At 46.4% G+C, this 144179-nt stretch overlaps 2 protein-coding genes across 4 annotated transcripts; both read left to right on the top strand.

The window, feature by feature from the left end:
- Positions 1-54694: 54694 nt before the first annotated feature.
- LOC144893216 (uncharacterized) lies at positions 54695-72097 on the top strand. 3 transcript variants are annotated; one of them, XM_078782931.1, is made up of 6 exons: positions 54695-54932; positions 56297-56363; positions 56664-56756; positions 56996-57088; positions 71231-71322; positions 71548-72097. In XM_078782931.1, exons 1-6 carry the CDS (start codon positions 54882-54884, stop codon positions 71677-71679), a joined length of 528 nt encoding a protein of 175 aa, XP_078639057.1. In that variant the 5' UTR covers positions 54695-54881; the 3' UTR covers positions 71680-72097. The 3 variants fall into 3 exon arrangements, with proteins under 3 accessions (XP_078639057.1, XP_078639044.1, XP_078639052.1); XM_078782918.1 differs by lacking the exons at positions 71231-71322; positions 71548-72097 and adding an exon at positions 60049-60499 and having other exon boundaries at positions 54745-54932; XM_078782926.1 differs by lacking the exons at positions 54695-54932; positions 71231-71322; positions 71548-72097 and adding exons at positions 55002-55051; positions 60049-60498.
- Positions 72098-90063: 17966 nt separating this feature from the next.
- On the top strand, positions 90064-107431 carry LOC137415415 (uncharacterized). The gene is made up of 10 exons (XM_078772945.1): positions 90064-90075; positions 90420-90512; positions 96068-96160; positions 97157-97249; positions 99172-99264; positions 101189-101272; positions 102226-102318; positions 102631-102669; positions 105816-105948; positions 106287-107431. The coding sequence occupies exons 1-10, from the start codon at positions 90064-90066 to the stop codon at positions 106562-106564; spliced, it is 1011 nt and encodes a 336-aa protein (XP_078629071.1). The 3' UTR covers positions 106565-107431.
- The last annotated feature ends 36748 nt before the right edge of the window (positions 107432-144179 follow it).

Here is a 144179-nt window from a genome sequence, read left to right as displayed (position 1 = left end):
GTGATGGTGCTGCTGACCAAGTATCGAAACCGCCTTGACATTACCAAGAGGGGCGATCTGCGTCTCTTCCTCACCGAGATGGAGCCAGACGTTCGTAATCTCGCAGCGAGTCAACAGGCCCACCCTTCACACTAACGGTATTTGGGCCTGTGATAACAGAGTCCCAGTTTGCCTCACCTGGACCTGTTCTGCTGAAACATTGTCGGTCGTGCAAAATAAAATAAAAAGTAAAGTAAAATAAAGTAAAATATTATTCAGAAAATATTTGGCTTCTGTTATTTTTGCTTCCTATCTGCATAAATTCTGGGTGTCCGACCATGAACGATAGGACAAGGGGGGCATTGGGCTGGTCCAAGAGGGCAGAAGGGGGCGGTCGTCCAAAAAAGTTTGAGAATGTCGGGACAGGCCCCGGGAAGGTTATTGGCTCGGTGGCTGGGCCTCGACCGGGCTGGGCCCATTTCGCAATGAAAAGCTGAGCTGAATTGTAGTAGTCAATCTTCTATGGTCACGAGTAAAAGCTGAATTATGGCAGTAAATTCATTCAAAAAGAACCAAAATGTCGGGACAGGCTCCGGGAAGGTTATTGGCTAGGTGGCGAGGCCGGTCAAGGCCGCATTGGCTGGGCTGGGCCCATTTTGCAATTAAAAGCTGAGCTGAATTATAGCGGTCAATCTTCTATGGCCGCGAGTAAAAGCTGAATTATAGTAGTAAATTCATTCAAAAATAACCCGGGCAACGCCGGGTGCTTTCAGCTAGTCTACTATATAAGAGAGTTGTCTGTCTGTCTGTCTGTCTGTCTGTGTCGCCATTTTTCTCAGAGATGGCTGAACGGATCTTGGTCAAACTTTCAGAGGTTCATCAGTGAGTGACTGGGAGTGTTTAGGCCAAAAAAAAAAACCAAAAAAAAAACATTGAGCAATAACAAGGTCGTTTTTTTTGGAGTCAGAAAAAAAATTTGCTCGATAGTGCCTAAGCTTTTTAAAATTAATGTCAGTTATATACAAGTACACATTCGAAAAAACAAAAAAAAACAATCACCAGGCATTTGAACACAAATAAATCAAACAATTCCGGAAGTGTACGAATTTGGTAGTATGGCTTCGTCTTCCTGATCGGCATCACACTTAACTCAGAAACGTGATGAACGCCACATTCACCCACCAGCATATATATGACCCCCCTTCCTCTCCTGCCTCCCCCCCTCCCCTCCCCTTCCACCCTCCCGTCCCCATCCCCCCTCTCCCTTCTCCCCTCCTTCCCCCCCAGCCATCCTCATCCCCCCTCTCCCCCTTCCCCCCTCCCCCTCCTCCTCCTCCCCTCCCTCCCCCTCCCTTTCCCCCTCCCCCCTACCCCCTCTCCCCGCCTCGTCCCCCCCTCCTCGTCCCCCCCTCCTACTCCCCCTCCCCTCCCTTTAATGACAGTTATATACAAGTACACATTCGCATAAATAAATACAAAACAATCACCAGACATTTGAATACAAATAAATCAAAGAATTCCGGAAGTGTACGAAGTTGGGAGTACGGCTTCTTCTTCTTCCTGTCTGGCATTGTGGCGGGCACAAGGGACAAGAATTCCGCACACCAGCAGGTGGCGCGAGCGTCCAGGCGGGGAACTGTAATGCATGCCCCGCCTATCGGCCGACCGGCCACGCCCGGGGGCAAGGCGTGGCCTCGGGACATATATGCGGGCTCTAAGCTCGAGCCCGCCCAGTGCTGAAGTGCGAGCTCTTAATAAAGACTCTGTTTGTACCAACGCGTTGTGGCCTACCTCTCTGGCAATCGAGTCGTGTGTGCACAGCACCACACTGGTGACCCCGATTGGTTCAGCCGTTGCTGACCCCCGAACGCGCCATGGCTACCAACGCCGTCGCATTCAAACTCCCGGAGCTTTGGGAAGCGCAAGCCGACGTTTGGTTTTTGCAAGCCGAAGCTCAATTTGAACTCCGGGGCATCACGGCGGACGAGACCAGGTACTACCACGTGGTCGCTGCCCTCGGGCCCGGCACTGCCGCCCGAGTCGTGTCCATCCTTCGGCGACCACAAGTACGAGGCGCTCAAACGTCTCCTCCTCGCCACATTCAGGCTCACAGAGATCGAACGTGCCGACCGCCTCCTGGACCTTCCCGCCCTCGGCGACACACGACCATCTGTCCGGATGGATTTCATGCTGTCCCTGCTTGGAGACCAGCCCCCGGATTTCTTATTCCGGGCGCTTTTCCTACGCCAGCTACCTGTACAGGTACGCCTCGCGCTGGCCGGTTCCAAAATAAAGGAACCCCGCGCCCTGGCTGGAGAGGCCGACAAGTATTTCGCGGCCTGCGGCACGCGGTCGGCGTACGGTGCTGCCGTAGTGGATCCCGGCACGGCGGCTCCAGCGCCCCCGCTTCTTCCCTCGTGGCCACTGCTACGCCCCATCCACTACCGCCGCGGCCACCACCACCGCCGCCGGCACGGCCGCCGCGGGGGCCCCTGGTGCTACTACCATGCCAGGTTCGGCCGCCAGGCTAAAACATGCCGCCCGCCGTGTTCTTTTGATGGGTCGGGAAACGACCGGCGCTCACTTGCGGCCATGAGCATTGGCCATTCCGGCAGCCTCCTGTTCATCACGGACACCTTGTCCAGGCGCCGTTTCCTTTGCGACACAGGAGCGCAGGTAAGCGTCCTCCCCGCTTACGCGTCCGACAAGCAAGCCGCGGGCCGGGGCCCCGCTTTGCTTGCCGCCAACGGTACACCCATCCGTACATTCAGGAAGCGTTGCCTCTCACTGCGGTTCGGAGGGCAGCGCTTTCAATGGTCGTTCGTCACCGCCAGCGTGCCAATGGCCCTGCTCGGTGCGGACTTCCTATGTGCGCATTCAGCGCTTGTTGGTCGACGTTAAGCGCAGACGTCTCGCCAAGGCCGAAACCTTCAGCTCGCTCGCTTGTTCGCTGAGCGGCTCACTGAGCGGCTCACCGAGCGGCTCACCGAGCGGCTTGCCAAGCGGCTTGCTGAAAGGTTCCGTCCCGGCGAGTTTAGTTTGCACGCTTCCGGCAGCGGACGACTTTACCCACCTCCTAGCCAGTTTCCCGGCCCTCACGCGGCCCACCTTCTCAGCGGTGGCCGTTTGAACATGGGGTGGAGCACTACATACCCACGGTCGGGCCGCCGGTCTACGCCCGGGCACGCCGACTCGAACCCACGAAGCTCGCCGTGGCGAAGGCGGAGTTCGCCACGCTGGAATGGCTGGGTATCGTGCGGCGCTCAAACAGCGCTTGGGCCTCTCCGCTGCACATTGTGCCGAAGCCCGGCGGAGGATGGCGGCCGTGCGGTGACTACCGCCGGCTCAATGATGCCACCACCCCCGACCGCTACCCGGTCCCGCATATCCAGGACTTTTCCGCCCGGTTGGCGAACACGACCGTGTTTTCCAAGGTGGACCTCATCCGGGGCTACCACCACGTCCCCGTACAACCGGGCGATGTCCCGAAGACGGCCGTCATCACCCATTTCGGCCTCTTCGAGTTCCTGCGAATGCCTTTCGGGTTGAAGAATGCGGCCCAGGTGTTCCAACGGCTTATGGACAGCGTCTTGCGCGACTTACCTTTCATCTATGTCTACCTGGACGACATCCTAGTCGCGAGCGCGTCCCAGGAGGAGCACCTGCTCCACCTCCGCACGCTTTTCGAACGCCTGGGCCAGCATGGCCTAATCATCAACCCCGCAAAGTGCCGTTTTGGCGTCGCCACCATCGACTACTTGGGGCACCGCATCACCAGGCACGGGGCCGTCCCTTTACCGGCCAAGGTGGAGGGGGTCAGGGATTTCCCGCGACCCCGCACGATCAAGGGGCTCCAGGAGTTCCTGGGCATGGTAAATTTTTACCACCGATTCGTGCCCCATGTCGCCCAGCTCCTCCGCCCCCTGCACGAGGCCCTCCGGGGCAAGCCGGGCAAAGGTGACATCGCCTGATCGGAGCCGATGGCCGCGGCGTTTGCGGGCGCGAAGCTGGCCCTGGCCAACGCCACCATGCTGGCGCACCCAGCGCCCGATGCACCGATCGCCCTCACCACCGACGCGTCGGACTACGTGGTGGGCGGGTGCACGAGCAGTGGGTGCGTGGTGCTTGGCAGCCGCTGGCGTTTTTTAGCCGGCAGCTTTGCACGCACGAACGCCGCTACAGCACCTTCGACCGTGAGCTGCTCGGGCTCCACCTGGTGGTCCGACACTTCCGCCATCTGCTGGAGGGCAACCCGTTCACGGCTTTCGTCGACCACAAGCCCCTTGTGTTCGCGATGGCCAAGGTCGCCGAGCCATGGTCGGCACGGCAGCAGCGTCACCTCTCTGCCGTGTCGGAGTATACGACGGACATCCGTCACGTGGCGGGTAAAGACAACCCGGTGGCGGATTGCCTTTCCCGGTCCGTCGCGCACGCGGTCCACCTCGCGATCGACTATGCTCGGATGGCGGAGGCTGTGCACACACGACTCGACTCGAGTCGTGTGTGCACAGCACCACAGCATCACACTTAACGCAGAAACGGGATGAACGCGACATTCACCAGCACATATTAAACGAAAAGGTGATGAACCCCCTTCCTCCCCTTCCTCTCCTGCCTCCACCCCTCCCCCCTACCCCCCCTTCCATCACCGCTTTCCCCCCTGTCCCCCCAACACTACTTCTGCTAGTCATCTACCAAAAAAATCTCGTAGTTCTCTCTCTGCACCTAACATTTGTATCCCGTTATCACTCAGCAGGTATGCTGGTTGTCCTCCAATACAAAAAATTGGTGTAATACTTGCACGAACTCCATGGTTGAACAGTCCACTGCTAGCTCGACATTAACTGCTCCCGTATTTACAGGTGAAGATGACCCCGTCGTGTTTGGTCATCTTATTATGTCCAACCTTCACAAGGTATGGACCAAAGTCATCACAGGATGTGTAGTGGGAAGGTGGAGTAAATGGTGCCGTGTGATGCCTTGGTAAGTTGGCCATCACCTGATATTCTTCTCGATGCTCCATTTCTCGGCAAAATACACATCTTAACCTGATAGACTTGGTGAGCTGTTCGTCTGGTCTTTGCTGCCATGGTTGCCACTCCATTGTACCCATACTGGTGCATCTGATGTGTAAACAAGAAAGATATCCGATTGCGATGTGGAAGTAGTGCTGGATGCTTTGACTCACAGGACATCATAGATTCATCTGCCCTACTGCCAACTCTGATGGCTCCCTCGTCATCCAAAAAGGGGCTCAGGGTCTTGAATTCACCTCTATCAAGGCTATGTCGAAGGGTCTTCTGGGCTTCTTTGATCCAGAAACTCCCAAGCGTTTGTAACTCATGCGGTGTAAGAGGTCCCTTTGTTTCAGTTGTGGCAATTTCTTCATTCAACTTCGTCCGACATTTAGCCTGTAGTTGGTCCCCACATCTCATTACCCTGCGCTCGCAAAGCGAAAAACGGGGTGAAGCATTCAGGTACGTACGTGTGCTGTGTGCCATATGTGTCTGCATTTTAAAAATTCATTTTCTCGGCAACCGTTGGTCCGATTGACATGAAATTTTCACCATGGGAGTGCTCTTCCTTTAGAATATTTTAATGATAATCATGACGTCATGTCATTTGGTACAGGCGCCATCTTGGAAAAAACCGAAAACCTTTGCACCTCTATATCTCCAAAACCGATGAATGGAAAAAATTGAGACACAGCTCATTGTAAAGAACTCTCCATGGAGAATAACATATGTTAATGATGACGTCATTGGTGCCATAATTGTGACGTCATAATTCGACAGGGACAACACTTAGTCTGATCAGTTTAAAATGTATTGAGCGTGATGTCTGCAACAATTATATTAGAGAATTAGTGGGGCAGATATGTAACAAAAATTGCACGAGATGTTCACATCCGGCAGAAAGTTTGAAATTTTGCATACAGGGGTATTTTGACATGCTGAGTTCAAAAATTGGCGGATCCAAGAGGTCTGACCAATGGACAGGCCGCCATCTTGAATTCCAATATGGCTGCCAAGACGAAATGTTGATAATCCCTATCTTGGGTTCTAAATGACCTGTGGTGCTCAAATTTTGTACACAAGGGTATGTTGACATGCTGAGTTCAATAAGGCAATAATTTGAAATGTCTGACAAATGGTATGGCCGCCATTTTGAATTCCAATATGGCCGCCAAGACGAAATGTTGAAAATCCGGGGTTCTTTGCAAAAGCAATACCAATTCAATGGATCCTAGTTGACAAATCATATAACAAGTCAAAGAGCTCATTTCAAAGTATATTTCGTACCAGTTGGCAGCCGTAACATGCTGCAAGATTTTTTCCATCCATTTTACTTCTCCTACTACTGCTCATCTCGGAAGCATTGTCCAGAGCAGAAACATAGTTCTGTGCATGGTAGATTAGCAGCAGGACATTTGCAATTTCCAGCACACCGTTTTTTACACTTGCACTTGATCAGCTCTCGGCACCCTTTTGACGCCTCTGGCATTACTGTCCAAAATGGATGCCAGACATCATCTGCATTTTTAGCCCATCCCCAATCTGCAGGTGAAGGCAGCTCTGGGTTAGCAATTTGGGACTGTTCCCAGATGTGACCGGCCTGAAAGACTGCCCTCTTCACATGTTGACGCAGTGCCTCTTTTGTCGGTGGAATATTTTCCGATTTCCCTGAGCAAACAGCTGCTTGTGTGCTTCGTTCACTTTCTTCAGAGGGGAAGTTCTACTGTACAGAACAACGAAGAACCTCTCTATGTTGTCCATGTCATCATCTGTTACTTCCGCTGGTGCATGTGAGAGATGATTGAAGACCTCCCCCAAGTTTGGCATGGAATTCCATATGCTCCACACAGTCTTTTTGCCAATCCCACATATGGCAGAAACAGTATCGCATCCGGAAACAGTATGCAGGAATAGAAGCCCCCATGAGCGTTCAGGGCCAATGTGAGTCGCAATAGTGTGAGCAGCAATGTGCCTGAAATAGTTTCCATGTCCAAATGCCAACCACATTGCACAACCGTCCATAATGCTTGCCATTGCGATAGCCAACACAACCACATCCGTGTCTGTTGCATGAATGACGATACTTCTGTACCCCTGCTGATATGCATGCCAAGCATGTAGCATCATTCGTGAATCAGCCTCTTCATGCGTACATGGTTGAATTTGAGAAACATCAGAAGGGGGCTTTGATTTAACCTCTTCTTCTAAGGTTGTAAGAAGTGTTTTTCCCTCTGGAATAGGCATCGTTTGCAGGGAATCAGCAAGGAAACTGAATAATGTCTTTTTGTTGGAATCTACACGAAGGAAGCTGCTCCAGTTTCGTGGCACGGATGTCTGTTCAGTCACATGGAGTGGTATGCCAGTGCCACGACCAAGCCTGGTGCCTTCTTTGAGACTGTCCGTTCTGTAGGTGTCCCACACCACATCAACACGCATCACAGTCCCCTCATTTAACTTTCGGGCAATGTACGGAAGGACCTGTTTCTGTGCATAGTCACCAAATGTCCTGATCACACTGTTGCACTTCTTAGGCTCCAAATGATGGACTAAGGCAGCCCCATCGAAAATACGAACTTCTCCTTTGGGCGCATCACGAGGACGTTGTGCTAAAGCTTCCAAACAGGGCAAAAGATCAGCCTTGCCGGTTGGTGGCCACATTGTATTGATACCTTCAGCCAATGCAGGTGGCCACCCATGACACTCATATTCATAAAATGTGTTAAGATCACCATCTCTAGTTTGGCAAGAAATGTACATTCGTGAGAAGAGCTCCACATTACTTTTCATACGTGTAATCTTCGCCTCAGACTTTCCAGGTGTTTTCTTGGGCTTCGATTTCAACAGTGGCAGATTGTTCTTTGAAATGCTATCATAGAAATTGTCAGAAGGATCCTTGATTCGCTGCCCCACAAATCCGTCAAATTGTGTTTTGCCAGTGTCCTCCATGGATCGCACTGCGGCTATCACTTCATCAGGCATGATGACCTTTGTGTCAAGCACATACAAGTCATTACTGTCTTCCGCAAACGGGTTTCCAAGTTTTTCAAAGGAACTGATTGCATTATTGAGATCTGATGCAAAGGATTTCTGGACACTAGGCAATTGTTCGTGGTGGCGGACATCAGTTTGCCTCTGTCTTTGAAACTGGTCCTCAAACTCATTCAGGATTCTGGCTATTTCTGCACCAGCTACCATCCACCGGCGAAGAGCCCCTTCATTCTCAGTAATTCCAATGACTCCACCATCACCTTTCACATAAGCGTTCTGCTGTTCGTGTATCTGATCGTGTGCCATAGCAGAGAACTTGTGTGATGACTTCTGAGTGACAAAGTTCCCCTTGACAAATTCACGATGGATATCCATGGAATCGTTTGAAAGTTCCTGAAGGTCTGTTACATGCACTGTCAACCATCTGGCGTAATGGTAATGGTCCATGGCAAACATCCACGGAATGATCGCCGTGAGAGTCTCCACATAGAGCGTGTAGTTGGCTTCCCGTTGTGATCTTATGAATGCCAAGAGAAGACACTCCAACTGCAGGACTTTATTCCAGTAGCAAAACTGGGGGTACTTTGTAGCCATCTTCTTGCTCCAAAGATCAAATGATTGTAAATCTTCAGTTTCACATGTTTTCCGGTAGTCATCGTATGCCTTTCGCTGCAGAGCGTACAACGCCACTACTGTGACTTGGTGTGCCCATTGTGACCTCGATATTTGCAAACCTTTGTGAAGACTATCTGCTCTTCCCTCTGTTGTTACACCAGCACTGGTCATTACACTTGCCCAGCCACTCCCCTCCAGGAAGCTGCCGATCGCTTTCAACAAGGCCATCTCTACATGAAGTCCTCCCATCATCACAACAAACTTGTCTTCACCATATATACCTGGCCAAGTCCATTAAATCTTCTTTGCAATTGCATAGAGTGGTTGATCAACGGTCAGAACTGGAACTTGTCCGGGGTTTACTAGTTCTGTCGCCTGCTTGATTAAATTCATTCCATGCTTCACCATTGCCAATGTGTGAGCACTCTCGCGGAACAGAGGTAGCAGTCCTGTAATTGCAGGAGGCCGAGGAACTTCAACCTGCAGATTTGCCATGTATGCTGACCAGGAGATATTATCTTCACTCTCAAGACCTTCCTTCTCCTGCAGGCTTTGTACAAACGAAAGCCACTGACTTTCTTTGTCCTGTATTCCGGAGGACACACTTGGAGTGGATGGACCTTTTGGTTTTCTTGGAATGGGATTATTAGTTGGAAATGTTTCAGGAGGCACATCACTGTAAGATGCAGGAAGGGCGGCTATGGTTTTGGAGCGCTGTTTGTTCTCATTCTCAGTGACATTCTCATGATTTCGAATGCTGCCACTTTTGTCATGTGAAACATGTTGTGTCAGTGATAACGCGGTTCCATGAAATGAACTTTGTGCTGATGCTGATGATGGGTTGTGATCTATGTTGTCTAGGTTGCCTGTTGTGAATATTCCACTTCACAATTTTGTTGGACACACAACGCCGTCATGTTTGTATATTTCTATGACTCTGTTGGCCTCATCTGTGGATACCTCCAGTATGCGATCATAGGAAACACACAAACCATGTTGAAAAAGAACGTCAACGAGATCCCGTTTCCTTGTTTTGCTATGAATGAGAAGACCCAGGTAAAGTGGCAGTGATGTTTCACGTTTCAAATTGTGACGTACTGCTGTAGTTTCCAACCTTCCTCGTTTCATAGTGTTGAATGTTACAAGTTGAGTTAAGGATTGCACAGAGACGCCTCCCTTGTTGTTTGCGTTTTGTTTTTGTATGTTTGTACCAGCAAGAATCATTTCCATCAACGCTGCCAATGATGGTGGTGAGTTGTTATATGATTCGTTAACTAGGGATCCATTGAATTGGTATTGCTTTTGCAAAATATCTTTGCGCACAATCTGGGCAGCTCTCATGAGAATGACCGCGTCGTTGTCAGAGCTTTGTCTACAAGCATGCAATAAAGCTTCACCAATGTCCTCTTTGAATGACAGTGCCACTTCATGGTTGCTCTTATGTGCCTCAAGTTGCGGAAGGTGTCTGAGCAGCTTGTCCTTAAGGTGAGTTGAATTAATCCTCTTTGAGATATCACCTCCCAGTTGTGCCAGACGTTCTGTATAAAGCTTTGTGAGATCGGCTAACTTGAAAGTGTAACTGTCATCTGTACACTTCATTTCTTCCAAATAGGCTATCAATTCGGCCAAAGCTACTGATTCTGGTGGCATATTTTCACTTGAACTGGCTTCCTCATTCTTTCTTACAAATGATCTGTATCGAGTGTGGAGAACAGTCATGCACTTCTTGTGATAAACAGCATCTGATGCTGTCATATCACCTACAGACAATCTAGCCAGGAGTTTTGTATCCCTCAATTCTGTTGCCATCAATCGAACATTGGAATCTACATTTTTTGTTGCCGCTCTGTGGACTATTTCTTCATCTATCTATAATTCCAGTAATCTCTGTGTGTATGTATGTCTGTATGTCTGTGTTTCTCGACAACCACGGGTCCGATATACTTTAAACTTGCCAGGTATATTGCTGGGGACCCGAGGATGTGCCTTTTCAAGGTTTCATATTAATCGGAGAAGTAGTTACCGAGCTATGTCCAAAAAACGATTCAACCAATCAGAGAGCAGCGAGCTATCACGTGTGCCGAACGTGGCGAACAGACTCTGCCTCGGACGGCACATTTGAGAGCGTATTCATTTATTTCACGTTGGCAAACTATGTTGCCGCTATGTTGGCGTTAAACTATGTTTTAAAACTAATTAAAACTAATTTGCGATTCTTTCGCTTTCCTGCGCATTTGTGCACGCTATGGCGATTTCTTTACCAAACTCCGCAAGCCGTTCGCTTTGGACCAAACCATTTCATGTAAATAGAGGGGGGGGGGGGGGATTGTCACCGTACTCGCAAGCCGTTCGCTTTGGACCAAACCATTTCATGTAAATAGAGGGGGGGGGGGGTTGTCACCGTACTTGCAAGCCGTTCGCTTTGGACCAAACCATTTCATGTAAATAGAGGGGGGGGATTGTCACCGTACTCGCAAGCCGTTCGCTTTGGCTTTGCGAATGGACCAAACCATTTCATGTAAATAGAGGGGGGGGGATATAATTTTAGATATATATATAGTACGGGCATGCCCTAGTTACTGATAATGCTATCACAAAAGAAACATGTGCTAGCAGTACTCTAGATTGAAGAACCACTTCCGGGTTCGGTTGCGAGAGGACGCTGGCGTTGCATATTCGCCGCTTCTCCGACTGGATGGATGTACAGGGTCTGCTTCTACCTTTCTGACCTGACATCTCACACCTGTCCTGCCTTTTCACACCCGCACGTGCCGCGTGTTCTCCGGCTGGATAACGGAATCTGCTTTTGATGGTACGGAATACGGAATTCGAAAGGCCCGCTCCCGTTGATTGTGGCCGTGGCCTTGTTTGCCGGTGGCCTTGTGGCCTTGTTTGCCGCTGTGGTCTTGATTAGCGGCTGCAGTCGTTTGCCGCTGCGTTTGCCGCTGCGTTTGCCGCTTTGCCTCCTCGACCTTGGCCTCGTACTCGTCCCTTCGCTCCTGCCTGGCATGGCTCTGAAGTACTCCGCCGCAAGGCTTCTTCTGCTCAATACCCGCTCCACCCCATCATGCATCTCTGCCATCAAATCAAATGGACTCCTCCGACGACCCAGGTACATTCACCGTGGCTCCGGTCGCAAGTTTGTTTATTTGCAATCAGGTCACTCCATCCCCGTCCTCTGGTCGGCTCAGCGCACTCTCACTCTTCGTCCCAGCGCACCTGGTCACAGCAACCCACACGATCGCACCTCTTGCCTACGAACCCTGGCTAAATCACCTGAATTCATCCCTGCTGTTCAAAACAACATCAAGCTCACCCTGTTCAACACCCGGTCCCTCAACAATAAATGCCTCATCCTGAACGAATACATCCTGGATAACAAACTGGACTTTCTCTGTCTCACCGAAACCTGGCAACAACCTCTGGACTACTACACACTCAACCTCACCACACCCAATGGATATTCCTACGTCAATAAACCACGCTCGGAGGGCCGAGGTGGTGGAATTGCCGTTATCCACCGTCAAGACATCAAGACCAACCTCATCTCCATCTCATCTGCTCCATCATTTGAACACCTGGCTTTAAAACTCTCTGGTCACACGCAGTCAGTCATGGCTGTCGTCTACCGCCCTCCCAAACCACACCCATCATTCCTGTCTGACTTCTCCTACTTTCTGACCCAGCTATGTTCCCTCTCCCCCTCAATCCTCCTCCTTGGTGATTTCAATATCCACATGGACTCCACTGACTCCACAATAACCACTGACTTCACTGATTTACTCACCTGCTTTAACCTCACTCAACATGTCGACTTTCCTACCCATATCCGTGGTCACATTTTGGACCTTGTCTGCTCCACTGGATTAAATTTGCACCATCTCTATGGCTCCGACCTCACCCTCTCTGACCACTTAGCCATCACTCTGACCATCAACATCCCCGCCCCAACACCAAGGCATTATCGCACAATCAACTTCCGTAAGCTAAACGCTCTTTCACCTACCTCATTCTCATCCACCCTCTCTGAAAAAATGTCCACTTCTCCCTTCATTGACCTCCACACCCCTTCCGACCTCACTGACTACTACAACCACACTCTCTCCTCCTGCCTTGACCAGCTTGCGCCTGTAAAAACCAAAACAGTTTCTTTCACCCATTCTGCTCCCTGGTTTACCCCTGAACTCCACCTGATGAAAACTCGTGCTCGCCAACTTGAAAGACTCCGCAATAAAACGGGTCTCACAGTTCACTCCCAAGCCTACAAGGACCACATACAACACTACAAAGATGCCCTCTCCCGCGCCCGCTCTGCCTACTACTCTCAAATTATCCACTCTGGCTCCGGAAACCCAAAAGCACTCTTCTCGACAATAAACAAACTCCTCCGCCCCCTGAACACCACCACCCAGTCATTCACAGTAGACAACTGCATCTCCTTCCTCTCTTTCTTCCAACGCAAAATTGACAACATCTACAACAGCTTGACCACCGCCGCACCCGCTCCCCCTCCAACCACCTGCCCCCCCTTGTCCTGCCATCCCCTGTCTCGGTTCTCCCCAATCTCTCCTACTGACCTCTCTGAACTCCTCATAGGAATGAAAACTGCCACCTGCACTCTTGACCCCATCCCCTCCAGCTTTGTCAAAGCCTCCCTCCCTGCTCTCTCTCCACTTATCATTGCAACAATAAACTCCTCCCTGTCTACAGGCATCGTCCCACCTTCCCTCAAAATTGCTGCTGTTACCCCCATTCTAAAAAAACCTGGTCTAAACCCTGACACCCTAAACAACTTCAGACCCATCTCCAACCTACCCTTTCTGTCAAAAGTTTTGGAACGCGCTGTAGCCACTCAACTCAAACATCATCTCTCTGCCAATAACTTGTATGAAACATTCCAATCCGGATTCCGCTCCAACCACAGTACTGAAACTGCTCTCCTCAAAATCACCAACGACCTTCTCCTCTCCTCTGACGCTGGCAACCTCAACATTCTCGTCCTCCTCGACCTCAGCGCTGCCTTTGACACCATCGATCACACTATCCTCCTCACCCGACTTGAATCCACCTTTAACGTCACCGGCACTGCCCTCTCTTGGATTAAATCATACCTCTCTGACAGATGCCAGTTCATCTCCATCAATAACTGCAAATCCCCCACTGCTCCCCTCCCCCAAGGTGTCCCCCAAGGTTCAGTTCTTGGCCCCCTCCTCTTCATCCTTTACCTGTCCCCGCTCGGTCACTTAATCCGCCGTCATGGTCTCCAATTCCACTGCTTCGCCGATGACATCCAGCTTTTCATCTCCACCAAGTCCGTCTCCACCGACACCCACTCTATCCTGACAAACTGCATCACTGAAATAAAATCCTGGCTTCAAATCAACTTCCTCAAGCTTAACTGTGATAAATCTGAAATAATCATCATTGGCCCAAAAACGCTCACAAAATCCACCCATAACTTTGCCCTCAACATCGACGGTATCCCAGTATCCACCTCCCCTCACATCCGGAATCTTGGCGTCATCTTTGACCAAACCCTTTCCTTCGACAAATACACTAAACAGATCACAAAGTCAGCCTTCTTTCACCTGAAAAACATTGCCCGTCTCCGCTCATCCCTCTCCTCCACGGCTGCAGAAACCCTCATCCACGCCTTCATCACCTCCCGTCTGGACTACTGCAATAGCCTCCTCTATGGTTCACCCTCAAAAATCACCAATAAACTCCAATACATTCAGAACTCCGCTGCCCGTCTACTCACTCATTCCCGGACCCGTGACCACATCACCCCCGTCCTTTACAAGCTTCACTGGCTCCCCATCCCCCAGAGAATCCAGTACAAAATCCTCCTCTTGACATACAAAGCCCTCCATAACCTGGCCCCATCCTACCTGGCTGACCTCCTCTCCAGACACACTCCCACCCGCAACCTCCGCTCTGCTGGTACCAACCTCCTGACCCCCTCCATCCGGACCAAATTCAGATCCTGGGGGGACAGGGCCTTCTCCATCGCTGCTCCCACCCTCTGGAACTCACTACCTCACACCATCAGAGACTCCTCCTCACTCACCACATTCAAAACATCACTAAAGACCCACCTGTTCAACGCTGCATTCAACATTCAACCCACAGCATTTAACCCCTGACTATCTCTTCTCCTTCTCCCTCCTTTTGCTTTAAATATTTCCCTATTGATTCTTGTCTTGTCTTTTTGATTCTTGTCTTATATATATGCCGTATATCGCTGCTGTTTGTTTTCTTGATTCTTGTCTTTTTGCAATTGTTGTTTTCATGTATTGTTATGCATTATGTTTTCCACTCTGTCAAAGCGCCTTTGGGCTTCTGGAAAAGCGCTATACAAAATAAATGAATTATTATTATTATTATTATTACTCTGTTCAACGGATGGAGATTTGAAACTTGTTCTGAGTCTTTTCTTAACAGGCGAGTAAGTTTCTTCACCAAGTTTAAGGTCTGAACTTTGCTTTCTTTCCCTTGATTCAGCCCTGGCCACACGAGAGCTGCTGCACTGCACATAACAGTTTTTGTGCCATTTGGCAGCATGCGCAGCTAGGGTTTCTGCAATACCGCAACCATCATCTAGTCGGGAAATGTTTATCCCGCAAGGCAAGGCACCTAAATCATTCAATGCCTTGAGATTTTGAGCAAGATTCTCGTAGACGTCTAGACACGACTGATTGCTGCCCTTACGTGCATCTCTTAGTGGTTCATTTTCAGAACGTTTCTGGCAAAGAGCGCAAATGTTCCAGTCTGTTGGCATTGGAATTGTTGACGATGTTTTCTTTGATTTCGACATTGGATCTGAAAGAGAAAAAACATTAACAAAATAAATTATTGGAATGTCATGTGAATGTTCAGTTCCGGCAGAAAGTGTTAAATTTCACATACAGGGGTATTTTGGGGCGCTGAATTTCCCAAATTTCTACTGCCTTCGACAAAATTACAAACCCATCAGTAGATTTGAGATGCAACAATTTTCCAGTTATCATAATAATGCTCAAATGATTTAACATTATGACATTACCGTACACTGTGCTATTAAAGCAATGAAAACATCGATGTTTGTCTTGGCGGCCATATTGGAATTTAAAATGGCGGCCATACCGTTTGTCAGACATTTCAAATTATTGCATTATTGAACTCAGCATGTCAACATACCCTTGTGTACCAAATTTCAGCGCCACAGGTCATTTAGAACCCAAGATAGGGAATTTCAACATTTCGTCTTGGCGGCCATATTGGAATTCAAGATGGCGGCCGGTCCATTGGTTAGATCTCTTGGATCCGCCAATTTTTGAAATCAGCGCCCCAAAATACCCCTGTATGCGAAATTTCACACTTTCTGCCGGAAATGAACATCTTTTTCACATATCTGCCCCACTAAATGTAAATTTATGATGTCATCGCTCATGTGGTCTGGCAGCCATATTGGATCAAATAAAAAAATGTTCAAAAACAGAAGAGTTGCCTCGCAACAAGTTGACTGCGCAGGGTAAGTGTTCGATGAATACCATGTAGTTTTTCTCTGCAACTATTGATCTAATGGACACAAAATTTTCAACATGGGGGCACCTCCTCCCATTTGGAATGATTTTCGATTTTTTTGATTGCCAGAGAGACAGGCAGACTTAATTTTTTTTTTTTACCTTACTGCGCATGTGTGATTGGGACAAGATTCCATACACTTTGCCAAATTCAGAGCGAAATTACTGCTAAACTGCAGGTTCGTGTTCCGATTCATGTTCTATAGTGTTCAAAATTTAACATTCAATTGAAATTAAGGATCATAATAGATCATAGACTGACGTCTGTAGACAATATGAACCAATTGCTTAACCTCGCTATTCGCTTCGTGCGCAGAGTAAAAATAATGTCGAGAAAGATATTCTGGGGAAATGATGAGCGAGTGAACTGAACCAGCAACGTGGTAAAGTCTGGCCAAGACAGTCATGCACATCAAACTCTAGCCCAGTGAAGATAACATACACAGCACGATTAAATGCCACAGAACAAGTAAGGTACATTGTGAATAAAGGACAGTAATTAGCATTTACAGTAAACAAACCATTAAGCAGATTAGTAAGATCCTCAAATTGGAGAAACACTGTTTTGCTGTTCCAATGCAGGTTCGCATTCAAAGCTGTTTCGTTCATTTCACCTGCATTTGCAGCGCACTTGGGCAGTACGTGGGACGTTCTAAAATATAAAAGATCAACGAATGATATATCCACAGTCGACAAACGAAATCCCACAGTCGTCCAAGACACACCAACAAGCATAATAGAATGAGTTGTAGCGGCTACCGCTGGGTTTACACAATCGCCTTGCACCTACCAAGGACGCGGAGCGATCACCATGCCGGGCTCGTCCAGGACGCCCGGGCAGGCCCGCGCTCAACTTGCCAGGCCGCGTCCGGGACGCCCGGGCATGCCCGGGCATGCCCGCCCTCGACTTGCCAGGCCGCGGCCAGGACCCCCGGCCACACCCCCTCTCGCCTTTCCCAGGCAAACGCTCCGGGATAATGTGTGTATATATATTGCTGCCCGATAAACGGGCTTTTCAGAGTACCCGAGTTGTTTTGTGACAATAAAGAAACTCGGACGAATTCCAGCTTTTTGTCGTGTCCATTCTTCCGACTACGTGGGAGCACAGCTCCTTCACCATCATATCTTTTCCTATGAGATGTGTTTCATATTTACACAGAAACACAATTTTAAAAAATAACAAAAAATAAATGAGCAGAGACTTGGTGAAGCATTAAATAGTCTGAAACCCCTCAGGTGGTTTAAGTCTGAGTTGAAGGAATTATATTCATAAAATACGTTTTTTATTTCCCTCATTTAATTGATTACCCACACACATATATACAGGGAACTCACGCCCCTCCCCTCCTCGTCCCCCCCCCCCCCCACCCCCATGCTCCATGCCGCTCACTCACTCGGAACAACTCATGCCCCTCCCCTCCTCGCCCCTCCCCTCCTCGCCCCCCCCCCCCCCACCACTCCACCCCTCCCCCATGGTCCATGCCGCTCACTCACTCGGAACAACTCACGGCCCTCCTTACACCGTTCACTCACTCGGAACATCTCACAGCCTTCTTTATACTGTTAATGCACACGGAAAATCACATTGTTCACACACCACTCACTCGCACAATTCACTCCACAGTTTTCCCTGCTCACTCCCTCATACCACGATATTTTGGTAAGAACAAAATAGATCACCAAATTTGGACCACGTCCAGACAGCTATTTTCATTTGTAAATGAGAAACTGCATAAAAACATTTTATTCACTCAATTTTTGGGCCGGTCAAGATCTGGGGTCGGAACAAATGCCCTATTTGCCCCCGTTATAATCCGCCATTGAGTCAGACAAGCCTGGTGTTGGCTTAGCGTTTAGGGTGCCGGCTTGGGATCCCAGGATCCTGAGTTTGAATCCCGGTCGATCGTTCAATTAATGCCAGGGGGGTTGACTCAGCCTGTCATCCTTCCGAGGTCGGCAAATTGAGTACCAGCTCTGGTAATTGGGGCACTGCATCAGTGGCACTGACGCGCTTCCAGAAAAATGATGCAATCAGCAGCCACAAGCTGCATACGAAATAACAACAACATTGACTCAGACCATAGCCTTTTCAAATAGATCAAACATGTTTGGAAATCAGCAGTTATTTGCATCGCTGATGCATGCCATTCATGCATGTGCAGACTGGGAAACTGCCATTATTTACAGTCTGTTGTGGATTGCAAGGTAACTGCAGTATGTGTAATTTACGAAGGAAAAGGGCCCAGAATAAACAGAAATATAACCCCACCCCACCCAAAAAAATTGGACCGCAGTTCCTGAAGCTCAGCTGGATCAGGAGCAACAGTCACTCAAACCCCCCACAGAGCTCCTTACACCCTGATGTTTTAATGCCGTGAACACACTTTGGTACATCATGGGCGATGAAGGTTGTGATCAAGTTTCATTGGAATTGTTTGTATAGTTTCGGAGAAGAGAGCAAATACCTATCTTGGGGTGGGCAAAAACACCCCTGTAGTTCCCCTTGATGAGCGCAGATTTTTATGCGGTCAATACACTTTCATGAGGCATCAGAAATGAAGCTTGTGGCCAAGTGAGGGGTGGAAAGGGGACTTGAGGGGGGGCACATCCCGATCTCCCGATGGACCGAGGACCGGCTGAGGATGTTGGACGAGTTACTGACGAAGAAGAAGAATGGCGTCGTGTGCTCTGAGAAAGCGTTGAGTTTAAATGAACAGTTTCGTGTCTATTTGCAGTCCATGTTTAATGAAAGTTTATTGAAAATAAAGGATTCGTCACAGACTGACAGGTTCTGCTGCGACAAGTATTTTCACTGAATGGGATATTAAAAGCAGAGCAGAATCCGCAGGCGGGAATCCGCTCCTGTTTACCTCAATCCAAATCGATGTTCTGCGAACATTAATTATTATTATTATTATTACTAGCCGAAACCCGTGGAACATCCACGGAAGGGAGGATGTGGTGTATGGATAGAGTGTACCAATATGGATGGCATAGGGGATTTGCTTGTCCGAGTAAGAGTTAGGAAGAAAGATGAGAATGAAGAGTGCGTATATTAACAACGTATTTATTGCAATCTACTTAAATGACAACGCTACGATATACTTTTGAAAAATGAATGGATTCGTAATAGGAATCGGCATAGCACCACTCTGGCCATTTTTTATGAGACTATATGGTGTGGGTTGGATTTGTGTGAACAAAATCAAGAAAAAGGCGACACTTTGTAGAATCCTTTGTAGAAAACTTTGTAGAATCCAACTTACACTGTGTATAAAGTGTCACCTCCTGACTTTGTATTTTATATTGTTAGAGACAAAACAAACACTAAATAACATAGCCACATACCAAAAACGTGTATTTTCAATTTTCACTTGTGCAAAAATGCTACTCACAATTACATCGCCTGTGCGTCGGCCTGTGATTGAGCCAGAGAGTTGGCCTGTGAGTCAACTTCCTTTCCAATGTCTGCAAGAATTGAAATACTGATTGTGAATGTGTAAAATTATATGAAAGAAGAACATGCATATCAATAGACGATGCCATTGAAAAGGAGAGCAGCTGTCAATAGAAAAGGATGTCTGACTTATCAATTTGACATTATTGCACAGGAAATGACAAACAAAGAAACAGTTCATTTCCATCGGGTAATATTACGATGAGAGATCAGCCGATACCTTTATTATGTCCATCAGCATCCATGGCACTTAGGAAAAAAAAAACCGTGGCATCAGCCAGCCGCAGCCAACTATCACGTACCGTCTCGAAGTCAATGCCATCCTTTTATCTCTTCGTATACACCTCACTGATTTCTACCTTATCGTGAACAGGGTAAAGCCTACTTTGATAATCATGAACGGTGGCAGATGCAGGAGCGAAACGTAAGCGTAGGCCTCGGCCCTACCTATCCAGTTGTTGTTTCCGTTGTGTAAGGGGGGAAAAAAACAAACATTTTGGTCTCAGACCTTTGAGAGTACGTCGTTCCGTGAACTTTTTGAACGGGCCTCGTATGCCATGCTTCGTCAACGTTGGGTTGTTTTAAAATGATTTGAAGGATTAACTTAAGCACCGTGAATAGAGCAGATACTGATGGGCTGCTGATCGGTTTCACTTCGTTGTTATATATGGAAGAAATTATGGTAAACCCACCTGATGAGGTTAGCGTGCACCGCCATCGATGACACCGGCACAAATGGCGGAACAGATGGATTCTTCTTCATCGCATTGCATCGCATTCTCTTCCTGTGAAACTGTTTCATAGAACTGTGTCGTTTATGTACATTTTTATTTTATTACATTCACGTCGTTTCACATTCTCGACTTCGTGGAGCTTCAATGTGGTTCAAAAAAATAAAATAAAGATGGATTCTTCTTCATCGCATCGCATTCTCTTCCTGTGAAACTGTTTCATAGAACTGTGTCGTTTATATACATTTTTATTTTATTACATTCACGTAGTTTCACATTCTTGACTTCGTGGAGCTTCAATCTTTTGTGGTTCAAAAAAATAAAATAAATATGGATTCTTCTTCATCGCATCGCATTCTCTTCCTGTGAAACTGTTTCTCCATTTAACGTTTCCAAAATCAAAACTTCAAAAACTTCTTCACTTCGATTCGAAAAAACTTCAAACTTCAAAAAACGTTCCCAAAACGTCACTCCATTTAACTTTATTAAAATGACGATAAAGACCATTTGACCATCGCCTTCGCCCAGCAGACGCCAATACGATGGTGTCGTAAGATGGCGTCGTATCGGCCGATAATCGGATGCTTTTGGGTCCCAAAGTCGGCGAATTCAGATTTTTCGAGTATGGCTGTACGTGATAAACAAAGAGCGCGGTTCGTAGATGGAAAATGCATTAGTGCCGTGGGCATGGGGTCACTGGGTGCGGCGTAAAAGGGATAACAAAGTCGAGTCCTTACGGTATTATTATATAGATTACGCACGTTAAAATCACCTTATTTAAATTTCACGATGTGCAAGATAAACATTTCACAATTTACCTGGTAATTCTGATCACCCTGGGTCCTGGGACCAGTTTGTGCCCCAAGTCTTTCACGAACTAGGTGGTCATGACTGATGTTCGACTGAAGCTGGTAGAAACTTGGAAATTGATCTGGATCTCAGGGATAGGTCTCCTCACCTTCACAATGGACTCTTTAACATCCACCAACGAGGACGAGCAAACGGGATACCTAAGGGACGGCGGAACATTGGTGCAGGCCCTCCCCATTTATTTATGTTTTCGTGGAGCCCGCCATGTTATTTAAGCGGTGCCGAGCACTCCGTTCCGTTGCATGGGCGGTTTTAAATTTCAAATAAATGTTGTTTGAGCGGTTTTAAATTTCAAATAAATGTTGTTTGAGCGGTTTTAAATTTCAAATAAATGTTGTTTGAGCGGTTTTAAATTTCAAATAAATGTTGTTTGAGCGTTAGTTGCCGCTTGGTAACTGAACACACCTGCTCAGGTGTGCATGCTGTGGTGTTCTTGTGTGGATGTTTCCGAATTCCGACAACGTTCTTCAGCAAACATCATCTCAAGGAATGTCGAGTGAAGGAAATGAAACTGAAGATAATCTCCAGAGGTGAGCGCCTTGTATAAGTCCCGACTTCCCCGTTAAGTTTGACGTAAACGGCAAGAGTGACGTCATGCATTGCATTGGCAACAGGGTCGCAACAAAATTGTTACAGTTATCTGTTATTGTGACGTCACGTCGCTTAGGCAATCTGAGCAAACGGTGAGAAGACGTTTGATTTCGAGGAGAGTTAAGAAACATTCTTAATAGATCGAAATGTTTTTGACGGAGATCCTGAAAAGGCTCGAACGGGAGAGGATGGTGAGTTCCACATCGACATCAAATACTGTGCAGACCAAAGAGCTGCTGAATGTTCCATGTGCGGTTGTTTCTTCATTTAGTATGAATGGTCGATCACAGTATGTCAGCATCACGTGCCGTTATCCCGGTCAGAATCCGACACTTTTGTTGTGGGGAAGTGTGACGCATTCGCAGCCCTGTGTGCGCGCCCTGCGCATGCGTGTCCGGGTCTCTTCACACAGAACACGTTCGGCATTCATTGCAAAGCACTCAGTGCATCTCTTCCGAAGTATGTTCCACAAGAACACCCTCAGCTTTATTTATTCGACCGAGCGAGGCTGTTTATTCCAGCTCCGTGAAACACCTGCGACCCATGCCAACAGAAAACAGACTTTGTGGAACACCGGTCGCATTTTACATCCAATCATGTAACTTCCTTCTTTTTTCTTTTCTTTTTTTTGCATACAAGATCGAGGCTCGTGTAAGAGCTAACATCAATCACAAAAAAAAACGGACACACAAAACAAAAAGGGAGCGGGAGACAAGATGGGTAGAGAGAGGGAAGCACACAAGTACAACAGCGGAGAGCAGGGACATTGGGAGATCTGTGGGAGGGAGAGTGCTTGCTCCCTGAAGCCTTCAATAATTCTCCCTGAGTAGGCGCTCCTACGTTGAAGCTTTCGTGTCGATTGCTCAAGCGGTTACGGAGACAACGAACGTACAAGACAAGAACCAGAAAATCATTTCGTCCTTGTCGCACAGCAAATCTCTCCGACAAATTTTGTTTGATTCTGTCCATAACTTTTTGAAATAACGTGATATATATCATTTTTGGCCCGATCTCTCAATGGTGAAGAATCGCTTAAAAATCTTGTCGGATCCGAATCCGGATTCAAATCTTCACCAAAATCTAATAATTTCGTACTTGTCACACACACAACCTGTCCAACAAATTTCATGTGAATCAGTCCATAACTTTTTGAGGTACACTATTCACAGACAGACATGGATGAAAACATAATCTCCCTCCCATAACATCCAGAGGAAAAAAGGTCAAAAAGTGAGGGCCAAAGCCGGCAATCCACAACATAGTCAAGGATGGTCGTGGACGCCTAATACTGGTTTATTACACTGCAATTGCTGCCACTATGGAGTGCTCTGTCGGAATCGGAATGAATCTTGAGCCTTTAACCTTGAATTATCCTGATTCCAGCCCTCAACGTTCTTGTTTCGGGGAACCCTGAGTCATCCATCCCTCCTGGGCAAGAAACCTGCAAATAACGGTAAATGTGCTCCTGCTCTGAATACAATTTTCTTTTTCACCTTGAGTCATGTCAAAGGCAAAGGTCATTACTCTCTGGGGTACATCGATTACAGTAGATCAATGGTCAGGCCTCAAGAACATTGGGTGTGTGTTCATTTACCAAGTTTATTGTGGAGAGATCGCGAAGAGGTTTAAGCATTTGAGCATGCACTCCATTCAAACCCGTTAAGGAACGGCTGGCTAGGCAAGCGCTAGCGAGCTGCTTGGTAAAGGAGCACACCTCCAACTCTTGTGGGGTCTATAGATTACAGTAGATCTTCGCTCAGTTCTGGAAGTAAAACTTTACTTATGGATGTCTGGATTCCTCCAAATTTCTTCGTTTAATGTTGTAAACAGCATAAGCGACTGTTTAGAAAGCTAATCATGTGTGTTTGTGGTTTGTAATATTTTACAAGCCCGGCTTCGCCGCTGTTCGACTTGCAGACTGCGATGCAATTACAATCGTTGATGTTTAAAGTTTCTGTCACATCTGAGTTTAAAGCCTGTTGGTTTTCATTGTTTTATCCTCTCCGATAATACGTGCAGATCCTGTTTATAGCTTCAGTCAGCTAAGACCATGCAGTTTTGGTATACCGTCCACCAATCCATGAACGAGCAATTTTTGCAGAGCAGCTGAGGCCATCTATTTTCCACATCCGTGTGGAGTGGGGCGAGAATTATAAGGTTACAATAAATAGGAGATGTACTGTTCATAAGGGAACATAAGGTCGGGGAGAGTGTAGAGGAGATGGGTATCTTCTCTGATATGCAGCACGTTGCTGCGGGTTACATCATTCCTGTAGGTTGGGACAGGCATTTGTAATTTGTTCAGGGTGCCGATGATAACGCAAACCTACTCTTCATTGTAGGACACCGTGGGATATTTTCTCAGCATGGCTTTTATATTTACAGCGTGGCTCTTAGATGTTCTGATGTACATCAAAGATATTGCAAACAATGTGGTTCAAAAGTTAACTTCCTGATCTTTTCCTCCAACCTATCCCAAAGCGATGAAATGGTACCAGTGGCGGCGTCAGGAAAACGAGGTGAGATATCCATCCGAACGACTCTGCCATAATTATCCCGTCCTCCAGGTAGCGGGAGATGGGTTTTGCGTGTGTGTGCAGGTTTGCTTGTGCCTCCTGGTTATGACTTTTTTGAAACCATAAGTTGAGCTTTTGTCATCAAATTTTCATAAAGCCTTTATTGTGAGATTATGGACAACACTCATTAAAAATAGGACCACGGGTCCTGAAACTCACATACATCAGCAGCAACTGTCAATGACGTCAAGTTTTGCTGCGGCTGCAATGCCCTCTGCAGGTAAGGGCAGGTATTCTTTGCGTTTTAGGCCTGATTTCAACCAGTTAATGAGCGCAGAAGTTGATGCCGTCAATGCACCTTCGTTAAGCATCAGATATGAAGCATGTTGCCATGTATCTTCAAAATCATATGTTTGGTTCAACCGAAAATGACTGAAGTGTTTACAGACTCGCTGACTTTGGCTTTCACTCACTCTCTGGCTGACTGACTTACCAATGGACACTGGTCAATCACATAAGCTCACCGGACTGAAGTCCAGGTGAGCTAATTTTGTTGCAGTTTTATTCCGTGGCATGAAGTGAAAGGTGGGGTTAAGCAATTTGGTCAGTTTGTCTGTCTGTCCACAACGTCAGTTTATGATCGAGGAACAAGTTAATCCCAATCGAACGTTATGTTTTGAACACGAGTTGCAACATGAATCAGAGACTGAACATGTAATTTAACAGTACTTTGGCCCCGAATTTGTCTTGATCGCTCATGTGCCTAGTGGAGTGAGATCATATTGTCACTCTGCCTGTCTGGCAGTCAAATAAAATTGAAAACAATTTAATCATCAAACTTACTGTTTTTGAGGATGTCAGAAAGGACACAAACAAGCACAAATAACTAATTAACGAAGAACATAACTAATATAATATAATAACTAATATATAATATAATAACTAATGATCATAATATTACTAATAATAACATATAATATAATAACTAATATAACTAATAACTAATAACAAATAACTAACGTGTGAACTAAGGTAGTGTGAAAGATGCTGCATCAACGGTGGTAAACTTTCAAAAAAATTCTACAACTTTTAAAATCGTTTTTATCTTTTTAAAAACTTTTACTTTGTTTCAATTAAAAATATATACTTGAACACTGGAGAACACAAATCGCCCTTTTGGCCACTTTCAAAAACCTTTCCTTTAGCATGAATTGGACAAAATATTACAGCATTTTACATCATCTTCACCAATCCAATTTACCGTTTGCAGCCCATGTCCATGTCCATTTTTCTCAAGAAAGCATGGCGAAAGTATTGTTGCGGTTTTGAGTTTTGGTAACAGTCAGTATAATAAAGGTTAAATTTCCCTCTCATAGTTAGTCACACAAACAACATGTAGCCTCGCGATAGTATAGTTATCTCTTAGTATTTGTGAGCTTAGTCCTTTTCCTATGTTAGTTCTGCGTTGAGTAGAGTAAGGAGAATAGGTCCTACTCCTACTTCCATTGCCTGATCCCGCCTCCCTGGCCTCACGCCTCTTTGTGCGGCCTTCGATTCTTTTGGCGCGAATTAACATGAGGCAGGCCTAGGGGGGTCGGGGCGGGACCGAATGAGGGCGGCAGAAGAGCTGACGGTAAGCGCGAGCCGCCAATCAGGGCTCAGAGGGTGTGGCGGCAGCACTGCGTCACAGGGCGTGGTTGGAAGGTTCGAGAAGGTTCGGGAAGGTTCGGGACGTGTCAATATAAGCGGTTGCGCATAGCTCCCAAGAGGACTGATGAGGAGGACTCGCGAGCACCTGCATTGAAGAGAGCAGTAAGAGGACTGGGTTGGCATTGAGTGGAGAAAGACGCACATGAACCAGGATACACGCTCACATGAAAGCAACGCTCTGTTGAGCTTGAAGCTGAGCCACGTACAGTGCATTGAGTTACGCGAGTGATAATGTGCTGTGTAACCGCCAGTCGCGCTTAGAGACGCGTATTTTCCTTCCTACCTCATCGGCTGCCTTTTGTTCGGGAGACGCTCTACGAGGATCCTTCCATCGCCTGCGTGCCTTCTTCGCGGGATGTGCTGGGACCGTGGAGAGCCGGACATGGCTGTTCCTGGACGACTAAGTCGGCGTGTTTGGCTGGAACATCAAACTGCCTGCAATTCCCTGTGTGGGTGTGATGGGCCCGAGTCTGGGGGTTCAGGATAAGACTGATTAAGTGCTTCTCTGTGTCTCTGCATACCGATCATTGTACATACGTGTGGGAATAATAATTAAACCTGTGTTCTTCCTTCCATTCGATCGTTCTTGTGATTTCCTCATTGGCTAAGCGTGGTACGAGTAGAACCGCTTTAATCGGGGTCCAAAATGTAACGGTAAATGCACGGACCACGTGGTACTCAATCCGCTCATTGTACCAAAATCACACGTGGCACGTGCGAGGCTTGCTTCCCCGCTTCCGTGGCAGTGCAGGGATTTAGGTACGAGCGAGACTTGGTCCCAAAACCCTACCTTGCGTTCGCCCGGAAGAGGCATTTCAAGTCTCTCGGTTCCGCCAAGCCCAGAAAGAACAAGGGGCTTAATCCCCCCTCGGTAAGGGTAAGAAGGGCGGCGGAGAACCGTAACAGTATTCTATGAACTCTCCAGTTGTTTTTTAAGCTGTTGCCAAGAAGGGTGTGCAATGTCGTAATTTGTGTGCGTGTCTCTGCAGTTGGTGCACAGCCCACCACCATTGGAAACAAATGCATCCTGTCTGCTGAGTACCCCAGCTCAACCAGGTATCGTATCGGGTTATTTGCATTCAGAAAAAAGGAAAAAAACAGCCATCAGGTTGTACTTTGAGTCATTTATTCCTTTAAAATAATCTCAAACACTTTTGAAGTTTTCTTTTGCAGGCCTAAAATTCTCTTTGTTTTCTCATTTCAACGCTTTCTCAAGATCGTATTGAAAATATGTTGATGAGGAAACATTGGCTCCAAAGACGAATGCATTTTTTAAGAGAACGTGTCTCTGGTCACTGTGCAATTTCCCGTCGATGAGATAGTTTTCTGCATTTTTGTTCAACCCCGTCCCAAAGACTGCAGCATCAGTGATAAGAACCACTCCACTCTGGCAAAACCCAACTTTGAACTTAAACCGGCAGCCCTGATTCACGACTGTTCATTTGAAGGTACCGTTCATTTCTTGCACCCACTCATACACTCTCTATTGGTTTTTATTCTTTGTTACGGGAATAACTTCTTTTCTTTTTTTTTTTTGTATACAAGATCGAGGCTTGGGTAAGAAACCAACAAAAATCACAAAAAAAAACTGATACCGGTGTGTACCCTGGATAAGAATAGGTACACCGTATCCCTGCGTGTCGTAAGAGACGAATAAGAGGGTTGGCGTCAGGAAGGGCATCCGGCCATAAAAACATTGCCTCAAAAAGGGAACCATGACAATTACAACTACATATGGGCAGGGTACAGCCCGAAGTGGAGATCGGTTTCTGAGGTTTGGGACATGGAATGTAGGGACAATGACAGGGAGATCAGGAGAAGTGGTGGAAGTATTGGTCAGAAGAAGAGTGGACATATGTTGTGTGCAAGAGACGAGATGGAAGGGAAGTGGTGTGAGAATGGTGAAGGGTAGGCAGGGACAGAAATACAAGTTTGTGTGGCAAGGCTGCCCGGAGGGCGTGAATGGTGTTGGTGTCCTGTTTTCTGAGGAGTTTGTAGACAGTGTGGTGAGTGTGACTAGAGTGACGTCATCTCGGGATATGCTCCGCAGGTTGGTCGAAGCGATGAAGAAAAGGACAAGTTCTGGTGTGCGATAGAGAAGCTGATGGAAAACGTGAAAGATGAGGAAGTTGTTGTGGTAGGAGGAGACCTAAATGGACATGTGGGAAGGAGTATGGATGGTTTTGACGGAGTTCATGGGGGTTACGGATATGGTGTGAGAAATGGAGAAGGTGAAAGGATTTTGGAGTTTGCTGATGGAGCTGAATTGTTGATTTGTAATACTCAGTTCCAGAAAGAGGATAATAAGCTTGTTACATACACGTCAGGTGGGTCGACGACAACCGTTGACTACCTGATGGTGCGTAGGCGAGATAGGGGGCACCTCCGGGACACAAAGGTGATCCCGGGGGAGGAGGCTGTTTCACAGCACCACTTGGTTGTCTGTGACGTAAGGGTGAAAGGTGCGAGGAGAGCTCGGCGGGTGAAGTACCAACCGAGAATGAAGGTGTGGAGATTGAAAGAGGTGACAGTAAGGGAGGCATTAAAAGAGAGGCTGAGTAGGGTCGAGGATGATGTGGTTGAGCTTGAAAGTGGTTGGATGTCAATGAAAGCTTGTCTGTTGGGAGCCGTTGGTGAGGTATGTGGATGGACAAAAGGACCACCGAGGCACTCGGAAACATGGTGGTGGGATGATGAAGTTGGAAAGAGGATTGACGAGAAGAGGAAGAAGTTCAAGGAGTGGCAGAAGGCGAAGGGTACGGGAGCAGAAACAGCAGAGCATGAAAGTTATAAGGCAGCCAGGAAGGCTGCAAAGAAAGAGGTAGCAAAGGCGCAGGAGGCATGTAGGAAAATGTTCGGAGAACGCTTGGATTCGGAAGAGGGTCAGAAAGCAGTATTCAGGATTGCAAAGCAGATAGCGAAAGAGAGGTGTGATGTGATGGGGGTGAGTTGCTTGAAGGATGAAGTGGGACAAATCGTTGTCGACCCAGATGTAATTAAAGGAAGATGGAAAAGATATATGGAAATGCTGTTGAATACAGAGAATGAATGGGATGGCAACATAGAGAGTAACCCTGTTTTAGGACCGGCAGAGAAGATAACTGAGAAGGAAGTTGAGGAAGCGATAAAAGCAATGAAGGGTAGAAAAGCGGGAGGGCCGACGGGAGTTGTGGGAGATATGTTGAAGGCAGCAGGAAGTTGGGGTGTGAAGAGAATGACAGAGATCTGTAATCTGGTGGTGAAAGAAGGCCGCATTCCAGTGGATTGGGAACTGAGTACCCTCATTCCTCTATACAAGGGGAAAGGTGACCCTCTGGAGTGTGGCTCGTACCGAGCGATAAAGTTATTGGAGCATGGAATGAAGGTATTGGAAAGGGTGTTGGAGAGGAGGATAAGGAAGAAAGTGAAGATCGACGAAATGCAGTTTGGATTCATGCCAGGAAGAGGAACGACAGACGCGCTTTTCATTGTGAGGCAGTTGCAGGAGAAGTACATGGAGAAGAGGAAGAAGTTGTTTCTTGGGTTTGTTGATCTGGAGAAAGCATTCGATAGGGTACCACGCAAAGTATTGACATGGGCATTGAGGAAGTTAGGAGTGGAGGAATGGTTAATCAGAGTAGTGATGGCAATGTACAAAAGAGCGCGCACAGCTGTAAGGACGAAGGACGGGAACAGTGGTGAGTTTGAGGTGAAGGTGGGAGTGCATCAGGGGTCGGTACTAAGTCCACTACTATTTGTAGCTGTGATGGAGGTGCTGGCTCAGAACGTAAAGGAAGGTTTACCTTGGGAGTTGTTGTATGCAGATGATCTGGTGTTGATTGCGGAAAGTATGGATGGACTGAAGTAAAAGATGAACACGTGTAAGGAATGTATGGAGACAAAAGGTCTGAAGGTGAATATCGGAAAGACGAAGGTGATGGCAAGTGGTAAAGCATGTGGTGAGGTGGAAAGAACTGGGAAGTGGCCCTGTGCTGTGTGTAGGAAGGGTGTCGGATTGAACTCCATTCAATGTACAATGTGCGCTGAGTTGGTTCATCAAAAATGTAGTGGTCTGAGAGGGTCATTAACCAGTGTGGCAGCTACATTCAAATGTAAGGTGTGCACAGCGGGAGCTGCAGATGGCGGAAATGTTGAGTTGGATCTTGGAGACGGCGTGAAGCTGGAAGGTGTGAAAACATTTTGCTACCTCGGAGACATGCTGAATGGAGAAGGTGGATCAGACTCGGCAACGGTTGCTCGAGTGAGATGTGCATGGAAGAAGTTTCGGGAACTGGGTGGCGTGCTGATGATGAGGGGAGTGTCGTTGAAGCTGAAGGGAAAGGTGTATGCTGCATGTGTGAGAAGTGTTATGATTTATGGGAGCGAGACATGGGTAATGAACGTAGAGCAGCAACGAAGGTTGGAAAGGGTGGAAATGCGAATGGTTCGGTGGATGTGTGGAGTATCGTTGAGAGAGAGGAAGACAAATGATGAATTGCGAAAGATGATGGGAATAGAGCCTGTGATTGATGCTGTGAAGAGGAACAGGTTGAGATGGTTTGGTCATGTGTTGAGGAAGGATGAAAGTGACTGGTTGAGAAGAGTGATGGAAATGAATGTAGAAGGAAGCAGAGGACGGGGAAGACCGAAAAAGACTTGGCTAAAGATGGTGGAAGAAGAAATGCGGGCAAGGGGGTTAACAAGGAGAGATGCAGAAAATAGGGCAAAATGGAGGAGATTGTCATGGGGACCGCAAGGCTAACCCCCGCTCTAGCAGGGAAAATGGCCTTTAAAATGCATGTTGTTGTTGTTGTTGTTACGGGAATTTACCTTTTTTTTTTTTTTTGTATACAAGATCGAGGCTCGGGTAAGAAACCAACAAAAATCACAAAAAAAACTGACACACAAAACATACAATAAAGGGAGCGGGAGACAAAATTGGCAGAAAGAGGGAAGCACAGAAGTACAACAGCAGAGAAAAGCGACAACGGAAGATCAACTCCGTCGGAGGGTGGGGGCTTGGGGGGGAGGAAGCATGGAAAGGTGGGGGTGGGGGGTGGGAAAGGTATAAAACACATGGACACTGCTAGAACTTCCAGGAAAGAAAGAAGTCGGTATTTCAAAAAAAAGTGGATCTGGGGTGACTTGACGGGGGTAGAAGAGATCAAGGTTTTGGATGGGGGAAGATAAGAGAGGGTGGTGAACAGCTGTTTTAAAGACATGGAGGGAGGAGTGGAATTGAAGAGAGTGAGGGAGTTTGTTCCAGATGTGGGAGTAAAGAGGAATAAAGGAGTGAAGGTGAGAAGAGAGTCTAGATTTTGGCAGTTTAACCATAAGAGGGTTGCTGGCAGATCTTGTGCGACCTGCAGGAATATTTGGGGGACAGAGCACAGAGAGAGCTGGGGGAGCAAGGCCAGATAGGAGTCGGCAGAAGACAGAAAGACCACCAACCTGCCTGCGGTGAGTGAATGAAAGGTCCTCGGAGTCAGCTTCATCGCGGGAGATTCCAATGATTCTGAAAGGTTTGGTTTCAACAGCGTGAAGCCGCGCTGAATGTGAGGCAGGAGCACCAGCCCAGAGGGGAGAACAGTATTCCATTGAGCTGCGGATGAAAGCGTTGTATGTGGTGAGGAGCTCAGGTGTGCCAAGGAAGGACTTCACACGATAAAAAGCTAATCATGTGTGTTTGTGGTTTTTAATATTTTACCAGCATGGCTCTGCCACTGTTAGACTTTGTCTCGTTTCACAGTAACTGCAGACTGCGATGCAATTACATACGTTGATGTTTAAAGTTTCTCTTACATCTTATGGTCAGATGTGTGAGCCACACATGGACAGATGGCAGATGTCAAATGTCAGATGTGTCAGATGATGTTAGATGTGTGATTAACGAGCTTTTTAAAAATACATCATTGATTCATATTTAGAGTGGAAAACATTTATTTCCCCATTTGCATCATCCTGAGTTTAAAGCCTGTTGGTTTTCATTGTTTTATCCTCTCCGATAATACGTGCATATCTTGTTTATAGCTTCAGTCAGCTAACACCATGCAGTTTTGGTATACCGTCCACCAATCCATTGACGAGCAATTTTTGCAGAGCAGCTGAGGCCATCTATTTTCCACATCCGTGTGGAGTGGGGCTAGAATTATGAGATTGCAATAAATAGGAGATGTACTGTTCATAAGGGAACATAAGGTAGGGGAGAGTGTAGAGGAGATGGGTATCTTCTCTGATATGCAGCACGTTGCTGCGGGTTACATCATTCCTGTAGGTTGGGACAGGGATTTGTATTTTGTTCAGGATGCCGATGATAACGCAAACCTACTCTTCATTGTAAGACACTGTGGGATATTTGTTCAGCATGGCTTTTATATTTACAGCGTGGCTCTTAGATGTTCTGATGTACATCAAAGATATTGCAAACAATGGGGTTCAAAAGTTAACTTCCTGATCTTCTCCTCCAACCTATCCCAAAGCGATGAAATGGTACCAGTGGCGTCGTCAGGAAAACGAGGTGAGATATCCATCCGAACGACTCTGCCATAATTATCCCGTCCTCCAGGTAGCGGGAGATGGGTTTTGCGTGTGTGTGCAGGTTTGCTTGTGCCTCCTGGTTATAACTTTTTTGAAACCATAAATTGAGCATTTGTCATCAAATTTTCAAAAAGCCTTTATTGTGAGATTATGGACAACACTCATTAAAAATAGGAGCACGGGTCCTGAAACTCACATACGTCAGCAGCAATCGCCAATGACGTCATCAAGTTTTGCTGCTGATGCAATGCCCTCTGTCGGTAAGGGCAGGTATTTTTTTGCGTTTTCGGCCTGATTTCAACCAGTTAATGAGCGCAGATGTTGATGCTGTCAATGCACCTTCGTTAAGCATCAGATATGAAGGATGAGGTCAAGTTTCATCAAAATCATATGTTTGGTTCAACCGAAAATGACTGAAGTGTTTACAGACTCTGACTTTGGCTCTTGACTTTGGCTTTCACTCACTCTCTGGCTGACTGACTTACCAATGGACTCTGCTCAATCACATAAGCTCACTGGATTGAAGTCCAGGTGAGCTAATTATGTTACATTTTTATTCCGTGGCATGAAGTGAAAAGTGGGCTTAAGCAATTTGTTCAGTTTGTCTGTCTGTCCACAACGTCAGTTTATGATCGAGGAACAAGTTAATCCCAATCGAACGTTATATTTTGAACACGAGTTGCAACATGAATCAGAAACTGAACATGTAATTTAACAGGACTTTGGCTCCGAATTTGTCTTGATCGCTCATGTGCTGAGTGGAGTGAGATCATATTGTCACTCTGCCTGTCTGGCAGTCAAATAGAATTGAAAAGAATTGAATCATCAAACTTACTGTTTTTGAGGATGTCAGAAAGGACACAAACAAGCACAAATAACTAATTAAGGAAGAACAGAACTAATATAATATAATAATTAATATATAATATAATAACTAATAACAATAATATTACTCATAATAATATATAATATAATAACTCATATAACTAATAACAAATAACTAACGTGTTAACTAATGTGGTGTGAAAGACGCTGCATCAACGGTGGTAAACTTCCCAAAAAATTCTTCAACTTTTAAAATATTTTTCATCATTTTTGAAAACTTTTACTTTGTTTCAATTGAAAATATATATTTGAACACTGGAGAATACAAATCGTCCTTTTTGCCACTTTCAAAAACCTTTCCTTTGGCAGTAATTGGACAAAATATTACAGCATTTTACATCATCTTGACCAATCCAATTTGCCGCTTACAGCCCATGTCCATGTCCTTTTTTCTCAAGAAAGCATGGCGAAAGTATTCTATGAATTCTCTAGTTGTTTTTAAAGCTGTTGCCAAGAAGGGTGTGCAATGTCGTAATTTGTGTGCGTGTCTCTGCAGTTGGTGCACAGCCCACCACCTTTGGAAACGGATGCATCCTGTCTGCTGAGTACCCCAGCTCAACCAGGTATGGTATCGAGTTATTTGCATTCAGAAAAAAAGGAAAAAACAGGCATCAGGTTGCACTTTGTGTCATTTATTCCTTAAAAATAATCTCAAACTCTTTTGAAGTTTTCTTTTGCAGGCCTAAAATTTCTCTGTTTTCTCATTTCAACGCTTTCTCAAGATCGTATTGAAAATATGTTGATGAGGAAACATTGGCTCCAAAGACGAATACATTTTTTAAGAGAATGTGTCTCTGGTCGCTGTGCAATTTCCCGTCGATGACATAGTTTTCTCCATTTTTGTTCAACCCCGTCCCAAAGACTGCAACATCGGTGTTATAAACCACTCCACTCCGGCAAAATCCAACTTTACACTCAAACCGGCAGCCCTGATCCACAACTGTTCCTCTGGAGGTACCGTTCATTTCTTACACCCACTTGTACACTCTCTATTGGTTTCTATTCTTTCTTTCGTGAATGACATTATCACAATTTTTATTGTTAATTTATCTAAGGCTTACATGGAGGAGTTCGTATTACACATATTTCACTGGTGTGCACACTCATTTTAAGCTGTCTAGCCTGGGTTTGAATTTTTTTCTTTCTTGGTATACAAGATTGAGGCTCGTGTAAGAGCTAACATTAATGACAAAAAAAACAAACGGACACATACAGTCACTTGAAAAATTAAGTACACCCCATGTACAGTTTTGGCTTTTTCAACATATTTCAACACACTGCTATTTGATCTTCATTTCAACAATATTGATAGATAAAGGTGATATAATATAACAAATATCATGAAACATTTCCATTTTGTCGTCCATTGTATAATTTAAATAAACATAAATGCAAATTTCGCATGTGGAAAAAGTAAGTACACCCTTGGCTCTAATAGGTGGTATTGCCCCCTTTGGCAGAAACAACCTCAAGTAGGCGTTTCTTATAACTGTCTACCAGTCTCTGACATCGACTCGGATAAATTTTTGCCCACTCCTCCATGCACAATTCTTTCAGCTGTGCGATGTTTGAGGGGTTTCTTGCATGCACAACCACCGTTTAGAGGCCATTTTTCCCCGCAAAGCGGGGGTTGGCCTTTTCGGGGACCGTGGTAGTTGTTGTTTTTTGGTCCCCTTTTTGAAGCAATGTTTTACGGCCGGATGCCCTTCCTGACGCCAACCCTTTTTGCCGCCTTCAACGACAAACAGGATAAACAGACAGTTTCTTGCATGCACAGCTCGTTTCAAATCCCCCCACAACATATCGATGGGATTTAGATCCGGGCTTTGACTTGGCCATTCCAGAACCCTCCATTTCTTTCTTTTCAGCCATTCCTTGGTGGATTTACTGGTATGCTTAGGGTCATTGTCATGTTGCAAGGTCCACCTTTGGTTGAGCTTCAACTCTCCAACAGATGGCCTCACATTATCCTCAGGCACCCTCTGGTACAATGAAGAATTCATAGTGGATTATATTATGGTGAGCTGCCCAGGCCCTGATGCAGCAAAGCTGCTCCAAACCATAATATTTCCACCACCATGCTTTACAGTTGGTATCAGGTTCTTGTGGTCAAATGCTGTCTTTGGTTTTCGCCAAACATGTCTTCTGGTACTGTGGCCAAATAGCTCTACCTTTGACTCATCTGTCCAGAGCACATTGTTCCAGAAGTGCTGGTCTTTGTCTAGGTGTTCATTGGCAAACTTTAGGCTTGCCCTGATGTTCTTTCTGGACAGCAAAGGTTTCCTCCTGGCACACCTCCCATGTAGATCAAATTTGTGCAGCCTCTTTCTAATGGTAGACTCGTGCACTTTGACATCAACAGTGGCAAGAGCTACCTGTAGGTCCCGTGATGACATTCTGGGGGTTCTTAGAGACTTCTTTCAGCATCTTGCGGTCTGCTCTCGGGCTGAATTTGCTGGGGCGGCCTGGCCTGAACAAGTTGGCAGTTGTTTGGAATCTTCTCCACTTGTCGATGATCTTCCGGACAGTCGAACGATTGATTTCAAATTGTTTGGAGATCTTTTTAAATCCCTTCCCAGACTCGTAGGAATATATAACCTTCTTTCTGAAGGCCTCAGAGAGCTCTTTTGATCTAGGCATGGTGATGCCGCACACTTCAACAACAAAGAGCAAACCAAACTAAATGTCTGAGGTTTAAATAAGACAGGTTCCTCCAAGATCCTCTCTAACGATGTTCTAATCATTTGCACCTGAGCTGGTGCACCTGATTCTAATTTTAGGTATTTGAAGTCGTGATAAATGTAGGGGTGTACTTACTTTTTCCACATGCGAAATTTGCATTCATGTTTATTTAAATCATACAATGGACTACAAAATGTAAATGTTTCATGATATTTGTTATATTATATCACCTTTATCTATCAATATTGTAGAAATGAAGATCAAATAGCTGTATGTTGAAATGTGTTGAAAAAGTCGCAATGAAAGAGTGAAGTTGAGCAGAGAGTCTTGATTTTGGCAGTTTCACCAGAAGAGGGTTGCTGGCAGATCTTGTGCGACCTGGAGGAGTATTTTGGGGGACAGAGCACAGACAGGGCTGGGGTGGGGGGGGGGGGCTCGGCCAGATAGGAGTCGGTAGAAGACAGAAAGACCACCAATTTCGACCCAGCTATGAAATGGCATTTTGGCGTTTCATGGGCAGGACGATACATCAATGTGTGTGCCGGCCCTTGGATGGACATTGAACTGGCATCACATCTGCCACCATTTATTGGTTGACATTGAAGATCCCGCAGTGTCCTTCGCGAAGAGTAGGCGAGCTATTGCACCCTCAGGCAATGATGCTGCCCTGCAGCCTTGGGTTGCATACAAACGAAGATCACTGGGAGGATGGAAAGATCGGTGTTTTTGCCTTGGATGACATTACAGGGGTGAGTGTGAAAAATAAAAAATGCATTTGGGATTTGGCGCCCCGCTCAAAGGATCACGAGCGATGTTCTTGGATGGGAACACCACACACATCGGTTTATCTGGATTATTTTGAACATTATGCTATTCGGCAAGTCACAATGTGTGCTGAAAGGGTTGTCTGCTTTTTGAGTTGTTCCACTCATACATACATAATTAGATCACATGACTGTGTGTAGATGACCTCATAAGGGACATTTGCACAATTCTTTACAGAATATTTCACCTTTAAAACACTGGAATGCAGATAAATGTTTTTTTTCTTAAAGCAAAACATTGTCTGATTTTTGCATTACAAATGTGTTGTTTAGTCATGCGGTGCATGCCCGTCTGCTAGACAAGATATAGCTGGCTGTTGCTCTTCTTTTAAGTGGTTATTTTACCTCAACTCACCCCTGCAAACAGGTGGTCGTCATCCGATGAGAGCAAATAAAAACATCCAGCAAGATGACTCTGGGTCCATCATGCCTGTGCCACTAAAGTTGGTGGATTACTTTGTACGTACTTACATCATCTTTGCCATCCACTTTGCCTTCACTCATTACATACCTGCCTGACTCAAAGGAACCAAGCAAACCGATTACTGTGCAAACCAGACCGCTCTACGTACATACACTGCATTCTTATATTTATGATGTACATGATGGTGATTTTTTTTTACTAATCCAAACTCTGATCTCCATCCATCATTATTTCCACCATGATCCCCACAACCTCTAAAGGCACATCCATCCTCCATCTACATGCAGCGCGTATCATCTTTGACCTTTCCTAGAAGCCCATGGTATTCACTGATCCAACGCTCACGACAGCAAGTGATGCTGCCAACGTGGCTGTTTCTGTACCAACTGTGACGTCCGACCGCAGAACTACATCACATCATGTCTTTCGCCGACTTCTACTCCACTTTCCTTGCATTATTTGGTCTGTGACACTTACTAGGTTCTCCTCCTTCATCATCACACATGCCCACACGGCCACATCACCTCAACCTTTTCCTCATCCCTTCTATCATTCATTGTAAAATAGGGAAAGATGATATGATTGATGGTTGGGATTACTCAAAGATAAATCACTGCTATGATTTCTGGAGGAATGTAGACTCTACACTTTTTTGATACCTCACCAAACTGGCATACAGTTCCTCTGCACTGGCAGCTGTAATCATAAGGTTATCTGCAAACAACAATTCCAATGGCAAGCCTCTTCTTGCATGTGCATACAGTACATGGATTACTTCAATAAAGAGTACAGCAGATAGATGACAAAATTGTGCCTTTGATGATAAAACCAAGCCACTTGGCATGATGTAAGGAATATTAAATATATCCCGAGGGAATATTGTTGGCTATTGGGCCATTGCACATTTGTCCTGTGGCAGCCATTGCGGTGAAACTGATTGAAACCATAAACATAATGACACAAGCAATCCTGCTTCAAACTGTATACATCACGTTCATTCGATCTGAAAAATACCAAACAAAAAAGGCATTTTACATTAGGTCATGAAACATGAGGTGATGAAACTTCTATTGACGTTGGGTCATGAAACATATATCTTGACGATCATCATGACTTCGACAAATCATTAATTGCACAAATCGATCATCCATCTTACTATAATTCACCAAATGTCCGTCCGTCTGTCTGTCTGTCCGTCCGCTCCCAGGTACCGCAAAAACGGCTGAACCGATCGCAACGATACACCTCCATGCCCGTGGGATTCCCACGTGTGACCCCACTAGTATTCATAATACAATGTCCAACACAGTACAACGTTCATTATAAGAAACAACATTGATGCACAATGTCCACCATTTGTCCATAAAAGCATCACTTTTCCATTCATAAACTCACTTCTTTGGAAGGATGCTGGTAGGCCTATCTCTCGGTTTAGCAAACAAAAGCAGTTTAAGATGAACACTCTCTAAACTACATGGTCCAATTTCCTTCAAACTCTGCAAGCACTGTCTCCACAGATGACATATTTTTCTGGTCTACCCACCGAGTTAGAGACATCACGACTTTGAGATTGTTCCACACTCGTGTACACGTGGTCACATGACGTTGTTTGCATCGACCTCACAAAGTGTGTCACAAAAAAACATTATTCCCAAATATCATCCATTTTGATTTCCTCCATGAAACATCTTCCCCCCGATGGGGAATACACCTCATCTAGTCAGCTAGTTACCTTCTGCTGGATATATAACAGCAATCTTCGTGATTGGTCGCCGATACTCAGTTTACCATTCTGTGCCTTACTTTGACATTCCTGATTTTTTTCCGTCAGAACCAGGATACACCTGGACAACACTCCACATATTCCACTTTCTACTGACAGCATTTGCGTCAAAAAGCATGACCACATCCTCTTCATGAACATTTAGTCTCTCCACATTCCTCATTTTTGTGGCACCAACAATGGGAACATGTTTCTGGTCCAGCGTCTCCAAAGCGAATCGACTACCTTTTACACACACTCGACTCGATGCCTCGGATTGCGTGTCTCTCTGAAGGGTCCTTGAGGGACTTCACTCGATGCTCATCTGAGCAGCATATCGTTTGGGCACAGATACACTCCACCATCTGGGTAATTGGGAACATGGCCAATGGCACATTGGTTGGCTAGGTTTGCTACATTCAGGCATGTGTATAGCTCAAAGGGCGTTAAAACCTGATCTCCGATGGCCTTTCTCAGTGCAAACTTACAGCCTTTCACCAGGGATTCCGCAGAGCCATTCTGGTGTGACGCTGCTGGGGTGATAAACCTCCAATCCATACCTCGTTCTGCACAAAACTCTCAAAGTTGATCATCACTCCATCCCTTTATCTCTCTACATTATAAAAGAAAGTTTTTGTTTGTTTGTCTGCGCAAGCTAATCTCCTGAACGGTGAAAGATAGAAGGAAACCTCTCATATATAGGTTCTCAAAGTGGTCCCTACACGTGATCCAAACTCTGATCTCCATCCATCATTATTTCCACCATTATTACCCCCCAGTGGGCACTGGGAACTTTCAGGGGGGCGCTCGAGAGTCCACGGGTGGTAGGGGGGCACTGGCAATGATTTGGGGGGCACTGGCGATTTAGAGGAGCAGCGGTGATTTGGAGCACTCATTGGGCTTCCTGCAGTCTGAACAGGTTACCCAGCGCCATTCGGCAAATTGGCCATCCAATCAACGACCACATTCTTTCCCCCTTCGCATGGTTTTTATGATCCCATATTCGCTGATGTCGTGTCGGTATTTTCTTGTCCATACATGCTCATGCAACAAACATGATAGTGTGTGACACCAGCGAAATACTATTGCTTGCCACAACACTAATTTTTGTCACGTGGTGCCATTTCAACCAATCGGCTTGCAAGAATCTTTTTATGCAGGATATAATACTGTTGCAGTTTTAGAACCCACACTTTTTTTAAATATCCCATCATTAAAAGGTTAAAGGTTGCACCCCAGAGTTAGGCCACAAGCAACACATAGGCCACCATAGGACTTCAGTTATTTCATTAGTATGTGTTTAGATAAGGCCGTGTTTCCAATAGTTGAATCTGCGTTGTGCCAATTAAATAAGAGTAGGTCCCCAATCCATTCATTTTGCAATCTCCCTCTCCAAGCGACGCCATTACACGCCCTCCAGTCTGCCCTATGGCTCACCCAATTTGATACGTGCCTCTGCCAGCAGCGGCAGCCTTCGCTGCCCGTGCGCTCGCTCAACGCCGCCATAAGACACGCGGTGAGGCCCGAGAAAGGGAGCGGAACGCCAAGAAGAGGGTGTGGCCACATCATCCAGCCGTCAAAGGTGGAGCCGGTAAGCCCTCACCAGCCAACCAGGGCTGAAGGAACTTCTCCGACAGGCTTGGCTTTTGGGCTCGTGGAGCGTTTTGCTGGTCGAGATATATAAGCGAGCGCAAAGCCCTTTCAAGGACTGGTTGGAGGCGTGCGCGTTGTAACAGGACTCTTTCTGGACGAATGCGTTTTAATTGCTTTGCGAAGGGACTTTACCGGGAGAGCGCACCTTTGGCTTACTTCATGAGATATACGGCGCGCTGATTAAGAGGACTTTGGAGAGGGGGCGTTTGGCACGAGAGAGCACATATTACGTATGCAGCGTACCAGCTTCCCCCCGTTATATACATTGTCCGGACGCGTTCCACTATACGCGGAGCTGCCTGCCAGGTTTCGCCGCTGGACCAAAGCCTGGACTGGGGCCGACCGGAGCCTGGACCCCATCGCCGGACCTTCCACCCAACCATCTACAATCCCCGTGTGAGTGTGTATGTTTGTCCTGGGTACTAAGAATAAGACTGTTTTAAGACTGCCCTGTGTAACTGCTTCTTCCTCTTCCTATCCTGTACATTCTTTCGTTTCCTCTTCTCCTTCTTGTACATTGTGAATAAATTGCCCTGTTCTTTCTTGGTTTCCTCTTATCCGATCGCATCCGTCTTTTCTATCATTGGGTAAACGTGGCACGATAGGAACCGCTTATAATCGGGTTTAGTCCCATTGTTAACGGCTCGGATCACGGATTGCTATCCGCTCGGCATTTTCCATCATATCCATGGTTCGAGTGGGAGTTATTTCCCTGCTTCGCGGTCTGTGTTCGTAATTAGGTATTTGGGACTAAATTGACCAATAACCCTGCCTAATACCGACCGGAAGGAGCGTATAACATCCAGGACTCGGGTCGGCCAGATAGAAAGACAAGGGGATTAACGCCCCCTTGTTAAGGGGAGAGCCGACGTCTGAGATCCGTAACAATACACTCGATTCGTGCTGGACTATTCAACGTGCCTGGGTCAACTTTACAGCCTGGCCTTGCCAGCACAGACATTGGGCAAGGTATGAACAGTCAGTGTTAGCGCTGGTGTCAGTCTTTCGACATTTTGGCATGTTGATGTCGTTATTCAAAAAAGCTTCACGTCCGGTCGGCTTCAAGATGTCGGCCTCAAAGAAAAAGTGTCGTCAGTATTCCGGTGAATACATCAAGTATGGATTCATTCCATCTCCGACGAACAAACAGTTACCGATGTGTTTGTTGTGTGGTATCAAGCTGTCCAATGAAGCAATGAAACCATCTCGACTGAGCGAGCACCTGAGTAAAAAGCACAGTGATAAGGCTCGCGCAGAGGTCAGCTATTTCCAATCGCTGAAAGAGAAATTTGAGAAGCGATCCACGGTAAAGACGATGTTCGAAGCCAGCCAAAAGCTCGTGGATAAAGGTCTGGAAGATAAACCCGTTTCCATGCCCTCTTCTCAACAGTGGTCGAGTTTCTGTCGGAAATTGATATGGAGCTATCGGAGAAAGTGAATGCGATTGAGCATGATGTGGCTTACTGACATATTCAGTATCCCGAATGATGTCAACAAACAACTCCAGGGTGACCATATGACGCTGATTAAAGCAAAGAAAGTGATTCGGCGCGTTCTTAACCAAGGCGACTCTGCACAGGGAAACCCTCGGCCGCAGAGATATGTCCCACTTTCCCCAGTTGGCAAAGGAACCTGCTGTTTCTGATGAAGAGCTGCTCGTTTATTGCAATCACCTTGAGAAGATTCGTGGAGATATGGAGCAGCGTTTCGAGACATGCTAGAACTGTCGGTGCCAGCATGGGTGATCAACCCATTCAAATGCGACATTCAAGATGTGAAGCGCGAATTACAGGACAAAATTATCAACCTCCACAATGATGATGAGGCGAAGGCAAGATTCTCGCAGCATGAATACGGCAAATTCTGGATTCTGGAGCGGGGCGAATAACCTGCAATGTGGACAGAGGCAGAACTGCTGCTGATGGCGTTCCCCACATCATACCTCGTTGAAAGAGGGTTCAGCGCCGTGATGGTGCTGCTGACCAAGTATCGAAACCGCCTTGACATTACCAAGAGGGGCGATCTGCGTCTCTTCCTCACTGAGATGGAGCCAGACGTTCGTAATCTCGCAGCGAGTCAACAGGCCCACCCTTCACACTAACGGTATTTGGGCCTGTGATAACAGAGTCCCAGTTTGCCTCACCTGGACCTGTTCTGCTGAAACATTGTAGGTCATGCAAAATAAAATAAAAAGTAAAGTAAAATAAAGTAAAATATTATTCAGAAAATATTTGGCTTCTGTTATTTTTGCTTCCAATCTGCATAAATTCTGGGTGTCCGACCATGAACGATAGGACAAGGGGGGCATTGGGCTGGTCCAAGAGGGCAGAAGGGGGCGGTCGTCCAAAAAAGTTTGAGAATGTCGGGACAGGCCCCGGGAAGGTTATTGGCTCGGTGGCTGGGCCTCGACCGGGCTGGGCCCATTTTGCAATGAAAAGCTGAGCTGAATTTTAGTAGTCAATCTTCTATGGTCACGAGTAAAAGCTGAATTATGGCAGTAAATTCATTCAAAAAGAACCAAAATGTCGGGACAGGTTCCGGGAAGGTTATTGGCGAGGTGGCGAGGCCGGTCAAGGCCGCATTGGCTGGGCTGGGCCCATTTCGCAATTAAAAGCTGAGCTGAATTATAGCGGTCAATCTTCTATGGCCACGAGTAAAAGCTGAATTATAGTAGTAAATTCATTCAAAAATAACCCGGGCAACGCCGGGTGCTTTCAGCTAGGCTACTATATAAGAGAGTTGTCTGTCTTTCTGTCTGTCTGTGTGTCGCCATTTTTCTCAGAGATGGCTGAACGGATCTTCGTCAAACTTTCAGAGGTTCATCAGTGAGTGCCTGGGAGTGTTTTGGGCCAAAAAAAAACAAAACCAAAAAAACATTGAGCAATAACAAGGTCGTTTTTTTTGGAGTCAGAAAAACAATTTGCTCGATAGTGCCTAAGCTTTTAAAAATTAATGTCAGTTATATACAAGTACACATTCGAAAAAACAAAAACAAACAATCACCAGGCATTTGAACACAAATAAATCAAACAATTCCGGAAGTGTACGAATTTGGTAGTATGGCTTCTTCGTCTTCCTGATCGGCATCACACTTAACTCAGAAACGTGATGAACGCCACATTCACCCACCAGCATATATATGACCCCCCTTCCTCTCCTGCCTCCCCCCTCCCCTCCCCTTCCACCCTCCCATCCCCATCCCCCCTCTCTCCCTTCTCCCCTCCTTCCCCCCCAGCCATCCTCACCCCCTCTCCCCCTTCCCCCCTTCCCCTCCTCCTCCTCCCCTCCCTCCCCCTTCCCCCTCCCTTTCCCCCTCCCCCCTTCCTCATCTCCCCGCCCTCCCCCCCTCCCTACCCCCTCTCCCCACCTCCCCCCCTCCTCCTCCCCCTCTCCTCCTCCCCCTCTCCTCCTCCCCCTCTCCTACTCCCCCTCCCCTCCCTTTAATGACAGTTATATACAAGTACACATTCGCATAAATAAATACAAAACAATCACCAGACATTTGAATACAAATAAATCAAAGAATTCCGGAAGTGTACGAAGTTGAGAGTACGGCTTCTTCTTCTTCCTGTCTGGCATTGTGGCGGGCACAAGGGACAAGAATTCCGCGCACCAGCAGGTGGCGCGAGTGTCCAGGCGGGGAACTGTAATGCATGCCCCGCCTATTGGCCGACCGGCCACGCCCGGGGGAAAGGCGTGGCCTCGGGACATATATGCGGGCTCTAAGCTCGAGCCCGCCCAGTGCTGAAGTGCGAGCTCTTAATAAAGACTCTTTGTTTGTACCAATGCGTTGTGGCCTACCTCTCTGGCAATAGAGTCGTGTGTGCACAGCACCACACTGGTGACCCAGATTGGTTCAGCCGTTGCTGACCCCCGAACGCGCCATGGCTACCAACGCCATCGCATTCAAACTCCCGGAGTTTTGGGAAGCGCAAGCCGACGTTTGGTTTTTGCAAGCCGAAGCTCAATTTGAACTCCGGGGCATCACGGCGGACGAGACCAGGTACTACCACGTGGTCGCTGCCCTCGGGCCCGGCACTGCCGCCCGAGTCGTGTCTATCCTTCGGCGCCCGCCGGGCGACCACAAGTACGAGGCGCTCAAACGTCTCCTCCTCGCCACGTTCAGGCTCACAGAGATCGAACGTGCCGACCGCCTCCTGGACCTTCCCGTCCTCGGCGACACAAGACCATCTGTCCGGATGGATTTCATGCTGTCCCTGCTTGGAGACCAGCCCCCGGATTTTCTTATTCCGGGTGCTTTTCCTACGCCAGCTACCTGTACAGGTATGCCTCGCGCTGGCCGGTTCCAAAATAAAGGAACCCTGCGCCCTGGTTGGAGAGGCCGACAAGTATTTCGCGGCCAGCGGCACGCGGTCGGCGTACGGTGCTGCCGTAGTGGATCCCGGCGCGGAGGCTCCAGCGCCCCCGCTTCCCTCGTGGCCGCTGCTACGCCCCATGCACTACCGCCGCGGCCACCACCACCGCCGGCAGCACGGCCGCCGCGGGGGCCACCGCCGCAAACCTGGTGCTACTACCATGCCAGGTTCGGCCGCCAGGCTAAAACGTGCCGCCCGCCGTGTTCTTTTGACGGGTCGGGAAACGACGTTGAGCGTTGGCCATTCCCGCAGCCACCTGTTCATCATGGACACCTTGTCCGGGCGCCGTTTCCTTTGCGGCACAGGAGCGCAGGTAAGCGTCCTCCCCGCCTACGCGTCCGACAAGCAAGCCGCGGGCCGGGGCCCCGCTTTGCTTGCCGCCAACGGTACACCCATCCGTACATTCGGGAAGCATTGCCTCTCACTGCGGTTCGGAGGGCAGCACTTTCAATGGTCGTTCGTCACCGCCAGTGTGCCAATGGCCCTGCTCGGTGCGGACTTCCTATGTGCGCATGGCTTGTTGGTCATCCAGGCCGAAACCTTCAGCTCGCTCGCTTGTTCGCTGAGCGGCCCATTGAGCGGCTCACTGAGCGGCTCGCCGAGCGGCTTGCCAAGCGGCTTGCTGAAAGGTTCCGTCCCGGCGAGTTTAGTTTGCACGCTTCCGGCAGCGGACGACTTTACCCACCTCCTAGCCAGTTTCCCGGCCCTTACGCGGCCCACCTTCTCAGCGGTGGCCGTTTGAACACGGGGTGGAGCACTACATACCCACGGTCGGGCCGCCAGTCTACGCCCGGGCACGCCGACTCGAACCCACGAAGCTCGCCATGGCAAAGGCGGAGTTCGCCACGCTGGAACGGCTGGGTATCGTGCGGCGCTCAAACAGCGCTTGGGCCTCTCCGCTGCACATTGTGCCGAAGCCCGGCGGAGGATGGCGGCCTTGCGGTGACTACCGCCGGCTCAATGATGCCACCACCCCCGACCGCGACCCGGTCCTGCATATCCTGGACTTTTCCGCCCGTTTGGCAAACATGACCGTGTTTTCCAAGGTGGACCTCATCCGGGGCTACCACCACGTCCCCGTACAACCGGGCGATGTCCCGAAGACGGCCGTCATCACCCCTTTCGGCCTCTTCGAGTTCCTGCGAATGCCTTTCGGGTTGAAGAATGCGGCCCAGGCATTCCAACGGCTTATGGACAGCGTCTTGCGCGACTTACCTTTCATCTATGTCTATCTGGATGACATCCTAGTCGCGAGCGCGTCCCGGGAGGAGCACCTGCTCCACCTCCGCACACTTTTCGAACGCCTGGGCCAGCATGGCCTAATCATAAACCCCGCAAAGTGCCGTTTCGGCGTCGCCACCATCGACTACTTGGGGCACCGCATCACCAGGCACGGGGCCGTCCCTTTACCGGCCAAGGTGGAGGCGGTCAGAGATTTCCCGCGACCCCGCACGATCAAGGGGCTCCAGGAGTTCCTGGGCATGGTAAATTTTTACCACCGATTCGTGCCCCATGTCGCCCAGCTCCTCCGCCCCCTGCACGAGGCCCTCCGGGGCAAGCCGGGCAAAGGTGACATCGCCTGATCAGAGCCGATGGCCGCGGCGTTTGCGGGCGCGAAGCTGGCCCTGGCCAACGCCACCATGCTGGCGCACCCGGCGCCCGATGCACCGATCGCCCTCACCACCGACGCGTCGGACTACGTGGTGGGCGGGTGCCCGGGCAGTGGGTGCGTGGTGCTTGGCATCCGCTGGCGTTTTTTAGCCAGCAGCTTTGCCCACACGAACGCCGCTACAGCACCTTCGACCGCGAGCTGCTCGGGCTCCACCTGGTGGTCCGACACTTCCGCCATCTGCTGGAGGGCCGCCCGTTCACGGCTTTCGTCGACCACAAGCCCCTTGTGTTCGCGATGGCCAAGGTCGCCGAGCCATGGTCGGCACGGCAGCAGCGTCACCTCTCTGCCGTGTCGGAGTATACGACGGACATCCGTCACGTGGCGGGTAAAGACAACCAGGTGGCGGATTGCCTTTCCCGGTCCGTCGCGCACGCGGTCCACCTCGCGATCGACTATGCCCGGATGGCGGAGGCTGTGCACACACGACTCGACTCGAGTCGTGTGTGCACAGCACCACAGCATCACACTTAACGCAGAAACGGCATGAACGCGACATTCACCAGCACATATTAAACGAAAAGGTGATGAACCCCCTTCCTCTCCTGCCTCCACCCCCTCCCCCCTACCCCCCCTTCCATCACCCCTTTCCCCCCTGTCCCCCCAACCCCCCCCTCCCCAGCCCAGCAACGCTGGGTACTTCTGCGAGTCATCTTCAAAAAAAATCTCGTAGTTCTCTCTCTGCACCTAACATTTGTATCCCGTTATCACTCAGCAGGTATGCTGGTTGTCCTCCAATACAAAAAATTGGCGTAATACTTGCACGAACTCCATGGTTGAACAGTCCACTGCTAGCTCGACATTAACTGCTCCCGTATTTACAGGTGAAGATGACCCCGTCGTGTTTGGTCATCTTATTATGTCCAACCTTCACAAGGTATGGACCAAAGTCATCACATGATGAGTAGTGGGAAGGTGGAGTAAATGGTGCCGTGTGATGCCTTGGTAAGTTGGCCATCACCTGATATTCTTCTCGATGCTCCATTTCTCGGCAAAATACACATCTTAACCTGATAGACTTGGTGAGCTTTTCGTCTGGTCTTTGCTGCCGTGGTTGCCACTCCATTGTACCCATACTGGTGCATCTGATGTGTAAACAAGAAAGATATCCGATTGCGATGTGGAAGTAGTGCTGGATGCTTTGACTCACAGGACATCATAGATTCATCTGCCCTACTGCCAACTCTGATGGCTCCCTCGTCATCCAAAAAGAGGCGTAGGGTCTTGAATTCACCTCTATCAAGGCTATGTCGAAGGGTCTTCTGGGCTTCTTTGATCCAGAAACTCCCAAGCTTTTGTAACTCATGCGGTGTAAGAGGTCCCTTTGTTTCAGTTGTGGCAATTTCTTCATTCAACTTCATCCGACATTTAGCCTGTAGTTGGTCCCCACATCTCATTACCCTGCGCTCGCAAAGCGAAAAACGGGGTCAAGCATTCAGGTACGTACGTGTGCTGTGTGCCATATGTGTCTGCATTTTAAAAATTCATTTTCTCGGCAACCGTTGGTCCGATTGACATGAAATTTTCACCATGGGAGTGCTCTTCCTTTAGAATATTTTAATGATAATCATGACGTCATAGGTCATTTGGTACAGGCGCCATCTTGGAAAAAACCGAAAAACTTTGCACCTCTATTTCTCCAAAACCGATGAATGGAAAAAATTGAGACACAGCTCATTGTAAAGAACTCTCCATGGAGAATAACATATGTTAATGATGACGTCATTGGTGCCATAATTGTGACGTCATAATTCGACAGGGACAACACTTAGTCTGATCAGTTTAAAATGTATTGAGCGTGATGTCTGCAACAATTATATTAGAGAATATAAATTGATGATGTCATCGCTCATGTGGTCTGGCAGCCATATTGGATCAAATAAAAAAAATGTTCAAAAACAGAAGAGTTGCCTCGCAACAAGTTAACTGCGAAGGGGAAGTGTTCGATGAATACCATGTAGTTTTTCTCTGCAACTATTGATCTAATGGACACAAAATTTTCAACATGGGGGCACCTCCTCCCATTTGGAATGATTTTCGATTTTTTGGATTGCCAGAGAGACAGGCAGACTTAAATTTTTTTTTACCTTACTGCGCATGTGTGATTGGGACAAGATTCCATACACTTTGCCAAATTCAGAGCGAAATTACTGCTAAACTGCAGGTTCGTGTTCCGATTCATGTTCTATCGTGTTCAAAATTTAACATTCAATTGAAATTAAGGATCATAATAGATCATAGACTGACGTCTGTAGACAATATGAACCAATTGCTTAACCTCGCTATTCGCTTCGTGCGCAGAGTAAAAATAATGTCGAGAAAGATATTCTGGGGAAATGATGAGCGAGTGAACTGAACCAGCAACGTGGTAAAGTCTGGCCACGACAGTCATGCACATCAAACTCTAGCCCAGTGAAGATAACATACACAGCACGATTAAATTCCACAGAACAAGTAAGGTACATTGTGAATAAAGTACAGTAATTAGCATTTACAGTAAACAAACCATTAAGCAGATTAGTAAGATCCTCAAATTGGAGAAACACTGTTTTGCTGTTCCAATGCAGGTTCGCATTCAAAGCTGTTTCGTTCATTTCACCTGCATTTCCAGCGCACTTGGGCAGTACGTGGGACGTTCTAAAATATAAAAGATCAACGAATGATATATCCACAGTCGACAAACGAAATCCCACAGTCGTCCAAGACACACCAACAAGCATAATAGAATGAGTTGTAGCGGCTACCGCTGGGTTTACACAATCGCCTTGCACCTACCAAGGACGCGGAGCGATCACCATGCCGGGCTCGTCCAGGACGCCCGGGCAGGCCAGCGCTCAACTTGCCAGGCCGCGGCCAGGACGCCCGGCCACGCCCCCTCTCGCCTTTCCCGGGCAAACGCTCTGGGATAATGTGTGTATATATATTGCTGCCCGATAAACAGGCTTTTCAGAGTACCCGAGTTGTTTTGTGACCATAAAGAAACTCGGACGAATTCCAGCTTTTTGTCGCGTCCATTCTTCCGACGACGTGGGAGCACAGCTCCTTCATTGGTGACCTACCGACATGGACACGGCAGTTGCCCTTAAACTGCCTACCTTCTGGGAGGCTCACGCGGCGGTTTGGTTCACCCAGGCGGACTCCCTGTTCGCCCTGCGAGGCATCACGGCCGGTGACACCCGCTTCCACCATGTGGTAGCAGCGCTCGGTTCAGCCACCGCGGCCCGCGCCCTGAGCCTCCTCGAGAGCCCGCCAGCCGCTGACAAATACGGCGCGATTAAAAAGCTCCTCCTCGACGCTTTCGCCTTCCCATCGGCGGAACGCGCACGGCGCCTGCTCAACCTGCCCGAGCTCGGCGACACGCGCCCGTCCGAGTGAATGGACTACATGCTTTCGCTGCTCGGCGAGCACTCTCCGGCATTCCTGTTCCGGGAGCTGTTCCTCCGTCAGCTGCCTAGCCTGGTACGCCTCGCCCTGGCAAGCACAACGATCACGGATCCCCGCGCCCTCGCCAGGGAAGCCGACAAGATCTCCGCGGCAGGCCAACACATTGCAGCAGCGACCTGGGGCCCACCGCCGTCCGACGCAACGCCCATGGCGCCCGAGCACCCGGCACGGTCGACGACTGAACTGCCGACGCAATTGGCGGCCGCAACGCCGAGCCGACCACCTCCAGCACGACGACCGGGGCCTCCACCTGACCAAGCAAGGTGTTACTATCATGCCAAGTTCGGAGAGAAGGCCCGGACATGCCGACCCCCATGCACCTTCGGCAGGCCGGGAAACGGCCGGGCCGGCGTTCATTACCAGCCATGAGCGCCAGCCACACAGGCAATTTACTTTTCGTCACGGACAAAGCGTCCGGTCGGCGCTTTCTGTGCGACACCGGCGCCCAACTGAGCGTCATACCCACCTCCGATCAGGACAGGCAGTCCACGGTTTGCGGCCCCTCCTTGGTTGCGGCCAACGGATTGGCCATCCGCACCTTCGGCCCACGCAACGTCACCCTCTGCTTCGGCGGCCAACGCTTTGCTTGGACTTTTGTAACCGCCAGTGTGCCCATGGCTCTGCTAGGCGCCGACTTCCTCTGTGCACACGGACTGCTGGTGGACGTCCAACGGCGTCGCCTCATCAATGCCGAGACCTTCAGCTCCCTGGTATGCACATTGAGCAGCTCCGCTCCGACTGAGCTGGCATGCGCCCTCCCGGCGGCGAACGAGTTTACTCGCCTGCTCACGGAGTTCCCGGCCCTCACACGGCCGATGTTTTCGGCCGTCGCAGTACGACATGGGATCGAGCACCACATACCAACCACGGGCCCACCGGTCTACGCCAGAGCCCGCCGCCTCGACCCAGCCAAGCTCGCCGTGGCCAAAGCCGAGTTCGACGCTTTGGAACACCTCGGCATCGTGCGGCGCTCCGATAGCACGTGGGCTTCGCCACTACACATCGTCCCAAAACCAGGGGGCGGCTGGCGCCCATGTGGCGACTACCGCCGCCTTAACCACGCTACCACCCCCGACAGGTATCCGATCCCGCACATCCAAGACTTCTCCGCCCGTCTGGCAGGACGTGTCATTTTTTCAAAAATCGATCTCATACGGGGATATCACCAGGTACCTGTCAGGGCGGCCGACGTCCCTAAAACGGCCGTCATCACGCCGTTCGGCTTATTCGAATTCCTACAGATGCCGTTTGGCCTCAAGAACGCGGCTCAGGCGTTCCAGCGCTTGATGGATGGCGTGCTGCGTGACCTGTCGTTCCTCTTCGTTTACCTGGACGACATCCTCGTCGCCAGCACGTCCCGGGCCGAGCACCTCCTCCACCTCCGAACACTGTTCGGGTGCCTCAGCGAGCACGGCCTCATCGTCAACCCGGCCAAATGCCACTTCGGCACGACGGCCATTGATTTTTTGGGCCACCACATCACCAAGAACGGGGCCGTGCCGCTGCCAACCAAGGTCGAGGCCATCACCACGTTTCCGCGTCCCCGCTTCATAAAGGCCCTGCAGGAATTCCTGGGAATGGTGAATTTCTATCACCGCTTCGTGCCCCGCGCTGCTCAACTCATGCGGCCCCTCTACGAAGCCCTCCGGGGCAAGCCGGCCAAGCACGACATCGTTTGGTCCGCAGCAATGGACGCGGCCTTCCAAAGTTCAAAGCGGGCCCTCGCCGACGCAATACTGCTCGCTCACCCGGTGCTCAACGCTCCCATCGCCCTCACCACGGATGCCTCTGACTACGCGGTGGGCGCCGTACATGAGCAATGGGTGAACGGGGTTTGGCAGCCACTCGCTTTTTTCAGCCGGCAGCTCCGGCCGAACGAGCTCAAATATAGCACATTTGACCGTGAGCTCCTCGGTCTACACCTGGCCGTTCGCCATTTCCGCCACCTCCTGGAGGGCCGACCCTTCATGGGGTTCGTCGACCACAAGCCGTTGGTTTACGCAACGGCCAAGGTCACCGAGCCGTGGTCGGCCCACCAACAGCGCCACCTCTCCGCCGTGTCGGAGTTTACCACGGACATCCGGCACGTCGCCGGCAAAAGCAACGCCGTGGCCGACTGTCTTTCTCGGGCCAGCGCGAGCGCGGTCCACCTCGGCGTGGACTTCGCGCTTATGGCGGCGGAACAAACCACCGAAACCACAGTGCAAGCCCACCGGGCGGCGGACACGGGCCTCCGCCTGGCCGACATCCCCTTCGCGGACACTGTCCTGCTCTGCGACGTCTCCCAAGGCCAGCCTCGCCCCATCATGCCCGTTACCTGGCAATGGCGCATCTTCGCCTCCCTCCACGGCCTTTCCCACCCGGGCCGGAAAGCTTCGCAGAAGCTGGTGTCGGCGCGATTCGTCTGGCACGGCCTTCGACGGGACGTCCGCGATTGGACCAGCACCTGCACAGCCTGCCAACAGGCCATGGTCCACCGACACACCCAGGCCCCGCTGGCACCTTTCACCGTGCCCGAACGACGTTTCGACCACGTCAACGTGGATCTGGTGGGCCCCCTCCCCCCATCACGGGGGTTCACACACCTGCTCACCATGGTGGAAAGGACCACCAGGTGGCCGGAGGCCGTTCCCCTCGTCTCCACCACCACTGCCGACGTGGCGCAGGCTTTCATCGTCACCTGGGTCGCCCGCTTCGGCGCACCGGCGGACATCTCGTCGGACTGCGGACCGCAGTTCACCTCCGAGCTGTGGGGCGCGGTCGCCCGCAACCTGGGGGTCAAGCTCCACCGTACTACGGCCTACCACCCCCAAGCCAACAGGTTGTGCGAGCGATTCCACTGCTCCATGAAGGCCGCGCTCATGGCCGGCCTTCAAGACGGCGGTTGGGCCGACTGGCTGCCGTGGGTCCTTTTGGGCCTCCGCATGGCCCCCAAGGAGGACCTCCGGGCATCCACCGCCGAGCTTGTCTACGGCCAGGCGCTACGCGTCCCGGGTGAATTCATGCCCGACGCTACCAATCCCTGGTCCGCAGCTCACCAGCGCTCGGACCTCCAGGAGGCCGCCCGACGGTTTGCCCCCGTGCCAACATCCCACCACGGTGACCCCCAGTCCTACGTCCCCCCAGCGCTTCGCACAGCGGAGTACGTTTTTGTGCATCATGACGCACATCGGGGGCCACTCTGGCCGCCATACGACGGGCCCTTCCGGGTCCTGCGACGGGACGACAAGTCGTTCGTCATCGACATCGGCGGCAGGTCAGACCAGATTGCAGTGGACCGCCTCAAGCCGGCGCACGTGGACGTCGACCACCCACCACGGGTGGCCCTTCCGCCGCGGCGAGGCCGCCCCCCGTCCACGGTGCCCCCCACTCAACCGCCCACCACCTCACCGGACCCCCTCCCACGACCCGCCAGGGGTCGCTTCGGCCGGGTCATCAGGACCCCCCTCAAATTGACCCTGCCGGTGCAAGTCGATTCTGGGGGGACGTGTGTAGCGGCTGCCGCTGAGTTTTCACAATCGCCTTGCACCTATCAAGGACGCGGAGCGATCACCATGCCGGGCTCGTCCAGGACGCCCGGGCAGGCTCGCCCTCAACTTGCCAGGCCGCAGCCAGGACGCTGGGCCACGCCCCCTGGCGCCGGGCCTGGGCAAACCCCCTGGCGGAATAGATATATATTGCTGACAGATAAACGGGTTTTCAGAGTGCCTGAGTGTTTGATTTCATTAAAGCAACTCAGATGAATTCTAGCTTTTTGTCGCGTCCATTCTTCCGATCGACGTGGGAGCCCCAGCTCCTTCAATATAATCTATATGATAATACCGTAAGGACTCGACTTTGTTATCCCTTTTACGCCGCACCCAGTGACCCCATGCCCACGGCACTAATGCATTTTCCATCTACGAACCGCGCTCTTTGTTTATCACGTACAGCCATACTCGAAAAATCTGAATTCGCCGACTTTGGGACCCAAAAGCATCCGATTATCGGCCGATACGACGCCATCTTACGACACCATCGTATTGGCGTCTGCTGGGCGAAGACGATGCGTGGTGTGATGGGTGGTGTGAACCAAATGGTCTTTATCGTCATTTTAATAAAGTTAAATGGAGTGACGTTTTGGAAACGTTTTTTGAAGTTTGAAGTTTTTTCGAATCGAAGTGAAGAAGTTTTTGAAGTTTTGATTTTGGAAACGTTAAATGGAGAAACAGTTTCACAGGAGGAGAATGCGATGCGATGAAGAAGAATCCAAAACCTTATTTTATTTTTTTGAACCACATTGAAGCTCCACGAAGTCAAGAATGTGAAACTACGTGAATGTAATAAAATAAAAATGTACATAAACGACACAGTTCTATGAAACAGTTTCACAGGAAGAGAATGCGTTGCAATGCGATGAAGAAGAATCCATCTGTTCCGCCATTTGTGGCGGTGTCATCGATGGCGGTGTACGCTAACCTCATCAGGTGGGTTTACCATAATTTCTTCCATATACGTACTGTGATAACAACGAAGTGAAACCGATCAGCAGCCCATTAGTATCTGCTTTATTCACGGTGCTTAAGTTAATCCTTCAAATCATTTAAAAACAACCCAACGTTGACGAAGCATGGCATACGAGGCCCGTTCAAAAAGTCCACGGAACGACGTACTCTCAAAGGTCTGAGGCCAAAATGTTTGTTTCCCCCTCCCCCCCCCCCCCCCTTACACAACGGAAACAGGGCCGAGGCCTACGCCTACGTTTCGCTCCTGCATCTGCCACCGTTCATGATTATCAAAGTAGGCTTTACCCTGTTCACGATAAGGTAGAAATCAGTGAGGTGTATACGAACACCGAAATAAACTGTGACGGAGGATCAAAGGGGTGAGAAGGAAACAGAGTAGGGTAAGGGTGGGGGTTCGGAGGGGATCGATCATTAGAGAGCCACAAAAAGGAGTTCTATAAAAGGTTTACCATTTGGGGCGCTTTCTTTCCCTCCACCACCAAAGGTGGATGGAGGTTGTGTTTTCACCGCCGCCGGTCTGTTTGTCTATGAACAGGATATCTCAAAAAGTTGTGGATGGATTCGGACGAAACGTGGTGACCAGGTTAGGTATATGACGAGGATGAATTGATTCATTTTGGTGAGGATTCGAATCCGGATCCGGATACGGGAATTTTTAATTTATTAAGCGATTCATGACCATTGAGAGATGGGGCCCTAAAACGATATATAGCATATTTCAAAAAGTTGTGTACGAGTTGGTTAAATGAGTTGTTTCGATGACAAGAACAAGCTGATTCGATTTTGGTTCAAGTCGGATCCAGATCCAGCCTATCAGTGGATACGAATCATAAAATGTCCACCTGGTGGAGGTATGCGCTCTACTGAGTGCCACCACTGAGTGGACAATCCAGAGCATGCATTTGTGCTGGTGTCGGCGATCGTTGTGCATATACGCACTCTTCATTCTCATCTTTCTTCCTAACTCTTACTCGGGCAAGCAAATCCCCTATGCCATCCATATTGGTACACTCTATCCATACACCACATCCTCCCTTCCGTGGATGTTCCACGGGTTTCGGCTAGTATAATAACTAATAACAATAATATTACTCATAATAATATATAATATAATAACTAATATAACTAATAACAAATAACTAACGTGTTAACTAAGGTGGTGTGAAAGACGCTGCATCAACGGTGGTAAACTTCCCAAAAAATTCTACAACTTTTAAAATCTTTTTCATCTTTTTAAAAACTTTTACTTTGTTTCAATTGAAAATATATATTTGAACACTGGAGAACACAAATCGTCCTTTTTGCCACTTTCAAAAACCTTTCCTTTAGCAGTAATTGGACAAAATATTACAGCATTTTACATCATCTTGACCAATCCAATTTGCCGCTTACAGCCCATGTCCATGTCCTTTTTTCTCAAGAAAGCATGGGGAAAGTATTCTATGAACTCTCTAGTTGTTTTTCAAGCTGTTGCCAAGAAGGGTGTGCAATGTCGTAATTTGTGTGCGTGTCTCTGCAGTTGGTGCACAGCCCACCACCTTTGGAAACAGATGCATCCTGTCTGCTGAGTACCCCAGCTCAACCAGGTATGATATCGAGTTATTTGCATTCAGAAAAAAAGGAAAAAACAGGCATCAGGTTGCACTTTGTATCATTTATTCCTTAAAAATAATCTCAAACTCTTTTGAAGTTTTCTTTTGCAGGCCTAAAATTTCTCTTTGTTTTCTCATTTCAACGCTTTCTCAAGATCGTATTGAAAATATGTTGATGAGGAAACATTGGATCCAAAGACGAATACATTTTTTAAGAGAATGTGTCTCTGGTCGCTGTGCAATTTCCCGTCGATGACATAGTTTTCTCCATTTTTGTTCAACCCCGTCCCAAAGACTGCAACATCGGTGACATGAACCACTCCACTCTGGCAAAACCCAACTTGAAACTCAAAGCAGCAGCCCTGATTCACGACAGTTCATCTGGAGGTACTGTTCATTTCTGACACCCACTCGTACACTCTCTCTTGGTTTTTATTCTTTGTTACGTGCATGACTTTTTTTCTTCTTTTTTTTGTATACAAGATTGTATTGAAAATATGTTGATGGATGAGGAAACATTGGCTCCAAAGACGAACACATTTTTTAAGAGAATGTGTCTCTGGTCACTGTGCAATTTCCCGTCGATGAGATAGTTTTCTCCATTTTTGTTCAACCCCGTCCCAAAGACTGCAACATCGGTGTTATAAACCACTCCACTCCGGCAAAATCCAACTTTACACTCAAACCGGCAGCCCTGATCCACAACTGTTCCTCTGGAGGTACCGTTCATTTCTTACACCCACTTGTACACTCTCTATTGGTTTCTATTCTTTCTTTCGTGAATGACATTATCACAATTTTTATTCTTAATTTATCTAAGGCTTACATGGAGGAGTTCGTATGACACATATTTCACTGGTGTGCACACTCATTTTAAGCTGTCTAGCCTGGGTTTGAATTTTTTTTTTCTTGGTATACAAGATTGAGGCTCGTGTAAGAGCTAGCATTAATGACAAAAAAAACAAACGGACACATACAGTCACGTGAAAAAGTAAGTACACCCCATGTACAGTTTTGGCTTTTTCAACATATTTCAACATACTGCTATTTGATCTTCATTTCAACATTATTGAGAGATAAAGGTGATATAATATAACAAATATCATGAAACGTTTACATTTTGTCGTCCATTGTATAATTTAAATAAACATAAATGCAAATTTCGCATGTGGAAAAAGTCATTACCCCCTTGGCTCTAATAGGTGGTATTGCCCCCTTTGGCAGAAACAACCTCAAGTAGGCGTTTCTTATAACTGTCTACCAGTCTCTGACATCGACTCGGATAAATTTTTGCCCACTCCTCCATGCACAATTCTTTCAGCTGTGCGATGTTTGAGGGGTTTCTTGCATGCACAGCTCGTTTCAAATCCCCCCACAACATATCGATGGGATTTAGATCCGGGCTTTGACTTGGCCATTCCAGAACCCTCCATTTCTTTCTTTTCAGCCATTCCTTGGTGGATTTACTGGTATGCTTAGGGTCATTGTCATGTTGCAAGGTCCACCTTCGGTTGAGCTTCAACTCTCCAACAGATGGCCTCACATTATCCTCAGGCGCCCTCTGGTACAATGAAGAATTCATAGTGGATTCTATGATGGTGAGCTGCCCAGGCCCTGATGCAGCAAAGCTGCTCCGAACCATAATATTTCCACCACCATGCTTTACAGTTGGTATCAGGTTCTTGTGGTCAAATGCTGTCTTTGGTTTTCGCCAAACATGTCTTCTGGTACTGTGGCCAAATAGCTCTACCTTTGACTCATCTGTCCAGAGCACATTGTTCCAGAAGTGCTGGTCTTTGCCTCGGTGTTCATTGGCAAACTCTAGTCTTGCCCTGATGTTCTTTCTGGACAGCAAAGGTTTCCTCCTGGCACACCTCCCATGTAGATCAAATTTGTGCAGCCTCTTTCTAATGGTAGACTCGTGCACTTTGACATCAACAGTGGCAAGAGCTACCTGTAGGTCCCGTGATGACATTCTGGGGTTCTTCGAGACTTCTTTCAGCATCTTGCAGTCTGCTCTCGGGCTGAATTTGCTGGGGTGGCCTGGCCTGAATAAGTTGGCAGTTGTTTGGAATCTTCTCCACTTGTAGATGATCTTCCGGACAGTCGAACGATTGATTTCAAATTGTTTGGATATCTTTTTAAATCCCTTCCCAGACTCGTAGGCATATATAACCTTCTTTCTGAAGGCCTCAGAGAGCTCTTTTGATCTAGGCATGGTGATGCCGCACACTTCAACAACAAAGAGCAAACCAAACTAAATGTCTGAGGTTTAAATAAGACAGGTTCCTCCAAGATCCTCTCTAACGATGTTCTAATCATTTGCACCTGAGCTGGTGCACCTGATTCTAATTTTAGGTATTTGAAGTCGTGATAAATGTAGGGGTGTACTTACTTTTTCCACATGCGAAATTTGCATTCATGTTTATTTAAATTATACAATGGACTACAAAATGTAAATGTTTCATGATATTTGTTATATTATATCACCTTTATCTATCAATATTGTAGAAATGAAGATCAAATAGCTGTATGTTGAAATGTGTTGAAAAAGTCAAAACTTTACATGGAGTGTACTTACTTTTTCATGTGACTGTAAGACGAAATAAAGGGAGTGGGAGACAAGACGGGGAAGCACACAAGTACAACATTTGAGAGCAGGGACATCGGGAGATCTGTGGGAAGGAGAGGGCTTGGGGAGAGGAGGCGTGGGAAGGGGGTGGAGGGTGAAACACACATGGACAGAGCTCGGACTTGCAGGAAAGAAGTTTGTATTTCATTAAAGTGGATCTGGGGTGAATTAACTGGGGTAGAAAAGATCAAGGTTTTGGATGGGGGAACATAAGAGATGGTGGTGAACAGCTGTTTTGAAGACCTGGAGGGAGGAGTGGGATTGAAGAGATTGAGGGAGTTTGTTCCAGAGGTGGGAGAAAAGAGCAATGAAAGAGTGAAGGTGAGCAGAGAGTCTTGATTTTGGCAGTTTCACCAGAAGAGGGTTGCTGGCAGATCTTGTGCGACCTGGAGGAGTATTTTGGGGGACAGAGCACAGACAGGGCTGGGGGGGGGGGGGGGGGGGGGAGCTCGGCCAGATAGGAGTCGGTAGAAGACAGAAAGACCACCAAATTTCGACCCAGCTATGAAATGGCATTTTGGCGTTTCATAGGCAGGACGATACATCAATGTGTGTGCCGGCCCTTGGATGGACGTTGAACTGACATCACATCTGCCACCATTTATTGGTTGACATTGAAGATCCCGCAGTGTCTTTCGCGAAGAGTAGGCGAGCTATTGCACCCTCAGGCAATGATGCTGCCCTGCAGCCTTGGGTTGCATACAAACGAAGATCACTGGGAGGATGGAGAGATCGGTGTTTTTGCCTTGGATGACATTTCAGGGGTGAGTGTGAAAAATAAAAAATGCATTTGGGATTTGGCGCCCCGCTCAAAGGATCACGAGCGATGTTCTTGGATGGTGTTGGAGAATGTGTTAAGACTCAGGAGACTCCAATATGACCGAAACAGCTTTATAAAGTAAGGATTTATTATCATTTGGTAAGTCACTTGTTTCAATTCAATAAAGACTACAATAGCTAAACGGATTGTTAATTCAAGTCGTTGGTTCTTCTTCTTTGGCCGGTCCTCTCTCAGCGCTGTTCATAGGGTTCCGTTCCGTTCCGTAGGTCAGAGCTTATCGTGGCAAGTGCTGCCCTTGGCTCAAAGTCCCTTCCGTTTATATCGGCACACTTCAGTTAATCCTCTGTCCGCTGAACTCGTAATCTCTTCTCCGCTGACGTTACTGGTCGCCTTCCTGGCACCAGCTAGCCCCCCTCCTGCTGTGAGTTCCATTTATCAAACAATAGGGGGGGTGCTCCAGCCTGGGGCTGTGACCAGGTGTTTCAAGAGATTACCATGTTCGTGCACATTCCTGACTCATTTACAAACTCGTCTTTCACAGAGTTTGCATGTAAAATGTATTTGCTTTGTTACCAGGTTAATTAATAAGTTACCAGTGCCAATTAATAAGTTACGCTGAGTTACACTTCCACAATTCCCTCATCTTTTTGTTTTTTGTTTATATTAACCATTAATCTAAACATCAATATAAGTAAATAATCAATCACTACAAGTAAACATCATTACAAGTATAAGTAAATAATCAATCACTACAAGTAAACATCATTACAAGTATAAGTAAATAATCAATCACTTTGGTAATCAAATTCCCTTGGGCATACACCGTCATCCTGCAAGAATCACAAAACATTTCGTTGGTCATTGACTCCTTCCATATCGTTCAATCTATTGCATTTGCATCACAAATTTATTTTCAAAACAACACTTCACCATCACCAAGATACAACAATTTCACTTCATTTTCAAGTTTTGTAAAGCATCTGCACCATCTGGCAAAAACGTTTGCCTCCACACAAATGTTGACTTTGTTTGAAAGGAAGGGCTGATCACTTGTGTTTGAATCCTGGTATGAAACATTTTCTCCTAATGTCTTCATAGCTCCTGCACTACTTCGTGTAGGATTTCGCTGTTGTGGTAACATTGCGGAGTCATAGGCTGACCCTGCTCTCCTTGTAGCATTCTTGCCACTTTTTGCTGTAAACCATAGTAATTCCTGAACACGGCCTTCACCCAGTTGTAGTCGACTTGCCTCCTCCCTCATTGTGAGTGGGCAGCAAGTATTGGTGTGACGTTGATTGGCCAGCAAGATGTGGAACAGGGATGCCGGATGCATCCACAATGATGTTGGGACCATGGTGTTCAGGTCATTCATGGTCCTTACCAGGAGCAACCAGCAGAATCGTGCACAGCTGTTGTGACAAGGGCACAGCGGTTTTTTTATAGCTCCATGCTGGTTCCCCGGACGTTGGCGAAGTAATAACATATGTCCCCGCATTTCACAGAGGTTGCAGGTAAAATGTCGTTGTCCTGCAACTTCTGATGTGGTGAATGTTCGAAGCCTTCGAACAAGAGTAAGTGATCGCCTTTCTTTCATATGTTGCAGTGTGATCCAGGGAAATGGTCACATAAATTTCCTTGGTGAAGGTAAGCATTCATCTCCAAGTTACACGGGAGAATGTCTTCATCATTCTTTGAGAAAGAGGGTGTATGCCACGATTAACTTCATTTTTTTAGCCACAAATTTTCTTTCTCGACCTTCTTCCCAATTCCGTTAGCAATCCCTCCAAACTGTGATCTCGTCTTATCCTTATGCTCAGTCACATCTGAATCTGCTTTCCGCACACACTGGATCAGATAGGGTGCCTCTTACCCTGAAATCAGCATAATCATGTATATCTTCCGACAGTTTCACATTCAACAATTTGTTGTTTTTCCTTAACACAAAAAGTTATATTCATTTATATGCGTCACACAAATAATATTCAATCAGGTATGTATTTCACTACTAAACTAAGAATAGCATCCACAATTGCTTTCAGGTTAATATAGTTCAAAAATTAACTCATGCAGGTATTTTAGCACTACTCTAAGAAAATAAATTGTATATGATTACAATCACAAACGGGAATATCTAATTCCCAACAACAATTTTCCCAAACCAACCAATTAAGCATAATGTATTATTACCATAATTCCTCTACACTTTTTCTTTTCCCTCTTTTTTTTCTAACAGTGTGTCACTCGTGGTGATATTAGTTCACTGATATTGTAATTGGCACAACTCATAACATTGTCGTTATGCCATTATCTTAATTCTACTGTATTCATTTGCAACATCACTTGATTTAATCTTTTAATCTCAGTATTTATGTCGCCATAAAAGTCTTCCTTTTCTGGTTCCACATTTCTTTCCTCATTTGTCACTTCATGCGTTATCATCGTGTTGTTGGTTACCTTATTCAAACACACCGTCACTAAGGCTTTCAAGCAAGCCACCACTAAAACAATTGCCAATATAACTACTAAACCAACAAACAAGTCTGCTACTCCTTGTATATATTCATACCTATGACATAGTTATATGTCGATGACATTTAACATTATATACCAAACTAACAAGCTTCCTAAAAGGTAAATAAAGAAAATCCCTTAATATGTAACATAATCAGATTATTTGTCTTGCCCTGATCCCCCTATCTCCCGGGGTTGAACTCAATCCCCTGATCATGAGTGTAGTTGTGATACATTTTTTCACTCATGTTGTATTAATATCAGCAGGTAATTGTATGTCAAGTAGGCAAATAAATGTCACTATCCCAAGTAGGAATATCACATGTTGAAAATGTAATGTTTATCAATGCAAGGGGTGTTAAACTGTAATTCAAATGACTGTAAATCACGACTATCATTTATCTACCACTGAATGTTCTGCTGGGCTGCTAGGTGCAGCCTCATTTTCTGTGGGATCGTCCACCTTAGCCCCATGTGCTTGTTTGCAATGAGGGGCATGAATCCAACTTTCTATTTTGGGTCCATATTTTTTCTATTCTTATCAATCTCCTATGGTTTATCATTTCGTTCCAAGATACCGCAACCAAAGGTTTTAACCAAAGCTCTACCAAACTATTTCCAATTTGAACAAAAAATGCTAATTAAACAACAATTCAAAGAATTTACTTCAATGGGTCAACAAACTCATTTTATAAACAGATCTAATTTTCCCATCCAATAATTTTCCTTGCCAAATGTCATATTGCAACACTTTAATAAACCTTCGAAAAATGTCTCCCAAATCAATAAATTCCCTTTTTACTTCCCAAATACTCATCTGTAAATTACATATTCAATTACAGTTTTTCCCTATTTGTTCGGCCTAAATGGCCACCGAAGTGGCTGCCAACATGCAGTACCGTTTTTATCTACCAAGCAAGTATTCGTCCACATAAGATCTCTACCAAAATGTTGTTTGTAAAAAACAAATCTGGGATTTCTGATTACATGGATGCACACTCTCAGGACATTTCAGGCTGCTTGTTAACAATCCACTACGATAAATTAATTCCTTTACCCACAATCAAATAATTAGTACAAATTGAGGATATTATCCCTATCACATTCATTTATAGATTCATTATGTTGGATCTAAATTTTCTCCCACTGCTGCAAGGAAGAACAATAGCTCTTATAAGTCTTTGTAATATCTCACTTCATTTACCCAGCATCGAATAATTTATTTACTATCCATTCCCATCTCATCTATGCCTAATACACATCCCTACATGCAGCACAATTTATATGCTGATAAAATTCAAGTTTATATATATATATATAAATCCATGAGCAGAGTATTCTGGGAAGTCAGTGTAAGACCTCTCCCAAATTTGGATAATTTTGTACTCCCTCATTTCCTTTTATGAAGCTCATATCCATAAATAGATGTTATTCTCATATAAATTCTATCAAACATGGAATCCCAAAATTACTCAAAATTTTACTATTAATTAATGGCTGCTCATAACCCAGCACATCAAATCTTTATATTCCATTTCCCTTGACAAAAGAGATAATGTTCATAATCAAATTATATTTCTATTTTATTTTACGGATTCTCTGGATATTCAATCCCATCCACATAAAACTATCCATTTCCAGACAGGCACACTGTCGGTGTCAACAATCTTGTAGGATTGATATACAAAACGACAAAAACAAAAACACTAACATTGACACACATAAACACACACACACACATGCATTATGCGTATTTGTTTGCGTTGGAACCATTATTTACAGATCAAGATGGGTGTCAATTTTATTTCAATTTCATAAAATTTGTCCTTCAATTTTATAAATGCTAATACACAAATAGACCAAAAAGTTTATTCTTAGAAAACCCCTATAATGTCACATTGAAATTACCCTTTCAGTTCCCACCATAATTTATCCAAATTTGACTACACACCCATTTGCATGTCAGTCGACCACTGACCTATCAATCATGCGGAACACTAGTCCGAAATTCCCACCTGATCATCATGTGACTCTTGTCACTTAGTTTCAAAAATTTGCAAAGCAATTGTTCCAACTTTGTAAATTTAAAATTGTGTGCCCAACATAAAAGATCCAATTTCGGCATTTGATCAATTAATTACTAATTTGCTTACAAGCAAAAGAAAGAATGAATAATTTTTTTTTTTCCCGAAAACTTTTCAGACCCAAGAATCATCGACAGTTATTCATGTTTGTCCAGTAATCTAATTTGTTGAGGCCAATCGTCATTTGGGATTTGTCGCAATGAAGGCCTAATCATTGTCTGAGGTATCGGTCAGCACTGGTACCCTTGATCTTGGTTTACCCTATTTACTTGTCTTCCTTTTGGTATATGGACATCCTCTTTTCCAATGTCCCATCCGTCCACACTTGAAACACCGGTTTCTGTCGTTGCCTGGGCTGTGCACCTGTGCACTTGTATTGCTGGGCTGCATCTCTACATCCCTGAGTTGCCACTGCAATCTCTCGTTATCTCCTGAAACACGAAAAAATTCTCTGTACCGTCCTTTTTGGGGAGACAACTGGAAATCAGATGGGACAACTGTCACTTTCATTCCTAATTTCGAGGGCAGTTGTGCATTTGTCTCCTCCACTGTATCTTGTATCCTTTTTATTTTAAATTCTAGATCCGTTATCCGTTCTTGCTGTTCCCGTTGTCTGGATTCACCATCCCAAAGATGGAATGCAAGCCAGTCTACCGTTAGATTCTGTCTCTTTCTGGCTTTCAATCTTTGTTCTAATCTTTCCAATCGACTTCGCTCAAATGTACCATCTCTTGGAAACTCCTCATCATGTCCCTTTGTCCACAAATACCAATTCTCGACCTGCCTTATAGCTTCGGCACCATAACGGTCGTACATATGATGTGTACAAGTACCTTTTTGTGGAATTTCTGGTTGTCCTTGTGTATTCTTGCAGGCTCCATTTCCCATTCTGCCTTTTATCAAAGTAGCGTTGGATGTGTTGTAGCTTGTTCCAGGTTCCTCTAAAGCTTCACTCGTACCTCCAGGAAGGATCTCTCCACCTGTTCACACGGTGATTTCCAGAGAATCTCCCTCAGCTGTGGCTTTTGCACAATCCAATCTCACAGATCAGTGTTTGCAGATGAGCCGGAGGGTCAGTATGAAATGGGTGAATCCTCAGGTGTCCGCTCTGTTGACGGGGAAATCACACAATGGTAACCGCACATATATATCTGTATATAAACTCACCACCTTGCTCAATTTTCCCAGGTTGTCTCCACATTGATAATATCTCGCAAAGATATCAAAGCTTCTTTCTTGAGACCGCATTTTCATCAATCAAACAATCAATATATTCAATTCAATTTATTCAGTTCAATTTATTCAGTTAATTTTATTCAATTAAATTCAATCAATTAGATTCAATCAATCAACAATTCAATCAATTATTCAATTTCAATTAATTCATCAATATTCATCAATAAATCAAATTAATCATTTTGGATGACTCCTTGCATAAGCCCTTTCCCCAATGATATCAGGACAGGTCCATCCATTGACTGAGATCGAATTTTATCGGTCGTCACCTCTGGTTCGTACCTCATGTCAATTGATGAATCACCGTCCTGTCCTAGGGTCATATCTGACATATTTCCCCATTTTGCCTGGTCTCCACAAATTTTCTTTGCAACCACTAAAGGCAACTCATCCTTCATTCGTGAGACAGCCAAAATGGATGGCAGATATTAAAGTTCATTGGAAAAAATATCTCATCATTTTTCCTTTAATAGTACCCAAAATCTCTTGGCAATTTAAATTTCGTAAAACTCCTGAAATAAGACTGTAAAATTCCTTCAATCATGCTAAATTTTGAAACTCCATCGCTTGTAACACCCAATTTATCCCATAGGGCTTGAAAGTTCTTTCCCAAGTTCATGCAATCATTCTGCATTTGAACCCTATGATATCATTCATAATAATCATCATGATTTTATAGTCATGGTCATATCATAGTCATCTATTTAAACGAACATTTCCTTTATCACCACAGCTATGTGGTATAATCAACACTAGAATAAAACTGTACTTAGCAACAGGCTACCTCATGGCCACTTAGTATACCTATTGACAATAAGTCATAACAATATCGAATAATCATTGAACAATTAAAACATCGCTTCTACTGCTCCAGCCGCAGCATTCGTCATTTTGTCTGCTCATCCGCATGACCAAAACGAAATAAAGGGAGCTCAACCATTACACAGCGCTTTTAATGGCGCATGCCATAGGACCTCAACGCAATTTCGACTCGGCCAGAAAAACGAGCAAATTTTGCAGGATGTTAACTGGAATTAGTCGTGAAAATATATCCAAAATACACAAAAATACACACCCACAAAAATAAACAACAAAACCCAAACAAACCCAAGGTCGACCCTCTTACACAGTAAATTACATCATTTCAGCATCGTATTGATTGCTGAAATATTCCAGGGTTTATACACACCTTAAAAGAGGTATGCGTGGTGTTGCCCCCTCCCACGTTTATTCCAGGGTTTATACACACCTTAAAAGAGGTATGCGTGGTGTTGCCCCCTCCCACTTTTAATTCCTCATTAAATTCCTCATTAAATTCCTCATTAAGTTACTTATTAAATTACTTATTAAATTACTCATTAAATTACTCATTAAATTACTTATTAAATTACTCATTAAATTACTCATTAAATTACTTCTTAAATTACTCATTAAATTACTCATTAAATTACTTATTAAATTACTCATTATAGTTTCAGCATTGTATTGATTGCTGAAATATTCCAGGGTTTATACACACCTTAAAAGAGGTATGCGTGGTGTTGCCCCCTCCCACGTTTATTCCAGGGTTTATACACACCTTAAAAGAGGTATGCGTGGTGTTGCCCCCTCCCACTTTTAATTACTCATTACATCGTTTCCATTAAAAAAAACATCGCTTTTACTGCTCCAGCCGCAGCATTTGTCACTTTGTTTGCTCATCCGCATGACCAAAACGAAATAAAGGGAGCTCAACCATTACACAGCGCTTTTAATGGCGCATGCCATAGAAACTCAACGCAATTTCGACTCGGCCAGCAAACGAGCAAATTTTGCAGGATGTTAACTGGAATTAGTCGTGAAAAATATATCCAAAATACACAAAAATACACCCCCACACCAATAAACAACATTTATTCCGTTCAACAGAACAAACATTTCCTCTATCATGACATGCATGTCTTCAAAATTATATGACCAAGAGAAAAAGTAAAATTAATTAAAAACTGCGGGCAGTGATGATCCGGGGACCATACCGCTCCATCCTGATTGGACGAGTGCGTGCTAGAGTCGTTAACAACGACAGTCCAGATCCGATTGTTCAAAATTTCAACTCAATCGATCGAAAAATGAACGCAGGGATGCATTTTAAAGGTGCAGTGGCACTAACTGAGTTGCCACGAATATGGCCACGAAATTGCCAATATGGCCATCACAAAATATTTTCCCTAATCAATTGGCTCATAGCATAACCAATCTGCAAGTATCTCATCCGAAGATGTATCTCTGAGGAATTTTAATTATATAAGTCATTTATAAATCAACGAGTTAATTTATTAAATGATTAATCAATAAATCAAAATTTTCCTTGGCAGCCACATCACTTGGTCAGTGTCATGTCCAAATATCAGCTTCCTTACTCAAAAGGTGCCTGAGTTAATGTAATGTAATTACTGTAATAAGATTACTGCAATTACTGTAATGATTACTGTAATTACTGTAATTACCGGAACTGTAATTACTGTAATTACCTCAGGTAATTACTGTAATGTAATTACTGTAATGTAATAAGAAATGTAATTAATTAAATAAGTACTTCTATAATCGCTCATAATTAAATAACTCGTGAATTCTTATCCGGTTTATTTAACATTTGAGTGTCCCCAAAACGTTGGAGCAAAACGTTGCAACAACGAAAGTGAAACGTTGTGGATTATCCCAATGGATAATCCCAATGAATCACAATGCAATCCCATTAAAATCCCATATCTTGTAATACCTTGTAATACCCAACGTTGGAGCAAAACGTTGCAACAACGAAAGTGAAACGTTGTGGATTATCCCAATGGATAATCCCAATGAATCACAATGCAATCCCATTAAAATCCCATTAAAATCCCATATCTTGTAATACCTTGTAATACCCAACGTTGGAGCAAAACGTTGCAACAACGAAAGTGAAACGTTGTGGATTATCCCAATGGATAATCCCAATGAATCACAATGCAATCCCATTAAAATCCCATATCTTGTAAAACCTTGTAATACCCAACGTTTGAGCAAAACGTTGCAACAACGAAAGTGAAACGTTGTGGATTATCCCAATGGATAATCCCAATGAATCACAATGCAATCCCATTAAAATCCCATATCTTGTAAAACCTTGTAATACCCAACGTTTGAGCAAAACGTTGCAACAATGAAAGTGAAACGTTGTGGATTATCCCAATGGATAATCCCAATGAATCACAATGCAATCCCATTAAAATCCCATATCTTGTAAAACCTTGTAATACCCAACGTTTGAGCAAAACGTTGCAACAACGAAAGTGAAACGTTGTGGATTATCCCAATGGATAATCCCAATGAATCACAATGCAATCCCATTAAAATCCCATATCTTGTAAAACCTTGTAATACCCAACGTTTGAGCAAAACGTTGCAACAATGAAAGTGAAACGTTGTGGATTATCCCAATGGATAATCCCAATGAATCACAATGCAATCCCATTAAAATCCCATATCTTGTAAAACCTTGTAATACCCAACGTTTGAGCAAAACGTTGCAACAACGAAAGTGAAACGTTGTGGATTATCCCAATGGATAATCCCAATGAATCACAATGCAATCCCATTAAAATCCCATATCTTGTAAAACCTTGTAATACCCAACGTTTGAGCAAAACGTTGCAACAACGAAAGTGAAACGTTGTGGATTATCCCAATGGATAATCCCAATGAATCACAATGCAATCCCATTAAAATCCCATATCTTGTAAAACCTTGTAATACCCAACGTTTGAGCAAAACGTTGCAACAACGAAAGTGAAACGTTGTGGATTATCCCAATGGATAATCCCAATGAATCACAATGCAATCCCATTAAAATCCCATATCTTGTAAAACCTTGTAATACCCAATGTTTGAGCAAAACGTTGCAACAACGAAAGTGAAACGTTGTGGATTATCCCAATGGATAATCCCAATGAATCACAATGCAATCCCATTAAAATCCCATATCTTGTAAAACCTTGTAATACTAATATATATAAATATAAATATAATTCCCTTTCCCGGTTCCCTGTCGCTCGCCGAGCGCCGAGCAAGTCGAGTGCTTTGACCAAGTGCAAAAAAAGAAGTACTTTATACGTGTACGGGTGGGTAAACGAGTGTACCGGCCTTACACGTCCTGGAAGCAGATGGTCGCAAGGTGCACGCTTGCTCCGTTTGCTTCCAGGTCACAGTAAGACCCTTAATGACCAGCGCAAAAATACGTATTTACAGAAATCATTTAGAGAAAAAAAACACGAATAATAGCTACAATCGTTTAAAACGTTCCATCTTAACAATACAAAAAATGGTTCTTTGGGTAGTAGCCACAGCACCCGGGAGTACCAGCTCCGCAATGGTTCTTTGTGATCCACTACCCAGCACCCTAGACCAACTCAAATGGATCTCTGTGTCGCGAGCACATCACCGGAGCCAAAAGGTCTCATCTATATCTTCCTTCTGAGGGCTCTCCTGCCCCAATAGTGCGCGGAGAGGCCCAAACAAAACCACTTTCTCCATATACTGTACATACAAAATAATTATACACCGGTTCGTATATCATAATGGTCAATCCACAAGAAGCCATGCTTACCTTGGCGACCTTGTCGATGTCCACTTGATCCACGTACGGTAGCCACCAAGTTGTTGGAGAATGTGTTAAGACTCAGGAGACTCCAATATGACCGAAACAGCTTTATAAAGTAAGGATTTATTATCATTTGGTAAGTCACTTGTTTCAATTCAATAAAGACTACAATAGCTAAACGGATTGTTAATTCAAGTCGTTGGTTCTTCTTCTTTGGCCGGTCCTCTCTCAGCGCTGTTCATAGGGTTCCGTTCCGTTCCGTAGGTCAGAGCTTATCGTGGCAAGTGCTGCCCTTGGCTCAAAGTCCCTTCCGTTTATATCGGCACACTTCAGTTAATCCTCTGTCCGCTGAACTCGTAATCTCTTCTCCGCTGACGTTACTGGTCGCCTTCCTGGCACCAGCTAGCCCCCCTCCTGCTGTGAGTTCCATTTATCAAACAATAGGGGGGTGCTCCAGCCTGGGGCTGTGACCAGGTGTTTCAAGAGATTACCATGTTCGTGCACATTCCTGACTCATTTACAAACTCGTCTTTCACAGAGTTTGCATGTAAAATGTATTTGCTTTGTTACCAGGTTAATTAATAAGTTACCAGTGCCAATTAATAAGTTACGCTGAGTTACACTTCCACAATGGGAACACCACACACATCGGTTTATCTGGATTATTTTGAACATTATGCTATTCGGCAAGTCACAATGTATGCTGAAAGGGTTGTCTTTGCTTTTTGAGTTGTTCCACTCATACATACATAATTAGATCACATGACTGTGTGTAGATGACCTCATAAGGGACATTTGCACAATTCTTTACAGAATATTTCACCTTTAAAACACTGGAATGCAGATAAATGTTTTTTTTCTTAAAGCAAAACATTGTCTGATTTTTGCATTACAAATGTGTTGTTTAGTCATGCGGTGCATGCCCGTCTGCTAGACAAGATATAGCTGGCTGTTGCTCTTCTTTTAAGTGGTTATTTTACCTCAACTCACCCCTGCAAACAGGTGGTCGTCATCCGATGAGAGCAAATAAAAACATCCAGCAAGATGACTCTGGGTACATCATGCCTGTGCCACTAAAGTTGGTGGATTACTTTGTACGTACTTACATCATCTTTGCCATCCACTTTGCCTTCACTCATTACATACCTGCCTGACTCAAAGCGACCAAGCAAACCGATTACTGTGCAAACCAGACCGCTCTACGTACATACACTGCATTCTTATATTTATGATGTACATGATGGTGATTTTTTTTTACTAATCCAAACTCTGATCTCCATCCATCATTATTTCCACCATGATCCCCACAACCTCTAAAGGCACATCCATCCTCCATCTACATGCAGCGCGTATCATCTTTGACCTTTCCTAGAAGCCCATGGTATTCACTGATCCAACGCTCACGACAACAAGTGATGCTGCCAACGTGGCTGTTTCTGTACCAACTGTGACGTCCGACCGCAGAACTACATCACATCATCTTGTCTTTCGCCGACTTCTACTCCACTTTCCTTACATTATTTGGTCTGTGACACTTACTAGGTTCTCCTCCTTCATCATCACACATGCCCACACGGCCACATCACCTCAACCTTTTCCTCATCCCTTCTATCATTCATTGCATAATAGGGAAAGATGATATGATTGATGGTTGGGATTACTCAAAGATAATCACTGCTATGATTTCTGGAGGAATGTAGACTCTACACTGTTTTGATACCTCACCAAACTGGCATACAGTTCCTCTGCACTGGCAGCTGTAATCATAAGGTTATCTGCAAACAACAATTCCAATGGCAAGCCTCTTCTTGCATGTGCATACAGTACATGGATTACTTCAATAAAGAGTACAGCAGATAGATGACAAAATTGTGCCTTTGATGATAAAACCAAGCCACTTGGCATGATGTAAGGAATATTAAATATATCCCGAGGGAATATTGTTGGCTATTGGGCCATTGCACATTTGTCCTGTGGCAGCCATTGTGGTGAAACTGATTGAAACCATAAACATAATGACATAAGCAATCCTGCTTCAAACTGTATACATCACGTTTATTCGATCTGAAAAATACCAAACAAAAAAGGCATTTTACATTACGTCATGAAACATTAGGTGATGAAACTTCTATTGACGTTAGGTCATGAAACATATATCTTGACGATCATCATGACTTCGACAAATCATTAATTGCACAAATCGATCATCCATCTTACTATAATTCACCAAATGTCCGTCCGTCTGTCTGTCTGCCCGTCCGCTCCCAGGTACCGCAAAAACGGCTGAACCGATCGCAACGATACACCTCCATGCCCGTGAGATTCCCACGTGTGACCCCACTAGTATTCATAATACAATGTCCAACACAGTACAACGTTCATTATAAGAAACAACATTGATGCACAATGTCCACCATTTGTCCATAAAAGCATCACTTTTCCATTCATAAACTCACTTCTTTGGAAGGATGCTGGGAGGCCTATCTCTCGGTTTAGCAAACAAAAGCAGTTTAAGATGAACACTCTCTAAACTACATGGTCCAATTTCCTTCAAACTCTGCAAGCACTGTCTCCACAGATGACATATTTTTCTGGTCTACCCACCGAGTTAGAGACATCACGACTTTGAGATTGTTCCACACTCGTGTACACGTGGTCACATGACGTTGTTTGCATCGACCTCACAACAGTGTGTCACAAAAAAACATTATTCCCAAATATCATCCATTTTGATTTCCTCCATGAAACATCTTCCCCCCGATGGGGAATACACCTCATCTAGTCAGCTAGTTACCTTCTGCTGGATATATAACAGCTATCTTCGTGATTGGTCGCCGATACTCAGTTGACCATTCTGTGCCTTACTTTGACATTCCTGATTTTTTTCCGTCAGAACCAGGATACACCTGGACAACACTCCACATATTCCACTTTCTACTGACAGCATTTGCGTCAAAAACCATGACCACATCGTCTTCATGAACATTTAGTCTCTCCACATTCCACATTTTTGTGGCACCAACAATGGGAACATGTTTCTGATCCAGCGTCTCCAAAGCGAATCGACTACCTTTTACACACACTCGACTCGATGCCTCGGATTGCGTGTCTCTCTGAAGGGTCCTTGAGGGACTTCACTCGATGCTCATCTGAGCAGCATATCGTTTGGGCACAGATACACTCCACCATCTGGGTAATTGGGAACATGGCCAATGGCACATTGGTTGGCTAGGTTTGCTACATTCAGGCATGTGTATCGTTCAAAGGGCGTTAAAACCTGATCTCCGATGGCCTTTCTCAGTGCAAACTTACAGCCTTTCACCAGGGATTCCGCAGAGCCATTCTGGTGTGACGCTGCTGGGGTGATAAACCTCCAATCCATACCTCGTTCTGCACAAAACTCTCAAAGTTGATCATCACTCCATCCCTTTATCTCTCTACATTATAAAAGAAAGTTTTTGTTTGTTTGTCTGCGCAAGCTAATCTCCTGAACGGTGAAAGATAGAAGGAAACCTCTCATATATAGGTTCTCAAAGTGGTCCCTACACGTGATCCAAACTCTGATCTCCATCCATCATTATTTCCACCATTATTACCCCCCAGTGGGCACTGGGAACTTTCAGGGGGGCGCTCGAGAGTCCACGGGTGGTAGGGGGGCACTGGCTGATTTGGGGGGCACTGGCGATTTAGAGGAGCAGCGGTGATTTGGAGCACTCATTGGGCTTCCTGCAGTCTGAACAGGTTACCCAGCGCCATTCGGCAAATTGGCCATCCAATCAACGACCACATTCTTTCCCCCTTCGCATGGTTTTTATGATCCCATATTCGCTGATGTCGTGTCGGTATTTTCTTGTCCATACATGCTCATGCAACAAACATGATAGTGTGTGACACCAGTGAAATACTATTGCTTGCCACAACACTAATTTTTATCACGTGGTGCCATTTCAACCAATCGGCTTGCAAGAATCTTTTTATGCAGGATATAATACTGTTGCAGTTTTAGAACCCACACTTTCTTTTAAATATCCCATCATTAAAAGGTTAAAGGTTGCACCCCAGAGTTAGGCCACAAGCAACACATAGGCCACCATAGGACTTCAGTTATTTCATTAGTATGTGTTTAGATAAGGCCGTGTTTCCAATAGTTGAATCTGCGTTGTGCCAATTAAATAAGAGTAGGTCCCCAATCCATTCATTTTGCAATCTCCCTCTCCAAGCGACGCCATTACACGCCCTCCAGTCTGCCCTATGGCTCGCCCAATTTGATACGCGCCTCTGCCAGCAGCGGCAGCCTTCGCTGCCCGTGCGCTCGCTCAACGCCGCCATAAGACACGCGGTGAGGCCCGAGAAAGGGAGCGGAACGCCAAGAAGAGGGTGTGGCCACATCATCCAGCCGTCAAAGGCGGAGCCGGTAAGCCCTCACCAGCCAACCAGGGCTGAAGGAACTTCTCCGACAGGCTTGGCTTTTGGGCTCGTGGAGCGTTTTGCTGGTCGAGATATATAAGCGAGCGCAAAGCCCTTTCAAGGACTGGTTGGAGGCGTGCGCGTTGTAACAGGACTCTTTCTGGACGAATGCGTTTTAATTGCTTTGCGAAGGGACTTTACCGGGAGAGCGCACCTTTGGCTTACTTCATGAGATATACGGCGCGCTGATTAAGAGGACTTTGGAGAGGGGGCGTTTGGCACGAGAGAGCACATATTACGTATGCAGCGTACCAGCTTCCCCCCGTTATATACATTGTCCGGACGCGTTCCACTATACGCGGAGCTGCCTGCCAGGTTTCGCCGCTGGACCAAAGCCTGGACTGGTGCCGACCGGAGCCTGGACCCCATCGCCGGACCTTCCACCCAACCATCTACAATCCCCGTGTGAGTGTGTATGTTTGTCCTGGGTACTAAGAATAAGACTGTTTTAAGACTGCCCTGTGTAACTGCTTCTTCCTCTTCCTATCCTGTACATTCTTTCGTTTCCTCTTCTCCTTGTACATTGTGAATAAATTGCCCTGTTCTTTCTTGGTTTCCTCTTATCCGATCGCATCCTTCTTTTCTATCATTGGGTAAATGTGGCATGATAGTTACCGCTTATAATCGGGTTTAGTCCCATTGTTAATGGCTCGGATCGCGGATTGCTATCTGCTCGGCATTTTCCATCATATCCGTGGTTCGAGCGGGAGTTATTTCCCTGCTTTACGGTCGGGTTAGTAAGTAGGTATTTGTGACTACTTTGACCAATAACCCTACCTAATACCGACCGGAAGGAGCGTATAACTTCCAGGACTCGTGTCGGCAGGACTCGGGTCGGCCAGATAGAAAGACAAGGGGATTAACTCCCCCCCCCCCCCCCCCCCACCCCTCATAAGGGGAGAGCGCTGATGTCCGAGATCCGTAACAATTGGTAGTCAGGAGTTGGGATTTTGAACCTGGGACTAAATTTGTTTGACAAAATTTTGGACACCAATTGTGCTATTGGCCGCAACAATTGGTGTCGGGGAGTGGGATTTGGACCCGAACCAAATTTTTTATATTTTGAAAAAATTTGGTCAATTACGAGCGGCCGAAATTTTATATAACATCTAAATTTTGAATCATGCCATGGATAACCATGGCGATCGGATGTGGGGGGAAATGAGGGGGTAGAGGAAGGGTTAGAATTAACCCAGGACCCCAGGGAAGAACAATTGGGAGAGATGGAGGAGGAAAATGAAGAAGGTGCGGTAGTGGGGGTTGCAGGCGCACAAAATGGCGGCGCCTCGCACGTGGCGACGAGGGCCGCGCCCTCTGCGCAAGTGGGATGGACGGATATGCAAGCTCTCATGGCGCAGATTCAGGCAGCCATACAAATGGCGGGGGACAGGACGCAGGAACAAATTGGGGGATTGAGTAAGGAGATGGGAGAAATGAGGGCCGATAGTAAGCAATTGGGAAATCAAATTGGGGGATTGAAAGAGGGGTTAAGTAATTTGGAAAACAGAATGGGGGAGCAATTGGGAAGTCAAATTGGCGGGATTAGAAAGCAAATTGGGGGGATTCGAGAACAAATTAGGGGGCCATTTGAAGGTCGTGGGTGGCCAAGCCCAGGAAATAAATGAGGGGTTAGCGAGGGAGAAAGCCAGATATGAGATAAAACAGATGGGGGAAGGACAGAGACAGCAGATCAAGCGGAAAGGTTGCGGGGGTATGCGACGGGGTAGCGCGGCTTGAGAAGCGCGGGGAAAGCGAGGCTGAGCAAGGCATGGTTACGTGGACCGGGGTAGAAATCACGACTCGGGGGATAGAGAAGCCGATGACCGCAGAATTAGAAAATTTGATTTTATAAGCGCCAGCGGTCGTCGAGCTTAATAAAGAAAAAGAATTAATTCAAATTGAAAAAGAAATAACTGACATTGGGATTGGAGAGACGGCAGGCATAGGGGCATTATCGGAGATGGAGATGGAATGCGCGCAAAGTTTGGATTCGCATAATGATGCCGTACTTCTTAACCAAATGGAAAGTTTGCAGGTGGTGGAGGAGCGAAGAAGAGGAAGCGCCAAGGTGAGTAGGGTGGTGTATGGCGCGAAGAGGTTTGGCGCGAGAGGATTTTTCGCGCGCTTGGGATCCCGGCATAACCCGGGCGCTCGTAGAAGGTCTGTGGTGCGCTGTGGGAATGGAAATGGCACGCGTGTGCGAATGGCGCCGGAGCGCGAGTATGAAACCGAGAGCGAGGGAGAATGCACAAGGGAGTGTATGTGTGAGAGTGAGTGTGATACAGAGAGTGAGATGGATGGAGAGAGTGTGCGAGAATGCACACCTGGGATGGATGAGGAGCGTGTGCGAGGAAGCACACCTGAGTTGGTTGTGGAGAGTGTGTGGGGATGCACATCAGAGCACGTGATTAGGTGTGTGACAGGAGATTGCCCACCCGTGGGTAGGTGTGCACTGAGTGAGTGTGCAGCAAAAGAGTGCACACACAGGGGTGTTACAGAGGATGTAACCAGAGAGTGTGCAAGTGGTATGGGTGCGCCAGGATGTGTGCGAGAGAGGTGTGTAACAGAGTGTGCGAATAGAATGAGTGTGCCTCGGTGGTGTGCACCTGAGTGTGGAGCGAAAGAGAATGCACGAGCGAGTGCAATGACGGAGTGTATGGGATGTACGAGAGGCGTTAGAGCGCAGAGTTTTGCGAGAGAGAAAAGGAACGCGTGGTGTGAGCATGTGAGTCGAGCATCGACGCTGACCGGGGCAGCGCTTAGGCCGACGTATAGCCGACGCGAGCTCTCGGGGCATGGTGTTCTTTGTGTGCTGCGGGGGCCGGCGGGCATCGTTGCCGCGGCGCTTCTGCAAGGAGCACCATGCACGATTCGGGCCGGGTCGCGCCCTGTATGGTCGGTGCCGCGTCGTAGCGGCGACCGACACGATTCCGGGGGAGAAAGGCCAGGTCGGACCTTCGCCCCCTGGCGGGCGCGGTGTTCCGACCGGGGGAGGTTGGGTCATCGGGCCGGAGACCGAAAGGGTCCGTGCCAGGATGGACCTTGGAACCTTGGCCCGAGTATGCCTCCTCCCCAGAGTCGAAAATGCCGGACGGACCCAACCTACAGGAGACAGAGCATCCGCACGCATTGCTCGGTTTATCGAAGCCGAGCAGTAAGATTGTACTCCCGCACCAAGAGGCTCAGAGTAGTGGACGAGTAGTAATGGCGATAGTGATGTAGAGGGAGGGTAGCTCTACCATCCCTCACATCCTTGGGGCAAAGGAGCTGTAGTTTTATGGGGTTTGGTGGTATGAACTAGCCAGGGAGGGTTATGATAATGTTTAGGATCTAGAAATGACTATAGGTGACCAAGAGTTAAGTCGTGACATTGTACGAGTAGTGGGGACGTAGGTAGATTAGATGGTTGATAATGATGAGGGATGTGCGTAGTATAAGGGATGACGGGGAAGCATGAGTTTTAGGGGGAAACCAGTTAGCTAGATGATGCTGTGTGTGTGAGAAATAGTGTTGAGACAAGTGGAATTGTGGTTGAGGTGTGTGAGCACAAAAGGTGTGCCAGAAAAGAGGTGGGTGGAATAAATGGTGTGGAGTGAGTGGAGTGTGGAATGAGTAGTGTGGGTTACGTGGCATGGAGTGTATGGTGCGAAGGAGTGGATGGGGGAAGGATGGACCCCCTTCACGAATACCCGGTGGAGGGTAGTTTAACGTTAGGTAGACGGAGTACGAAAAATTGGTTGGATATTGATATCTGTGGTGCGGAAAGTAGCAGAGTACTGCTTGGATGGGTGCATTAGTGTGTGTAATGGCTGGGCGTGTGGCTTGTTAGTGCATATGGTTGGTTGAGCACTCCGCCACTGTGAGGATGTCGGCCAGGTGAGGCCGCAGGTGGGCTCTGGGAGCCGGTAGTTGTGAGTGGGTGCCTGAGGATCCCGGGTGTGGATCGGGCAGCCCAGTGCCAGAGAGGGCACCGAGTGGGGAGAGCGCCAGAGGGCCTTCCCCAGGTAGTTAGGTTAGGGCAGGGAGCAGGTAAGCTCGGAGGCAACTGCAGTGGTGGAGGTGTGCAGGTGGGTAGACCCACTGGGAGAGGTACACGCCACAGCCCAGAAATTGTGCGAGGGCACCGGGAGATGAATCGGGGGAGTGAGACCCCAAATTGAAAAGCACCACAGTTTGGCCAATGGGAATTGGTTTTTAGAACCCATAGTGTAAGAGGGCCAATGGTTTGGCCGGAGAAAGACCCCGGGTAGTGTAAAGTTGTTAGTCATTTAGGAAATAGTTAGGATTGATGAACCTGTCGCACCATACGCAGCCACTTACCTGTGGTGATGATGATGACTCCACACCTGTGTTTTCTTTGTTCTGTGTGCAGGAAATGAGAATTGCTGTGAGGATTTGTGAGACGCATCACGACGTGGATGAGACATTGGGGTGATTCCATCTCTCCCTCCTTAGGAGGGACTGATGATGAATTGGTAATGGCAAATTTTGATGTTCAGTTGGAGATGGCAAATTTTGATGAGAGTTGAAAATGGCAAATTTGATTGGTTAGGAGGGAGAGAAGACGAATTTGGTATATGGGAGGAACGGGGAAGACAGTAGGGATGTTTGTTGATTTGTAAAGTAGATGTTTATGGGTAGTGTTGTGTTTTGTGGATACAGTAAGGGGTAAGGGAGGGGCCATGTAGGTTACCTGGTGGGGGGGGGGGCGTACGGTAGGAACGTACCTGTCTCACCTGGTTCCCATGTGCCCCTAGTGTGCATTACCTAATGTTGCGTGCACTTTTGCGCCCTTACCAACTTACTCACTTGTCTGCTTCTTTTGTCTCCCACCTCCGAGGATCTGGCTTTGGGGCAGAGAGAGAGGAGAGAGAGGTGCTGGTTCCGCAGTTGTGGGCCTGCACTTTCGCTGCTTGCTGCCGGGATCGATACACCATATGGACCGCAATTTTTGTGGCCACCCACAATGGACCGCAGTTCTTTTGCGGCCAAGCACCACCCGTGAATGGACCTATGGGTCAACGTGGCACCTATGCCATACAAGGTGAACCACTTTTAGTTGACACCACTGAAGGCCACAATAAAGAAATGGACGCGGTTGGCGCCTTTCTTTATTTTTGAAAGAAGCCAGAAGGCCAAGTGCACCACATGAAGAGCAAGAGACACCTGCAGGGTTAGGGGTTGTTGAATTTATTTTTATTCATTGAACAATGGTGACTGCACCGATTGGTGCTGGGGTGGTGCTTTTGGTGCTGGGAAGGGGTGCTCTGCACATTATTAAAGGCCGTAGGCCACAGAGCACTCGTGGGTTGGTGTATCGATGCTGGCATGCGTGCTCTCTCTATGCATAACATCTGCATGTGTTCCTCCAAAAACAGGTCCTGGATCGTAGTGTAAATAGCAGCGTAGTCTTGTAAATAATGCTCCCCACCGGCTGTATGTTTAGTTTGCGAATTCTTTCCGCAATTCGGTTATCCTGTGGGTGTGTTTCTGTGAGGAGAAGGGTGCAACGTCGCAGGGGGACATATTTACTCATTTGTGAATATCTGTAAAACTGTCGCACTCAGGGTAGAGTTAATAGTAGAGGGAACTACATCTGAGTGCCACACTAAAATAGGTAAAAATTTATCGGGTCGGGACGCCCCGAGGGTAGAGAAGGGTGCAATGTTGCAGATATGGGACTTGGCTTCAATATCCGCTTGTAAATACTCCCCTATTTCCCCAATACTCCCCAACTATCCCCAATCCCCCATTCCCTAGTCCCATTGCCTGTAAACAACACTCTGTAGAACCGACCTTCCCCTTTTTCCCCATTAAATGTCGTGCCCAGGTCCACCGCATCTCACGTAGACAACTTTCGGACATCTTGCTAGTTATTCTTAGTCTATGTCAGTTAAGGACTCGTTTCCATTAATTCTGACTCTTCGTTGCACCAGAATGTGATTATATGGCACCAGTAGTGAGTTTAGGACCTTCCCATACCTCCTCCCATCTTCTTTCCCAAACAACAACTACAACAACAACTACAACAACTACAACAACGGCGCGCGCGGGGAGTGTGCGTCCTCACTCCGGCTCGGTTAGCCGCCATTACCCATGCGCTCCACGGGGTTACCACGAAGGGGCTGGCTGTCAGCTCCTCGTCAAGGGCGGAGCCTGGTAACCCCCCCGCACCCAATAAGAAGGGCGGACCGATTCCATCTGGGGCGGAGCTAACGAGCCGAGGGCGTGTCACTCCCCGCCGGATATACGCAGCGACTGACCGGATGTGACGTCAGATGCGCCCCCAGCTTGGAGAAAGAACGTCACCTTCCAGCGCTGAGAGAGAGACCTCCCGCATCTCTGGACCGGACCGGGTCGATTCTGTCCTTGAGCCAAGAGTGCACCTTGAGCCATCGATACCCGCTTTCCTTGCCATCAATCCCCGTGTGAGTCAGCCTTTGTCCCGTTTATCTGTCGTCTGTCGGGGTTAATATAAGAGTGTGTCTAAGTGCCTATCTTACTATGCTGTACCTCTCGTCTCTGTAGTCTAACCTTCCGCCCTAATATAACCTCCTCCGGAGGTCTTGAGAACTGAACCCCTGGTGTCGTGTCATTTTAATCCCAGCCGTTGTGTCCTTTTCCTTCATTGAGCTAGCGTAGCGCGACTTCGTCAACGTTCGAGTATAATCGGGTAACTTGTGCGGACACGGCGGCCATTCCGCTCGGCCCACCATAACATCAGAGTCGTGTCTGTAACAATATATATATATATATATATATATATATATATATTACTATATGTACATGTATATAGATTACTATATGTAGATGTATGTAGATTGCTATATGTAGATGTATGTAGATTACTGTATGTAGCTGTATGTAGATTACTGTATGTACTTATATACAGATTACTATATGTAAATGTATGTAGATGACGATATGTAGATATATGTAGATTGCTATATGTAGATGTATGTAGATTACTATATGTAGCTGTATGTAGATTACTATATGTAGCTGTATGTAGATTACTGTATGTAGTTGTATCTAGATTACTGTATGTACTTATATACAGATTACTATATGTAAATGTATGTAGATGACGATATGTAGATATATGTAGATTGCTATATTTAGATGTTTGAAGATTACTCTATGTAGATGTTTGTAGATTACTATATGTAGATGTAGGTAGATTACTGTATTTGATGTATGTTGATTGAAGAAAAAAATGTTTTGATGTATTGGTGTATTGATGTATTGAACAAATGTATTGATTGATGTATGTTGATTGAAGCTGAAGGGAAAGGTGTATGCTGCATGTGTGAGAAGTGTTATGATTTATGGGAGCGAGACATGGGTAATGAACGTAGAGCAGCAACGAAGGCTGGAAAGGGTGGAAATGCGAATGGTTCGATGGATGTGAGGAGTATCGTTGAGAGAGAGGAAGACAAATGATGAATTGCGAAAGATGATGGGAATAGAGCCTGTGACTGATGCTGTGAAGAGGAACAGGTTGAGATGGTTTGGTCATGTGTTGAGGAAGGATGAAAGTGACTGGTTGAGAAGAGTGATGGAAATGAATGTAGAAGGAAGTAGAGGACGGGGAAGACCGAGAAAGACTTGGCTAAAGATGGTGGAAGAAGAAATGCGGGCAAGGGGGTTAACAAGGAGAGATGCAGAAAATAGGGCAAAATGGAGAAGATTGTCATGGGGACCGCAAGGCTAACCCCCGCTCTAGCAGGGAAAATGGCCTTAAAATGCATGTTGTTGTTGTTGTTGTTGATGTATGTTGATTACTATATGTAGATATATACAGATTACGATGTCGAGATGTACAAACATTGGAAAGCGATAGCAAGCCGCTTGGTAATGGAACACACTCCTGTTTATTTGTTTTTGTTCTGGGGTTATTTACAGATTTAATGGTTGAAAAACATCAGGAATGCAATTCGAATCAATGCACATCTGTTGCCATGGGGATGAACGGACGACGGAATGAATAATTAGCTCCATTCGTTCAATTGAAGGATATACTTTGAAAATTAAAATATTTAAATGACCGTTTATTATTAAAAGTGTTCATCTAGTAAATGTTAATTGTTTTAATTTTGAATTATCTTCTCTTAATGTTTAGTTATTTATCATTAAACTGTTCCGATTTCGTCATCCAATGACGTCATTGTCGCCGTCACAATGGTTCTCGGTGTTGTATAATTGACCCACAAACGCTGTTCCACTCATTGTTCGTGAGAAGAGAAGCATGAAGTGTGTATCTCTGATCATCGTGATATTTTTGTTTGTACTGTCGACCATTACCATCTCTCACCCCATTTTCCACCATGGACGCGGTGACGTCATCAAAGAGGTAAGTTTTCAACTGAGTTTCTTTATGGAATTCTCCCGACATTTATCGACCGAGTTCTCTGTCCAATGTTGTAGATTAGATTAATATAGTGTTGATGTAACGTCGGCTTGCTGGGCCGAATGACTTCCTCCTCCTCCTGCGTCAAAGTTCCTGTCGTGTCCTTCATGTGTTCAAGTACCGAGAAGGTTCGCTCGTTCGACACGTTCGTGCCCCTTTTCCACAATAATGTCGACCCCGTGCGGTGGGCGTGGGCGTTGTGCGTTTCCGGGATGTTTTCTCTGTCCGCGTTTGCGACGTATCGACGTCATGCCGTACTTGGCGCCCTTCTGCGGAGGTTTGAACGGACGGTTCGTCTCCTGTTGTGGAACCTTCGAGCAGCTCGCAGTCGGACATCCCGCGTTTTCGTGTTGTGGGGACGTCGTGAGGTGAAGAACAGGTTTATTTATTTCAGTGGATCAGTTGTTCACTGACGGAGTAAACTTATAATAAAATGTTCTTTGAAAGGTTAAATTTAGTGATCCGATCTGACGTAAATTTAAATCCCTTGGTGATTATGTTTTTAATGTTTCCGCCGACAAAGTCTCCGGAGGCATTACGTGTTCGGGTTGTCCGTCCATTCGGGATAAACCGCGTTTTTCTCAGCAACCATATGTCCGATTGAGACAACTTTCAGGGTGGGAGTGACACCCATGCACAATGTCTTCATGATAATTGTGACGTCATAGGTTACGTTGTATGGCAACCATCTTGGATTAAAAGCAAATAATTTAAAAATTATTTATCGGAAACTGCTGAATGGAAAAATTTGAAACGGCACATTGTCACGTACTCCCAATGGAGAACAAAAGCATGACAATGATGACATCATCGGTGAAGTGGTATACCAGCCAAAAATGTTTCAATCGAATTCCTTGTCCTAAAAATCTGAAATTGCATGCCTATGATCTATGACCCATTTGTATTGAAATATTAAATTTATGACATCATAGGTCACATGGTTTGACAGCCATATTGGATTGAAGGAAAATATTAAATAATTATATCTCCGAAACCGCTCACCCTATCAATGCGGGATTTTACAAATATCACATAACAGCACTGTTGCATATAGTTTGAAAATGATGATGTTGTAGGTCACGTGCTTGGGCAGCCATCTTGGATAGAAAAACGAACCTTATCCGATCAACACGAATCCTCACAAACGTGATGGTGTGGCAGCCATATTAGCTTTAAAGCCGATATTTAAACAAAATCCCTTCTCTGAAACTGCTTCACCGATCAATGTGAAACCTGACATGTGATACTTGAGAACAGCTGAAGGGATTGAAATCAAACCTCTATTTTTTGGACAGTGAACCAGGGCATCTACCCCTTGTGGGACTATTGGCGACAGTCGCATTCTTCGAGTTTTTTTTATGGGATATGGCCCACCACAAAGCCTATAGGGCCACTCGAGGTGGGGGCTACACAAAGAAAACAAAAGCAGAACAACCAGCCCCTTGGATTGAAACAAGACAAATGAAGAAAGTTGTCTATGCACAGAACAAAAAGGGCTGGGACGGGTGAACTAGTCTTCTTTGAGACAACAGTGCCTCTACCCCCATTTTTGGAAGACTGCCAACCAAGGCTAACGAGCTCAACCCACCCGGGTTTGGGATCAGAGTTGTCCTTCTTCTAGGCAGATTGCCGGCCAAGGCTAACGAGTTCCACCTACCCGGAGCAAGCTTGGTTTTAAGATGCCAAACACCCGCCTTTCACACCTCCACATTTAGTTAAAACAGGGGTCGGCACGAGAAGCCATGCGGTAGGAGTTTTATCAGGAGAGGCTATTTGAGACGCAGACAATATGGGATATTTTATGGATGAGGAGTTGCTCAGTTCTCCACCACCATATTCAGTGAAATATCTTTCATTAATAATCAATTATTATTTTCTTAATAACTGAAATATCGTTCCGACCTGCTGTCTGAAGGTATGATCGCACACACATCACTCCACAAACACACACACTTTGATCGCAGAGGATATAAATGATACCAGGACAGACATGCACACCCACCTGAACATATACATACATACTTCATAACAAGCCAGATCAACCACCTACACAACAACATAGCAATCCACAAAACCACATATGTGACCACACTTCCACCTGCATAAATCTATGACTGTTGAGGAAATGAAACGCTTTCAGGCTCTCCAATTCAAAGGAATCGGAGGGGTCCGTTTGAACCATTACTTCTTGACTGCACCACCAATGGCCACTTGGGTTCATTGCACGCTTCCTAAAAGTTTTCAGTGTGCGCATTTGTGACCTGTGGACGTCACGGCGTTATGATGTAACGCACTCAAACTTGGCATTCTATAAATCTCATGGTGGTTCAACAGTCAATTCATCTCCTGCGCTTTGCGTGTTGTGAGGACTCAATCTCCATCCCGAGTTTAGGTGTTGTGAGGACGTTATTTAGGCTAAGAACATATTTATATATCTCACAGGATGAGTTGTTCATTGATGAAGTAAATTTACATCCTGCCAGTCCTCACATGTGGATTATTCCAAAAGAATACCACTCGTCCAATCCTACCCAGAACACCGGGAATCTCAAACCAAACGATTATTGACAAAATGCTCCTCTGAGTGCCTCCTTACCCTAAACATTTATCACCATTTCAGTGAAATATCTTTCATGAATCAATTCTTGTTCTCTTGTGTCCATCACACAGGAAACTGTTCCATCTGTTCCTCAGAAGAATAAAGGAGTTTTCAGCTATTTGTACAATGGCATTTATAACATCGTTCCGACCTCCTTTCTGAAGGTATGATCACACACACATCACTCCAGAAACACACACACTATAATCCCAGAGGATAAAAATGATACCAGGGCAGACACCCACAGCCACCTGAACATGTACACACTTCATACCAGGCTAGGACAACCACATACGCATCAACATAGCAATCCACAAAACCTCATATGCAACCACACTCCCACCAGAACAAATCTATGACTGTTGAGGAAACAAACACTTTCCAGGGTCTCCAGTTTAAAGGAATCGGAGGGGTCCGTTTGATCTGTCACTTCTTGACTGCACCAACAACGGCCACATTTGGCCTGTACAGTGGTCGTTGCACGCTTTCTGGAAGTTTTCATTGTGTGCTTTTGTGACCTGTGGATGTCATTGTGATATGACATAATACACTCAAACTTGGCACCCTATGTCATGGTGGTTCAACAGTCAATTCATCTCCTGCGGTAGAACCTTCGAGCAGCTCAAGATCTGACATCCCGCGTTTGGTAGTTGTGAGGACGTTTTTAGGCTAAGAACAGGATTATTACCCTGCGCTCGTGAAGCAAAATGCGGGGTTAAGCATTCATACGCGTACGTGTGTCGTGTGCCGTGTGCTGTACGTGTGTGTGTGCCGTTTTCCATACGTGTGTGTGCCGTGTGCCGTATGTGTGTGTGCCGTACGTGTCTGCATTAAAAAAAATTCATTTTCTCGGCAACTGTTCCGATTGACACGAAATTTTATCACAGAAGCTCCCCCGCCTGTATAATTTTTTTATTCATGATTATGACGTCATAGGTCACGTGGTACGGACGCCATCTTCGAAAAAGGTTACACTTCGAAATCTCCCAAACCGCTCAATGGAAAAAATTTAAACATGGCTCATTGTCAAGTACTCACCATGGGGAATAAGATATGTTGATGGTGATGTCATCGGTGCCTTAATTATGACGTCGTAATTTGACAAGTACAACGCTTGATCTGATCAAGATGAATAAAACAAAAATTCCTCTGTAACTGTTAGTCCGATGGACACGAAATTTTCAGAATATGTGCGGCGGCTCCTGTAGAATTTTTAAAATGATAATTGTAACGTCATAGGTCACGTGGTACAGACGCCATCTTGGAAAAAATCGAAAAAAGTTACACCTCTATCTCCGAAACCGCTCCATGGGAAAAATTGAAACATGGCTCATTGTCAAGCACTGCCCTTGGGGAATAAGATGTGTTAATGATGATGTCATCAGTGCCTTCGATATGATGTCATAATTCGACAAGTACAACACTTATCCAATCATTGTGAATTTTTTTTCTCAGCAACTGTTGGTCTGATGGGCACCAAATTTTCACCGCAGCAGCACCTCCTCCTGTAGAATATTATAATGATAATCATGACATCATAGGTCATGTGGTACAGGCGCCATCTTGGAAAAACCGAAAAATGTTGCACCTCTATATCTCCAAAACCACTGCATGGAAAAAATGGAAACATGGCTCATTGTAAAGAACTCCATATGGGAAATAGGTGTTAACGATGACGTCATTGGTACCATAATTATGACATCATAATTCGACAGGGACAACGCTTAGTCTGATCAGTTTGAAATGTATTGAGCGTGATCTATGCAACAATTATATTGGAGAATATAAACTTATGATTTAATCGCTCACATGGTCTGGCAGCCCTATTGGATCTAACAAAAAAAAATGTTCAAAAACAGAAGAGTTGGCTCGCAACAAGTTGACTGCGCAGGGTAAGTATTCTATGAATACCATCTAGTTTATTTCAGAGGATGAGTTGTTAATTTGTGAAGTAAATTTATAATAAAGTGTCCCACAAAAGGATAAATTTCGCGAACTGTTGTGCCAGAAAGTAAGAGTTCATCAATGGAGATCTTGGTGAAATTCTTTTGATCCAAGACCCTACTCCTCCCTGAACCGAATTGTGATCAGCACTTGTACTCTTTTGGGTCGGACCTGCATTCTCAACCTGACAAATGCATCACAGAAGGGATGATGAGTTTACCTTTCCTGGTGTTGTTGATACATCCTGCAGTGCTCGCGTGTGGGTTATTCCAAAAGAATACCACTCGTCCAATCCTACCCAGAACACCGGGAATCTCAAACCAAACGATTATTGACAAAATGCTCCTCTGAGTGCCTCCTTACCCTAAACATTTATCACCATTTCAGTGAAATATCTTTCATGAATCAATTCTTCTTCTCTTGTGTCCATCACACAGGAAACTGTTCCATCTGTTCCTCAGAAGAATAAAGGAGTTTTCAGCTATTTGTACAATGGCATTTATAACATCGTTCCGACCTCCTTTCTGAAGGTATGATCGCACACACATCACTCCAGAAACACACACACTTTAATCCCAGAGGATAAAAATGATACCAGGGCAGACACCCACAGCCACCTGAACATGTACACACTTCATACCAGGCTAGGACAACCACATACGCATCAACATAGCAATCCAGAAAACCTCATATGCAACCACACTCCCACCAGAACAAATCTATGACTGTTGAGGAAACAAACACTTTCCAGGGTCTCCAGTTTAAAGGAATCGGAGGGGTCCGTTTGATCTGTCACTTCTTGACTGCACCAACAACGGCCACATTTGGCCTGTACAGTGGTCGTTGCACGCTTTCTGGAAGTTTTCATTGTGTGCTTTTGTGACCTGTGGATGTCATTGTGATATGACGTAATACACTCAAACTTGGCACCCTATTTCATGGTGGTTCAACAGTCAATTCATCTCCTGCGGTAGAACCTTCGAGCAGCTCAAGATCTGACATCCCGCGTTTGGTAGTTGTGAGGACGTTTTTAGGCTAAGAACAGGATTATTACCCTGCGCTCGTGAAGCAAAATGCGGGGTTAAGCATTCATACGCGTACGTGTGTCGTGTGCCGTGTGCTGTACGTGTGTGTGTGCCGTTTTCCATACGTGTGTGTGCCGTGTGCCGTATGTGTGTGCCGTACGTGTGCCGTATGTGTGTGTGCCGTACGTGTCTGCATTAAAAAAAATTCATTTTCTCGGCAACTGTTCCGATTGACACGAAATTTTATCACAGAAGCTCCCCCGCCTGTATAATTTTTTTATTCATGATTATGACGTCATAGGTCACGTGGTACGGACGCCATCTTCGAAAAAGGTTACACTTCGAAATCTCCCAAACCGCTCAATGGAAAAAATTTAAACATGGCTCATTGTCAAGTACTCACCATGGGGAATAAGATATGTTGATGGTGATGTCATCGGTGCCTTAATTATGACGTCGTAATTCGACAAGTACAACGCTTGATCTGATCAAGATGAATAAAACAAAAATTCCTCTGCAACTGTTAGTCCGATGGACACGAAATTTTCAGAATATGTGCGGCGGCTCCTGTAGAATTTTTAAAATGATAATTGTAACGTCATAGGTCACGTGGTACAGACGCCATCTTGGGAAAAATCGAAAAAAGTTACACCTCTATCTCCGAAACCGCTCCATGGGAAAAATTGAAACATGGCTCATTGTCAAGCACTGCCCTTGGGGAATAAGATGTGTTAATGATGATGTCATCAGTGCCTTCGATATGATGTCATAATTCGACAAGTACAACACTTATCCAATCATTGTGAATTTTTTTTCTCAGCAACTGTTGGTCTGATGGGCACCAAATTTTCACCACAGCAGCACCTCCTCCTGTAGAATATTATAATGATAATCATGACATCATAGGTCATGTGGTACAGGCGCCATCTTGGAAAAACCGAAAAATGTTGCACCTCTATATCTCCAAAACCACTGCATGGAAAAAATGGAAACATGGCTCATTGTAAAGAACTCCATATGGGAAATAGGTGTTAACGATGACGTCATTGGTACCATAATTATGACATCATAATTCGACAGGGACAACGCTTAGTCTGATCAGTTTGAAATGTATTGAGCGTGATCTATGCAACAATTATATTGGAGAATATAAACTTATGATTTAATCGCTCACATGGTCTGGCAGCCCTATTGGATCTAACAAAAAAAAATGTTCAAAAACAGAAGAGTTGGCTCGCAACAAGTTGACTGCGCAGGGTAAGTATTCTATGAATACCATCTAGTTTATTTCAGAGGATGAGTTGTTAATTTGTGAAGTAAATTTATAATAAAGTGTCCCACAAAAGGATAAATTTCGCGAACTGTTGTGCCAGAAAGTAAGAGTTCATCAATGGAGATCTTGGTGAAATTCTTTTGATCCAAGACCCTACTCCTCCCTGAACCGAATTGTGATCAGCACTTGTACTCTTTTGGGTCGGACCTGCATTCTCAACCTGACAAATGCATCACAGAAGGGATGATGAGTTTACCTTTCCTGGTGTTGTTGATACATCCTGCAGTGCTCGCGTGTGGGTTATTCCAAAAGAATACCACTCGTCCAATCCTACCCAGAACACCGGGAATCTCAAACCAAACGATTATTGACAAAATGCTCCTCTGAGTGCCTCCTTACCCTAAACATTTATCACCATTTCAGTGAAATATCTTTCATGAATCAATTCTTGTTCTCTTGTGTCCATCACACAGGAAACTGTTCCATCTGTTCCTCAGAAGAATAAAGGAGTTTTCAGCTATTTGTACAATGGCATTTATAACATCGTTCCGACCTCCTTTCTGAAGGTATGATCGCACACACATCACTCCAGAAACACACACACTTTAATCCCAGAGGATAAAAATGATACCAGGGCAGACACCCACAGCCACCTGAACATGTACACACTTCATACCAGGCTAGGACAACCACATACGCATCAACATAGCAATCCAGAAAACCTCATATGCAACCACACTCCCACCAGAACAAATCTATGACTGTTGAGGAAACAAACACTTTCCAGGGTCTCCAGTTTAAAGGAATCGGAGGGGTCCGTTTGATCTGTTTCTTCTTGACTGCACCAACAACGGCCACATTTGGCCTGTACAGTGGTCGTTGCACGCTTTCTGGAAGTTTTCATTGTGCGCTTTTGTGACCTGTGGATGTCACGGTGATATGACGTAACACACTCAAACTTGGTGTGCTATGTCACGGTGTTTCAACAGACAATTCAACTCCTGCAGTAGAACCTTCGAGCAGCTCAAGGTCTGACTCAAGGTCCCCTTGACATTTGTACACAGTCTGACATCCCGCGTTTGGATGTTGTGAGGATGTTTTTCGGCAAAGAACAGATAGATTGTCATTTTCCCCAGATAGATTGTCAAATTTCAACTCGTTATTTTATCGTCCATGCGTTATTGTTTTGATTATAGTTACTTTTGGTTTGAATTTCCTGTAACTTGTAATTATTTAATCGTGTTCTGCTCCTCGTGTGCGGCCTTGTAGTTGTACCCCTGTCGGTGTTTGTTATCTTAATCGTGTTTTGCTTGGCTCTTAGTTTTTTTCCCTTCTACCCCGAACATAATACTCTGTCTAACGTTCTAAATCCCCACCTCCCCCCCCCCCCCACCCCCAAAAACCAAACAAACAAACAAACAAAAAAAAACATTTATTTTCCTTTCTCCACGTGTACTGTTGACTCATCCTGTATTTTCTGTCCAGGTGTGCTGTTCGCCCCGCCCCCATTAACTCCTTGCCATCCACCGTTTGCCCTTCACGTGACTCGTGGTGGTCCCTCTCGGCTCTCCCCCCGTTGGTATTTTTGTGCACATAAGGTTGTTCACGGTTCTGTTTAAATATTATTTAAATATGTATAACCTTTCCCCTTCAGTGTTTTACTCAGTGGTATTTTACAACACGCTGTTTTTCTTCCTATTTAAAAGGCTTTTCTCAATTTCCTCTCCAACTCATTCCACCTCAAAAAAAAGAAATTCAATATCTTATACGTCTCCCTCACTACATGGTCTAAATTCACATTAATTCCATCCCTCCTCCATCATTCTGAACCGGATTGCTAACTTGAAAATCACAACAAACCCAATTTGTTTTCAATGTTCGTCTTTCATTAATCATCCACTTTCTAAACTCCCCTCTTGCCCCTCCCATCCAAATCCCTCCCCTTGCACCTACACTCCTAAACTCCCCCCTTGCCCCGCCACTCTTAAACTCCCCCCCCTACCCCTCCACTCCTGAACTCCCCCCTTGCCCTTCCACTCCTGAACTCCCCCCTTGCCCTTCCCCTCCTAAACTCCCCCCTCACTCCTCCCCTTCAAAACTCCCCCCCAACCCCTCCCATTCAAATCTCCCCCCATACCATTCCTCTCCAATTCTCCCTCCTCCTCAAAGCTGCCTCCTCCCCACTTCGTCTCCCTTCTATCTCATACCTCCACCCCCCCAACCTTCTTCTTTCCTCTGCCCCCCCTCAAACAACACCTCACTGTGCCTCATCCCTTCACCTTCAAACCTTTCATCCTCCTCATCCTTCCCTTTCTTGGAACTCTTCTGCAATCGCTGACACACTAACAACTGCTCTCCCTACCTCCCCCTCTCATCCTTCATCTTACCCTACTCCTCCCCTCCCCTGTCCTGTACCCGATGCTCCCCCTCTCTCTTCATTAACGGTATGGACCTCAAACTTCCGGGGCCTTCGCTCAAACCTGACTGATCTCTCCATACAGGTTGCTTCTGACAATCCAGACTTGATCTGCTTAACAGAGACTTTCCTCCTTCAAGATGTCTCTGATTCCTTAATATCTCTTCCTGGTTACTCCCTCCTCCGGTATGATAGACCTGAGCCTCGGCCTGGTGGTGGGGTGGCTATCTTTATCAAAAACTCTCTTCCTCACTCTCCTTGCACTGCCCTCTCTCCTCCTCACCCCCAGGAGTACCTCTGGCTACGGCTTCCTCTCCGCTCCCACCTTTTGTTCATATGTGTTCTGTACCGTCCCCCAAACAGTGATGACTCCATCTACATTTCACTGTCTGACAACATGGACCAACTTCTATCCACTCATCCCAACTCTCTCTTCCTCATATGTGGTGACTTCAATTGTCATCATGCCACCTGGTTGGGTGTGGGTTCCTCTCTCACCAGTCTAGGCCCCTCAGCAAAGGACTTCTGTGACTCACTGGGATTGACACAATCTGTCAATTTCCCGACCCGGATCTCAGCCAATGGAGTATCTTCTCTTCTAGACTTGGTTATGACTAACTTCCCTGCTAATGTCTGCTGCTCTTCTTCTGCTCCAATCGGTTCTTCTGATCATGTGCTTGTCAAAGTGGACATCTCTCTGGCCATTCTCAGAGAGCCTCCTCAGCGTCGACGAGTCTGGCATTTCACTCAGGCCAACTGGGACGGTCTTCAAGCAGCCATCAATAGTCTGGATTGGTCTCCCATCTCCACTGCCTCTGACATCAATTCTTCCTGGGAATTCTTCCAGGGCAAACTGATCTCTCTCATGCACAGATTTATCCCATCTCGCCTTCAGTTGTCTTACCCTTCCTCCCGTCCATGGTACACTGAATCTTGTGGTGAGGCAGTTGCCCTGAAACAACTTGCCTTTGCCTCTTGGAAGGCTAATCCAACTGAAGGAAATCTCAGTTCCTTCCACCAAGCTCGGAACAAGTGTGTGTCTACCCTCAGGAGTGCCAGGAAGCACTATCTCTCCTCACTCAAGAATGAACTCTCAAACCTGTCTCCTTCCTCCAAATCCTGGTGGCGTCTGGTCAAATCCGTTTCTGGTGTTTGTTCCCCCTCCATCCCCTCCCTTACCTCAAATGGCCACACAGTTGACATCGCACGTGACAAAGCCGAATGCCTCAACTCTGTGTTTGCCTCAAAATCCTTAGTCCCAAACCCAACTCTCTCTGTTCCCACCTTTCCCAGTCGAACCAAACTGCTCCTGGACTCTGTGACCTTCTCTCCTGACAAGGTGGAGGAGTTTTTGTCAAACCTCGACTCTGATTCTGCAACTGGACCAGATGGCATCAGCCCACAGGTCCTAAAATCCTGCTCTGCCACTCTATCTCACCCTCTCTCTGTTCTTTTCACCCTATCTTTTGCTCAAGGTCATCTGCCAGCATCCTGGAAATCAGCAAACATTACCGCTTTACACAAAAAAGGTGCAAAAACAGATCCTTGCAACTACAGACCAATCAGCCTGCTCCCAATTATCAGCAAAGTCATGGAATCCATCATTGCTTCGGATATGAAATCTTTCCTCTTCTCCAATGGCTTGATCTCTGATCATCAATTTGGTTTCAGACCAGGTCACTCTACTCTGGACATGCTGCTTCTGCTGTCTCAACAATGGATGGAGGTCCTCAATGCCAAACAGGAAATCAGAGCTGTCTCCCTTGACATATCACGTGCCTTCGATACGGTCTGGCACCCAGCTCTGCTCACCAAACTCTCCTCCTATGGTATCCATGGAAATCTCCATGCATGGCTTGCGGACTTCCTCTCTGGTCGTAGTCAATGTGTGGCCCTGAATGGATTTCTCTCATCTCCCCTTCCCGTTCAGGCTGGAGTTCCCCAAGGCAGTGTGCTGGGCCCTGTGCTTTTTCTGGTCTTTGTCAATGATCTCTCCGACTCTCTGGAAAATCCTCTGTATCTCTTTGCTGATGACTCCACTCTCTGCCGCTCCATTCCTCTTCCCTCAGATCGGCAGTCTGCAGCCTCCTCACTCTCTGAAGACCTGGACAAAATCACAGACTGGTCAAACATGTGGAACATGTCTTTCAATCCTGACAAATCTCACACTCTTACTATGTCTCTCCGAAAAGATCGACTGGACAACCCTCCCATCTACTTTCTCAACAATCCTCTCCAAGAAGTTCTGTCGCTCAAGCTTTTGGGTCTCACCATCTGCCATGATCTTTCTTGGGAAAACCACATTTCCAAGCTGGCCTCCAAAGCCAGTCGCCGACTGGGCATCCTCCGTCGTGCGAAGTCCTTCCTAGGCACACCTGAGCTCCTCACCACACACAAGGCTTTCATCCGCAGCTCAATGGAATACTGTTCTCCCCTATGGGCCGGTGCTCCTGCCTCACACCTGGCTCGGCTTCACGCTGTTGAATCCAAAGCTTTCAGAATCATTGGAATCTCCCGCGATGAAGCTATCTCTGAGGGCCTTTCACTCACTCACCGCAGGCAGGTAGGTGGTCTTTCTGTCTTCTACCGACTCCTCTCCGGCCTTGCTCCCCCAGCTCTCTCTGTGCTCTGTCCCCCAAATATTCCTACAGGTCGCACAAGATCTGCCAGCCACCCTCTGATGGTTAAACTGCCGAAATCTCGGCTCTCTGCTCACCTTCACTCTTTCATTCCTCTTTTCTCCCGCCTCTGGAACAAACTCCCACACTCACTTCAATCACACTCCTCCCTCCAGGTCTTCAAAACAGCTGTTCACCACCATCTCTTATCTTCCCCCATCCAAAACCTTGATCTTTTCTACCCCCACTAATTCACCCCAGATCCACCTTGTTTGAAATTCCAACTTCTTTCCTGGAAGTCTTGGCAGGGTCCATATGTTTTATACCTCTCCCACCCCCCCCCCCCCTTCCCATGCCTTCCCCCCAAAGCCCTCTCCCTCCCACAGTTCTCTCGATGTCTCCATGTCTCTCAGTCCCTGCTCTCAAATGTTGTGTTTGTGTCCTTCCCCCTCTCTCCCCATCTTGTCTACCGCTCCCGATGTTACTTGTTTTGTGTGTCTGTTTGTCTTTCTGTGTGATTAATGTTCGCTCTTTCACGAGCCTCGATCTTGTATACAAAAAAAATAAAAAATAAAAAATAATAATAATAATAATAATAATAATAATAATAACAGAATTATTTATTTCAAAGGATGAGTTGTTCATTTGTGAAGTAAATGTATCATGAAGTATTCCACGAAAGGATAAATTTCACGAACTGTTCTGCCAGAAAGTTGAAGTTCATCACTGGAGATCTTGGTGATAATCTTTCGATCCGAGACCCTACTCCTCCCTGAACCGGACTGTGATCAGCACTTGTACTCTTTTGGGTCGGACCTGCATTCTCAACCTGACAAATACATCACAGAAGGGATTATGAGTTTACCTTTCCTGGTGTTGTTGATACATCCTGCCAGTGCTCACGTGTGGACGATTCCAAAAGAATCCAACCACTCGTCCAATCCTACCAACAACACCAGGAATCTCATACCAAACGATTATCGATAAAATGTTCCTCTGAGTGACCCTTACCCTCAAATTTATCACCATTTCAGTGAAATATCTTTCACGAATCGTCACTTCTTCTTCTCTTGCATCCATCACACAGGAAGCTGTTCCATCTGTTCCTCAGAAGAATGAAGGAGTTTTCAGCTATTTGTACAAAGGAATTCAGAACATCGTTTCAACCTCCTTTCTGAAGGTATGATCGCACACGCACATCACTCCACAAACACACACACGATAATCCTGGAGGACATAAATGATACCACGACCAGTTGGTCATGCATGTCTGTCCATGATACCAGGGCAGACATGCACGACCAACAAAGGGGTCCACACTTTTCAACAGACGAGGGCAACCACATATGTAACCATGCTTCCACCCGCACAAATCTATGACTGTTGAGGAAACGAAACACTTTTCAGGCTCTCCAGTTTAAAGGAACCGGTGGGGTGCATTTGATCCGTTACTTCCTTGTTGCACCACCAATGGCCACTTAGATCCTGTGCGGTGGTCGTTGCATACTTGCTGAAAGTTTTCATTGTGCGCATTTGCGACCTGTGGATGTCACTGCGTTATGACGTAACACACCCAAACTTGGCGCCCGATCTCATGGTGGTGCAACAAACAATTAATCTCCTGCAGTAGAACCTTTGAGCAGCTCAATGTCTGACATTCCGCGTATGGGTGTTATGAGGACGTTTTTAGGCTAAGAACAGGATTATTTATTTCAGAGGATGAGTTGTTCATTTGTGAAGTAAATTTAAAATAAAGTGTTCCAGGAAAGGATAAATTTAGCGAACTGATCTGCCAGAAAGTTAAAGTTCATCAATGGACATCTTGGTGATATTCTTTCGATCCAACACCCTACTCCTCCCTGAATCAGACTGTGATCAGCACTTGCACCCTTTTGCGTCACACCTGCATTCTCAACCTGACAAATGCATCACAGAAGGGATTATGAGTTCACCTTTCCTGGTGTAGTTGATACATCCTGCCAGTCCTCATGTGTGGATGATTCCACTTGAATACCACTCGTCCGATCCTACCCAGAACACCAGGAATCTCATACCAAACGGTTATTGATAAAATGCTCCTCTGAGTGCCCCCTCACCCTCAACAACATTTATCACCATTTCAGTAAAATATCTTTCATTAATTCTCAATTCTTGTTCTCTTGTGTCCATCACACAGGAAACTGTTCCAGCTGTTCCTCAGAAGATTATATGGGATTTCAGGTATTTGTACAATGGAATTCATCACATCGTTCCAACCTCCTTTCTGAAGGTATGATCACACACACACATCATTCCAGAAACATGCACACTTTAATGCCACAGGATATAATTTATACCAGGACAGACACGCACACCCACCTGAGCATGTAGACACTTCATAAAAGGCCAGGACAACCACATATGCAACAACATAGCAACTCGCAGAATCACATATGTACTGTTGTGGCCAAAAATATTGGCACCCGTGCACTTCTTTCAAACAATGCACCATTTCTTTCAGAAAATTGTTGAAATTCAAAAAAAAATGGTTTCTACAAATGTACGTCTTTGGTTTGCAATGGAACAAAACAAAAAAAAGCTGAAGATATTCCTAAATCTTAGCTTATTCCACACAAAAATCCTAAAATGGCCTGGACAATATTATTGGCACGTTTTAGAAGTTGTTAGAAATATTTGGATTTCGAGCAGGTGATTCTCCTTTACTTTGGAATTGAACTCACCTTTGGTGAGTTGCAGGTGCCTGCAATGTAAGAATCATGCATTCAACCAGTTTGAATGGAGAAAAGAAAGAAAACCAGAGAATTGTCTGAGGAGGTCAGACACAATATTGTAGCCAAGCATGGACAATCTCAAGGCTACAAGTCCATCTCCAGAGACCTTGATGTTCCTGTGTCCACCGTACGCAATGTTATCAGGAAGTTTGAGGCCCATGGCACTGCAGCCAACCTCTCTGGACGTGGCCACAAGAGAAAACTTGATCGAAGATTACAGCGAACGATTGATCGAATTATGGAGAAAGCATCTCAATCAACTGCCAAACAGATTCAAGCTGACCTTCAGACACAGAGGATATAAATTTCAACACAGTGAGTCAATTAAATCACAACACAGTATGACAATTTCAACTCGCACCATCCGTCGCCAACTTAATGAAATGGGGTTCTATGGTCGGAGACCCTTGAGGACTTCACTGCTGAGAGAGAGACAGAAGAAAGCATGACTGGAGTTGGCAAAACACACCTGAACAAGCCAAAATCCTTCTGGGTGAATGTCCTATGGACAGATGAGACCAAATAAGAGCTTTTTGGTAAAGCACGTCATCTCTATGTTTACAGAAAACAAAATGAAGCATTCAAATAAAGGAACACCTTCCCTACAGTCAAACATGGAGGAGGTTCAGTGATGTTTTGGGGTTGCTGTGCTGCCTCTGGCACTGGGTGACTTGAATGTGTGCATGGCATCATGAAATCAAGAGATTACCAAGGCATTTTGGAGCGCAATGTTCAACCCAGTGTCAGAAATCTGGGTCTCCGTCGAAGGTCATTGGTCTTCCAGCCGGACAATGACCCCAAACACACTTCAAAAAGCACCCTGGAATGGTTCAAGACAAAATGCTGGACAGTCCTGAAGTGGCCAGCAATGAGTCCAGATCTAAATCCCATTGAACACCTGTGGGGAGATCTGAAAACAGCAGTTGGGAGAAGGCACCTTTCAAATCTGGCAAAACCGGAGCAGTTTGCACAAGAAGAGTGGGTCAAACTGCCAGTAGCGAGGTGGAGAAACTCATTAATGGCTATAGGAAGCGCTTGACTGCAGTTATTTTGTCCAAAGGCTGTGCTACCAAATATTAAGGATAGGGTGTCAATAATTTTATCAACAGCATTTCTTTTTATTTTATGACTTCAAAGGATATATTAAGTTCTGAATGAAAAACAATGGTTCTGTAAAATTAACAGTGAAATAGAGAATTGTGGAGGCCAAATACTTTTGTCCATTTGAACTTAGTTTTTGAGAAAATTGTGAGTTATTTGAAAAAGGTGCGAGGGTGCCAAAATTTTTGGCTTCGGCTGTAACCTCACACCATCCAGAACATATCCCTGATTGTTGAGGGATCACTGATCATTTGTGGCCACTTTGGTGAAATATCTTTCGTTAATTCTCATTTCTTCTTCTCTTGTGTCCATCACACAGGAAACTGTTCCATCTGTTCCTGAGAAGATTATAGGGGTTTTCAGGTATTTGTACAATGGAATTCATAACATCGTTCCAACCTCCTTTCTGAAGGTATGATCACACACACATCATTCCAGAAACATGCACACTTTAATGCCACAGGATATAATTTATACCAGGACAGACATGCACACCCACCTGAGCATGTAGACACTTCATAAAAGGCCAGGACAACCACATACGCAACAACATAGCAACTCGCAGAATCACATATGTACTGTTGTGGCCAAAAATAATTGGCACCCTTGCACTGCTTTCAAACAATGCACCATTTCTTTCAGAAAATTGTTGAAATTAAAAAAAAATTGGTTTCCACAAATGTATGTCTTTGGTTTGCAATGGAACAAAACAAAAAAAAGCTGAAGATATTCGGAAATCTTAGCTTATTCCACACAAAAATCCTAAAATGGCCTGGACAATATTTTTGGCACGTTTTAGAAGTTGTTAGAAATAATTGGATTTCAAGCAGGTGATTCTCCTTTACTTTGGAATTGAACTCACCTTTGGTGAGTTGCAGGTGCCTGCAATGTAAGAATCACGCATTCAACCAGTTTGAATGGAGAAAAGAAAGAAAACCAGAGAATTGTCTGAGGAGGTCAGACACAATATTGTAGCCAAGCATGGACAATCTCAAGGCTACAAGTCCATCTCCAGAGACCTTGATGTTCCTGTGTCCACCGTACGCAATGTTATCAGGAAGTTTGAGGCCCATGGCACTGCAGCCAACCTCTCTGGACGTGGCCACAAGAGAAAACTTGATCGAAGATTACAGCGAACGACTGATCGAATTATGGAGAAAGCATCTCAATCAACTGCCAAACAGATTCAAGCTGACCTTCAGACACAGAGGATATAAATTTCAACACAGTGAGTCAATTAAATCACAACACAGTATGACAATTTCAACTCGCACCATCCGTCGCCAACTTAATGAAATGGGGTTCTATGGTCGAAGACCCTTGAGGACTTCACTGCTGAGAGAGAGACAGAAGAAAGCATGACTGGAGTTTGGCAAAACACACCTGAACAAGCCAAAATCCTTCTGGGTGAATGTCTTATGGACAGATGAGACCAAATAAGAGCTTTTTGGTAAAGCACGTCATCTCTATGTTTACAGAAAACAAAATGAAGCATTCAAATAAAGGAACACCTTCCCTACAGTCAAACATGGAGGAGGTTCAGTGATGTTTTGGGGTTGCTGTGCTGCCTCTGGCACTGGGTGACTTGAATGTGTGCATGGCATCATGAAATCAAGAGATTACCAAGGCATTTTGGAGCGCAATGTTCAACCCAGTGTCAGAAATCTGGGTCTCCGTCGAAGGTCATTGGTCTTCCAGCAGGACAATGACCCCAAACACACTTCAAAAAGCACCCTGGAATGGTTCAAGACAAAATGCTGGACTGTTCTGAAGTGGCCAGCAATGAGTCCAGATCTAAATCCCATTGAACACTTGTGGGGAGATCTGAAAACAGCAGTTGGGAGAAGGCACCTTTCAAATCTGGCAAAACAGGAGCAGTTTGCACAAGAAGAGTGGGCCAAACTACCAGTAGAGAGGTGTAGGAAGCTCATTCATGGATATAGGAAGTGCTTGACTGCAGTTATTTTGTCCAAAGGCTGTGCTACCAAATATTAAGTAGAGGGTGTCAATAATTTTATCAACAGCATTTCTTTTTATTTTATGATTTCAAAGGATATATTAAGTTCTGAATGAAAAACAATGGTTTTGTAAAATTAACAGTGAAATAGAGAATTGTGGAGGCCAAATACTTTTGTCCATTTGAACTTCGTTTTCGAGAAAATTGTGAGTTCTTTGAAAAAAAGTGCAAGGGTGCCAATATTTTTGGCTTCGGCTGTAACCTCACACCATCCAGAACCTATCCCTGACTGTTGAGGGATCACTGATCATTTGTGGCCACTTTGGTGAAATATCTTTCGTTAATTCTCAATTATTGTTTTCTTCTGTCCATCACACAGAAGGTTGTGTCTGTGGAGCCCCAAGACATTTCCAGGTCTTTGTGTGAAACAATCTGTAACATCGTTCCGTCCTCCTTTCTGAAGGTATGTTCGCATATATGTCACTCCAGAAACACACGTTTTAATGCCGGGGAATATAACTTATACCAGGGCAGACATGCTCGTCCAACAAAGTGTTTCCACGCTTTCCAAAAGACGAGGGCAGCCACATATGTAACCACGCTTCCACCCGCACAAATCTATGACTGTTGAGGAAATGAAACACTTTCAGGCTTTTCAGTTTAAAGGAATCGGAGGGGCCGTTTGATCCGTTACTTCTTGACTGCGCCACCAATGGCCACTTCGATCTTGTGCGGTGTTCATTGCACACTTCCTAAAAGTTTTCACTGTGCGCATTTGTTACCTGTGGACATCACGGCGTTTTGATGTAACACACTTAAATTTGGCATTCTATTTATCTCAAGGTGGTTCAATAGTCAATAATTAATCTCCTGCGATTTGGGTGTTGCGAGGACTCCATCTCCATCCCGAGTTTGGGTGTTGTGAAGACGTTACTCGGCTAAGAACATATTTATATATCTCAGAGGATGAGTTGTTCATTTATGAAGTAAATTTACAATAAAATGTTCAAATAAAGGTTACATTTAGTGATCCGATCTGCCAGGAACTTAATTTTCACGAATTGAGATTTTGGTGATGATTTTTCGATCCAAAACCCCACTCCCTGAACCAGACTTATCAGCACTTGTAGCCTTTTGGGTCGGACCTGCATTCTCAACCTGACAAATGCATCACAGAAGGGATTATGAATTTACCTTTCCTGGTGTTGTTGATACATCCTGTCAGTGCTCACGTGTGGATGATTCCAATAAGCATATCACTCGTCCAATCCGACCCAGAACACCACTAATCTCATACCAAACGAATATCGACAAAATGCTCCTCTGAGTGCCCCCTCACCCTCAACACTGATCACGATTTCAGTGAAATATCTTTGATTAATTCTCAATTCTTCTTCTCTTGTGTCCATCACACAGGAAACTGTTCCATCTGTTCCTCGGAAGATTATAGGGGTTTTCAAGTATTTGTACAATGGAATTCATAACATCGTTCCGACCTCCTTTCTGAAGGTATGGTCACACACATCATTCCAGAAACACACACACTTTAATCCCAGAGGATATAAATACCACCATGACATACATGCAGAGCCAACTGAACATGTACACACTTCATAACAGGCCAGGACAACCACATACGCAGTGACATAGCCACTCGCAAAACCACATCTGTAACCACACACACCATGCAGAATATATCCCTGACTGTTGAGAGATAACTGATCATCTGTGGCCACTTTGTTGAAATATTTCATTAATTCTCAATTATTGTTTTCTTCTGTCCATCACACATTTTTTCATGTCCCTTTTCATGTCTCTCAGAAGTCCGAAGTTAACATCCTTCCGACCTCCTTTCTGAAGGTATGATCGCAAACACATCACTCAAACACACGCTTTAATCCCAGAGGGGACCTGACTTAACACACTCAAACATGGCGTCCTAGCTCAAGAGGGTTGAACGCACGGTTAGTTTCCTGCAGTAGAACCACCAAGCAACTCATGGGCCGAAATTACATGTGTGGGTTTTGCGAGATTGTGTGATGTCTAGAACAGGTTTACTTATTTCAGTGGATGAGTTGTTCATTTCTGAAGTAAATTAAAATTAAAATGTTCCTCCAGAGGTTAAATTTAGCGATCTGATCTGCCCGAAATTTATGGAGATCTTGGTGATGATTATTAGATCCAAGACCAGACTTGTCACCGGGGTGGTCCCTCATCATCACTTGTACCATTTAGAGTCAAACCTGCATTCTCAACCTCTTATAACGAAACAGAAGTAAAGCAGCAGAGGTTGTGAGTGCAGAGGACAATGTAAAAGATACAGGTGATGTGATGAAGATGGCTAATGGACATCAAAAGGCAAATTCGGAAAAGTATCACCGCTCAAAAAGAGCTTGAGCGAATGTAGAAAAATAAATGTTTTCCCGGTGTTACCAGTGTTGCTTCGTTTGGGTTGAAGTCGTGTGAACGGAAATGGACAGTTTGTGTCAATCACTTTGACGAGTATGGGTTAGTTTGGGTTGAAATGACGATTACGAGTATTGGTTAGTTTGGGTTAAAATCACTTTGACAGGTGTTATTAATTATAATAACTAGAACTGCCACTTTGTAACTGTTGGCAGTGATGGTCCGGTGCAAAGACGTCCCACTTTGATCAGACACGTGACCAATGAAATCCTCTTAAAAAAAAAAAAAAAAAACTCGATTCAGAATTTGATTTAAAAAATGAAATTTAAAGGAATTCAAACAATACTCAGATTCAAAATAATTTTTAATAATGGCTGCCAGAAATGCAACCGCCGATGTTTAAATTACCAAACTGTATTCCAAAATACTCGTTACTAATGTGTGTGAAGTTTCACATCATTCTTTTAAGCCGTACTGGAGTGTGAAAATAATTATTATTCTTCATCATAAAGGTTTCTTCTTCTTCACATATATATAATATTCTGGCTGCCAGACCATGTGATCTATCACATTTAAATTTTGTAAAGTTTGACTTCAACAGCATAAGCCGTTTCATGGAAAGTTATTTATTTATTTTACTTTGATCCAATATGGCTGCCCAACCACATGGCCTTTGAGATAAAAAAAAATGTCCGCCGCCTAGCATTGGGAAGGAGTTCATGTGTGTGATGTTTTGTGTTGATCGGATAAGGTTCGTTTTTTTTATCCAATATGGCTGACAAACAATGTGACCTATGACTTGATCGTTTTCAACATATATTTCCCAAGGCTGTTAGATCATATGTGTGGCGTTTCACATCGATCTAGTGAGCCGTTTTGGAGAAAGTTTGTATTTTCAAGCCAATATGGCTGCCGAATCATGCGACCAATGACATCATCAATACGAGAACGGCACTCAGTTGAGAGCATACCTCCGCCTGGTTGGCCATATCAATCAATGGTGAAGAATCCCTTAAAAAATTCTGCAAGCTGGATCGGATCTGGATCTTCACCAAAATTGAATCGATTCTTCTTTGTCTCACACAAACAACCTGTTCAACAAGTTTCGTCCAAATCCATCCATAAACTTTTGAGATATCCTGCTATGCATCGTTTTTGGCCCTATCTCCCAATGGTGAAGAATCACTTGAAAAAAATAAATAATTATCATATCCGAATCCATATTCAGATCTTCACCAAAATCCAATTGAATCGATCTTGTCAGACACCCAACCAATCCACAAAGTTTCGTCCAAATCCGTCCATAACTTTTTGAGATATCCAACTAAGGAATTGTTTAGGGCCCTATCTCCCAAAGGTGAAGAATCACTTAAAAATTCTAATAGCCGGATCCAAATCCGGATCTTCACCAAAATCTAATCATTTCGTCCTTGTCACATACGCTACATCTCTGACATATTTCGTCCGAATCCGTCCACAACTTTTCGAGATATTTTGTTCACAGACAAAAGGACAGACAAACAGACAGGGGTGAAAACATAACCTCCATCCACCTTTGGTGGCGGGGGTAATAATTCTCCCATACAATTTTTGCCTAGATTACGCTCAATACATTTCAAACTGATTGGATTAAGCATTGTACTTATGACCGGATTAAGTGTTGTATATGAAGGCACCGATGTCATGATCAACATATATTTTACTCCTCATGGGGAGTTCTTGACGATGTGTCAATTTTCAATTTTTTTCATGGAGCGTTTTCAGAGATACAGAGGTGCAAAGTTTTTTTTTTTTTTTTTTTTCCAAAATGGCACCCGCACCTCGTGACCTATTATATCATTCTTATCATTTAAAAAAAATCTACTGCATTAGGTGCTCCTTTGGTGAAAATTCCGTGGCAATCGCTCAAGCGGGTTGCAGAGAAAATGAATTTAAAAGAAAATAAACGTGCAAAAACGGGAGAATAAAAAATATTAATAAACTTAACAAAAACAATTAGGTTCCAGTGTTCTGTCATTGTGTTAATTGAAACTGTCATTCTGGTGTTTCACAGGCAGGTTGTTTCATCAATGTATGTGTCGTCCTTCGGATGTCGGTAAACCTGGTCATCCCGTTTGTCGGCATTAGTTAATGGACATTAAATATCCCATGGTGTCATTCGCGAAGAGTTGGCAACCTATCACTGGCACCATGAACAAATTACAAATTTCTTATACAACTATTGCTGGGAAGGTAATGGCAAACCACCCAGTATAACCTTTACAAAAAAACTGCTTACATTTTTATTTATATATATATATATATATATATATATATATATATATATATATATACGGATATATATATAGATATATATATAGATATACACAGATATATATATAGATATATACAGATATATATATAGATATATATAGATATATACAGATATATATAGATATATAGATATATAGATGTGTGTAAATGTGCATGTATTTGTATCATGTATAAGGGTAAGTGGGATCCATAGCTATAATGTATGAAGGATTTAATAATGCTTTGTCTAAATGCGTTGTGGGACTAAAACATTTTTCCTAAACTCAGTTTTCTGACTTTTTTTTTAGATCGAACCTGACACCTGCCCATGGGAGCCCTCCATATGGAGCTCCCCAAAGTGCGCTCCAACACATTGGTTGACCCCAGCAACTGAGATCCCTGGAAATGAAACCACATGTCTGGATGATATGGATGTTCACCGTAAGTTGATTTTGATGCTGAATGTAAAATATGTTGAGAGAACAAGAAAATAGTAGTGATTCGTAAGTTGGGTGGACTGTTTCATTGCATTACCTTTTGTAATAATTTCTTCATTGCAGATATAACAGGTTGAGAATTACTTGTATAACTGTGATTTTTGTGATTTTAAATGATATTTGGCCTCGTTTTATTTTCACACTGAAATGTTGGAATCATAATTGATTATGATTTATTGATTAGGAACGGCTGATCTGCGTTTGTTTTGCTTAATTTGATTTCAAAGTCATCCAAGTAAAATTTTCTCTTTCTTTTGCTCATTGCAAACCCAAACCCTTCAGAATGTCTGGACTTCATTTCAAGGGAAGATCAGGAAGAAGAGATGGTGGAGATGAACATCTACGAAATCATCTTTCAAGTTGTGTACAATTCTTTGGCAATTCGCTGGATTCTTTTCTGTTTTACAAAGTGGATAAAGAGGCTGAAAAAGATGTACACCAATAAAATGCACCACAAAAAGAGGAAGAGGCGATGCACTTGCAAGCTTGAAAGCAAAGGACCAACCCTATGGCCAAGTTCCTGGGGTAAGGTGCTGCAGGATATGTGGGCAAGAAGCTGACCCAATCATGGAGCGTTACCATGATGCTCCCCTACAACGAGCAATCCTACAACGACAACGACACCCACACCCTACAACAATGACATGATGCTCCCCTACAACGAGCTGACCCAGTCATGGTGCTTTACCTCAATCTTGAGAGGGGTTGGATGACGTGATGCTTCCCTACAACGAGCTGCACAGAAACTTGCGGCAATGTTCCAGGCAGCCATGGTAGCCAATCCGCAAATGTAATAATACAAATGTAACTAATACATACAAATGTAACTAATACATACAAATGTAACTAATACATACAAATGTGATGAATACATACAAATGTAACTAATACACACAAATGTAACAGTAATATATAAATATCATCGCAGTAATTTGTGTGGTTATTATGACATTAATACATACAAATGTAACAGTAATACATACAAATGTAACTGTAATACATACAAATGTAACTGTAATACATACAAATGTCACAGTAATACATACAAATGTAACTAATACATACAAATGTAACAGTAATACATACAAATGTAACTGTAATACATACAAATGTCACAGTCATTAAATTTGGCCCACATACCAAGTATGACCCGGGGATTGTCCGAAGGGTATTTTAAGTGCTCCAATGGAACGGTTGATAAGGAACAGCTGGCTTCGCAAGTGACAAGTAATTCGGACTTGTGAAGATCAGGCATTCGAAGATGAGCACTTGGAGTTCACTCGTCCTGTCGTTGCTTTAATCATTGTAATCCTCCACAATCGTAATCCACAATCATTGAAATTGTAATCTATTGTAAATAACCCTGTATGTTTAAGGACTTTTAATAAACTGTAATCACTGTCCTTCAATAAACATTGTAAACAGTACCTGGTGTCATCGTTTTTTAATATTATTTAAGCATATTTTATGAAACTGTAACCATGTGCATTCATGGTCGCAGACATTTTTTTTAACTTTAAAAATTTTCCCCTATGCATCAGGAAATGCCGGGAACAAATCCCTCTCTTCCTCATTGAAACAATGCCCTGACATTTGCGGTGTCGACATTCGTGGGATTTTCCCCTATGAATCGGGAACCGCAGTTACCTATCCCTCGTTCCCCCCATTAAAACAATGCCCCGACATTTGCGGTGTCGACATTCATGGGATTTTCCGCGAATCAGGATCTGCAGAGAACCTGTGACCCACCCCCCTTTTCCCACTGAAACAATGCCCCCACATTTGTGAATTCGACATTTGCAGCATTTTCCAGGAACGTATCCACCACTAATGTCGGGGCCTGACTTTATATAAACTACAACGGCACTTGGAAGAGCACATACCTCTACCAGGCGGAACAGTTTATACTTTGTATGCCATTGACAGGCCGCATCTGGATCCCGATCTGAACCAAAATCCAATCACCTTTTTCTTGTCACCTAACCAACTCATCCAATAAGTTATCATAATCTGTCCATATATTTTTGAAAAATCATGCTGTATATCGTTTTTGGCCCCATCTCTCAATGGTGAATAATCAAATAAAAATGAAAAAGCTCTTGTGGCCGGATTCGGATCTTTATGGGAGATAGGGCCAAAAACGATACATAGCAGGATATCTCAAAAAGTTATGGACGGATTTGGACGAAACGTGGTTAACAGGTTGGGTGTGTGACAAAGACCGAAGGAGAAATCAAAAGGATCTGAATCAAATTCAAATTCAAATGGAGAATTCAAAGGATCTGAATTTAGATTCGGATACGAGAATTATTTAAAACTAGCCGAAACCCGTGGAACATCCACGGAAGGGAGGATGTGGTGTATGGATAGAGTGTACCACTATGGATGGCATAGGGGATTTGCTTGTCCGAGTAAGAGTTAGGAAGAAAGATGAGAATGAAGAGTGCGTATATGAACAACGTATTTATTGCAATCTACTTAAATGACAACGCTACGATATACTTTTGAAAAATGAATGGATTCATAATAGGAATCCGCATAGCACTGGCGCAGTGGTATGTGTCAATGGAAAGGAACAGCAGTAGAACCATAGACTTTAAAAAAATGAACGGATTAGTAAATCGACTGGAACAGATTTTTCGAGTATGGCTGTACGTGATAAACAAAGAGCGCGGTTGGAAGAAATTATGGTAAACCCACCTGATGAGGTTAGCGTACACCACGATCGATGACACCGGCACAAATGCATGCTCAGGATTGTCCACTCAGTGGACGGCTTGCTGTCGCCTTCGACTGTGCAATCAGCGGACGGCTTGCTTCGCCTTTACCCAGCAGACGCCAATAAGATGGCGTCGTATCGGCAGTTAATCGGATGCTTTTGGGCCCCAACGTCGGCTAATTCAGATTTTTCGAGTATGGCTGTACGTGATAAACAAAGAGCGCGGTTCGTAGATCGTAAATCCATTAGTGCCGTGGGCATCGGGTCACTGGGTGCGGCGTAAAAGGGATTACAAAGTCGAGTCCTTACGCTATTATTATATAGATTGTAAGTGATTCTTCACCATTGAGAGATCGGGTGAAAAGCGACAAACAACGTGATATTTGAAAAAGTTATGGACGAGTTATGACTAAACTTGGGATGAGTTGATTCGGTGACAAAAAAGCCGATTCGATTTTGGTTCAGGTCCAAATCCAAATCCGGCCTTTCAGTGGGATACAAAACGTACCTGGCGGAGGAATGCTCTCTACTGAGTGCCGTTCTAGTTATTATTTTTCTTGATGGTGCATCACAAACTTGGAAATGTCTTCTGAATTATCTTTGTGTCATGATCGTAGAATATCTAAGGAGAAATACTGCTCAACCACAAATGTCCAATTTGCCATTCCTGTGGATTCATTGGTTGTTTGTTTTTAATCTGCAGTTCATCTGATACAACCTGAAAGAAAACAATAATTACCTTGAAGGAGCTGTGGCTCCCACGTCGATCGGAAGAATGGACGCGACAAAAAGCTTGAATTCATCTGAGCTGCTTTAATCGAATCAAACACTCAGGCACTCTGGGAAAAACGTTTTACGGTCAGCAATATATATCTATTCCGCCAGGGGGTTTGCCCAGGCCTCGCGCCAGGGGGCGTGGCCCCGCGTCCCGGCTGCGGCCTGGCAAGTTGAGGGCGAGCCTGCCCGGGCGTCCCGACCGAGGCCTGGCAAGGTGATCGCTCCGCGTCCTTGATAGGTGCAAGGCGATTGTGTAACCCCAGCGACAGCCGCTACACACGTCCCCCCAGAATCGACTTGCACCGGCAGGGTCAACTTGAGGGGGGTCCTGATGACCCGGCCGAAGCGACCCCTGGCGGGTCGTGGGAGGGGGTCCGGTGAGGTGGTGGGCGGTCGAGTGGGGGGCACCGTGGACGGGGGGCGGCCTCGCCGCGGCGGGAGGGCCACCCGTGGTGGGTGGTCGACGTCCACGTGCGCCGGCTTGAGGCGGTCCACTGCAATCCGGTCCGACCTGCCGCCGATGTCGATGACGAACGACTTGTCGTCTCGTCGCAGCACCCGGAAGGGCCCGTCGTACGGCGGCTGGAGTGGCCACCGATGTGTGTCGTGACGCACAAAAACATACTCCGCCGTGCGGAGTGCTGGGGGGATGTAGGACTGGGGGTCACCGTGGTGGGATGTCGGCACGGGGGCAAACCGTCGGGCGGCCTCCTGGAGGTCCGAGCGCTGGCGAGCTGCGGACCAGGGACTGGTAGCGTCGGGCACGAATTCGCCCGGGACACGTAGCACCTGGCCATAGACCAGCTCGGCGGTGGACGCCTGGAGGTCCTCCTTGGGGGCCGTGCGAAGGCCCAAAAGGACCCACGGCAGCCGGTCGGCCCAACCGCCGTCTTGAAGGCCGGCCATGAGCGCGGCCTTCATGGAGCGGTGGAATCGCTCGCACAACCCGTTTGCTTGGGGGTGGTAGGCCGTAGTACGGTGGAGCTTGACCCCCAGGTTGCGGGCGACCGCGCCCCACAGCTCGGAGGTGAACTGTGGTCCGCGGTCTGACGAGATGTCCGCCGGTGCGCCGAAGCGGGCGACCCAGGTGGCGATGAAAGCCTGCGCCACGTCGGCGGTGGTGGTGGAGACGAGGGGAACGGCCTCCGGCCACCTGGTGGTCCTGTCCACCATGGTGAGCAGGTGTGTGAACCCCCGTGACGGGGGAAGGGGGCCCACCAGATCCACGTTGACGTGGTCGAAACGTCGTTCGGGCACGGTGAAAGGTGCCAGCGGGGCCTGGGTGTGTCGGTGGACCTTGGCCCGTTGGCAGGCCGTGCAGGCGCTGGTCCAATCGCGGACGTCCCGACGAAGGCCGTGCCAGACGAAACGCGCCGACACCAGCTTCTGGGAAGCTTTCCGGCCCGGGTGGGAAAGGCCGTGGAGGGAGGCGAAGATGCGGCGTTGCCAGGTGACGGGCACGATGGGGCAAGGCCGGCCTTGGGAGACGTCGCAGAGCAGGACAGTGTCCGCGCAGGGGATGTCGGCCAGGCGGAGGCCCGTGTCCGCCGCCCGGAGGGCTTGCACCGTGGTGTTGGTGGTTTGGTCCGCCGCCATAAGCGCAAAATCCACGCCCAGGTGGACCGCGTTCGCGCTGGCCCGGGAAAGACAGTCGGCCACGGCGTTGTTTTTGCCGGCGACGTGCCGGATGTCCGTGGTAAACTCCGACACGGCGGAGAGGTGGCGCTGTTGGCGGGCCGACCATGGCTCCGTGACCTTGGCCATGGCGTAAACCAACGGCTTGTGGTCGACGAACGCCGTGAAAGGTCGGCCCTCCAGGAGGTGGCGGAAATGGCGGACGGCCAGGTGTAGACCGAGGAGCTCCCGGTCAAACGTGCTGTATTTGAGCTCGTTCGGCCGGAGCTGCCGGCTGAAAAAAGCGAGTGGCTGCCAAACCCCGTTCACCCATTGCTCATGTACGGCGCCCACCGCGTAGTCGGAGGCATCCGTGGTGAGGGCGATGGGAGCGTTGAGCACCGGGTGAGCGAGCAGTGTTGCGTCGGCGAGGGCCCGCTTTGAGCTTTGGAAGGCCGCATCCATTGCTGCGGACCAGGCGATGTCGTGCTTGGCCGGCTTGCCCCGGAGGGCTTCGTAGAGGGGCCGCATGAGTTGAGCAGCGCGGGGCACGAAGCGGTGATAAAAATTCACCATTCCCAGGAATTCCTGCAGGGCCTTTATGGTGCGGGGACGCGGGAACGAGGTGATGGCCTCGACCTTGGTCGGCAGCGGCACAGCCCCGTTCTTGGTGATGTGGTGGCCCAAAAAATCAACGGCCGTAGTGCCGAAGTGGCATTTGGCCGGGTTGACGATGAGGCCGTGCACGCTGAGGCGCCCGAACAGTGTTCGGAGGTGGAGGAGGTGCTCGGCCCGGGACGTGCTGGCGACGAGGATGTCGTCCAGGTAAACGAAAAGGAACGGCAGGTCACGCAGCACGCCGTCCATCAAGCGCTGGAACGCCTGAGCCGCGTTCTTGAGACCAAACGGCATCCGCAAGAATTCGAATAAGCCGAACGGCGTGATGACTGCCGTTTTAGGGACGTCGGCCGCCCTGACAGGTACCTGGTGATATCCCCGTATGAGATCAATTTTCGAAAAAATGACCCGTCCCGCCAGACGGGCGGAGAAGTCTTGGATATGCGGGATCGGGTACCTGTCGGGGGTGGTAGCGTCATTTAGACGGCGGTAGTCGCCACACGGGCGCCATCCACCCCCCGGCTTTGGCACGATGTGCAGTGGCGAGGCCCACGCGCTATCGGAGCGCCGCACGATGCCGAGGTGCACCAACGCGTCGAATTCGGCCTTCGCTACGGCGAGCTTGGCTGGATCGAGGCGGCGGGCCCTGGCGTAGACTGGCGGGCCCGTAGTTGTTATGTGGTGCTCGATCCCATGCCGTACTGCGACGGCCGAAAACGTCGGCCGCGTGAGGGCCGGGAACTCCGCGAGCAGGCGAGCAAACTCGTCCGCCGCCGGGACGGTGCATGCCAGCTCGGTCGGCGCGGAGCTGCTCAATGTGCATACCAGGGAGCTGAAGGTTTCAGCGTTGATTAAACGACGCCGTTGGACGTCCACCAGCAGTCCGTGTGCGCAGAGGAAGTCGGCGCCTAGCAGAGCCATGGGCACGTTGGCGGTTATAAACGTCCAAGCAAAGCGTTGGCCGCCGAAGCAGAGGGTGACGTTGCGCGGGCCGAAGGTGCGGATAGTCGATCCGTTGGCCGCAACCAAGGAGGGGCCGCAACCAAGGAGGGGCCGCAAACCGCGGATTGCCTGTCCTGGTCAGAGGCGGGTATGACGCTCAGTTGGGCGCCGGTGTCGCACAGGAAGCGCCGTCCGGACGCTTTATCCGTGATGAACAGTAATTTGCCCGTGTGGCCGGCGCTCATGGCAGGTAATGAACGCCGGCCCGGCCGTTTCCCGGCCCGCCGAAGGTGCACGGGGGTCGGCATGTCCGGGCCTTCTGTCCGAACCTGGCATGATAGTAACACCACGCTTGGTGAGGTGGAGGCCTCGGTCGTGGTGGTCGGCTCGGTATAGCGGCCGACAATTGCGTCGGCAGTTCGGCCGTCGACCGCGCCGGGTGCTCGGGCGCCGTGGATGGGGCATCGGACGGCGGCGGGTCCCATGTCGCCGCTGCGATGCGCTGTCCCGCGGCGGAGATCTTGTCGGCTTCTCTGGCAAGGGCCCGGGGATCTGTGATCGTCGTGCTTGCCAGGGCGAGGCGTACCGGGTTAGGCAGCTGACGGAGGAACAGCTCCCGGAACAGGAATGCCGGAGAGTGCTCGCCGAGCAGTGAAAGCATGTAGTCCATTCGCTCGGAAGGGCGCGTGTCGCCGAGCTCAGGCAAATCGAGCAGGCGCCGTGCGCGTTCCGCCGATGGGAGGGCGAAAGCATCGAGGAGAAGCTTCTTAATCGCGCCGTATTTGTCAGTGGCTGGCGGGCTCTCGAGGAGGCTCAGGGCGCGGGCCGCGGTAGCCGACCCGAGCGCAGCGACCACGTGGTGGAAACGGGTCTCGTCGGCCGTGATGCCTCGCAGGGCGAACAGGGACTCCGCCTGTGCGAACCAAACCGCCGCGTGAGCCTCCCAGAAGGTAGGCAGTTTAAGGGCGACTGCCGTGTCCATGTCGATAGGTCACCAATGAAGGAGCTGTGGCTCCCACGTCGATCGGAAGAATGGACGCGACAAAAAGCTTGAATTCATCTGAGCTGCTTTAATCGAATCAAACACTCAGGCACTCTGGGAAAAACGTTTTACGGTCAGCAATATATATCTATTCCGCCAGGGGGTTTGCCCAGGCCTCGCGCCAGGGGGCGTGGCCCCGCGTCCCGGCTGCGGCCTGGCAAGTTGAGGGCGAGCCTGCCCGGGCGTCCCGACCGAGGCCTGGCAAGGTGATCGCTCCGCGTCCTTGATAGGTGCAAGGCGATTGTGTAACCCCAGCGGCAGCCGCTACAACCTTGCATTATCATGGAATTATTCCACCCTGAAATCTGTCCCATTTTTTTTTTACCACACCCTGTATAAGGAAAAGGTCATCAACTGCATCATGCACGTATTACTTGATTGGACCAATACCCTTGATGACCACAAGTACTAAAACGAAGAATAGACAAAAGAGTAGGGACACAAATCTAAAAAGACTACTACATGTCATGCCGCAAAGAGGTTTTAAAAAGGGAAACGTATGACCAGGTGTATATATGGATGAGGTGGCATTGGGATAAAAAGGACACATTTGTATCACCAGCAGCAGCTTCATAGACTGGATTATCTACACAGGATATATGGACCACTGTACAAAATGGGGGTTCAATACAATGATCACGTGATGCAAATGGCGTTCAGTGCTTGATGTGATCTTTAACACAACTGAATCCTTCCATCATTTGCTAACAGTCAGCATTTTAAAAAGGGCAGAGCCTGGACAAGCATAAAAAAACCATTGCGCAGCCTTGATGAAGGAATATTGTTTTGTATACAAAGTCAAGGCTCATAGAAAAGATAATGCACTGAACAGACCAGGACGTAACCGGACGAAAGTACAGTAGAGAGAGGGGGAAAGCGGGGGACGACACCAACTGCGGAGTTGAAGGACAAGATAGAGGGAGACTTGGACAAACAATCGGTGTGGGAAGGAATGGGGGACAGGAAAGGATGCATGGGGTGGACAAGATGAACACAGAAGGAAACTCTCAGGAAGGAATGGATCCATGGGTGGACAAAATGAATACAGAAACTGTAAGTTTGTAAGAAAGAAGGCTTGGGGGTGAGGGGAGATGATAGAGGAGTTAATGAGGATAGAAAAGATCATGGTTTTGGATTGGGGATGATCAGACATTGGTGAACAGCTGTTTTGAAGACATGGAGGGAGGAGTGGGATAGAAAAAAGTTTGGGAGTTTGTTCCAGAGACGGGAGAAAAGAGGAATGAAAGAGTGAAGGTGAGCAGAGAGCCTAGATTTTGGTCGTTTCAACAGAAGAGGGTTGCTGGCAGATCTTGTGTGTCCTGCAGGAATATTTGGGGGACAGAGCACAGAGAGAGCTGGGGGAGCAAAGCCAGAGAGGAGCAAGGTCGGTAGAAGACAGTGAGAACGCCAATTTAGGTGAGAAATGATCCTGGATTTAGGGAGTTTCACCAGAAAGGGGTTGATGGTGGACCGTGTGTGCCCTGCAGAAACCTGAGGGGGAAGGACAAAGCACAGAAAGAGCAGAGGGTGCAAGACCAGAAAGAAGATGGTAGAAGACAGAGAGACCACAGATCTGTCTGTGAAGGTGAAACGCTCATCTCTTCGACTCAGCTTCATCGTGTGAGATTCCATTGATCTTGAAGGTATTAGTTTCCACTGTGTCAAGCTGAACAAAGTGTGAAGCAAGGGACCAGCCCATAGTGAAGAGCAGTACTCCATCAAGCTGTGGATGAAGGCCTTGTTGGTGGATAGGAATTCAGGTGTACCAAAGAAGGACTTTGTACGACGGAGGATGCCCAGTCCGGCGACGAGCTTTAGAGGCCAACTTTTAAATGTGGTTTGCCTAAGACAAATTGTGGCTGATAGTGAGAACAAAGGAGGTTGAATGACTGAACTTCCTCAAGAGGATTGTTAAGAAAGTAGATAGGAGGGTTTCACTCACGGTCCTTTTAGAGCGAGAGAATGAGAGTGGCATTTGTCTGGATTGAAAGACATATTCCATGTGTGATCAGCTTGTGAATTTGTCATGGCTGCTGCCTGCCTATTTGAAGGATGTGGAGTGGCAGATGGTGGAGTTATCGACAAATAGATAAAAGGGATTTTCCATAAAGTGAGAGAGATCATTAATGAAGATTTGTAATAAGACTGTGCCCAGAACACTCCCCTGGGGCACTCCAGCCTTGACAGGGAGAGAAGATGAAAGGATTCTGTTGAGAGCTACATATTGGTTATGAGTAGAGGAAGTCAGTGCACTGCCTGCACTGATGCACCATATGGACCACACGTTCTGTGGTCTGGCACCACTTATGGACCACACGTTCTGTGGCCTGGCACCTCTGCTGGGACCGACCATTGTTGCCAGCGGTGTCTGGCTTGTGGACCACGGTTTAAAGTGGCATCTATGCCCAGCAGTGGACCACCTGAGTTGGCCCTGCTGGCCACAAATAAAAAAGCGAACGCGGTTTGTGCCCTTTTATTAAATAACATCAAGCAAGAAGTTCAAGCCAAGATACATCGGCCCAGCAGATAAGCACAAGACAAGGCATCATTCATAACTTTGAAATGTTTTGGTGCATTTTCATGATGGTGCTTTTTGGTGCATTTTTTTATTATGGTGCATATTGGTGCATATGGGTATGGTGTATCGGTGCAGTGCATTGCAATGGCATGTTCCTCTTTTCAAAAACATCTTCCCTTTTCCCACAAAAGAAAGGTCCTGGGTTACAGTGTAAATAATTCGTAGTGTAATGTAAATAATGCTCCCCACCGGCTCGATGTGTAGTTTGAAGACCAATCCGTAATTCGGTTAATTGTGGGCATGAGTCAGTTAGGTAGGACGCAACGCAGCAGGTGGGACATATCTAGTGTTAAAACTGTCGCACTCAGGGTGAGGTTAAAAGTAGAGGGTGATCACACGTAAGTGTCACATTAATTTAAAAGATAGCCCTTTTGTTTCAGCTCGGTACGAGCCTGGAAAAAGGGGGGGGTGCCGTGTTGCGGTTTTAGAACCCACACTTTCTTGTAAATATCCCTTCATTAAAAGGTTAAAGGTTGCACCCCATATTTAGGCCACAAGCAACACGTAGGCCACCATAGGACTTCAATTATTTAATTAGTATGTGTTTAGATAAGGCCGTGTTTCCAATAGTTGAATCTGCGTTGTGCCAATTAAATAAGAGTAGGTCCCCAATCCATTCATTTTGCAACCTACCTCTCCAAGCGACGCCATTACGCGCCCTCCAGTCTGCCCTATGGCTCTCCCAATTTGATAGGCGCCTCTGCCAGCAGCGGCAGCCTTCGCTGCCCGTGCGCTCACTCAATGCTGCCATAAGACACGCGGTGAGGCCCGAGAAAGGGGGCACAACGCCAAGAAGAGGGTGTGGCCACATCATCCAGCCATCAAAGGCGGAGCCGGTAAGCCCTCACCAGCCAACCAGGGCCGAAGGAACTTCGCCGACAGGCGTGGCTTTTGGGCTCGTTGAGCGTTTTGCTGGTCGAGATATATAAGCGAGCGCAAAGCCCTTTCAAGGACTGGTTGGAGGCGCGCACGTTGTAACAGGACTCTTTCTGGCGGAATGCGCTTGATTGCTTTGCGAAGCGACTTGACCGAGAGAGCGCACCTTTCGCTTACTTGATGAGATATACGGCGCGCTGAATAAGAGGACTTTGGAGAGGGGGCGTTTGGCACGAGAGTGCACATATTACGTACGCAGCGTGCCAGCTTCCCCCCGTTATATAAACTGTCCAGACGCGTTCCACTATACGCGGGCTGCCTGCCAGGTTTCGCCACTGGACCGAAGCCTGGACTGGAGCCGACCGGAGCCTGGACCGCATCGCCGGACCTTCCACCCAACCATCTACAATCCCCATGTGAGTGCGTATGTTTGTCCTGGGTACTAAGAATAAGACTGTTTTAAGACTGCCCTGTGTAACTGCTTCTTCCTCTTCCTATCCTGTACATTCTTTCGTTTCCTCTTCTCCTTCTTGTCTTCTTCTTGATCAACAAACCCAAGAAACAACTTCTTCCTCTTCTCCATGTGCAGGAGAAGTACATGGAGAAGAGGAAGAAGTTGTTTCTTGGGTTTGTTGATTTGGAGAAAGCATTCGACAGGGTTCCACGCAAAGTATTGACATGGGCATTCAGGAAGTTAGGAGTGGAGGAATGGTTGATCAGAGTAGTGATGGCAATGTATAAAAGAGCACGCACAGCTGTAAGGACGAAGGACAGGAACAGTGGTGAGTTTGAGGTGAAGATGGGAGTGTATCAGGGGTCGGTACTAGGTCCACTACTATTTGTAGCTGTGATGGAGGTGCTGGCTCAGAACGTAAAGGAGGGTTTACCGTGGGAGTTGTTGTATGCTGATGATCTGGTGTTGATTGCGGAAAGTATGGATGGACTGAAGGAAAAGATGAACAAGTGGAAGGAATGTATGGAGACAAAAGGTCTGAAGGTGAATATGGGAAAGACGAAGGTGATGGCAAGTGGTAAAGCATGTGGTGAGGTGGAAAGAACTGGGAAGTGGCAATGTGCTGTGTGCAGGAAGGGTGTCGGAGTGAACTCCATTCAATGTACAATGTGCGCTGAGTGGGGTCATCAAAAATGTAGTGGTCTGAGAGGGTCATTCACCAGTGTGGCAGCTACATTCAAATGTAAGGTGTGCACAGAGGGAGCTGCAGATGGAGGAAATGTTGAGTTGGATCTTGGAGACGGCATGAAGCTGGAAGGTGTGAAAACATTTTACCACCTCGGAGATATGCTGAATGTAGAAGGTGGAACAGACTCGGCAACGGTTGCAAGAGTGAGATGTGCATGGAAGAAGTTTTGGGAACTGAGTGGCGTGCTGATGAGGAGGGGAGTGTCGTTGAAGCTGAACAGAAAGGTGTATGCTGCATGTGTGAGAAGTGTTATGATTTATGGGAGCGAGACATGGGTCATGAACGTAGAGCAGCAACGAAGGCTGGAAAGGGTGGAAATGCGAATGGTAGGGTGGAAATGCGAATGGTTCGGTGGATGTGCGGAGTATCTTTGAGAGAGAGGAAGACAAATGATGAATTGTGAAAGATGATGGGAATAGAGCCTGTGATTGATGCTGTGAAGAGGAACAGGTTGAGATGGTTTGGTCATGTGTTGAGGAAGGATGAAAATGACTGGTTGAGAAGAGTGATGGAAATGAATGTAGAAGGAAGTAGAGGACGGGGAAGTCCGAGAAAGACTTGGCTGAAGATGGTGGAAGAAGAAATGCGGGCAAGGGGGTTAACAAGGAGAGATGCAGAAAATAGGGCAAAATGGAGAAGATTGTCATGGGGACCGCAAGGCTAACCCCCGCTCTAGCAGGGAAAATGGCCTTAAAATGCATGTTGTTGTGTGTGTTGTTGTTCTCCTTCTTGTACATTGTGAATAAATTGCCCTGTTCTTTCTTGGTTTCCTCTTATCCGATCGCATCCGTCTTTTCTATCATTGGGTAAACGTGGCACGATAGGAACCGCTTATAATCGGGTTTAGTCCCATTGTTAACGGCTCGGATCACGGATTGCTATCCGCTCGGCATTTTCCATCATATCCATGGTTCGAGTGGGAGTTATTTCCCTGCTTCGCGGTCTGTGTTCGTAATTAGGTATTTGGGACTAAATTGACCAATAACCCTACCTAATACCGACCGGAAGGAGCGTATAACATCCAGGACTCGGGTCGGCCAGATAGAAAGACAAGGGGATTAACCCCCCCTTGATAAGGGGAGAGCCGACGTCTGAGATCCGTAACAATACACTCTATTCGTGCTGGACTATTCAACGTGCCTGGGTCAACTTTACAGCCTGGCCTTGCCAGCACAGACATTGGGCAAGGTATGAACAGTCAGTGTTAGCGCTGGTGTCAGTCTTTCGACATTTTGGCGTGTTGATGTCGTTATTCAAAAAAGCTTCACGTCCGGTCGGCTTCAAGATGTCGGCCTCAAAGAAAAAGTGTCAGTATTCCGGTGAATACATCAAGTATGGATTCATTCCATCTCCGACGTACAAACAGTTACCGATGTGTTTGTTGTGTGGTATCAAGCTGTCCAATGAAGCAATGAAACCATCTCGACTGAGCGAGCACCTGAGTAAAAAGCACAGTGATAAGGCTCGCGCAGAGGTCAGCTATTTCCAATCGCTGAAAGAGAAATTTGAGAAGCGATCCACGGTAAAGCCGATGTTCGAAGCCAGCCAAAAGCTCGTGGATAAAGGACTGGAAGATAAACCCGTTTCCATGCCCTCTTCTCAACAGTGGTCGAGTTTCTGTCGGAAATTGATACGGAGCTATCGGAGAAAGTGAATGCGATTGAGCATGATGTGGCTTACTGACATATTCAGGAGCCTGAATGATGTCAACAAACAACTCCAGGGTGACCATATGACGCTGATTAAAGCAAAGAAAGTGATTCGGCACGTTCTTAACCAATACTGTAGGCATATTTGTCATGAAAAAAAAATTCGTGTGTTTTTTTTGTTAAAAGCAAAAAGTCACTTGATTTTGTAAGAAGGTATCATAAGCTTTAAAAAAAATTTAGGGTGGCATTTTTTCTGAACATTCTAATGGCCTGAAATCCAAGATGGCCGCCACCGTAGCAAAACGCCCTAAATTTGACGCTAAAATTAACTTAATGTGGTTTAAATATTTTTGTTTTCAGCATGAACTGCTTGGAACTTGTATATAGAGGTGACTATAATAACAATAACTTCCACTTGACTACTAATCTTTTTATTTTGCACAATTTCAGACAGAGGCTGCCTTTTTATGTCAACATGGCGGCCGGAAAATTGACGTTCGAATCCAGTCACCGGCAGCAGTTTGTTCGCTTTATAGTGTTAAGGTTCCACTTGTCCATTTTATGGTGTACTAACATATTCTTTTCTTCTTTTGCAGGTTGCAAGTACCCACAGCAACCATCACCCAGGATAACATAGCTTAGAGACCTTAGATTAACCAAAATGGCAGAGTCTTCATCTAACAAGAAGTCAAAAACGGTGGATTTTGAACTATGCTTTATTTGCCAGTTGAGCAGCAAGCAAACAGATTATACAAACTATGTGCTTCGTCCTTCTTTGCCTTCAGTAGAGAAAGTAATTACAACAACTGATGTTCGATGTTTATATGGGGAAACAGAATTCTCTACATTAAAGAATCGCATAAAAGGTTTGTCAAACTCAGTGCAGTATTTCACGAGCATGGAAACCCATTTGAATCCACTGATGAGGATGAGATCGACAACCTGCTCACCAAAGCAGTTATGAATGAAACTGCTACCAACGACATCCTTCGGCGTGATGAGATTGGGCAACAGATGTTTGAAGGTTTCGTCACTGAACGCCTAACGGAAGGAAAACTTTCTGTGTGGGACAAAATGACCAAAAAGAAACTGGGTACCTTCAAAAGTGCCAATGCAATGGCAGAAATCCGAATGGGAGACAAGGTGGTCAAAATCAAAGAAGAGCGAGGACTGTTGCAACGGTTCATTGTTATTTCAAGAAGTCGACCAGAGCTGAATCTCAAGGAATGCATCGGAACTTATGAGTTTGGTGTGGTGCCTCGATCACTATTTGCTTCAGATGGATCCCTCCTGCTGGCATACGATAAGGCATCAATACTTCATCATCTTGAGAAGCTGGACAGTAACACACAACATGTTCAAGCTGACAGAAATGAGGCAATCCAAGCAATCCAAGTACCCTTGCAGGTGGCAGACACAGCAGTGGAACATACAAATGTTGACCCAACAGATGAATCGTCAGCACACCGAGTGATCATTATTGATGGGATGGCTGTGGTAAATTCAGTTATCAAAACGTAACAAATGAAAACGTGCCAAGACTTTGCAGATGCCTTTCTCCAGATAATCTGTAACATGGCAGCACAATATGATGAGGTCAGATTGGTGTTCGACCGGTACATCAAAACATCGCTCAAGGAACAGATGAGGACAAAGAGGACCAAGGGAAAGTCAACATATTACCACGTGAAGGACAACACTTTAATCCAACATATTTCCCTGAAGGACTTCTTATCAGATATCCGCGCCAAAGGACAACTGACCGACTATTTGGCTGACAAAGTTGTATGTCACAGCAAGAGCTCCAACAACAGACTGAAACAACTTATGGTGACCTCAGGAACACAAACCAAGGGCAATGTTGATATCCCAGACTCGCTCCTCACTCACAGCCAAGAAGAGGCAGACACTTTGCTTGTACTGCATGCTCTAACTGTTCTAAATGAAGCAGAACTTGTTGTCAGTTCCCCAGACACAGACGTCTTTTTGTTGCTTGTCTACATGTATCCAAACTTACCAACGTCTACAACCTTCCTTACGGGAAAGGGCAGGCTGAAGAGGAACATTTCTGTGCGGAGCATATACAACAACTTAGGACCAAAGCGCGCTTCTGCACTGTTAGGTTTTCATGCTCTGACAGGTTCCGATATGTCTGGTATATTTGCTGGCAGAACCAAAGACTCGTGCTTCAAGGCATTTATGTCTTGTGATGATGAGATCCTGGATGCACTAGCAATGCTCGGGAATGATGACATTGATCTGCCCGCTGATGTATGCTCTCAGTTGGAACGCTTTGTCTGTATTTTGTATCGATCCAAAATCTACACAAAAGTGAATGAGCTCCGTTGGTTCCTCTACTCAAATCGTGCAGCCGAAGGAGAAAACCTACCACTAACTTCTGGTTCACTGGACTTACACATTCGTCGGGCACATTACATATCCATGATTTGGAGAAAAGCTTGTGAAACTCACCCGTGCCTCCCAGCACCACCTGCATTTGGTTGGACATTTGATGCAGTTTCAAGTCACTTCTCTCCAGTTCGCTGTTTGAATCCACCAGCTCCTGAAGCAGTATTGCACCTCATAAAGTGCGGGTGCAAACGTGGATGCGAAGGAAGGTGCAGCTGTCGCAAGAACAATATCCCATGTACGGAAGTTTGTGGATGCTGGGTTTTCAGCTGCAACAACAAAACTGTCCAACCAGGGATAAATGAAGATTGTGAAGATTGAGGTGTTACTTTCGATGACATTCACAAAATTATAATTCACTTGATATCCATTGTTAAAAATACTAAATGAAAGCCAGGCATTTAATCAGTATGACTTTTTGCATCTTCCTGTTTAAACGATTCAAGAGATTGAACAGTAAATCAAGTATTTCATTTTATTTAGATCTGTTTGTTGGCTTGATTAATTATGTATTCTTTGTGAAAAATACATGTCTTTAAATAGATACTTTGTTTGTAATTACATGCGAAGGGAGAAGGTATAGTTTACATTGTGGGTGCGCGGTGGCCATTTTGGAATTTGGCATGTAGATCATACATATAACATAAATTTGATGATTCCATTCGATTCCTGGTCTCAGAAAACATATATTTAGACACTTTATTTGTAATTGTATCACATGTACTCGCGAAGATATCGCATTATTAGTGTTCGGCGGCCATTTTGGACGCCATCTTGGATTTCATAGTCTTAGAATGTTCAGAAAAAATGCCACCCTAATTTTTTTTAAAGCTTATGATACCTTCTTACAAAATCAATTGAGTTTTTGCTTTTAACAAAAAAAATACACGAAATTCCAAATGTGCCTATACTACAAGGCGACTCTGCACAGGGAAACCCTCGGCCGCAGAGATATGTCCCACTTTCCCCAGTTGGCAAAGGAACCTGCTGTTTCTGATGAAGAGCTGCTCGTTTATTGCAATCACCTTGAGAAGATTCGTGGAGATATGGAGCAGCATTTCGAGACATGCTAGAACTGTCGGTGCCAGCATGGGTGATCAACCCATTCAAATGCGACATTCAAGATGTGAAGCGCGAATTACAGGACAAAATTATCAACCTCCACAATGATGATGAGGCGAAGGCAAGATTCTCGCAGCATGAATACGGCAAATTCTGGATTCTGGAGCGGGGCGAATAACCTGCAATGTGGACAGAGGCAGAACTGCTGCTGATGGCGTTCCCCACATCATACCTCGTTGAAAGAGGGTTCAGCGCCGTGATGGTGCTGCTGACCAAGTATCGAAACCGCCTTGACATTACCAAGAGGGGCGATCTGCGTCTCTTCCTCACCGAGATGGAGCCAGACGTTCGTAATCTCGCAGCGAGTCAACAGGCCCACCCTTCACACTAACGGTATTTGGGCCTGTGATAACAGAGTCCCAGTTTGCCTCACCTGGACCTGTTCTGCTGAAACATTGTCGGTCGTGCAAAATAAAATAAAAAGTAAAGTAAAATAAAGTAAAATATTATTCAGAAAATATTTGGCTTCTGTTATTTTTGCTTCCTATCTGCATAAATTCTGGGTGTCCGACCATGAACGATAGGACAAGGGGGGCATTGGGCTGGTCCAAGAGGGCAGAAGGGGGCGGTCGTCCAAAAAAGTTTGAGAATGTCGGGACAGGCCCCGGGAAGGTTATTGGCTCGGTGGCTGGGCCTCGACCGGGCTGGGCCCATTTCGCAATGAAAAACTGAGCTGAATTGTAGTAGTCAATCTTCTATGGTCACGAGTAAAAGCTGAATTATGGCAGTAAATTCATTCAAAAAGAACCAAAATGTCGGGACAGGCTCCGGGAAGGTTATTGGCTAGGTGGCGAGGCCGGTCAAGGCCGCATTGGCTGGGCTGGGCCCATTTTGCAATTAAAAGCTGAGCTGAATTATAGCGGTCAATCTTCTATGGCCGCGAGTAAAAGCTGAATTATAGTAGTAAATTCATTCAAAAATAACCCGGGCAACGCCGGGTGCTTTCAGCTAGTCTACTATATAAGAGAGTTGTCTGTCTGTCTGTCTGTCTGTCTGTGTCGCCATTTTTCTCAGAGATGGCTGAACGGATCTTGGTCAAACTTTCAGAGGTTCATCAGTGAGTGACTGGGAGTGTTTAGGCCAAAAAAAAAAACCAAAAAAAAAAACATTGAGCAATAACAAGGTCGGTTTTTTGGAGTCAGAAAAAAAATTTGCTCGATAGTGCCTAAGCTTTTTAAAATTAATGTCAGTTATATACAAGTACACATTCGAAAAAACAAAAAAAAACAATCACCAGGCATTTGAACACAAATAAATCAAACAATTCCGGAAGTGTACGAATTTGGTAGTATGGCTTCGTCTTCCTGATCGGCATCACACTTAACTCAGAAACGTGATGAACGCCACATTCACCCACCAGCATATATATGACCCCCCTTCCTCTCCTGCCTCCCCCCCTCCCCTCCCCTTCCACCCTCCCGTCCCCATCCCCCCTCTCCCTTCTCCCCTCCTTCCCCCCCAGCCATCCTCATCCCCCCTCTCCCCCTTCCCCCCTCCCCCTCCTCCTCCTCCCCTCCCTCCACCTCCCTTTCCCCCTCCCCCCTACCCCCTCTCCCCGCCTCGTCCCCCCCTCCTCGTCCCCCCCTCCTACTCCCCCTCCCCTCCCTTTAATGACAGTTATATACAAGTACACATTCGCATAAATAAATACAAAACAATCACCAGACATTTGAATACAAATAAATCAAAGAATTCCGGAAGTGTACGAAGTTGGGAGTTCGGCTTCTTCTTCTTCCTGTCTGGCATTGTGGCGGGCACAAGGGACAAGAATTCCGCACACCAGCAGGTGGCGCGAGCGTCCAGGCGGGGAACTGTAATGCATGCCCCGCCTATCGGCCGACCGGCCACGCCCGGGGGCAAGGCGTGGCCTCGGGACATATATGCGGGCTCTAAGCTCGAGCCCGCCCAGTGCTGAAGTGCGAGCTCTTAATAAAGACTCTTTGTTTGTACCAACGCGTTGTGGCCTACCTCTCTGGCAATCGAGTCGTGTGTGCACAGCACCACACTGGTGACCCCGATTGGTTCAGCCGTTGCTGACCCCCGAACGCGCCATGGCTACCAACGCCGTCGCATTCAAACTCCCGGAGCTTTGGGAAGCGCAAGCCGACGTTTGGTTTTTGCAAGCCGAAGCTCAATTTGAACTCCGGGGCATCACGGCGGACGAGACCAGGTACTACCACGTGGTCGCTGCCCTCGGGCCCGGCACTGCCGCCCGAGTCGTGTCCATCCTTCGGCGACCACAAGTACGAGGCGCTCAAACGTCTCCTCCTCGCCACATTCAGGCTCACAGAGATCGAACGTGCCGACCGCCTCCTGGACCTTCCCGCCCTCGGCGACACACGACCATCTGTCCGGATGGATTTCATGCTGTCCCTGCTTGGAGACCAGCCCCCGGATTTCTTATTCCGGGCGCTTTTCCTACGCCAGCTACCTGTACAGGTACGCCTCGCGCTGGCCGGTTCCAAAATAAAGGAACCCCGCGCCCTGGCTGGAGAGGCCGACAAGTATTTCGCGGCCTGCGGCACGCGGTCGGCGTACGGTGCTGCCGTAGTGGATCCCGGCACGGCGGCTCCAGCGCCCCCGCTTCTTCCCTCGTGGCCGCTGCTACGCCCCATCCACTACCGCCGCGGCCACCACCACCGCCGCCGGCACGGCCGCCGCGGGGGCCACCGCCGCAAACCTGGTGCTACTACCATGCCAGGTTCGGCCGCCAGGCTAAAACGTGCCGCCCGCCGTGTTCTTTTGATGGGTCGGGAAACGACCGGCGCTCACTTGCGGCCATGAGCATTGGCCATTCCGGCAGCCTCCTGTTCATCACGGACACCTTGTCCAGGCGCCGTTTCCTTTGCGACACAGGAGCGCAGGTAAGCGTCCTCCCCGCTTACGCGTCCGACAAGCAAGCCGCGGGCCGGGGCCCCGCTTTGCTTGCCGCCAACGGTACACCCATCCGTACATTCAGGAAGCGTTGCCTCTCACTGCGGTTCGGAGGGCAGCGCTTTCAATGGTCGTTCGTCACCGCCAGCGTGCCAATGGCCCTGCTCGGTGCGGACTTCCTATGTGCGCATTCAGCGCTTGTTGGTCGACGTTAAGCGCAGACGTCTCGCCAAGGCCGAAACCTTCAGCTCGCTCGCTTGTTCGCTGAGCGGCCCGTTGAGCGGCTCACCGAGCGGCTCACCGAGCGGCTTGCCAAGCGGCTTGCTGAAAGGTTCCGTCCCGGCGAGTTTAGTTTGCACGCTTCCGGCAGCGGACGACTTTACCCACCTCCTAGCCAGTTTCCCGGCCCTCACGCGGCCCACCTTCTCAGCGGTGGCCGTTTGAACATGGGGTGGAGCACTACATACCCACGGTCGGGCCGCCGGTCTACGCCCGGGCACGCCGACTCGAACCCACGAAGCTCGCCGTGGCGAAGGCGGAGTTCGCCACGCTGGAACGGCTGGGTATCGTGCGGCGCTCAAACAGCGCTTGGGCCTCTCCGCTGCACATTGTGCCGAAGCCCGGCGGAGGATGGCGGCCGTGCGGTGACTACCGCCGGCTCAATGATGCCACCACCCCCGACCGCTACCCGGTCCCGCATATCCAGGACTTTTCCGCCCGGTTGGCGAACACGACCGTGTTTTCCAAGGTGGACCTCATCCGGGGCTACCACCACGTCCCCGTACAACCGGGCGATGTCCCGAAGACGGCCGTCATCACCCATTTCGGCCTCTTCGAGTTCCTGCGAATGCCTTTCGGGTTGAAGAATGCGGCCCAGGCGTTCCAACGGCTTATGGACAGCGTCTTGCGCGACTTACCTTTCATCTATGTCTACCTGGACGACATCCTAGTCGCGAGCGCGTCCCGGGAGGAGCACCTGCTCCACCTCCGCACGCTTTTCGAACGCCTGGGCCAGCATGGCCTAATCATCAACCCCGCAAAGTGCCGTTTTGGCGTCGCCACCATCGACTACTTGGGGCACCGCATCACCAGGCACGGGGCCGTCCCTTTACCGGCCAAGGTGGAGGGGGTCAGGGATTTCCCGCGACCCCGCACGATCAAGGGGCTCCAGGAGTTCCTGGGCATGGTAAATTTTTACCACCGATTCGTGCCCCATGTCGCCCAGCTCCTCCGCCCCCTGCACGAGGCCCTCCGGGGCAAGCCGGGCAAAGGTGACATCGCCTGATCGGAGCCGATGGCCGCGGCGTTTGCGGGCGCGAAGCTGGCCCTGGCCAACGCCACCATGCTGGCGCACCCAGCGCCCGATGCACCGATCGCCCTCACCACCGACGCGTCGGACTACGTGGTGGGCGGGTGCACGAGCAGTGGGTGCGTGGTGCTTGGCAGCCGCTGGCGTTTTTTAGCCGGCAGCTTTGCCCGCACGAACGCCGCTACAGCACCTTCGACCGTGAGCTGCTCGGGCTCCACCTGGTGGTCCGACACTTCCGCCATCTGCTGGAGGGCAACCCGTTCACGGCTTTCGTCGACCACAAGCCCCTTGTGTTCGCGATGGCCAAGGTCGCCGAGCCATGGTCGGCACGGCAGCAGCGTCACCTCTCTGCCGTGTCGGAGTATACGACGGACATCCGTCACGTGGCGGGTAAAGACAACCCGGTGGCGGATTGCCTTTCCCGGTCCGTCGCGCACGCGGTCCACCTCGCGATCGACTATGCCCGGATGGCGGAGGCTGTGCACACACGACTCGACTCGAGTCGTGTGTGCACAGCACCACAGCATCACACTTAACGCAGAAACGGGATGAACGCGACATTCACCAGCACATATTAAACGAAAAGGTGATGAACCCCCTTCCTCCCCTTCCTCTCCTGCCTCCACCCCTCCCCCCTACCCCCCCTTCCATCACCCCTTTCCCCCCTGTCCCCCCAACACTACTTCTGCTAGTCATCTACCAAAAAAATCTCGTAGTTCTCTCTCTGCACCTAACATTTGTATCCCGTTATCACTCAGCAGGTATGCTGGTTGTCCTCCAATACAAAAAATTGGTGTAATACTTGCACGAACTCCATGGTTGAACAGTCCACTGCTAGCTCGACATTAACTGCTCCCGTATTTACAGGTGAAGATGACCCCGTCGTGTTTGGTCATCTTATTATGTCCAACCTTCACAAGGTATGGACCAAAGTCATCACAGGATGTGTAGTGGGAAGGTGGAGTAAATGGTGCCGTGTGATGCCTTGGTAAGTTGGCCATCACCTGATATTCTTCTCGATGCTCCATTTCTCGGCAAAATACACATCTTAACCTGATAGACTTGGTGAGCTGTTCGTCTGGTCTTTGCTGCCATGGTTGCCACTCCATTGTACCCATACTGGTGCATCTGATGTGTAAACAAGAAAGATATCCGATTGCGATGTGGAAGTAGTGCTGGATGCTTTGACTCACAGGACATCATAGATTCATCTGCCCTACTGCCAACTCTGATGGCTCCCTCGTCATCCAAAAAGGGGCTCAGGGTCTTGAATTCACCTCTATCAAGGCTATGTCGAAGGGTCTTCTGGGCTTCTTTGATCCAGAAACTCCCAAGCGTTTGTAACTCATGCGGTGTAAGAGGTCCCTTTGTTTCAGTTGTGGCAATTTCTTCATTCAACTTCGTCCGACATTTAGCCTGTAGTTGGTCCCCACATCTCATTACCCTGCGCTCGCAAAGCGAAAAACGGGGTGAAGCATTCAGGTACGTACGTGTGCTGTGTGCCATATGTGTCTGCATTTTAAAAATTCATTTTCTCGGCAACCGTTGGTCCGATTGACATGAAATTTTCACCATGGGAGTGCTCTTCCTTTAGAATATTTTAATGATAATCATGACGTCATGTCATTTGGTACAGGCGCCATCTTGGAAAAAACCGAAAACCTTTGCACCTCTATATCTCCAAAACCGATGAATGGAAAAAATTGAGACAGCTCATTGTAAAGAACTCTCCATGGAGAATAACATATGTTAATGATGACGTCATTGGTGCCATAATTGTGACGTCATAATTCGACAGGGACAACACTTAGTCTGATCAGTTTAAAATGTATTGAGCGTGATGTCTGCAACAATTATATTAGAGAATTAGTGGGGCAGATATGTAACAAAAATTGCACGAGATGTTCACATCCGGCAGAAAGTTTGAAATTTTGCATACAGGGGTATTTTGACATGCTGAGTTCAAAAATTGGCGGATCCAAGAGGTCTGACCAATGGACAGGCCGCCATCTTGAATTCCAATATGGCTGCCAAGACGAAATGTTGATAATCCCTATCTTGGGTTCTAAATGACCTGTGGTGCTCAAATTTTGTACACAAGGGTATGTTGACATGCTGAGTTCAATAAGGCAATAATTTGAAATGTCTGACAAATGGTATGGCCGCCATTTTGAATTCCAATATGGCCGCCAAGACGAAATGTTGAAAATCCGGGGTTCTTTGCAAAAGCAATACCAATTCAATGGATCCTAGTTGACAAATCATATAACAAGTCAAAGAGCTCATTTCAAAGTATATTTCGTACCAGTTGGCAGCCGTAACATGCTGCAAGCTTTTTTCCATCCATTTTACTTCTCCTACTACTGCTCATCTCGGAAGCATTGTCCAGAGCAGAAACATAGTTCTGTGCATGGTAGATTAGCAGCAGGACATTTGCAATTTCCAGCACACCGTTTTTTACACTTGCACTTGATCAGCTCTCGGCACCCTTTTGACGCCTCTGGCATTACTGTCCAAAATGGATGCCAGACATCATCTGCATTTTTAGCCCATCCCCAATCTGCAGGTGAAGGCAGCTCTGGGTTAGCAATTTGGGACTGTCCCCAGATGTGACCGGCCTGAAAGACTGCCCTCTTCACATGTTGACGCAGTGCCTCTTTTGTCGGTGGAATATTTTCCGATTTCCCTGAGCAAACAGCTGCTTGTGTGCTTCGTTCACTTTCTTCAGAGGGGAAGTTCTACTGTACAGAACAACGAAGAACCTCTCTATGTTGTCCATGTCATCATCTGTTACTTCCGCTGGTGCATGTGAGAGATGATTGAAGACCTCCCCCAAGTTTGGCATGGAATTCCATATGCTCCACACAGTCTTTTTGCCAATCCCACATATGGCAGAAACAGTATCGCATCCGGAAACAGTATGCAGGAATAGAAGCCCCCATGAGCGTTCAGGGCCAATGTGAGTCGCAATAGTGTGAGCAGCAATGTGCCTGAAATAGTTTCCATGTCCAAATGCCAACCACATTGCACAACCGTCCATAATGCTTGCCATTGCGATAGCCAACACAACCACATCCGTGTCTGTTGCATGAATGACGATACTTCTGTACCCCTGCTGATATGCATGCCAAGCATGTAGCATCATTCGTGAATCAGCCTCTTCATGCGTACATGGTTGAATTTGAGAAACATCAGAAGGGGGCTTTGATTTAACCTCTTCTTCTAAGGTTGTAAGAAGTGTTTTTCCCTCTGGAATAGGCATCGTTTGCAGGGAATCAGCAAGGAAACTGAATAATGTCTTTTTGTTGGAATCTACACGAAGGAAGCTGCTCCAGTTTCGTGGCACGGATGTCTGTTCAGTCACATGGAGTGGTATGCCAGTGCCACGACCAAGCCTGGTGCCTTCTTTGAGACTGTACGTTCTGTAGGTGTCCCACACCACATCAACACGCATCACAGTCCCCTCATTTAACTTTCGGGCAATGTACGGAAGGACCTGTTTCTGTGCATAGTCACCAAATGTCCTGATCACACTGTTGCACTTCTTAGGCTCCAAATGATGGACTAAGGCAGCCCCATCGAAAATACGAACTTCTCCTTTGGGCGCATCACGAGGACGTTGTGCTAAAGCTTCCAAACAGGGCAAAAGATCAGCCTTGCCGGTTGGTGGCCGCATTGTATTGATACCTTCAGCCAATGCAGGTGGCCACCCATGACACTCATATTCATAAAATGTGTTAAGATCACCATCTCTAGTTTGGCAAGAAATGTACATTCGTGAGAAGAGCTCCACATTACTTTTCATACGTGTAATCTTCGCCTCAGACTTTCCAGGTGTTTCCTTGGGCTTCGATTTCAACAGTGGCAGATTGTTCTTTGAAATGCTATCATAGAAATTGTCAGAAGGATCCTTGATTCGCTGCCCCACAAATCCGTCAAATTGTGTTTTGCCAGTGTCCTCCATGGATCGCACTGCGGCTATCACTTCATCAGGCATGATGACCTTTGTGTCAAGCACATACAAGTCATTACTGTCTTCCGCAAACGGGTTTCCAAGTTTTTCAAAGGAACTGATTGCATTATTGAGATCTGATGCAAAGGATTTCTGGACACTAGGCAATTGTTCGTGGTGGCGGACATCAGTTTGCCTCTGTCTTTGAAACTGGTCCTCAAACTCATTCAGGATTCTGGCTATTTCTGCACCAGCTACCATCCACCGGCGAAGAGCCCCTTCATTCTCAGTAATTCCAATGACTCCACCATCACCTTTCACATAAGCGTTCTGCTGTTCGTGTATCTGATCGTGTGCCATAGCAGAGAACTTGTGTGATGACTTCTGAGTGACAAAGTTCCCCTTGACAAATTCACGATGGATATCCATGGAATCGTTTGAAAGTTCCTGAAGGTCTGTTACATGCACTGTCAACCATCTGGCGTAATGGTAATGGTCCATGGCAAACATCCACGGAATGATCGCCGTGAGAGTCTCCACATAGAGCATGTAGTTGGCTTCCCGTTGTGATCTTATGAATGCCAAGAGAAGACACTCCAACTGCAGGACTTTATTCCAGTAGCAAAACTGGGGGTACTTTGTAGCCATCTTCTTGCTCCAAAGATCAAATGATTGTAAATCTTCAGTTTCACATGTTTTCCGGTAGTCATCGTATGCCTTTCGCTGCAGAGCGTACAACGCCGCTACTGTGACTTGGTGTGCCCATTGTGACCTCGATATTTGCAAACCTTTGTGAAGACTATCTGCTCTTCCCTCTGTTGTTACACCAGCACTGGTCATTACACTTGCCCAGCCACTCCCCTCCAGGAAGCTGCCGATCGCTTTCAACAAGGCCATCTCTACATGAAGTCCTCCCATCATCACAACAAACTTGTCTTCACCATATATACCTGGCCAAGTCCATTGAATCTTCTTTGCAATTGCATAGAGTGGTTGATCAACGGTCAGAACTGGAACTTGTCCGGGGTTTACTAGTTCTGTCGCCTGCTTGATTAAATTCATTCCATGCTTCACCATTGCCAATGTGTGAGCACTCTCGCGGAACAGAGGTAGCAGTCCTGTAATTGCAGGAGGCCGAGGAACTTCAACCTGCAGATTTGCCATGTATGCTGACCAGGAGATATTATCTTCACTCTCAAGACCTTCCTTCTCCTGCAGGCTTTGTACAAACGAAAGCCACTGACTTTCTTTGTCCTGTATTCCGGAGGACACACTTGGAGTGGATGGACCTTTTGGTTTTCTTGGAATGGGATTATTAGTTGGAAATGTTTCAGGAGGCACATCACTGTAAGATGCAGGAAGGGCGGCTATGGTTTTGGAGCGCTGTTTGTTCTCATTCTCAGTGACATTCTCATGATTTCGAATGCTGCCACTTTTGTCATGTGAAACATGTTGTGTCAGTGATAACGCGGTTCCATGAAATGAACTTTGTGCTGATGCTGATGATGGGTTGTGATCTATGTTGTCTAGGTTGCCTGTTGTGAATATTCCACTTCACAATTTTGTTGGACACACAACGCCGTCATGTTTGTATATTTCTATGACTCTGTTGGCCTCATCTGTGGATACCTCCAGTATGCGATCATAGGAAACACACAAACCATGTTGAAAAAGAACGTCAACGAGATCCCGTTTCCTTGTTTTGCTATGAATGAGAAGACCCAGGTAAAGTGGCAGTGATGTTTCACGTTTCAAATTGTGACGTACTGCTGTAGTTTCCAACCTTCCTCGTTTCATAGTGTTGAATGTTACAAGTTGAGTTAAGGATTGCACAGAGACGCCTCCCTTGTTGTTTGCGTTTTGTTTTTGTATGTTTGTACCAGCAAGAATCATTTCCATCAACGCTGCCAATGATGGTGGTGAGTTGTTATATGATTCGTTAACTAGGGATCCATTGAATTGGTATTGCTTTTGCAAAATATCTTTGCGCACAATCTGGGCAGCTCTCATGAGAATGACCGCGTCGTTGTCAGAGCTTTGTCTACAAGCATGCAATAAAGCTTCACCAATGTCCTCTTTGAATGACAGTGCCACTTCATGGTTGCTCTTATGTGCCTCAAGTTGCGGAAGGTGTCTGAGCAGCTTGTCCTTAAGGTGAGTTGAATTAATCCTCTTTGAGATATCACCTCCCAGTTGTGCCAGACGTTCTGTATAAAGCTTTGTGAGATCGGCTAACTTGAAAGTGTAACTGTCATCTGTACACTTCATTTCTTCCAAATAGGCTATCAATTCGGCCAAAGCTACTGATTCTGGTGGCATATTTTCACTTGAACTGGCTTCCTCATTCTTTCTTACAAATGATCTGTATCGAGTGTGGAGAACAGTCATGCACTTCTTGTGATAAACAGCATCTGATGCTGTCATATCACCTACAGACAATCTAGCCAGGAGTTTTGTATCCCTCAATTCTGTTGCCATCAATCGAACATTGGAATCTACATTTTTTGTTGCCGCTCTGTGGACTATTTCTTCATCTATCTATAATTCCAGTAATCTCTGTGTGTATGTATGTCTGTATGTCTGTGTTTCTCGACAACCACGGGTCCGATATACTTTAAACTTGCCAGGTATATTGCTGGGGACCCGAGGATGTGCCTTTTCAAGGTTTCATATTAATCGGAGAAGTAGTTACCGAGCTATGTCCAAAAAACGATTCAACCAATCAGAGAGCAGCGAGCTATCACGTGTGCCGAACGTGGCGAACAGACTCTGCCTCGGACGGCACATTTGAGAGCGTATTCATTTATTTCACGTTGGCAAACTATGTTGCCGCTATGTTGGCGTTAAACTATGTTTTAAAACTAATTAAAACTAATTTGCGATTCTTTCGCTTTCCTGCGCATTTGTGCACGCTATGGCGATTTCTTTACCAAACTCCGCAAGCCGTTCGCTTTGGACCAAACCATTTCATGTAAATAGAGGGGGGGGGGGGATTGTCACCGTACTCGCAAGCCGTTCGCTTTGGACCAAACCATTTCATGTAAATATAGGGGGGGGATTGTCACCGTACTTGCAAGCCGTTCGCTTTGGACCAAACCATTTCATGTAAATAGAGGGGGGGGATTGTCACCGTACTCGCAAGCCGTTCGCTTTGGCTTTGCGAATGGACCAAACCATTTCATGTAAATAGAGGGGGGGGGATATAATTTTAGATATATATATAGTACGGGCATGCCCTAGTTACTGATAATGCTATCACAAAAGAAACATGTGCTAGCAGTACTCTGTTCAACGGATGGAGATTTGAAACTTGTTCTGAGTCTTTTCTTAACAGGCGAGTAAGTTTCTTCACCAAGTTTAAGGTCTGAACTTTGCTTTCTTTCCCTTGATTCAGCCCTGGCCACACGAGAGCTGCTGCACTGCACATAACAGTTTTTGTGCCATTTGGCAGCATGCGCAGCTAGGGTTTCTGCAATACCGCAACCATCATCTAGTCGGGAAATGTTTATCCCGCAAGGCAAGGCACCTAAATCATTCAATGCCTTGAGATTTTGAGCAAGATTCTCGTAGACGTCTAGACACGACTGATTGCTGCCCTTACGTGCATCTCTTAGTGGTTCATTTTCAGAACGTTTCTGGCAAAGAGCGCAAATGTTCCAGTCTGTTGGCATTGGAATTGTTGACGATGTTTTCTTTGATTTCGACATTGGATCTGAAAGAGAAAAAACATTAACAAAATAAATTATTGGAATGTCATGTGAATGTTCAGTTCCGGCAGAAAGTGTTAAATTTCACATACAGGGGTATTTTGGGGCGCTGAATTTCCCAAATTTCTACTGCCTTCGACAAAATTACAAACCCATCAGTAGATTTGAGATGCAACAATTTTCCAGTTATCATAATAATGCTCAAATGATTTAACATTATGACATTACCGTACACTGTGCTATTAAAGCAATGAAAACATCGATGTTTGTCTTGGCGGCCATATTGGAATTTAAAATGGCGGCCATACCGTTTGTCAGACATTTCAAATTATTGCATTATTGAACTCAGCATGTCAACATACCCTTGTGTACCAAATTTCAGCGCCACAGGTCATTTAGAACCCAAGATAGGGAATTTCAACATTTCGTCTTGGCGGCCATATTGGAATTCAAGATGGCGGCCGGTCCATTGGTTAGATCTCTTGGATCCGCCAATTTTTGAAATCAGCGCCCCAAAATACCCCTGTATGCGAAATTTCACACTTTCTGCCGGAAATGAACATCTTTTTCACATATCTGCCCCACTAAATATAAATTTATGATGTCATCGCTCATGTGGTCTGGCAGCCATATTGGATCAAATAAAAAAATGTTCAAAAACAGAAGAGTTGCCTCGCAACAAGTTGACTGCGCAGGGTAAGTGTTCGATGAATACCATGTAGTTTTTCTCTGCAACTATTGATCTAATGGACACAAAATTTTCAACATGGGGGCACCTCCTCCCATTTGGAATGATTTTCGATTTTTTTGATTGCCAGAGAGACAGGCAGACTTAATTTTTTTTTTTACCTTACTGCGCATGTGTGATTGGGACAAGATTCCATACACTTTGCCAAATTCAGAGCGAAATTACTGCTAAACTGCAGGTTCGTGTTCCGATTCATGTTCTATAGTGTTCAAAATTTAACATTCAATTGAAATTAAGGATCATAATAGATCATAGACTGACGTCTGTAGACAATATGAACCAATTGCTTAACCTCGCTATTCGCTTCGTGCGCAGAGTAAAAATAATGTCGAGAAAGATATTCTGGGGAAATGATGAGCGAGTGAACTGAACCAGCAACGTGGTAAAGTCTGGCCAAGACAGTCATGCACATCAAACTCTAGCCCAGTGAAGATAACATACACAGCACGATTAAATGCCACAGAACAAGTAAGGTACATTGTGAATAAAGGACAGTAATTAGCATTTACAGTAAACAAACCATTAAGCAGATTAGTAAGATCCTCAAATTGGAGAAACACTGTTTTGCTGTTCCAATGCAGGTTCGCATTCAAAGCTGTTTCGTTCATTTCACCTGCATTTGCAGCGCACTTGGGCAGTACGTGGGACGTTCTAAAATATAAAAGATCAACGAATGATATATCCACAGTCGACAAACGAAATCCCACAGTCGTCCAAGACACACCAACAAGCATAATAGAATGAGTTGTAGCGGCTACCGCTGGGTTTACACAATCGCCTTGCACCTACCAAGGACGCGGAGCGATCACCATGCCGGGCTCGTCCAGGACGCCCGGGCAGGCCCGCGCTCAACTTGCCAGGCCGCGTCCGGGACGCCCGGGCATGCCCGGGCATGCCCGCCCTCGACTTGCCAGGCCGCGGCCAGGACCCCCGGCCACACCCCCTCTCGCCTTTCCCAGGCAAACGCTCCGGGATAATGTGTGTATATATATTGCTGCCCGATAAACGGGCTTTTCAGAGTACCCGAGTTGTTTTGTGACAATAAAGAAACTCGGACGAATTCCAGCTTTTTGTCGTGTCCATTCTTCCGACTACGTGGGAGCACAGCTCCTTCACCATCATATCTTTTCCTATGAGATGTGTTTCATATTTACACAGAAACACAATTTTAAAAAATAACAAAAAATAAATGAGCAGAGAGACTTGGTGAAGCATTAAATAGTCTGAAACCCCTCAGGTGGTTTAAGTCTGAGTTGAAGGAATTATATTCATAAAATACGTTTTTTATTTCCCTCATTTAATTGATTACCCACACACATATATACAGGGAACTCACGCCCCTCCCCTCCTCGTCCCCCCCCCCCACCCCCATGCTCCATGCCGCTCACTCACTCGGAACAACTCACGCCCCTCCCCTCCTCGCCCCCCCCCCCCACCACTCCCCCCCCCACCCCCATGGTCCATGCCGCTCACTCACTCGGAACAACTCACGGCCCTCCTTACACCGTTCACTCACTCGGAACATCTCACAGCCTTCTTTATACTGTTAATGCACACGGAAAATCACATTGTTCACACACCACTCACTCGCACAATTCACTCCACAGTTTTCCCTGCTCACTCCCTCATACCACGATATTTTGGTAAGAACAGAATAGATCACCAAATTTGGACCACGTCCAGACAGCTATTTTCATTTGTAAATGAGAAACTGCATAAAAACATTTTATTCACTCAATTTTTGGGCCGGTCAAGATCTGGGGTCGGAACAAATGCCCTATTTGCCCCCGTTATAATCCGCCATTGAGTCAGACAAGCCTGGTGTTGGCTTAGCGTTTAGGGTGCCGGCTTGGGATCCCAGGATCCTGAGTTTGAATCCCGGTCGATCGTTCAATTAATGCCAGGGGGGTTGACTCAGCCTGTCATCCTTCCGAGGTCGGCAAATTGAGTACCAGCTCTGGTAATTGGGGCACTGCATCAGTGGCACTGACGCGCTTCCAGAAAAATGATGCAATCAGCAGCCACAAGCTGCATACGAAATAACAACAACATTGACTCAGACCATAGCCTTTTCAAATAGATCAAACATGTTTGGAAATCAGCAGTTATTTGCATCGCTGATGCATGCCATTCATGCATGTGCAGACTGGGAAACTGCCATTATTTACAGTCTGTTGTGGATTGCAAGGTAACTGCAGTATGTGTAATTTACGAAGGAAAAGGGCCCAGAATAAACAGAAATATAACCCCACCCCACCCAAAAAAATTGGACCGCAGGTCCTGAAGCTCAGCTGGATCAGGAGCAACAGTCACTCAAACCCCCCACAGAGCTCCTTACACCCTGATGTTTTAATGCCGTGAACACACTTTGGTACATCATGGGCGATGAAGGTTGTGATCAAGTTTCATTGGAATTGTTTGTATAGTTTCGGAGAAGAGAGCAAATACCTATCTTGGGGTGGGCAAAAACACCCCTGTAGTTCCCCTTGATGAGCGCAGATTTTTATGCGGTCAATACACTTTCATGAGGCATCAGAAATGAAGCTTGTGGCCAAGTGAGGGGTGAAAAGGGGACTTGAGGGGGGGCACATCCCGATCTCCCGATGGACCGAGGACCGGCTGAGGATGTTGGACGAGTTACTGACGAAGAAGAAGAATGGCGTCGTGTGCTCTGAGAAAGCGTTGAGTTTAAATGAACAGTTTCGTGTCTATTTGCACTCCATGTTTAATGAAAGTTTATTGAAAATAAAGGATTCGTCACAGACTGACAGGTTCTGCTGCGACAAGTATTTTCACTGAATGGGATATTAAAAGCAGAGCAGAATCCGCAGGCGGGAATCCGCTCCTGTTTACCTCAATCCAAATCGATGTTCTGCGAACATTAATTATTATTATTATTATTACTAGCCGAAACCCGTGGAACATCCACGGAAGGGAGGATGTGGTGTATGGATAGAGTGTACCAATATGGATGGCATAGGGGATTTGCTTGTCCGAGTAAGAGTTAGGAAGAAAGATGAGAATGAAGAGTGCGTATATTAACAACGTATTTATTGCAATCTACTTAAATGACAACGCTACGATATACTTTTGAAAAATGAATGGATTCGTAATAGGAATCGGCATAGCACCACTCTGGCCATTTTTTATGAGACTATATGGTGTGGGTTGGATTTGTGTGAACAAAATCAAGAAAAAGGCGACACTTTGTAGAATCCTTTGTAGAAAACTTTGTAGAATCCAACTTACACTGTGTATAAAGTGTCACCTCCTGACTTTGTATTTTATATTGTTAGAGACAAAACAAACACTAAATAACATAGCCACATACTAAAAACGTGTATTTTCAATTTTCACTTGTGCAAAAATGCTACTCACAATTACATCGCCTGTGCGTCGGCCTGTGATTGAGCCAGAGAGTTGGCCTGTGAGTCAACTTCCTTTCCAATGTCTGCAAGAATTGAAATACTGATTGTGAATGTGTAAAATTATATGAAAGAAGAACATGCATATCAATAGACGATGCCATTGAAAAGGAGAGCAGCTGTCAATATAAAAGGATGTCTGACTTATCAATTTGACATTATTGCACAGGAAATGACAAACAAAGAAACAGTTCATTTCCATCGGGTAATATTACGATGAGAGATCAGCCGATACCTTTATTATGTCCATCAGCATCCATGGCACTTAGGAAAAAAAAAACCGTGGCATCAGCCAGCCGCAGCCAACTATCACGTACCGTCTCGAAGTCAATGCCATCCTTTTATCTCTTCGTATACACCTCACTGATTTCTACCTTATCGTGAACAGGGTAAAGCCTACTTTGATAATCATGAACGGTGGCAGATGCAGGAGCGAAACGTAAGCGTAGGCCTCGGCCCTACCTATCCAGTTGTTGTTTCCGTTGTGTAAGGGGGGAAAAAAACAAACATTTTGGTCTCAGACCTTTGAGAGTACGTCGTTCCGTGAACTTTTTGAACGGGCCTCGTATGCCATGCTTCGTCAACGTTGGGTTGTTTTAAAATGATTTGAAGGATTAACTTAAGCACCGTGAATAGAGCAGATACTGATGGGCTGCTGATCGGTTTCACTTCGTTGTTATATATGGAAGAAATTATGGTAAACCCACCTGATGAGGTTAGCGTGCACCGCCATCGATGACACCGGCACAAATGGCGGAACAGATGGATTCTTCTTCATCGCATTGCATCGCATTCTCTTCCTGTGAAACTGTTTCATAGAACTGTGTCGTTTATGTACATTTTTATTTTATTACATTCACGTCGTTTCACATTCTCGACTTCGTGGAGCTTCAATGTGGTTCAAAAAAATAAAATAAAGATGGATTCTTCTTCATCGCATCGCATTCTCTTCCTGTGAAACTGTTTCATAGAACTGTGTCGTTTATGTACATTTTTATTTTATTACATTCACGTAGTTTCACATTCTTGACTTCGTGGAGCTTCAATCTTTTGTGGTTCAAAAAAATAAAATAAAAATGGATTCTTCTTCATCGCATCGCATTCTCTTCCTGTGAAACTGTTTCTCCATTTAACGTTTCCAAAATCAAAACTTCAAAAACTTCTTCACTTCGATTCGAAAAAACTTCAAACTTCAAAAAACGTTCCCAAAACGTCACTCCATTTAACTTTATTAAAATGACGATAAAGACCATTTGACCATCGCCTTCGCCCAGCAGACGCCAATACGATGGTGTCGTAAGATGGCGTCGTATCGGCCGATAATCGGATGCTTTTGGGTCCCAAAGTCGGCGAATTCAGATTTTTCGAGTATGGCTGTACGTGATAAACAAAGAGCGCGGTTCGTAGATGGAAAATGCATTAGTGCCGTGGGCATGGGGTCACTGGGTGCGGCGTAAAAGGGATAACAAAGTCGAGTCCTTACCGTATTATTATATAGATTACGCACGTTAAAATCACCTTATTTAAATTTCACGATGTGCAAGATAAACATTTCACAATTTACCTGGTAATTCTGATCACCCTGGGTCCTGGGACCAGTTTGTGCCCCAAGTCTTTCACGAACTAGGTGGTCATGACTGATGTTCGACTGAAGCTGGTAGAAACTTGGAAATTGATCTGGATCTCAGGGATAGGGCTCCTCACCTTCACAATGGACTCTTTAACATCCACCAACGAGGACGAGCAAACGGGATACCTAAGGGACGGCGGAACATTGGTGCAGGCCCTCCCCATTTATTTATGTTTTCGTGGAGCCCGCCATGTTATTTAAGCGGTGCCGAGCACTCCGTTCCGTTGCATGGGCGGTTTTAAATTTCAAATAAATGTTGTTTGAGCGGTTTTAAATTTCAAATAAATGTTGTTTGAGCGGTTTTAAATTTCAAATAAATGTTGTTTGAGCGGTTTTAAATTTCAAATAAATGTTGTTTGAGCGTTAGTTGCCGCTTGGTAACTGAACACACCTGCTCAGGTGTGCATGCTGTGGTGTTCTTGTGTGGATGTTTCCGAATTCCGACAACGTTCTTCAGCAAACATCATCTCAAGGAATGTCGAGTGAAGGAAATGAAACTGAAGATAATCTCCAGAGGTGAGCGCCTTGTATAAGTCCCGACTTCCCCGTTAAGTTTGACGTAAACGGCAAGAGTGACGTTGAAGGAGCTGGGGCTCCTACGTCGATCAGAAGAATGGACGCGACAAAAAGCTGGAATTCATCTGAGTTGCTTTATTGAAATCAAACACTCAGGCACTCTGAAAACCCGTTTATCGGTCAGCAATATATATCTACTAGCGGGGTCACCCGTGGGAATCCCACGGGCATGGATGTGTGTGACATTTCGACATATTGAGTTAGATGCTGCACATTCATTTTTACAAAATGGTTACTGGCAAGTCATCAGATCCAGAAATGGTGTGATGAACACTTTATTTATTTCACATAATATGTGACCCCTCACTCCTCTCCACCTGACACTCTCCTGTCTCCACCTAGCACTCCTCTCCTCTCCAAACCCTCACATCCCTCTCCTTTCCAATCCCTCACCTCTCCAATCCCTCACACTCCTCTCCTCTCCAATCCCTCACACGCCTCTCCAATCGCGCCTCACACTCCTCTCCAATCGCGCCTCACACTCCTCTCCAATCACGCCTCACACTCCTCTCCAATCGCACCTCACACTCCTCTCCAATCGCGCCTCACACTCCCCTCCAATCACTCCTCTCCAATCGTGCCTCACACTCCTCTCCAATCGCGCCTCACACTCCTCTCCAATCGCGCCTCACACTCCTCTCCAATCGCGCCTCACACTCCTCTCCAATCGCGCCTCACTCGCCTCTCCAATCGGCTTTCCCCGTCTCGTTTCTCTCGTTTTTCTCCCGTCTCGTTCTTTTTCTTGCTCCAAATCGGCCCATCTCGCCCGTCGGCCCGTCGGAATCGGAAATCGGCCCGTCTTGCTTTCGTGCTTGCACGTAAATAAATTGTGTTCATGACACCATTTCTGGATCTGATGACTTGCCAGTAACCATTTTGTAAAAATGAATGTGCAGCATCAAACTCAATATGTCGAAATGTCACACACATCCATGCCCGTGGGATTCCCACGGGTGACCCCGCAAGTTTGCATTGACGTTCGTCGATGGACTCGTTCGCCCGTCTCATTCGTTTTCTTGCTGCATCCTGTTCAAGTCTGCGTTCTTCATCGATCGTCTCATTCATTTTGGAAATAGAAGTTTCCACGCAGCGCATGAATTGTCACGATCCTCAAGAGGAATTTGTCTCGTAATCATCAAATGATAAATGGCAAGTAAATTACATTGTGAAAATTTAATATTTCAAATAGACCTATTTAAAGTGTATGCGCAAATAACTAATAAATAAAAAAACGAAGAAATATGTCTCGGTAATTTCCTGAACTCGGTAATTTCTCGGTAATTTTACTTCCGGCTAAAAATGTTGAATGAAATAAAAACGAAGAAATATATGTCGTTTTGTGACGACTGTCATCAAAGGTAAACGGTGAATTCACTCGGTTTATTCGGTTCGGCTCGATTTAAAGAAAAAGCGATAATGTCGAAATGTTGACGTCTGTGTCATGTTGGGCGGTGTATGATGCTTGTTGGCTGTTGGGCGGTGATATGGTGTATTTTTAAAAATATATCTCTGCGTTTTCCCGCGTTGCTGACACCGAGTCTAAAACCATGATGGTGAGTTATATTGGAGATAAAGGCGTGAGAGAGACTCAATGGCCTTGAAGTTACAGGCATTTGAGAATTCATTTCGTTCTATAAACGGCAACTTTCATCGGATTTTCTTCTCTTTTTTTTTCAACCGAGTCTAAAACTATGTTAGCGACTGTGAAAAATGAAATGATATATCGAATTTAAAATAGATATCGACACATTGCCGTCGGTGTCATGTTGGGCGGTGTATGATACACCATGACGCGATTTTAAAAAATATATCTCTGCATTTTCCCGCGTGTGTGGAATGTTTGTGGAAAATTAAAGATTTCAAATAAACCTATTTAAAGTGTATGCGCACATAACTAATAAAAAAAACGAAGAAATATCTCTCGGTAATTTCCTGAAACATATTTTACTTCCGGCTAATATGTTGAATGAAATAAAAACGAAGAAATATATGTCGGCATCATTGTTGACGTTTTTGTGACGACTATCATCAAACGAAATAGTAATATATCATAACGGAAAAGCAAAAGCGAATTTTTAATATATATCGACACATTGCCGGCGGTGTCATGTTGGGCGGTGTATGATACACCATGACGCGATTTTAAAAAATATATCTCTGCATTTTCCCGCGTGTGTGGATTGTTCTCAATTATTGCTGACACCGAGTCTAAAAGTAAAACCATCGATAAAAATGAAATCATATGGTGAGTTAGATTGGAGATAAAGGCGTGAGAGAGACTCAATGGCCTTGAAGTTACAGGCCTTTGAGAATTCATTTCGTTCTATAAACGGCAACTTTCATCGGATTTTCTTCCCGTTTTTTTTCAACCGAGTCTAAAACTATGTTAGCGACTGTGAAAAATGA

This window comes from Myxine glutinosa, chromosome 1 (genome assembly GCF_964187855.1).
Source record: "Myxine glutinosa chromosome 1, kmMyxGlut1.1, whole genome shotgun sequence".
In the NCBI taxonomy this organism is placed as follows: domain Eukaryota; kingdom Metazoa; phylum Chordata; class Myxini; order Myxiniformes; family Myxinidae; genus Myxine; species Myxine glutinosa.
Note: the sequence above shows the minus strand (reverse complement) of the source record. Positions and strands in the feature narration are given on the sequence as shown.

Coding starts and splice junctions, on each gene's coding strand:
- LOC144893216 (XM_078782918.1), top strand. CDS start 54,882: ATGGCATACGAGGCCCGTTCAAAAAGTCCACGGAACGACGTACTCTCA. Junction 54,933..56,296: donor GGAACGACGTACTCTCAAAG/GTCTGAGGCCAA, acceptor GTGTCTCTGCAG/TTGGTGCACAGCCCACCACC. Junction 56,364..56,663: donor GAGTACCCCAGCTCAACCAG/GTATGATATCGA, acceptor CCCGTCCCAAAG/ACTGCAACATCGGTGACATG.
- LOC137415415 (XM_078772945.1), top strand. Junction 101,273..102,225: donor TTCCGTCCTCCTTTCTGAAG/GTATGTTCGCAT, acceptor TCCATCACACAG/GAAACTGTTCCATCTGTTCC. Junction 105,949..106,286: donor GGATGATATGGATGTTCACC/GTAAGTTGATTT, acceptor CAAACCCTTCAG/AATGTCTGGACTTCATTTCA.